Genomic DNA, 144,179 nt, shown 5'->3' on the forward strand with positions numbered 1-144,179 from the left:
GAATTAACATTACCAAAATGTAATAAAGGCTGTAAAAGTACTGTGCATTGTTAGATCATGTTAACTAATGTTAATGAATACAACCTTATCGTCGAGGGCTGACCATTCCAATGTGTATTTCATAATAACCCTACAAGTTAAATTGGAGAGTTTGTTGTGGTTTCTTATGGGGAACCCAGCTCACGTGGTGTGGTGACCCCCTCCTTTACTGCAGGATCTACTGCTTTGGCTTGAGCGAGCTGGATCCCACTTCCTGGCAGAACTCAGGCCACAAGCTCGTGTCTACAGCAGCCAAGTCAGTGTGCTTTATTGCAGTGAGGCCCCTTTAAAGCTTATGTAGCCAGCATTTGTAAGAGTTTCCATGAGTAAAAGGGTTTGTAACCCCTCCTCAAGGAACTAAAGTAAAAAAAGAGAAGGCCCCTATCAGAGGAAATAATAAGCAGTAAATGAAGACTATATTATTGGTAAAGCGGTTGGTTGCGGATAACTTTTAGAAGCTAGCAGGCTTATTCAAATATCATGATTTTATTGTAGGACAATCATTAATAATGATTAATAATGAACAGTGTTGGCGAGTAACTGACTAAAAGTAACAGAGCTACTAACTTAACTACATTTTGCACTACTAATGCACTACTTTGCATTACTACTAATTCATTTGAGTCTTTAAGGAAATGTCTGTGCAAGGCATCTTATTTTTTTACATCAAAGTATTCAAATAACACTCATCACTATGATTTTATCTCAGTTATATAAATTAGGATGTTTTCTAGCTTTTTTATTTGCATTTAGTGTAAATGTATATGTTCAAGTTTAATGCTAAACGATATTGCTCTTCCTCTGTCTGCAATCCTCATTGCTTGAGACACTGCTATGAATGTAAAAATACATAATATCATCTGAAAGTTTAATATTTATAAAGATATTGTATATAAGATATGTGTAGTTTAACCAAGTTTAAATTATGAGTAGCTTGTAGTTTGCAAAGCTAGATGATACTAGATGACAGGTAAACAGTTTTGCCCATGAAAACCCTGTAGCCTGTAAAAAAAAGTGCCTGTACTTAAAATCGAATTAATGAGAGTAGTTGACAAGCTCCCCAAACTCCACACCAGAAAGCATCCATTAAAGCTGAAATCTAAAGAAATTAATTCCAAACTTCTAATGGTATAGGGGGCTGTGTTAGCGCTCAGCAAATATTTTACCAGGGGAGAAATGACAAGAATTTTGACAAGAAAACCAATAAAAAATCCTGCATTCACTCCATGAATAACTCCTTGACCATGTTTTCGCTAAATTTGTGGTAGTGGCGTAGTGGGCTAAAGCACTGAACTGCTAAGCAGAAGGTTGTTGTTTCGATCCCCACAGTCACCACAATTGTGTCCTTGAGCAAGGCACTTAACTCCAGGTTGTTCCGGGGGGATTGTCCCTGTAGTAAGGGCACTTACTTAAGTCGCTTTGGAAAAAAGCATCTGTCAAATGGATACATGTAAATGTAACCAAGGGAAAGTACTATGGCTCCTGCCCATGCTTGACGCCCCATGTGATGTTTCAGCAAATTCCAGTGTATAAAGGGTTTTCATTACCACTAGTCTTTGGGTCAATCATGTCTGCTTGCATGCTAGAGAGCCATTATTTATTAGTTTTTACTATTAAACAGCTCATACTTAATTCTGATTGGTCAATTGTGGCATTCAGCAGTAAAATATTTCTGAATAATATCTGGCCACATGAACATATCTGAGCACAAACTAATATTTTACCGGTCATCCAGGCATTGCAGGTAGTCTATCCTACTTATGTTTAGGGCTACAAAAAATTATATCTTGATATTTTGAAATATATTGATGATTTTCAATATTGATATTCGGTATTTGCTCAGAAATGACATTTGGATTCCATCCAAAAATTGTGCAGTGTTAGTGTGCAGTGTTAGTTTGTATTTGACAGATTACAATGTTCCTTATTACAGAATTTGTGAAACGCTGTCACCGGTTTCAAATGTTTGGAGTTGCGGAAATGTGTGAAATTCTGCAATCTCTACAAGCCAAAAAATCCATCAATATTTCCATTTATTTATTTGTCAAGCTGTCGTGTAATTAGTAGAATAATGAATAGTCAGACATCATCACTGCAAAATGAACACCAACAAGTAGATCAAAACTCTGATGCAAAGCGGAGGTTGAACAATTTCAATGCAAATAAATTTCATGTCCATATATTTATTTATTTGATAAGACGTTGTGTGATACGTGGGATAAAATACAGTCAACATTATCACAAATAAACCCTTTTAGGGTGATACAAGACCTGTCCTGATCCCTGTGATAGGGTTTATTTTGCGGTTGATTGTATTTCGCGGCTGACTGTACATTATCCCTTAGTTATTTTACAGACAGATCTAATATAAAAATTCCATCCATCTGTTGAACATTTCTTCCACAGATACTTAAAATGTAATGCAAAGTTGAAGGGAAACTAATGAAGTCATTCATTAACTTGCCAGATTATTTATGTCTTTCTTGATATATTAAACAACATGGAACAGTTGTAGCAGTCAAAGTACGGTTAGCGCTGCGCTAGATCTTAAAAGTCCTAATTTTGTGAGGGAGCACTCAGGCAAAAACATCAAACAATTAGAACCATCTGTTCGGCATTACATCACCAGACTACGATGCACATGGTCCCTAAATTGAGCTGGAATATTGCGCTGTCACTTACCATCATCTAGGTACATTTGATCCAGTTCCTGCGGTTCCTGCTTGATGCTGACAGCCAGTATGGTGGGGGCTGCTCCCTCTTCTTGCAGGAGGGGGGACGATCCTCCCCTTAATGGTGCTTTGGTTATCTGAGCAGCCAATGCCGAGGCCTCGCTGGTGGCCTGTGATTGGGTCAAACTGTGGCTGGGAGCAAAGGGGAGTTCTGGTGCTGAGTTTGGGGTGGAAGGATGGGACCCTGGAGAGGACACAGTGCTTCCTGTTGGGTAAAGGATAGACAGTGGGTAGCGTCCGGGTGTGGGCTGAATGGTGGAGACATGTGGGACCGTAGGAGACTGGGGCCCCAAGTTTGATCCTGCTGATAGGCACTTAGTGGAAAGATGAGGTGAGGAGAGATCTTGGAGTTTAGGGCTGGTGCTTGGGGAGGAGGAGCAGGATAAGGAGGTGGGCTTTGCCGGCAGTCTTTGAGGGCTGGTCCCAAATGAGCCCGTGACACAGGGCCTTAGTTCTGAAGGCATCATGGGGGTCAATGTTGGTGGGCTATAGTAGGGCTTTGGATGCAAAGCCAACTCGGCGGGATGGAGTGGTGTACATACCTGGGGAAGGTCGTAGTCATCGTGTGGCTCTGATTTTATGGTTGGAACTATGGAGGCGAAGGAGAAAAGAGTGCGTATGAGAGAAAGAATGAAATAGAAAATGAAAGAAAGACATAAAGAAAGAAGGGGAAAGAAAGAAAGAAAGATCAGATAAGAATAAAATGGGAAAAGGAGCAAAACGAATAAACACATGTTCTGGGTTCATGTGACTTGATGTGAGCCTGTGCGAGTGAGTGGGTTTGTGGCTAGGATACCCACAGCGAAACAAACATTCTCATCAATGAGACTATGTGTCTGAGGCTACGCGCTCCCGCCCAACTGAAAATATTTAAAGAAAGAGGGAAAAAAAGGGGCGAAGCATCGCCACAAGAGCCTTCCAGCTGCTTTCAAAAATAAAAGGGCTATTATTTTTGGAACTCCCCCCAGCACTAATAACATATAAATGTGCATTATGAAATAGTTTACTGCTACAGTAGCCTCACATCCATAGCTTAAAAAAAATCCCCATCAAGTAAAATATCAGCATTTGTCTCTCAGTAGAAGATTCAGTGTGTCATTTTAAAATGAGGTCTGAGATTTAAGAGAGCTAAATTGCAGCTGGGATAAGAATTGGACTAAGACTGGATTGAAGAGAAACAGATCAGCAGATTGTATGTATATTGTGCATGGAGTTCAAACTAATCAATTTCTTTAAGCTGAAGTGTATAATTTTTTTTATATTAATATACTTTTTTTTGTATCCCAGCTAAATATGCAGAAACAAAACTGTAAGTAAGGCATTTATAGGTTGATATCCCCCAAAAAATATAACAACTGTGGCATATTCAAAACATTATTTAGTTTTTTTGAGCACCCCAACCAGCCCAACTCAGCATAATTGTCTCAACCAATGGTGTGAGTTTGCGGTGGGACTATCTGTTATTTGACTAATAGAAGACGGGGGAGTTTTCAGGTAATTCATAAGTATTTTTGCGATTCCATTCGGTGACGCCAGTGGCGCAGAAATTACACACTGAAGCTTTAACATAAACATTGTAGCAGAGGGATTTTGAGAGGTGTGTATATCAATTGTACTAAATCAGCTGTACCTTTAAAATCGTTCTAGTATACAAGTCCACTATTATGTATGTCTAAAAAGAGCACTGCTAAACTTGATAATTCAAGTGCTCAAGTGTTGCCTTCCAGCTTTAAAAAGAAACAATTGTGAAATGGGCACCCTGACCAGGCTGAGAGAGCAGCTAAGACAGCATTGGCTGGTTTAAGATGTTTTTTCAGCAGGGTACACTGAATAAATAGAACAATTCTTTGATGTTCACAGATGTTGAGCTACTGCAGAGAATTCACCTATTGTTGAAAAACTTGTCTTCAAGATGTTATTTTTATCACCTTTTAGCTTCTGGCTGCATTTCTCAACAGACAGCAATAGTTTATCTTTGTTCAGGATTTAAACATCACTCACACTAACATGCCTAAGCCCTACATTTTAATTTTGCATTCTGTCAACAATACAGAGAAAAGGAGAACTCTTTGAGCTGGTCAGAACAACCGCAGGTTTAAAATAGAGGCCAGACACCTATTTTAGGCCCAGCGGGGGGAAATGAGGCACATGACAGACTGATGCAGTGCCATACGGACAAGCAGATGTCTGTCACTCTGCCTCATGTTTAACCTCAAAAGCATCTCAGCTGGTTCAGATTCATAAGAGGCCATTCACAAAAAACACATTCTTGTGTTAAAAAAGCTAGATGATGAACAATGAATGGAAAAGATTGCAGATGTCTCAAGGCACGTATTTAAATATTTAAATTCTTTTTGCTTGACATACGTATTAAAAACACTGAGGTCATGTGCAAGACACAGAAAAAGCAACAAGCTGCATCGCATAGTTTTACATAGAAAAACTATTATAAAGCAGCATAGAGGCATGCAAAAACACGTCATGTGTGAATGGCCCCTAACACCTCATTACTAAAGCTTAAAGATCCATTGCAGACTCATTCGATGTTAGGTAAAGACACATTAGTCTGTGTTACTTTGAAATGAAATATGCAGTCTTAGAGTTCAATATAAATTTTTTGAAAATATATTAAACACATGGATGTTTCTTTTTTACAGTCACACACAGAAAATGTTGGCACTACAGATAACAGTGAAATAGGTGTCCTGGAAAATCACTCTATGCAACATCAAAAAAGTGTCAGGGGCCTGGCCTGCACTTTAACAAATCAGTAAACTAGCCAATCAGAAACAAGAATTTGAGTGTGGTTTTAGTAAAAAAAAAAAAAAAGAAAATCTGAAATCGCTCACAGCACCTTTAAAATGGCATCAGTCAAATCAGGATAACTGAAGTGAATCCTGACATAAAAAAAATAAATTAAAAAAAACTGAAATTATTTTGGTATTATCCTGGTCTTTTCACTGTTAATAATCTGCATTGGATAGACCTATATCTTTGCATGTCTCTATTCATGTTGTCTAAAAAAAGCTGTAGTGTGAGCACGACAGCCTGCAGTTGCAGTGCCCACACTTCAGGAGACAGGTCTGGGACAAGCTAGGACTGACTCAAGCCTTTGAACCACCCACTGGTTACGCACACCGGGCCTTGGGGAATTAGCAATGGTTTGGACCTTTCAGATGTCAAGCAATTTTTTTTTTATTTCACCTGGCAACCAATCTGGATTTGAATAAGAGCATTCGCATACTGGACCCCACCCTGCCACTGCCCTTCTACTGCTCTTAAAGCAGGTATGGAAAAGAACACATTTTATGGAAAAGTCTTTTAACAAAAAGGAAAAAAAAGTAAGAAAAACCTTTTCACACTGTTCCACCCACTAAAAAGTCTTCAAAATTTCATTATAATTAATTCAGTCACAGACTGGAAAGAGGAACGTGCATAAATGAAAGGGAAAGAAAGCAATATTTTACCATTTGTGGGTAGGTATGTGAAGCGTTGGTACTGGCTTCTCTTTCGTTTGCCGTTGCACACGTAGAAATTCACATGAACCAGGCTGGATATTCTTTGGTTCCGGTATGGTGGAACTTCCACAAGCAAAGACACCTAAAATTCAAATTTCAAAATAATTTTAACATTCAAAATTAAACTTAAATTGACATGAAAGTCAAGGATTTCTAGCCAGCTCAATCGCTGCTACCACTTTTGCAAGCGAAGTATGCAATTTCTACGCCACTAGCATTACCAAACAAAATCACACAATGATGACAATAATGATTTCCAATCACTCCCCCATCTACCATTGGTTAGACAAACACAGCGTTCTGCCCAAAACTCAAACTATTGTCTGAGCCAATGTTACTGTGTCGGGTTGCTCGGGATGCTCAAACAAACAAGAGCAATGTTTTGATTTTGCCACAGAGACACAGTATTTATGCTTTTCCAGAAATCAACCTACAAATGGCTTGCTTATAGTTGTCTCTGCATATTTAGCTAGGACAGGATAATTTTAACATAAAAAATTACACAATTCCCCTTTAATCCGTTTGATACTTGATATGGCAATTTGGGGTGTCCAAAAGTCGTGTACGCATCCAATGATTGTGGCTTTGTGCACGCAGGGTAGTTGAGGTTCAGACAGACCAAACTGCACATAGCAGACTGTGTTATTTTAGTGCTTCTCACCCTGAATGAGAGAGTGTCCGGGGACTCATCCAGAAAGTTTATTTCCCCAGCGTTTCTCCCCTCTGTCTTCAGATGCCAATGAACGTTTGACAGCTGAGCTGTCTGAGAGTATAACTACAGTATTAGAGAGGTGCTGCGACTGTCTAACTGACTATCTACCCCCCTTTCTCTCTCTCTCTCTCATTCTCTGTCTCTCTCATTCTCATTCTCACTCTCGCTTTCTCTTTCCTTCCACCCTGAGATGAACCTTGTGTGGCGGATAGGAGATTGATAGAGGAGCTGAACAGTAGCCAAAAAAGGAAGTTGTCAGGCTTCTTGTAGGTTTTAGAGCCATGTGCAGGTGAGCTTGCTGACTATTTATATAAGCACACCGCCTAAGCCACAAAGCAATGCCAGATGAAGCACAATGTGCGAAAAGTTCTTTGGTAAAAATTACACGATACGTGGATGTTTTGTTCTACACATAAATTACACACAGTTATAACTCAAATGTGAATTTTGAAGTTGTACTGAAGTGCATACATTAAAAACAATTTAAATAAAAAAAACACAGCCGTTTCTAAATTCACGTTTGAGATATGACTGTGTAATTTATGTGGAAGAACAAAATGTCCATGTATCATCAAGTAATGTTTATCACAGATCATATTTTACTCTTAAGTTGGAAAACACATTATAAAACCTCATAAGAAAATACTGAGGGAACCCATAGAAAATTTGCCTTATGGGTTTGCCTACAAATTGACATCACAACTGAACAGCTCTATAGGGCACAACAGTCTGGTTCAGAAAGTAAAAATACTATTTATTTATCCCATAGACAAATTTATTTTCAACAATATCTTATAAACCTTTAAAGACAGACCTAGCCTGAGCTACGAGGTTGTTCACCAACCTCGTATATGCTTCCATTTAATCCATTAGTCTGCGTTATTTCAACTTCATTATTTAAAAATCATGTTTGATAGCAGAATTCATGGCAAACAACTACATTACCCATGGTACAGCAGAGAAAGATCCACCAATCAGAGAACTGCAGCTAATTAAACCCGCGAAAAGTGCCTCAGAGTGAACACCCACTCCCATGACGCAATGTGAATGATGTAATCGAGTCATTCCCTTCACCCTTAAACTACTTTGGGGTGGTGGTGGTGTAGTGGTTTAAACTACATAACTGGTAATCAGAAGGTCGCTGGTTCAATCCCCACAGCCACCACCATTGTGTCCTTGAGCAAGGCACTTAAATCTAGGTTGCTCCGGGGGAATTGTCCCTATAATAAGGGCTCTGTAAGTCGCTTTGGATAAAAGCGTCTGCCAAATGCATAAATGTAAATGTACTTATATATTTGTACATATTGGAATATTTAGATATTTAATTTTTTAAACATATTGTCTCTATATTTATAATCAACAACCTAAAATCAATAGTTTTATATATTCCCATGGGTTTTTATTCAGTGACATCATTCGCAATACTACATGGGATTGTAGTCCATGACATCATGAAAGACGGTAAGTACACAGTCTTGTACCTTTGTCATTATGTCCAATTTTCAAATATTTTCAGCCTCAAAACAAATTTTGTGATGTTCATAAATGTTTCATAAATGTTTATGAATTGTTTTATTAAAAAGGTGAAAGTAAAAATTAATGGGGAAAATACTTCTGAAACTCAGACGGCTGAAAAAGTGAGTGGGCACTGTTGAGCTCTATTGCGCTGGGTAGCATTGCCCACAGTGAAAACTCATTGGTCATCATAACAGTATATTAAAACTTAAATATATTCCGGTTGGCTGTGATTTTGTCATGTTATGCAGCAGCTTCACATTCAGTGTGGACAGGCAAAATGCTCGTCGCTGCAAACTTGTCATGTTGTGCCTGGTTAGAACATGCTTAAAAGGTGATGTGCGTAATTTTTTCAATGTTAAATTGTTTCTACTATACCAGTTTAATATGCAGTGACAACTATAAGTAAGCCATTAATAGGTAAATACCCCGACAAGTTTAAACATTGTTAGTCAGTGCCACTTTAAAACATTGCTCTATTTGTTTGAGCATCACAATCAGCCAGATATACAGTAGCAACATTGGTTCAACCAATGGCGGATTTTTGGGGTAGGACTATCTGTTTGACCAACTAATGGTTAGATGGGTGGATTGTCTGAAAAAAAATATTGAAATCATTTTTGCAATACAATTTAGTAATGCAAGTGTCATATAAAAATCCACTTTACCTTTAAAGCAGTCCTCATACTGACATTGACTTCTACATTCTGATTTCACATAAAATTCGGCAAATGTGTGCCGATTTTTCTTTAGCCGAAATCGGTATACATTGACCGAATTTGAAAATACTGCATCCAGAGGCTAAAGCAGTAAGTGTTTCAGAGCATATAAACAAGTGTGGCATCCATTTATATCCAGGAGAGTTCGCCAGAAGCCAGTTGTAAAAATAATTGTTTTCAGCTGAACAGGGTGTAAAACAGTAAAGAGAAATGCTTATTTTATTTAATCTACTCCCTAACCAAAACCCAAATGTAACCTTAACCATTACTAGAGACAAAATGCAATGTTAGGGATAAAAATGCAACCTTATCACACTTGTGATTGTTTATAAAAACATGATTACTTCCTAGTTGGAATGGTTATCCCATGCAACTGACGCAACGTGCTACCAGTCGTGCCACGAGGGAAAGTAATTGTTGTTGAGCCGTTCCAAATATGTCAGATGGGAGATAGGGCATGTCAGTGAGTCGGCATACTGTTGCTTATCCTAGGGTACCGATACTTTCGGAAACAGCATGCAGACTTCCCATGTGATCATGTTGCTTCTACAGCTGTATTTCTATATAATCGCCTCTAATGTCATTTTATTATTTAAATTATTTAGATCAGGCCTTATTTTTTGGGTCTGCCGTGAGTGTGTCAGTTTGTGAGAAACCAAATAAAGCAATCCAAAAATTACATTAGACTGAGTAGGACAAAGTATAAGCCAGTTAGCCAAATCAAGAGAGCCATGTGGTTTAGCGTGTGTAAGAAAATGTTTCACATTAAATAAATATACATATACACACACAGCAGGGCAGGGAGGGGCCAAAATCAAAGGCACCCTTGTGAAAAAAACTGTCTAGCACATTAATACTCCATTCAAACAGATGGTCCCCATTCACTCCCTGAGCATTGAAACCAGGCGTGGAGGCTCTCATAAAGTTATGAACCAAGAGACATCAGACAAAGACAAGCTTTCAGGGAGCTTTTGGCTCAGGCAGGGAAGAAACAAACAGTAATTCATAAAAAAAAATATATATATATATATATATATATATATCAACTATAGAGTCCTCTCTTCATTGTATCATTAACATATGAGCTCAGACAGAAGCTAATAAAAGTTTAGCAAACTCATTTTTTCTGATAGCAGTGCCCAAACTTTCACAATTTACAAAGCAATTAAATAGTCACAATGTAATTATATATTCTTTTTATGATAATTATATTTTACTTAAGTTCAAAAGAGAGGCGGTGTCCAAAGTTGGTAAACAGCTTTTGCTTTGATCGATCTCCTTGATTAAAACATCCTAAGATGTATATGTTTAGCCATTCAGCCAGAAATCCATTCTATCACATTCCAGACTGAGTAAGTAATTAGAAGACATTTAAGCTAAGTCCATATTTCTTAGCTAGACAATGATGTAAGCTGGTCTGAGAATGAAAAAGGCTGAGGTCTATGGTCAGACATACTGTAGGTTACCTAACAAGTGTGTGTGTGGTATGAGGAGCAGGTGCAGTGTTTTGCACACAAACACTGTCTAATCCCAGAGAATAACCTGTGGTCCCTGAGCTCTCATAGAATGAATCTTCCATAGAGAAAACAGGGAATGGGTTTGCGTATGCAAGTGTAAGTGTGTGTGGGTTTTCCCCAGAGAGCAAAAGGTAGGAAAACACACATACATAACATCTGCTTTAGATACAAAAAAATAAAAAAGCTTTTAACACATCCAGCTTACAAAAAACACTAAAATCTTTCTTTCAACCTCCTTTATTATATGGGCAGTTGACAAATAACATGTACTGTAAACGGACATTTTTTAATCAACATTTCATTTAAAAAAGGTCCTGCAGTGTGACAAATTATTGTGTAAAGTACAAATTAGCAAAATGCTAAATCATTTTTGATGGAGAAAAGCATGTCATACCACAGGACAAAGTTTAATCAAATATTACATTTAAACTGCCCATATAACAATATATATTTTTTATATAATACAATCATCTTGTGGATTTTCTGCCTTTTCCAAGTATATACAATGGTTAAAAATAAGCAGGACTTACAGATTTAGAAGACTCTCTGTTGACTTTGGCCTCCATTTCCCATATGTGATGACCATCTAAAGAGAATGAAAAGACAAAGCACATAATGTGTGTTACATTATTGATATTCACCTTACATATACCATGGAGCAAGCTTTATTCCAGCATTCAACATGTAAATGAATGTAAAATTACAATCGCAGTACATAAAAAAAAGCACAGTTTTAAGACCGGGAAAGATTTGCAAATGCTTTACAGTTTCAATAAACAATACATTTTTACAACCATGTTTAGAAAGAAAATAGCTGAATTTACTCCCAGACATTATCTTATTGCTCTAGACAATCCATTGTCTAATATTAAAGACTCAGAGATCCCAAAAGTCTTTGGAGAGTTATCACTAAACTACAGCCAGGCCTGCGATTACATCATGTCCTGTCTGCCTCTGACCCGCTTAGGCAGATGGGGGACTGATGCAATCCTAATGATCTTACCAGAGCCAAGAAGTTTGTGCGTGTGACGTGTCTTTGCTATGATGGGACTAGTCGCTTACATCAGCCCCTTGTGGAATCTCGCAACTCATGACAAACAGTGTCTGAAGGGTCCAATAAAAGCCCTGGTAAACTAGGTTTCAGGTAATGAGCAGCGGCTGTTCGGGAAAAGAGCGTGTGGTGTGCTCACACGTCACAGACTAGGAACTGTGTCCTTTCTCTCTGTCTCAAATCTCTGAATTTTCTCCTCATTATAAAGGGTTTTATTTAGCTATTTTCAGCTTTCTGAATTCGACGCAAACAGGCTTTCCCACACCAACGTTTAGGAACAAAAGACATATTAAGGTTTTGCTATTTTTAGTCAAGACATCACTGAAAAGATGCTTTAACTTAGGCCGTAAAACAGGAAAAAACCGCAGAGTAGATTGGTCGCTGCAGCAACCCGCTTCGGTAAACCACAGAATTAAATCATAAACACACATAAAATCATAAAGCAGCATTGTGTCTGAGAAAGAAAGAAAATGGTGGGAAATCTAATGAAATTCCTTAAATTTATTTAGAACAATAGACAACACATCTTTTTAAACTTTCCATTGGCTCGTCTAAGGTAATATTTTTACTTAAATGCACATCGCTATCATACATTTCACATTGATGTTGCTCTTGGGTTTAAACAGAATGTGGTTGAAAAAAGCACCGTATTGGTTTTCCATGATAATTTTCTATAATAAATATGCTCTAGTAGACCCTGAAGCCTAGACTCCCTATATTCCTAGACATTGAGTGGTTTATTTATACCACTGAGAAAGATCAAATGTATTGTTCTCACCTCTTTTAAATATTTATACTAGGTCCCAAGCTTCAAGTCAGACAAATTGCAAGTCAAATTTCCAGACAAATGGCTTGTCAATTTGTCATGACGTTTCTCAACAACACACACGACAAACGGATAATATAGCATCAGTTTAAGAGGTATGCTAACAATACTGGAAATAACGTATGATTACGTGAGTGAATTTGGCATCAGGGATCATTTTCCATTGGCGGTTCTCAAACCTCTAGACATATTATTCAGATTTTAAAGATGGAATGTTGAGACTATTTTGATTGCATTTTAAGAGAAAGGTTAGACAGTGGGGTCTAGTTTTCATGGGCAGACAGTGAGGGCATCCCTGGCTAGTCACGCTGCGGTCTGTGATGTGGTGAAATGGTCTGTCATTACAGCTGGAAGGTAATGCAATGCTGGGAACCTCCATTTCCACTGTCTCCTCTTATTCTTTTGTTTCAGCTTCTCTCTCTCTCTCTCTCTCAGAGTCATCATACCTTTAGTGGCATGATTGTCAGCATTCAAAATATTACCAAAGTATATACTTGCAGTATACACAATGCTGCAATATTTATAGTCCTGAAACAGACAATACAGTCAAAATATGGGATGAAGTAAATTATATATATAAAATGAGAAAATAAAACAAAGGGACAAAGTAAAGGTAAAAAAGGGGGTGAATTTACATTCAAAATATGGTATATCCAAATTCTTTAAAGACTTAAATAGTAACCTTTGGGAACGCTTTCATGATGTTGACATTTCCTACACTGTAACATGTTATCCTCCATCTAAAACTATTTTTAACATCGTTTTGCTCATACTTCTATAAGTATTATGTATGCAGTTTTCATATCCTCATATACATTTGGAAACAACATGGAATGTATTTGTTACACCACAGGTCTATTTAAATGTGTTAGGGAAGGCAAAAAGGTGATTAAAAATAGGAGAACTTGTGTTGGTGACCAGTCACAGGTTCTAAAATATACACATTCCCTTATACATTCATATACATTTTAACCAATTTTCTTTATGGAAAACCTCACACAGAGTGTCGGCTACCCACATATACTTATACACTCTCTGCGCAGTTTATTAAGAATACTATGGTCCTACTAATCGTGGTATTCTGCTGTTGTAGCCTCTCCGCCTCCAGGTTCAATGTGTTGTGCATTCTGAGATGCTATTCTGCTCACTACAATTGTACAGAGTGGTTATCTGAGTTCCCGTAACATTTTTGTCAACTCGATCCAGTGTGTCCAATCTCCACTGACCTCTCCCATCAACAAGGCATTTTCGTCTGCAGAACTGCTGCTCACTGGACATGTTTTGTTTTTGGCACCATTCTGAGTAAACTCTAGAGACTCTTTTGTATGAAAATGTAGGAGTGGTGTAGAAGTGGTGGTGGTGTAGTGGGCTAAAGCACATAACTGTTAATCAGAAGGTTGCTGGTTCGATCCCCACAGCCACCACCATTGTGTCCTTGAGCAAGGCACTTAACTCCAGGTTGCTGCGGGGGGATTGTCCCTATAATAAGTGCACTGTAAGTCGCTTTGTATAAAAGCATCTGCCAAATGAATAAATGTAAATGTAAGATCCCAGGAGTTCAGCAGTTATAGAAATACTCAAACCAGCCCATCTGGCACAAACAAACGTGCCATGGTTGAAATCACTGAGATCCCAATTTTTCCCCCATTCTGATGGTTGATGCAAACATTGACTGAAGCTCCTGACCCGTATCTGAATGATTTTATGCATTGCACTGCTGCCACACAATTGGCTGATTATAATTGCATGAACATGAACTAGGTGTACAGGTGTTCCTAATAAAGTGCTCAGTGAGTGTCCACTTTTATAATCCCTCTCCCACTCTCTTCCTCTCTAGGACCAGTGCCATGAGTGCCAATGTCAGACTGCCATTTTTCTACTTTTTTTATTTTTTTTTTCCAGATCTTTGCTCTAGAATTTCTTCTCAACCTCAGTTCTTTTGAAACAGAACACTCTCTGTCTCTATCTCACCTCGTCTGTGGAACAGCAGAGGTACAAATTTTGTTATAGGCTTCCATCCAGTGGGACATCCTCAAGTGCTAGTACAGGACTATGGAGCCTGTGGTCATAAGAGCCCTCATCTCTGCTGTGCCTGAGCCATGTGAATGGAATACCTGCCCGGTCTCACTGTACTAAAGAACTGATGAGCACACTGTGTACTTCAACAACATGCAATTAACATGCTCAGAAAATCTTGATACCCAAGACTCAGTCATTGAGCATGTCACAAGGCTCTACTCGCTTAGAGGCATACGAACGCATTAAATCAAGCTACAGAAGGTCATTCTGACATCAACCTCAAACTTAATTTTTTTGTACATTTTATGATAAAAATGTGTGGTGTTTACCAGAGCAAAATCTGCCGTCATTATACTAGGATGGACAGACAGACAGACAGACTCTGTTTATTGTTTTCTAATGTCATTGCTTTCCAAAGTATGTGTAATGGATAGCGTTATCTAAATGCTTTGTTTTCGGTGGAGCCAGATGCTATTAGAGTGTGGATGAGAGACGTAAACATAGCAAAATCAATGTGTTTTTTAAACAAAAACGGATCAATGTGGACGTGGCTTCAGCCCATTTGAACATTCTGTCAATGTAAGTCTATGGGATTATTTTATTGGTGGCTCTACGAAATCTGTGATTCCGGTCAGTTAGAAAAGATTTCCACAATATTCTCAGTGAGTCTACTGTATTTCGCTAGATGGGTTGAATTTCTGTTTGGCTAGCGAAAGTGCGATTGGTTGGCATTTTGTGTGCAGCCAGTCTCTGCTTGCTTGCGTGTCATGTGGTAAGATTCTTGCCTTTTAAATGTTGTAAAAAAAAATCTGTTTAGTTTTTTCTCCCCTTTTTGGGATGCTCAATTACCAATGCGCTCTAAGTTCTCATGGTGGCATAGTGACTCAATCCAGGTGGCAGAGGACGAATCTCAGTTGCCTCCGCATCTGAGACGTCAATCCATGCATCGTCACGTGGCTTGTTGAGTGCATTAACACGGAGACATAGTGCGTGAGGATGCTTCACGCTGTTCCCCGTGGCATCCACACACAACTCTCCAGAGTGCGAGAACCACATTATGGTGACCTGGTTATGAGGAGGTTACCTCATGTGACTCTAACCTCCCTAGCATCCAGGCCAATTTGGTTGCTTGGGAGACCTGGCTGGAGTCACTCAGCACACCCTGGTTTCGAACTTGTGACTCCAGGGGAGGTAGTCAGCATCTTTACTCGCTGAGCTACCCAGGCCCCCAAATGTTATAAAATGTTTTACAATTTCCCAGACAATGTGTGGGAAATGGTTATCCTAATAATCAAACGAAACTTAAGTTTTATCTAAAACAGCAATGTTATGATCAGAAACCACTCACAAAGCAAAGCGCTCCAGTCCCAGATGCTGCTTCTTCCATTGGCTGCCTAAAGAAAGATTGACTTAGGAACATCTGTTTGGAAAAGCTTGGAATAATTTGTTTGTGTGCTCTTTTCACTTTATTGGTAAGAAGTCAACAGCGAGGATTACTTATATTATCAACCGCTACGGTCCGGCTTCAATAGATGTCCAGAAATGGAGCGCAATGAATTACATAAACAATAGCATTATTGTGCTAACAGGAGTGTATGTGCTGAAAGATCATTAGAAATGTTTATAGTTTGTTCATTTCTATTCAGTGTTGCCCTTTGTGAATTCTTCACGTGTTTTGAAATTACATTATGACTTAGTATAAAAAGGAACTGTGTTTTTCCTGAACTGTCTGTGAGTAGTGACAAAGTTTTCAACTGTTTTCATGCTGTGATGCTAATGGATAAATTCTATGTACAGTAGTGAGATGTTTTATCACTTTTCAAATGAATTGTATTATTATTTTCCTCTTTCCTGCATTTTTTTCTGCCTGCAATTCACTTTCTTTTGAGTGTCTTTGCCGAATGTGCATGTCTTCCCTTAAGGGGAAAAAGGTGATTTGGAAAACAGTGTGGACATTAATTCAGTATCAATTAAATTTATTTGTACTGTACAGTGCTTTTAATAATATATACTGTTTTATAGTTGCGAGGAAGAACAATATTGCTGCACTATAATTCTGTGATCATTTGTTCTCAAGTTTCTGTAATTTTGAATGCTGCGTTAGTACATAACATAAAGATTGTTTACATTTAACCAGAAATTCTGCCCACATAGCCCACAAAGTGTCATGGGACTCAGGAATATCTTGGATAGCGCATAGGTATATTTGTGACGAGTATGTTGGATGTAGCTTAAAAGCTCTCTGAGGAGTAACAGTTGATAATTTTGGTCTTGGTTTTGGGAAAAACCCTAAACCATGTCTGAAGACCAACAGAATGGTGGCTTTGCCAAGCTAGCATAATCATGTCTTGTTACTCAGATCTTATCATACAGAGCTCATGACTACAGTTAATGCTTTCAAGTCCTCAGCTTAAAAAGTAACTAAATTCAAAAGTGAAGTATTGTGGAGAGCAAACCCACCCCCTCCTCCGGGCAAAAAGGATCGGCGTATGGCACGAGAGAGAAAGGCGAGCTCAGGCTGGGATGACCCTAATTGTTGATGCTCAGGCGAGCCAGTTTTCCAAAATATGCTAATGAACAGCAGCTGTGAAATCTTCAAACGAGGAGTGCTGCTATTTTATGCCACGTTAAAATTCTGCAAAATGCTCTAAAATATCCATTTTCATTGCGTTTAAGGGAAGAACAAATAAAGACTGCAAGTTTTGCCAGACCATTGTTGTGGATGGGCTGTTTATGAACGTCTAATATAATTTTTTTGTTGTTCCTTAATGAGGAGACAATACAGGGATTCCCTAAGGCTTGCGGTTGTAACTGGTTTGTTTGTCAGAGTGAGCCATTGTTGTCGAGGGTTGAGGAAGAGCCAAACCTCAAGGCTTCTTCACACAGAAGATATTGTTCTGAAGTGTTAAAGGAAAATGGAGTGACTTCTGCATGAGATTTTTATTCACGAAGCTTCTCCGAACAAACTCATCTCACACATAATACTCAAATAAATAACTTTCTATATTCAGTATTAACGTATTAGTGGTGCTTAGTAAGTCAAGCATCACACATACTTAGGGTTAGGGGTGTGAACGTACACAAATCATTTTAATTTGTACTACAGTCATGAATGATAGCTCAAACCACGTGGCTTGTTGAGGATTACGTGATCATATTTACAATTTCGTTTGGTGGATGACATAACACGCAAAATAAATCCCAAAGGCTTGCATTGAGGAAGGGACCCAAGCCATATGTAGGGACCTAGATATCGATATCTAGAATTGCTTGGGGAAGACTTGGTAAGCAATCACCTACAACACCCTGGTGACCTCCCACAACACCCCTAGCATTGCAGCGACTTTTGCAAAGGCAAGCAAAACCTCAGAAAATGTCAAAATGTAATAATCTTCCTGCTGGGAATGATTCATCAGTGCAAATATTTTGTCTTTTTAATCTTACATTAAAATGTAATAAGTTGCTTCACCTCTGAAGCAACTGTCTTTTTGGCAACACCAAGCCCTATTATTTTTTAACCCCGCCCCTTGAACTACTAAATGTAAACAGTAATAGCCACTTTGTACAATCCAATCTATTCCCAATGGATAAAATCAAATCCGCCTAAATTTTTTTCTCATTCAATACCTTGTTTACTTATAAATACATCACGTTATTTAAGTAAAGCGGGTTGCAAAAGCCGTTTCCATGTTGACTTTAAAACTACCATCTGGATGTTCACCTTCTGATTAAGTGTGAAGAAGTCAGTTTAAAAGGTTTTTATGGTCTGAAGCCGAGGCCAATATTCACCTGCACAGTGTGGAACCACCCATGACTACAGAAAGATCTGTAAATCCACTAACTGTACTAATAAAGACTGACTCATACACACAGGTCTGTACCTGGACAACTTAATCTAATTAGTAAGAATAAGATGCCCCAGGTCACAGCATGGTTCCACATCTGATAGCATTATTTTTTGCACACACACACACACACACACACACACACACACACACACACACACACACACACACACACACACACACGGACAAAGAAATAGGGGAAAAGGAATTTTCAGTGGTTTTGCAGCTGAGCAGGCAGTGAGTCCACTGGGTCCAGATGTGAAAACGCTCATCTCTCATGAGGGAGTTTCTTTGTGTCTGCCTCGCTTTCTTTTTCTTTCGCTCTTTTTTGCTCTCTATTTTTCCTTCTGTTAGGAATCCCCACTGTTCTTTAACACACCCACACACACATATTAACTGTAACACATCTGGGCCAAGCACACATCAGCCTTTTCCAGTCAATGGAAACATTTTAGATTCCAAGATCAACCACCATAGATCACAGCTCTGGCCGAAGAAAAATAAAGAGAATAAAAATATCATTAAGTTCTGTTGTTACAAATTTGCATACAAAGTCAACACGTTACTTGACCACTGACACCGCGAGCTCTCCAACAACATCAACCTGATAGTTGCCTAAGGATTCCAACTTAAACAAACTTATATTTAAGCAATTCTCTCGTTCTTTCTGTCTATGAAGAAAAAAAGAGACGTCTTATCTTTAGTGATCAGTGTATGCCAAAATGAAGAAAAACTTCTATGAAGTGCTTGATTACACTGTGATGTCTTAGAGATCGAGTCTAGACAGTGAAGTCAACTTAGTAACACACATATTAATCACAGATGACTCTGATGTGCATGATGCCTGGTCATTTCAGCAGAAACATTTATCCAAAGCATCAGCTTATTTCAGGGACAGTTCGTTTGGGCATAACCTGGGATTAAGTGCTTCACTCAAAGATACAACATTTCAATGATCATCTCTTGTATGGTTTGAACCTACAACCTTTTGTTACTAGCCCAGATCTTTAACAAGCTAGCCCCTAAGCATTAATGTAACACATTAATTTAGATCCACTGAATTCTTTATTACGTTCAAGATTGTTCAAGAGGGATCAGCAACTGATCAGCTATTCCATTTATTCTATTCCATTCTATTCTTTTGCTACATAGTATGCTGTCCTACTGTTTAATTCTGTACTATTCTGCTATGCCATTCTATTTTGTGCTATGCTGTTCGATTCAAAGAAATGCTACTGTTCTTTTCTATTCTAATCTACTGTTCCATTGTATGCTGTCCTACTATTTTACTCCTTCTATTTTGATATACTATTCTATTCTACTCCTCCTTCCACTATTCTACATACTTCAATGTATGCTGTCCTACTGTTTTATTTTATGCAATTTTACTGTGTCATTCTATTCTGTTCAATACTGTTCTATTCTATTAAATTCTAGTTTATATTCTATTCTACTGTTCCATTGTATGCTGTCATACTGTTCTATTCTATTTAATAATTTTTTATTCTATGCTACAATACATATTATTTTCTATTCTACTGTTCCATAGTATGCTACCCTACTGTTTTATTCCATTCTATTCTACTTTTCCATTATATTTTATGCAATTAATTTATATTCTATTGTATTCTATGCAATTCTACTGTTCATATTCTATTCTACTGTTCCATTTTATAATATTCTGCTATTCTATTCAATTCAATTGTGATATTCTATTCTATTCTACAGCTCCACTGTATGCTGTCCTACTGTTTTATTCTATGCTATTCTACTGTGCAACTCTATTCTGTGCAATACTGTTCTATTCTACGAAATTCTAATGTTCATATTCTATTCTATTGTTCTATTGTATGCTGTCCAGCTGTTCTATTCTATTCAATTCTATTATATGCTACAATTCATATTCTTTTCTATTCTACTGTTCCATTGTATGTTGTCCTAATGTTTTATTCCATTCTAGTCTACTGTTCCATTTTATTTTATGTTATACATTTATATTATATTATATTATATTATATTATATTCAGTTCTACTGTTCATATTCTATTCTACTGCTCTTTTGTATGTTATCCTGCTACTCTATTCTATTCTGTTCTATTCTACTGTACCATATTATGTTGTCCTACTGTTTTGTTCTATACTATGCTTTTCTATTGTTCCATTATATACTTTGCCATACTATTCTATTTTATTGTTCCATTGTATGCTGTCCTAGAGTTTCATTCTATGCTGTTTTACTGTTCTATTCTATTCTGTTCTATTATATTATAATATATTCTACGCTATTGTTCTATTCTATCATATGGAATTCAGCTATTCTATTCTATTCAGGTTCTATTTGGTAGCCAGCAATAAATAATTATTCAGAGTATTCAGCTCAGTGTTTTGCTTCTTTGCTTAACTTCTTTCTCTCTCTCTCTCAGTGTTTCTCTCATGCTTTGCCTATTAGATACTTTTTTCTATGATTTTCCATTTAAGACATGCTGAACGGACAGATGGGAAAAGTCTGCATGAAGTCACGTTGCACTTTAGAAGGAGGGATAGAGAGAGAGAGAGAGAGACAGAGGGATTCCCTGTGTGTGAGTCACGGTGTGGGAGACCCCTCTTTACCCATACAAAACAACTCTGCACTACAAAAACAAAAACAACTCTGCACTACACATCTCAGCTTTTTCCAACACTAATAAAAATTATGAAGATGATTGACTTGCAAGGACTAATATAAATCTAATACACTTTCCGACAAAACTCTTAATAAGACATACAGAAATCTTAACAAACATTCCATATAGAGGCCGAATTGGCATATTTCCCAAGTTTTAAAAAAGAAAATGTTTATAGATGATGGTAAATGCAAATACAGAGGAATAAGTAATAAGGCACGACCATGTGATCAAGCTCATGAAAAATAATAGTGGAAAAGATTTGTCTTTAGTAAGCTGGACTGAGTGAGAGAGACAGAACCAGAGAGAGAAACAGAGAGAGAGACAGAGAGAGAGAGAGAGAGAGAGAGAAAGAGAGAGAGAGCTGTTGATGCCAATGGTAGGCTGGCTCAGGGGTGTTTCCATGTGAGGAGCCCAAGAATCCACAATGGATGCCAGACTTGGGGAAACCCTTTTCAAAAACAAGAGCACACACCCGGGTTGACAAGCCCACACATGCCCACTCTCTCGCTCACACTCTCTCTCTCTCTTTATTCATTAGTTAATCCATAACAAGTTCTCTACACATCTAAACTTATAATGTTGCTATAACTCTTACTAAACAGGATGAATTGACTAAAATGTCACAAAGAATGGCATTTGAACACAAGAACAGTACATGCATTGACATGTATGATGTTCTTTACAGAGAGAAATGAGAAAAATCAATTTCTATATTTTAAATTGCATACAAAAATACTGGGCCTTGTGTTTTTATATGCAGTGTATTTTATTTAATCTGTATTGTATTCTTTATATGCAAAAGCTATAAATAATAGAAAAAATAAATACTGCACTCATTGCTTGCAGAAAAATAGTTTCTATATCACTTTAGAACTTTTCAACAGCTCCATTTCCCAGAGTTCCCCTCTTTACAGGTACAACAATGAGGCCATTTCCTTTTGCTTTGTGTCATGGACTGCCAAAGTGTTTAAACGTGTTTACACTAATTGGCCTTGGCCCTGTCCATACCTCCTGTAATTTATTTTTTTTGTCTTTTTTTATTTTCAACAAACTCATTAAGGAATTACTGTTTGTAAATCTCAGGTATCAACGGTCGAGAGCTACTGCTTCTTTTTTCCATGTGGAAAAAAAGGAGAAAGAGATCTGAATAAAGACAGACAAAAAAATCAAAACAAACGCCCAGACACAAGGGACAGCCCAGACAGCTCTTTCTCTATTTGGGCTCCCGTCCTAGGCAGCAAAGGCAATGGAAAGTTCTGGAAATGTAAATCTGTTGGGTTAAAAATACAGCACATTAATGTGCTCCACATGTGGCACTCTGGCATATGGACAGATATTTTGATGGCAAAGATGGGAAGGAGGAGGGATCGAGAGTGGTGGGAGGGTTTTTCTGAAGGAGAGACTGAGTGTACAGACACTTTATTGAAGACTGCAGGGTTTAACCTCTTAACGACGAGTGGGTCAAAAATGACCCTCTTGCGTATTTATTTACATTTAATTTACGTTTAATGCATGTTTAAACTGAAATTGTAAACTAATAATGACATCCAATATATCATTTGAAAGATCTGGGTCCCAAGATTTAATATTTTAAAGAGATGTTGATGATCACTAAGTTACATTTACATTTATCAGACACTTTTATCCAAAGCGACTTACAGTGCAATTATTACAGGGACAATCCCCCCGGAGCAACCTGCCTTGCTCATGGACACAATGGTGGTGGCCGTGGGGTTAGAACCAGTGATCTTCTGATTAACAGCCCTGTGCTTTAGCCACTACGCCACCACCACTCCTAAGTTAAGTTCTGACCTTTATTGTCTTCCAGCCAAATACAGATCAACACAATCCTCCAAACTTAAGTATGCTTTTCATTGCAAGAGTCCAATAAATAAAATCCAGTAGAGATTTTAGTCCAAAAATGTACAGGTTTGTTCAGGTTTTATCATTTATCAAGTTATCATTCATGTCCATTCTCTGCAAAATCTTGCACTCTGTTTAGTGTTTTAGAAGCAAAACACGCAAACATGATATTTGGGAAGGTCTTACAAACAAAATGAGCCCTCACGCAAAATGTTCTGTGCAGCTGTGATTGGGTAGTCATTCAAAATAACCAAACAGAACAGTCAACACGAGTGACATAAAGATTTGCGTCATCCATGTTTGTCTCTGGATAAAGCCGGCCAATGAAAAGCTAGATCCCTTTTGACTGATGGGTTGAGTAGCTAATGAAAAGATGAAAACAACAATGTGAGAAGCGAAGGTTCGGAGTGAAAAACCGTGGACTGTGTTTGTTTGTGTTTGCTCTTTTACGCCTGGTGTGCAGTTATAGCGTGTTACTGCCGTACTGTCGACAAAGAACTCTGCTCTTGAACTGCCGATCTGATCAACCCTCCTCTGCTTCAGTCAACATCACTGAGAGTTTGGAGAACACACACTCCTGACTACATTTTTTCATCAAACCCCTTATTCAAGAGAGACATGTCATTCAAGCCGAGATGAGCCACCTTCCCCGGCTTCGCTCACCATAAGTTAGACCCCAGAGCACACGCGCTAACAATGCATTGATTTAGTAATTTTGTTCCACTGTTTTCCTTCAATTTGCATTGGGAGCAAGTGTGCTCTAGGCTTCACTGTTGGTGTTCAAAGCTGGGGAGAGCGAGGCTCCCCGGCATGAGGCAGTGGCTAAAGACCCTGGGTGAACACCAGAGTAAAGTCAGTTTGCATTTGTATGGGGGAAAATTTAACAGAAGCATCTTTATTGTATGCAAAAGTTTAATTCCATTGCAACATTTCAAAATTGAAATGTTCTTTTCACATTGTTTATAAAATGCATAAAAAATATGGAATGCATTATAATATATTCCCAAATAAAAAATAAAAAAATGATATCTTCATGCATATTTTGGTTTGTGTGGTATTTTGTACATTGAACTATAAACAATTGTTTGTTTTGAAACACTTTGATAATTGGTTTACTACAAGTGGTCTATTGGCCCATCCAAGTGGCCATTTTTTGGAAGAAAACTTACATAAATCATTATGGAACAAAGAGTTTTAGTCATATCGACTTCAAAATTGTGTCAGACCTTCATCAGACACGTGGCTTTGTATCAGATGTGTTTTTGGGGCACTGCGCATTGTCTTGCATATTTAAAAAAAAAAAAAAAAAACTTATAAATATAATTTATATTTATAATTTACGAATTCACAGTGAAATCAGTCTGGTCTGACATAGCAATATTGGCTCAACCAATGGCAGAGGTTTGCCATTGGTTGAGCCCCCATCTACGACTGTTCTGTTTACCAGAACAATGGTAGATGGGGGGAGTATTTAAGAAACCTATTTGGAAACAACTATTTTTTAATTACATTTTTTTTGCTATTCAATGCATAAATTACACTGCTATTGGTTGAGCTACTTGGTAGAAGTATGTGGCTTGAGATTCAGCCATTGTCCCTACAGCTTTCTTTTCAGAAACCTCCCAACAGACACAATTTCAAAACAATTCCTATTGCTTCTTCACACACATACACAAACACAGATCTAAGCGTCCCCTACCTTGTGCTCTCTCCACAAACACCACCTTGGAGTCGTGCTGGAAGTTGTGCCCGCTGAGGAGCACCTGTTCCCCCCCTGAGGCAGCACAGCTTTCCATGCTCTGTTTATCCACGAGTGGCAGCTCCTGTGCTGAGCGTTGGGCTACAGGGAGGAAAATGTAGAGACAGAGAGAAATAGTGTTTCATTTCTTTATATTCACAGCTTTATTCGCTACTTCTCATCCATTGGTAAATATTAAGCATATTTTCACTAGTGCTATATCTTAGTAACTAAACACATATGCTTGTTTTCTCAATTTGTAGTTTTATTTTTTATGCTGGTTTCAAAAAACCTAACCTAACCTTTTTTTTTCTCTCCTACAAAGTATAATTCAATATCATCATGTTTTATAATTGCATATAAAGTTAAACACACTGGAATACATTCAGGCAAGGGACACCTCTATAATGAAGTTAGATAAATTAATAATTACAATTTCTTTCTTTCTTTCTTTCTTTCTTTCTTTCTTTCTTTCTTTCTTTCTTTCTTTCTTTCTATCTATCTATCTATCTATCTATCTATCTATCTATCTATCTATCTATCTATCTATCTATCTATCTATCTATCTATCTATCTATCTATCTATCTATCTATCTATCTACCTACCTACCTACCTACCCACCCATCCTTCTGTCATTCTTACTTCTTACATTGAAGTATTTCAGTTTCTAGTTTCTGAAACCCCCAGAAATAACACCTCACACTATGGACTGATACAGTATATGCTACATGCCTCCTGTCATCAGCCTTTATGTGGCTAAAATCCAAAAATCACTCATGTTTTATGAGCTGTGCTCATTCTAATGATATTTCTCATTTACTTTATTGGTCCTGGCAGTTATTAAAGTGAAGAAAGCGTATTTATTTAACGAGAAGAATCTGTCTTTGTATTATTAATTCAATCCATAAGGACAATCTAGGCCCAATTTCAAAAATAAAAACATTGGGACACGTGGCTATGAGGTTTTGCAGTGTGTAAGTTAAGATTGCAGTTCAGTTTGACTTACAGCACTCAATGGGGTTGGATGCCACCTGTAAGGACACCATCCTGCCATTTGGTTGGTTGATGTGGACACGGAACACCATCCTCACACGTGTGTTCTTCCTTCCAATGTCAGTCTCGCCCTTCCGCAGTTCGATGTCTGAGTTACGCAGCTTGAGAATTCCAGCACAGTCGATTCTGTGGTATAGAAGGAACTTAAATGTCAGTGAGACAGACTCAACAAATTCTCCCAGAACAGAAGTACAAATATGTGTGGCAAAGTTGTTTAATAAATTTTTTTTTCAGATAAACAATTCATTTATTGCCTGTTTTAGATTTTTTTTTGGTATCGTTTCTGCTCAAATTTAGCTTGACCCTAATTCTTCCCTGCATAAATAAATGCCCTTTCTCTCTCACCCACCCAATTTCTACTCCTGACATGGCACAGATGCTGTTAAAAATCCATAAAAAAATTCACTTTTTCCACTAAACTTAAAAAAATCTTCTGACTAGTCCAGAAAGCCAACACAAGTAAATACTTATTTAAAACTTGTCAAAGTTTTGCATCGCATTATGACCACAGCATTTATTTAAGCTGTGTGCAATCCACCTGAGTCCAATGATCCATGTAGCATACATTTTGGCAATAACAGGAAGGCTGAAAAACTGGAGAAACAATTACCGCGTATGAGTCGTCTGTCAACAGGGTACAGATCCGGGATAGCTAGATAGTAACATTCCCATGTGTATGTGGTGAGGAATAGCACATTGCGTTCCAGGTATTTAAGTCTAGATCATCCTGATGTGAGTAGTTAACATGAAATACTTTGGGAAGTTGACACATCCTGCAGTGTGACACACTATAATCAATCTAAAATAATTGTAAACAACATTTTGTTAATTATTTCATAATTCATATGTATGCCATTTTTATGACCTAATTTATTGAAAAAGTTACATCGAAAAGTTTATGGTTCATAAAGTTGAGGACTGCAGTCCAAACCAAGTTCTATATAAATAGCAGAATATATTTTATCTCATATCAAAAGTTAATGTGAAACAGATACTATAGAGAAAATTGGTTATATTGCTTTGACTTGAGGGCTTAACCATTTTTTGGCTCAACAACAGAAACGTGACAATGTGGGCATGCTCCCCAGAAAGTTCTGAAACACGATCCAGAGGGGTTTTGGAGATTTTTTGTATATATTAAGTATTACATCCATTACAGTGCGGAGAGAAAGTGCTGAGCTGGTAAGACCGCTACCGCCTGGCTCGCAAACCAGACCCCAGAGCCCCATTACGGGCTCCACGCGATCAGAGGCCTCCTGTAACACGAGTCCTGGAGCTCAGACAAGGGAAACCCGGCACACTGGAACACTCGTAGAAAGCGTGCACACACAGATACACATGTCTGCTTAGCAACTACCTTCACAACAGAGGATAGTGGTAAAACAGAGGGTTGTCTATAGAATGATTCAGATTTACAGATTGAGACTATCCTGCATGAAAATCCAAGCTGGTAGCTGTGTTTTGAACCATGGTAGCTGGTTTCTAGCTTATTCAAGCTGATAGACCATCTTGGACCAGCAACAAACCAGCCACTAGCTGATAATACCAGCTTTAAGGTGCTCAAGCTTGTTTTAGGAACATGCTGGCTCGTCAACAAGCTAATGAGCAGCTGGGGCCAGCTATAAACCAGTTACCATGTTCCAAAAACCAGCCTGACCAGCTGGAAGCTGTTTTGTTAGCAGTCCAAGATGGTTTATCAGCTTGGACCAGCTTATGACCAGCTTGGACCAGCTAGACACATGCTACCAAGTTCCAAAAAACAGTCTGACCACCTTAAACTTGTATAATCAGCTGGTAGCCGGTTTGATACAGGTACAATATGGTCTACCAGCTTGGACAAGCAAGAAACCAGCAACAAAGTTCCAAAAACAAGCTTTGACCATCTTAAGCTGGCATGGTAAGCAGATAGTTGGTTTGTTGCTGGTCAAATATGGTCTACCAGCTTGGACTGGCTACTGACCAGCGATAAACGGTTACAATATCCTGAAAAAAAGCCTGACCAGTCTGTTTTATTGCCAGTCCAAGATGGTCTTCCAGCTTGGATCATTTTATGACCCGCTTGGACCAGCTAGAACAAGGGTCGGGAACCTGTGGCTCTTTGTTCAAAATCAAGTGGTACGCAGGGTTTCTCACCATTCACCAACACATGATCGTTTAAAACTTTCTAGAGATAATTTTCCTGCAGAAATTGTGGGTGTGATTGCAAAGCTTGAAGTCAATGACACTGTTTTGATTTCCTTTCTCCTTGTCATACAGCCTACTCCTGCTGAACAAGGTTTGAAATTAACACCTGCTAAATGGATTTTTATGTGGAGTATTTTGCTGATGTACCAGCCAGGAGGGTGACCTTTAAGACTTCTCGGAGTGATATATTATAAGACATTAGACACAAAGAGGTGCGTTTGATGAAACGTGATTATATTTTGAAGAACAGACGAAAGAAAATCTGTCGATGCACGTCTGATTTGATATGTGTGCACAGTGAGCTCCACTGTTGTTCACAAGTGCAATGAAAGCACTTCTCCAAGACATGCAAATGCATAGAGTTCTGGGCCTTGTTTCTCAATAACTATGCATCTTAGCTGTTAAGAGCATTTTCTACAAGCAATTTTATAAATTCTTGTAATTTTTAATGTGCGCCAAGGGTGTGAATTAGCACCTGCCACACTCCAAATGCGATGAGGCTCAATCCTGATTGCAAGCTCCTCATTCAAATGTATTTCATGCACAAGTAAGTTTGCTCATTTACCCTCAACAGGTGGGTGACCTGTAAGACATCTCAGAGTGACACATGACAATAAATGCTGTTAATAAAAAAGTCATGCGCTTGAAGAAACATACATTATTATATTTATAAGAACGGACAAAAGAAAAGCCGTCTGCTCATGTCTGATTCGCTGTTTGTTCAGAAGTGTGCAATAGGACACTGTCTTGTGGAACAAGCGCATGTAAAGATTTATCACTCCTTTCCTTCCCTGGTCCAATGTGGTCTACCAGCTTTGACAAGCTAGAAACCATCCACTATGTTAACCACCATAAGCTGGTATGAGCAGCTGGTTTGTTGCTGGTCTAAGATGGTCTACCAATTCAGACCAGCTAATAATAATAACACAGTTACCATCTTAAACTAGATTTTCCAGCAGGGTTGTTTTGCAGTTACATTTTTTATTGTTTATTGGAGGAAATAAGGACAGGATGCACGTGGATATACACATTTACAGTATGAGGTACACACATTTTCCCCAAAGGGCTTGTATCTCTCTGTTTTTCCTCAGTGTCTTTCCGAGGCAGATGTGTACAATGCATACTCACATAGCCCTCATGTTGCTCTCCGGCAGTAGAGGAATCTCAAGAACTTTGGTATTGGACTGTATGACCTCGTGGCTCGGTGTGGACACGGTCTTTCCAGTTATACGGTGAACCTGGTAAAAGGCGTGAGGCCGTAGAAGGCGGTCATCTGCTGTCCCAATAAATAGCTGTAGGGTCAGAGGTTCGCTCTCCATGTAGCCATGAAGCTGAAAGACACAGATACTCAGTTAGACTAAGGGCCGAATTCACCGATTGCACTATTTGCATCACGTTTAGATGCAGTATTTCAGAGGAAAAACCTGCGTCCTGTTTCCTAACCATCCACAATCCAGTTTAACCAGGCACTAAATGCGCTGAAATTGCATTGAGAGAACTGAAATGAAATTTTATTATTTTCAGCACAAACACGGCTCTTATCTGTGTAAATTAGGCTAATTATAGATCACATCTTGTTCACAAAATGTAATAAAGTCACAAAGTGTTGTGTGCTTTTTTATTGATGGCAGCAGTAATTCATAAAATGATAATGATGATGATAACATGGTTATAAGTTCTAACATATAAATGGGCATATATCCAGACACAAACTGTAGATGAGCTCACGTTCGCCATTTTAAAGTACGTAATATACATCCAAAACACAAAGACCCTCAAGGAGGGTGGTCAGCATCTGTGGTGAAAAGGCTGGACAAGCATGTATATTTATTTAAGTGGATATGTTTGAGCCTGGCATTTGTGTTTATTCAGGCAGTAGGGAGTGCACAGGCCAGAAAGAGCAAAGCAGCGCAGAGCAGAGCAGTTTGAGCACCCTCCCTCCTCTTCGTTACATTATCACCCACTACAGGAATGCCAAGACTCTTTCCGCCCATGGCACGGAGTTCAGAGCCATGCGTCCACACCTTCTAGTGCTGTGGGTCAGTTCTCACCCACTCAAGCTCTCAACCTCCATGGCACATCTGTGACAGATGAGGGAAACAGCTTGAGGAAAAAAGTAGATCTACAACATGGATTCCTTTGAAGAGTTACAGGCCAGATCCAGTAAGCAAATTCTTGCTGGTAGATGTCATAGGATATTGAGCAAGAATAACTCTCTAAAAGAAAACATGATAATAGCAGTAAAAAAAAAAAAAATACCAATAATAATAATAATAATAAATTTGTTTAGGACATACAATGAAAAAAACATAATATTCTTTGACATACCTTGGATTACCATGGTATAAATCAAAGTACTATGGAATTACCATCTGACACAACTGCACCATGGTATTGCCACAGTACTTTATTGTAAGGGGTTCTTGTCCATGTTCAAATAAAATACAATAAAAAAAGACACTTGAGGTACAATGGTAATACCATGATTTCTTTGGACATGTCCCAAAGTAATACCATTGTAGTACCTTGGAGTACCATGTAAATACCATGGCAATCATATGTGTAAAAAAGTACTGTGGTTTTACAATCTGATACCAGCACGGAACCATGGTATTGCCACAGTCTTGCAGTACCATAGTAATACCATGTTTTCTTAGGACATTTACCATCGTCTTCTTTTAATAATCATGGAATACTATGTAAATACCATTGTATATGAATATTTTAATCATTCCGTACCATGGTATGTAACAAGTTACCATGGTATTACCATATCTGGTACAAGCACTGCACCATGGCATTGCCACAGTACTTTTTAAGGGCTTCAGGTCCTTGTTAAATAAAAAGTCATAAAAAGGCATTTAAAAACTACATTAGCAGTGTTAAATTAAAAAAGTAATAAAGATCATGTCATAGTAGGCCTACGAGATATAACTATGAATATCGTAAATGTGAAAGCACTACTTTTCAAACCAACCTATATTTAGGGATTTCGTCACTTCTTCCAGTTAAAGCAGTGATTTTTGTTGACAGAGCTGTTCTTTGAGCGGTTTACTTCCCGAGAGACTTAAGCTCAGACGTGGAAGCACATAGCTGTGGTGCGGCAGGCTTACTTCAGAGGCTACACACTCACGTCTACCGTCAATCCAGTGGCGCATGTGGTCAAATTGCATCCAGAACAGAAAAAAACTTTACAGAAACCACCAGGAACCCAAGTAAGGGGGGAAAGAGAAAGAGAGACGAGGCTCCTGCAGCCTGGGTACAAAAATTCTGACCACCAAAAACTGCCAAACCCAGATGGGGAGATGAGGGTCTAAGACTAACTCTAAATGGCTCAAGGTTACGCAACACAAAGGTGCTTTTAAACAGTGGTTCTATACTGGTTTTTCTATAGGACCCAGAACATTAAGTGGTGACCCAACCCAGTCCCAGAAATGTTTGTCATAGAAAAGTACACAAAAATGTCCTTAAAAACAAACAATTTAATAGTATTTATTTTACCTTGCATAGTTTTGTTAGTTTTCGAGGTTTCTGAGATGTTGGCATCAGCCTAATTTGGCAAATTGATGAATTCACAGCAAAATATCACAGTGGATTGGGCATCCGAACTTTGACATTAAATAAAATATATATATGGAATGCATTTTCGATACACTTAAAAGTTGTGTAAACTTTTTATTTTGCCATTCTAACCATGCATTATTATATACAGTAGTTACTTTTAATTTTAATATTTGCATTAAGCATTGATTTATCCCTGCTGTCCGCCCTTTCAGAAGAGACCTACGACCAATTTTTGGGTTGCGGCCCACAAGTTGAAATATATTGCTTTAAAATATAGAAAGTGTGGCTTACTCATTGAGATCCTCTACGGAGGATAGCTGTGGTGGTGACAGTACATGGAGGGAGGTGCAGTACACTAAAAGAAGAAAATGTACAGCTGAGAACTCTCTAATCAAGCATGTTTAAGGCTCGTTCGAACACTCCCCTTCATTTGCCTGCCAGAAATGTGTGTTGCAGAGACTGGACGCCTCCACACGATGCATATTGCACATGATGTCAGTGCAGAACTAGGGCTAAACAAAAGGCAGTCTGTGCACTAGGCCAGCAACAAATAAAAAAATTCTAAAAATGGCAGTGTAAGAGGACCATGTTTTTTTCTGACGGGAGTTGCACGGAGCCACGTGCTCAGAATCATTTGCACCTTGTTAGATTGAATAAAAGTCCCCAGAACCTGTATGATGGTGTATGATGAAATGTAGAGTTTGTTGCCTGACTAGAACAGTGGTTCTCAATTAGTTTTGCTGCAGGACCCAGATTTTACATTGGAGTGGTAAGTGATCAAACAGAGTACCAAAATTGTATTTCCGTACAAAAGTATTCAAAAACGTCCTTAAAATCAAACATTGATAATGTTGGCATCTGCCTAATTTGGATGGCTTCTACAAAAAAATGGAAATTTTGCCTTGATGTCAACAAAAAATTAGCATTGTTTTTCTATTTTGTCTGCAACCCAATCCGAATAGACCTACTACACAACTTTGGACTGCAACCCACCAGTTGAGAACACTGGTCTAGAACACACACAATAAAACATGTCCTGCTTTAATGCTTTGAGTCCTGTACAGATATTTTGTAAATAAGGTGGTTACAGAATCTGCTGATGTCCAACCACTAACTTTTTCAGATACAACCACAATCCTGTCTTTTAGGAATGTAGTAATCCATTAAAGGTAGCCTGCAACCAACTTGTTCAGCGATTACATATGATTTAGCTATGAAAGTTGATGAGATAAGTGAGTCACCAATGTCTGCTGAGGGGATCTGACTAAAATCAAGACATTGTGGTCTTGCGAAATATCAGAAATACTTCTCTTATGGTTCCTGATTTTGGACATGCAAGCCAAGCGAAACATTATGAAGGATTAAATCACAGTATCTCACCATGATTTGAGAGAAAACAAATAAGGAAGTTCCTTTTGGCCTTGAAGAAAAACACCCACAATGAAAGAGTGAAAATAAATCACCTTAACACAAGGAGAGAATGTTGCAGGATGTTGAGGATGTTAGCTGGGTTGTTAAAAATAAATCCATAATTTGAGGATCTCCCTTTTGGATGCCAGTAATATAGCGTAAATGTATATCTGTAGTATATCACACCAGTCTTATTTACTTGGCTTCTCGCCATCTTCATGCAAAGATCCATTTAGAAGTCTTTTATTATGATCTTACTAGGTTACTGATTCTGGAATCACCCCTGCTGATTGACCCTATAGCCTTTTGGATCCTTAAAGAGATAATTCACCCAAAAATGAAAATAAAATAATTTACTCACCTTTATACTCAAAGGAGATCTTGTTTTGTGTTCCATTGAAGGCAGAAATTGTTGTATAGGTTTGGAACAACATTTAGGTGACTAATATACAAATTTTTCATTTTGGGGTGAAGTAACCCTTTAATGATGCAATGCTTTCAAGTTGAAGGTCCCCTCTAAAACATTATCAACATATACCTGGACCACTGGATGCCCTCCTGCAAGTGCCTTCACAGCCCCTCTGCTGCCTTCAGTCTCATAGTGAGCACGGTGGTGGGATTTGGGTTGGACATCAATTTGTAGGCTGTAGGGCCCTGAACTGGAAGGCAACTGCCAGTCAAGAGCAGGCAAAGATGGACTTCAAAAATAAGGGTGATTGAGTCGAATAGTGAGACAAAGAGAAAGAGAGAAACTTTGGTTAGCATGGATAAATGAACAAATGAGCAAACACTATGACAAAAGAATATGAAAGAAATTTCTAACACAACCTCTTGTCTAGAACACAGACATGTGCTCCCTACCTGATGTAAGGTTTTGGCTTGGACCAATATGGGTGTTGGGGTACGTCCAAGAAGCCACTGCAGTAGGTCTCTTTTTTGAAGGGCAAGCGTGCTGACATGAAGTCCTCCTGGCAAAGCTCCAGGGATCCTGTCTCCCCTCCACCTGGTTCTATTTTCAAATTCATTGAGGCACTGTGCTCCAGACTGGTCTTGCGGGCCTTCAAAGGGATCCCCTCCCCAAGATCTGCTAATCCATCTGTGGTGAGGGCATTAATGGCGGCAACAATGGCAGAGTTGGTGTACTGATTGGTGTTGGGCAGCCAGGTGTCCTCGGTCACACTGAGACGGGGCGATGTTTGTGGCGATGGTCCCGGTGATTGATTTGGTGAGTACGGATGGTACTTGTGCGATGAACTGCCATTGAAGCTGTACTTCCGTTTACTGCCACAAGGGGAGTTTGGTCGCGAGCATCGAGGGCCCATCCAGTTATCGTCAGAGATGCTTGTACGAGGAGAACAAGATGGTGAATGTCGTGGAGAAGCACCAAGGGTGCAAGACTGCAGTGATGAGGAACCTTTAGGTGAGACGCAGGGAGACTGCCAGGGTGAGTTCTGGGGTGAGTTGTCATAGTTATACGAGAAGCCCGACTCGTAGGACGATGCATCTGAGTGGCAACTGCGTGATGACACGCTGCTCGCAGGGCTAAGGCAGCTGGGGTCGCGATAACCATCGGCGCTTGGCAATGTTAACGTCACTATGGAATTGACTCGCTTGGCCACTGGCACGCTGTTGTCCTCCACTTCATCTTCGGCGAACTGGCCATAAGCTGTAATCTCAATGCGTGGACTCTCCAATGTTGGAGCTCCATTGGACCGGGGACCGGATGTCTGGAAATAGCCCACTGGGCTCAAGTCGTCTTGGGGGGAGAATGAGGACGGCTGACTGATGGATATTGACAAGGAAGGGTTGGTCTGGAGATTGTGGTATTGGGAGGATGGGCAGGGGTTGCTCAGAGGAAGGCCGATGCTGGTGTTTGGGCTGTAACTGTATGCATCTGTAAGTTGCAATGAGACAAAAATAATCATATTTTCAAGAGATGACATTTTGGGAGTAACTAAAAAAGAAGCTATATAGATAAAAGGAGTACATATAAATGAATTGTAAGACATCTGTAGGACTTCTGCTACTTAAATTAGATTTCTTATTTCAAATTGCCATTTGATAGGTATAAATGATAAGCGATTATAAAAGACAGTAGTTTTTAAAGTAATAACTGAGTAAAGAACGTTAGTGGTTAAAAGCCACAACCTCTGCAGAGGAAGCAAGGTGAGTTATACACACACACACAACAGGCCAAAAATAACAAAGTGTTAAAAATATCTTCCTGACAACAAAACCAGACAGAAACCAATACACATACGCTATCTTTATCTAAACATGAAGGCAAACATTTGCTCCTATGCAAGGTATACATAAAGATTACAGTAAAGCGCAACTCACACTCCATGTTTTAGCAGCATGCAGTGTGACTAACAAAAAATGTCTTCTATTAACTTTCCAAAAATAGATGATTAAAGCTTTGCTGTACTGGAGTGTACAGGTTGAATCATTGACCAGTTTTATAGTTTTAAGAACACTTGTAGCACATAAAAAACCACTTATAAAAAGCAGTATTCATACAAGGCCTATGTTTATATCTGTACATCTACTATCCCATTAAGACATATTTTATTGATAACAGAAATGCAGTAAGAAATGCATTATTTTAATGAGAACTAGAAGTAACTATAGTCAGCCAGTCCAACCTGGTGGAAATATTTTTAATGTAAACTAGCCCAAACTGACCGAGAGTCATGTCGGGCTAGAATTGCAATAAAATGTGCAAAATAGCTATACTTCAGTAGAATTTCTCTCATGAGAAACTCTGCTCAAAGAAAACTTTGTGTGCAACAATGCAGTATGGATACAGTATACTAAAGAATCTCTAATGTATTTTAAATCTATGCCTTGCTTTTAAAATCAAGGTAACTATTAAATTTGAGATTTTTTTAAATATATTTTTTAAAGCCTAACAGAATATATACAGGTATTATTAGCAACATAACAACTTGTTTTGTTTCAGCTGGATCATTCTGAATGATGACAAAGCTGGGTTATCTTGTGAAATGCAGTTGTTGCTAAGAGAAGGGCGCAGAAAGCCCAAAATCTAAATAACCTCCTACTTTGTTTTTGTCACGCCCACAACTCCCTTCTGCAATCTCAAACAGAAGGAAAACTCATTCAGCCCTTTAAATAAACATTCATTAACATTAATTCCATTAGATCGATGATAATAAAATTAATAAACTTAAAAATATAGTGACACAATTGGTCAGGACACTAAAAGATGGGAAATGCATTATAATTGTTCAGAAGGACACTAAAAGATGGTAAATGCATTATAAAAGATGTTGACGACAGGTAAACTCACATGCAAACAAGTGCGTAAATGAATAAGATAGTTATACTATTAATAACGATTACAATTAAGACAGAGAACGCTCGTTAAATATGTTACAGTGTGCGTAAATTTAGCCAATTCTTCATAATAAGGAGAAAATGCGTTACCTTCCTCTGCGGATTTCATGCTTGCGGAGTGTAGGGTGAACTCTGCAACCAAGTTCAATGCACTTTCCCAATAGGCACTTTATTTTCCAAGACAACGAAGACTCTGGAATAAAAAATGTGTTCACTTCTACCGCAATAAAGGTGTGTATTCCAGTCACGGGGAAACTCTAAATTATTTCAAATCTCAAATGAAACAACATTCACCACTTAATAGGCGCATACAATAACGCGAAAAATATGTATGAATATTATTCTGAATACAGATACAGTTGTATTATTTTCAATTCATAACTCGCATGTTGGTTTCCAGGGGTTCTGGTGACGCACTGCTTCGCGATGGAAAGGTCTCTGTATCTATATAAAGCTGGGAAACACCTCCGTGGAGCCCCGCCCCTACATGGAGTGACGCAAGCACCACGTCTCAAGCTCTGCAGCCGATAGGGAGAGGGATTCTCTCTTTTCAACATTTCCAGATGTGGAGCCCGCCGACGAAACGGATGTGCGCGTGCGCGGCGGCGGGAAATCAAATAAGGCGGTTATGAAAACGTGATAGATTAAAGAAGCCATTATCATGTTAATAATTTCCATTGTTCCGTTGATAGACACAAACAGCGCCTCTGTGTTTCCTCTCGTAGCAACTGCAGTGCTTTGACATTGATTAAAAAACCAGACAAACCAATTGCCTCACGGCTGCACATTTATATTATTTGAAATGTTTTATTTCACATGATTAACAAATTTTTACCCATACAATTAAGTGTTAAATAAATTTTCTCATTTGTGGTAAATGTAGAATTATTGTCCACCCTATGTCATGATACTTTGACCTTTAATTGAAGATCTTTGTTATGAAACGAAGTCACATACTGAAGGTGACATCAACCATTCAGCAAAATAATGTTGCTGTTAGGAAAATTAAAAATGTAAAATTCTCATTAAGAATACGATTTTTGAATTACATCTTTGCTCTAATATCAAAGGTCTTACTAGAGAAAAAAAAAACAGTTATGCTCCATCATGCATTTTCGTCATAGTTATATTGGTTGTAGCTTTCTATATGATATTAATGGTTACGTTGGTTAGCATTTCTTGTAAAAATACCCTAACCTCATAAAAAACAATCAATGTCAATTTATTTATGTTAACGGGAAAAAAAATCACCATTGTAAATGTACAAATGGGTTTCATTCTAATATTTTACCCATAAAATGTCCACCCTGTCACTGTCTGCCCTGACCCGACCTCCTAACAGTAACCGTACTTAGCTTGACCTGTACGACTTGTAAAATCTTTGATACTTTCCTTTAATGATGAAACATAAATATATTTATCAGAGTAGCCTACTTCTACAACTTTTAAAGGATTCAAAGCCAGAAAAGCACCGAATTGTAGGAATGACCCAATTGTGTTTATAGGACATCATTCATAGTGCAAGGAAAAGGTATCTTAAATCACAGGACAGCTCGGCCAACTTTGATTTCGATCTTGACAAAAATCCAGAAGGGTGCGATTCGCAGTAGTCCTCAGAAATATGAAGGACTTTTGTTTAGCCAAGAAATGTTGGCAAATGTTTGCACTGGTGTAAGGCTGATCATATTGCACTTGACACAAAGCAAGAAGAATGACCAAGATTAACATTTACGAGTTCTCTGATATTCATCATTGTTTCTCATCAAATGGCTTCCTTGCACAATTAAATGTAAATAATTTATAACAATAAAGACCACTTGTGAGGTAAAAAGATACACTCTGGCCCTCTAGCAATGTTAAATGTAATATAAAATAGTGAATGGTAATACTTCATACAACAGTGTCTATGTTCAAAATATTACAGGCAATAATACTAAAAAAGTACATAAAAGCAGCTCCACAATTACATATTATGTTCATGTGTATTACACAGTACCTACATATGTCATTATAATGTAGCATGAACACTAATGTAAACTGAGACCAAAACGGTTGCTATTTTGATTCTCTTCAAAGAGATTTCCGCATGCATTTGTCATAGTTTTTGAGTGTACAATGCTCTGCACGTTGCATACATTTGCTGCTCTCATTAGGCCAATAAACTTTTTTTGAAGTTGCAATGATTTTTGCACGCTCTCGCTAATGATATGGACATGTTTAGAATTAGCTGCACTGCGTTTGCATCCACTAAGAATTCATCCACGTCGGGGAACAAAAACGAGCCAAATAACCGTTGCTGCACAAGCACAAGATGATATATAATTTAATCAGGAATGAGGGGAATCATGAAAAGCTAGCTGTAATTGTGCCTTTACCCTCTCATACACTCCTATCTCTCCTGCTGTTCTATGGGTCAGATGTATTTGTTTGACCTCATGGAAAGCTCTCACTGGTTAGGGCTCCTTAGTGGCCCTGTCCCTGTTCACCCCATCTATGTGAATGCGAGCCACGCGCCACTGTAAACACCTCTTCCAGGATGAAGATAATAAATAGCGCTAACTGAGCTGATTGGTGTACACCTAAACTTACGTCAGTTGGCCTGTATAGTTTTTCCACTCTGCCTGCCCGGTGTTGAGGGCAGGAGTTGTTAAGTGCCGGCTGGACAGTTCCGGAAATGTTTGCCTCAGCTTTGCACTACATAATGCCAAAAGCTGGTGGATTTCAGAGCCTACAAAGACTTTTTGTTGTTTTTTCCCCCTAGATTTTAAATTGCTACAATGTACGCTACAGGCTATTCTAAAAGGATCCTTTTCAGCCTGCTCAGAGTCTATTTTAAAAGAGAGTTAAGCCAAATAATGAATTTTCTATTGTCCTTTATCCTGACAGCACACGTGCATCACCCTTACGTATATTTGATGTGTGTTTACTTCTGGAAAACTATAAGTCTATAAGTACAGTATGTCTGAAAATAAGACATTCAGCAGATGTCTTTGAGATGTTTATGATATAGAATGTTTGTAAATATGATCTTGTTAAAATGTTTAGCAGATGTTAATAAGATTTCCAGATAAAAATATCTAAAACAGACATCTCGAATACGTACGTGTGCTATTGGAGTACTCACCGTTATGTCGTTCCAAACCCATATGACTTACTTTTTTATGTGGAGCCCAAATAAGAAATTCTGAAGAATGTTTGTGCTGCTTTTATCCATACAATGAAAGTGCATGATGACTGAGGCTGTCAGTCCCTAACATTTATTAATTATTTGAAACTCAGTGAGCTTTCCTTGCCCATACTCCCCCCCCCCCCCCCTAAATTAAAGTCAGTTAGTTTACTCACACTGCAATATACTAGGACATGAATTTAACTGATGGCTTTCTCAATTTCATTTTAATGATACTTTATCATCTGAAATGACCAGCAATGGCATGCGTTTCACAATTACAAGACCTTCTAGCACTAATTATATAATAAATTCATGATATCAATTGCTAATTTTAAAGACAACCATTACCACTACCATTTTCAGAGATGCATGGTTTTGATCAACAGACATGAAGGCACTTAGCATGCCTCTTGCTAAAGAATGGAATCAGATGGATGATGCAGAAATTTTTTCTATTTTTAAGAATAAATAAATGACAAGTTATATTTCCAAATAGGATACATGGGCAGCAATGTGCAGCAAAATGGGCAGCATAGACATTTGGCTCTATGTAACTTGAGAAAGAAGTCTGTAGCTAATGCCACAGATGTTGAATCGTCCATCTTGGAGGCTGTTTAAAAAAACACTCATAACAATGGCATGAATTATAACATGCATGTGCATCACTAATGATGTGTCAGCATTTAAAAGTTGTTAAAATAAACCAAAACCACATTTACCCCCAAATCTGCACCCGACTGTTCCTCTTTCTGTGCCGTGATTGGTCTAGAGAGGGGGAGTCTCTGATGTCATAGGTCCACTCACCTCTCCATACAAGTCACTTCTCTGTCTGGCTGGCAGGTCTCTTCATATTTGCGGGTGAGTATACTGGGAATGACGCAGTTATGATGGTTGTCTTCTGGAAGAGACCTCAAGTTTCCAGCTCTTTTTTCTCTTTCCTTAATAGATAAAACAGATAAAACCAAAAGTTGGATTTCAAAAGACTAAGCTAAGGAGTGCTCCAGGACCAACCCAAAATAAGCATCATGCGTTGAAGCCACAATGCCAGGAAAGCTATTGACCAATATTCTTTTACCGATATTCATACTCTTCTACTTAATCTGTCAACAATTATTTAATATCAACCATTTGGTGGGTCTGTTAAGAGTAACACCGAGATATAATAGCCTTTACAAAACTGTACATTCAACAGGAAACATTCACAGCAACTTTCTTATTTATTATATTATTTGCATACATTTTTCTCTTATGCAACAGCTATTAATTCTCAAGTTAAAAAACAAATTTAGATTTAGATCAATTTAGATATAGCGAAAGTAGCATACATGTTTTTATGAAACCATTAATAAGGCAATTAGGTTTTTACTGTTGTACTCTAGATTTTTCATTTATTATTGTGTCAAAAAGAAGAAATAAAACAATAATAATAACTAGACAAATAAAGTTTGTAGACAAACATTGAGGTTGGCTTGAAAGGGCCTGGTCTGTAAGTTTAAAAAAAATATTAATTAGTTTGTTAGGCAAGTCATTTTAATTTGTATAGTGCTTTCACAACACGCATTGTTTCAAAGCAGCTTTACAGAAAATCGTGCTTTAACAGACAATTAAATTGTAATATCTATTAAGTCTTAGCCAACATTGTGTAATTTGATTAAATATGATTGTAAATTGTATGTAAACATAAATAATTAAATAATAACTGTATCTGGATTCGCATGGTGACATGCGAGGGTCAGATGTGTGAACGGCGGGCTCTGCACACTTTGCTAGTTTTTAATTATTTTTGTGTCATAAACCAGTGAGATTCGATACACTGTTTCATAACTGTTCTATGAAGACAATATGTCAAAGAATTCAAAATCCTCATGCTCTGGAGACATTAAAAGACACTTGCATGCTCAAGCTGATACCCCTGACAGGGCCGCAGACCGGGGACTCAGTTTGGACAGTGAGGTAGGAGAAATTCAGTGTCAACTAACAAGCATGTCGGTGATACTGACGAAGGTCGTAGCGGACTTGGAGGATCTTACTGTAATATGCTGATTGATCAATTTCATGGAGACAAAAGTCTCTGAGTTGGTTACAAGAATGGGGGACGTCGAGAAATGGATAGATTATCTGGAGTCATCAGAGAGGGAATTAGCTGCTAACCCGCTAGCGACAAAGGCAGATTTGCAGTGCATCTGGGAAAAGACCTTGAGATTTCTAATCGGCGAAGGCCGAGATATGGTGAAATTCCTAGACGAGCTCTTCCTGAATCTGCTCGACATAACATGCCAAAAGCTAACAAGGTCCTGGCTTGGAGATCCATGGAAGGAGATAGGCCCAATCAACTCTGGCCAAATTTCTGAGATCATCTGATAAAGATCTTGTGTTAAGCGAGGCGAGGAGTAAAGGCTTTCTTGGAAGAACCACAACATTTTCATGTTCCCAGACTTTCAACAAGAGAGAAATGTGATCGATTCAAGGAATGCATGTAACTTTTACAAGTAACCGATGATTGCTTTTGCACTGATATTTCCAGCCACACTGCAGATAAATACTAAGGATGGCCTCAAAATATTTACATGGCCACAGCAAGCATTGTACTTCATAAAGTCATTGGAATGAGTAAGCCATGGTGGGAGTCTCACGTTGCTCCCAAGTGAGCTTGACTCACTAAACATTCACTTGACTGTCCAAGGAAGCTGGGCGCCTTTTTGTTTCTTTTTGTGTTGGTTCTGCCTAGCAGATGGAGTTGTTTTGTGGAATAACACTCCTCCAAGGAACATTTGTATTGACGGAGGGTTGCTTTTACACTGAAGTTCCAGGCAAGCATTGTCCTTTATAAAGTCAAGGGAATGAGTAAGTCATTGTGTGGAACTCGCTTTGTAGCCAAGTGGACCTGAATCACTGAAAATTAACTTGACTGTCTGAGGAAACTGGGCACCTTCTTTGTTTCTTTTTGTGCTGGTTCCACCTAGCGGCTGGAGTTTGTTTTGTGGAATAACACTCCTTTGGGACAGTTGTGGCTAAATCTGCAGATTCTTTATGTTTATGCCTCCTATTGGATGGAGTTTCTTGCAGGACGTTGGAAGGATTAGGTCATCTGCTCCACTTATAAAACAGCCGGCTCACTGAACATTCGTTTGACTGCCAGAGGAAACTGAATGGTTTTACATTTTAGTAATTTATTAATTAATTTATTGTGTGTGTTGGTTCCGCTAGAGGCTGAAGCTTGTTTTGGGGATGAACACACTTTGAGGACAGTTTTTGACAACAATCTATTGTTTTCTTGTTTTTGACACAAAATCTATTTTTTCTAATAAGTCAAAATGTCAGATGTTAATGATTGGATTGTCTCTAGATTGTGGATTGTGAATAGGCTGGGGACCCCATAACAAGAAGGAAGGTTATTTCTATTATTAAATGTAAAAAATAGGATATTGTGTTTCTTCAAGAAATGCATCCTTCACCAGAGGAAGCTGAAAAATTTGGGAAGATATGGGGTGGATATGTTTTCTTTAATGCTGGCTCAAGTAAGAGCAGGGGAGTCATTACATTGATCAGTAAGCATCTACAATTCAAATGTCTCAAACAGATTAAAGACAAATAAGGTAGAGTCATTATTGTTTTAGAAGAAATTCAGGGTCAAAGGTTGATTTTGGATAATATTTATGCTCCGAACGTTGATGATCAGGGATTTTTTATCGATCTAGGGAGGTTGCAAGCCGCTGGCACCCCTCATGATATAATACTGGTAGGACACTTTAATCTGATGATGGACTCAGTCCTTGATCATAGTGAAGCAAAAGTGTGCAAGCACCCTAGAGCAACATTGACACTTCACAGGATATATAAAAATATTGGCCTTACAGATATTTGGAGACTTTTGAACCCATCTGGTAGGGACTATATATTTTTTCATCAGTCCATAAAATGTATTCAAGAATATATATTTTTTTATTTCTAAGTCCCTGATTTCAACTGTTGTGGATTGCTCAATTGGAAACATCTAAGTCTCGGATCACACCCTGGTGAGTTTAGAGGTGTTGCCACATATGGAACAAGAAATCATATAGTTGGCGCTTTAATGTATCCCTTTTGCAAAATTCTGAATTCCAACAATTGCTAAAGACTGAAATCAATGTGTATATGGAGACCAACTGGTCCTCAGTATCCTCTGTGGGCGAGGCTTGGGAACCACTTAAGGTGGTTCTAAGGGGTCAGATCACACAGTATGCCTCATTCATTAAAAATCCCAAAGCACGAGAACTTGTGGAGTTGGAAGGGAATATTAAAAGTCCAGAGGCAGAGCTGACGCACCGAATGTTGTCTGATGGCCTCAGAGAATTGGCCTGATTGAAATACAGATGTAATCGCAAAAGGTGGATTTTTGGCTATTCAGGGCAAGACAATCATATTTTGAGTCGGGGGACAATACAGGGAAGCTTTTGGCTAGATATATAAAGCAGAGAGTCTTTTTCTACCATTCACTCAGTGAAATCTGCTGGTGGTGAAATTTTTACCTCGGCCATTGATATTAATAATACTTTTAAAGAATTCTATTTTGATCTCTATAGTCTTTGTCTTCTGATGAACATATTAGAAACTTTGTGGAACCATTAGAACTCCCTAAACTAACGACTGAGCAAAACAATAATCTTGATTCTGAGATAACCTTGGATGAGCTTAGTAAGAAAATCAAGGCCTTGCCTACAGAACAAGAACTGGCTCCAATTTTGATAGAAGTTTATAAGGAATCATTATAGAATGTAAAGCTTCCGCTAACCATTACACAAGCCCAGATCAGTCTGATTCTTTAAAAAGGTCAAAGATCCTTTGAGAGTGTAAGAGTTACCGTCCAATTTCCCTGATCCAGCTAGATGTAAAAATGTTGTCAAAAATCTTGGCTAACAGATTAAGTAAAGTTATGACATCTCTTATACATATAAGTCAGGTGGGGTTTATTCAGGGCCATAGCTCTTCTGATAACATTAAGTGTTTCATCAATATCATGTGGTCAGTGGCAAATGATCAGACTCCGGTCGCTGCCATCTCACTTGAAGCCGAAAAGACGTTTGATATGGTACACAATGGGATTATCTTTTTAAGGTTTTGGAAATATACTTGTTCGGGAATACTTTTATTGGATGGATTAAGATACTGTATAGACACCCTGTAGTGGCGGTTCAAACAAATGGATTAATTTTGGATTACTTTACTCTGGAAAGGGGCACCCGACAGGGCGTAACTACAAGATCTGATAGAACATTTGCAAATTCAAGGAAATCTGAGTATGGCCCGGATGATCTCTATATCTATATACTCACGTTTACGCTGCATGCTTACCTTTTTCCCCAGGGCTGTTTGCATATAACGACTTCTAAGGATCAATATTTGCTAAAACTGGTTTACCAATTTGTTTTGCTGCTTCCGAATCCATAATCTATTGTCGTTAGTTTCTCTTTAACTGTATTGGATGCTGTTTTGTGAAACTGGAGATTCCTTGTTGTGATCTTTGTTGACATTCCCTGGCCCTGACAACCGTTGTCACTGCCATCATTGACTGAGGGAATAAGATGACAATGAGCGGAAAGAGAGAGAATCACCAAGTCATGCTGAGGCAGTATCAGTTAAATTTAATTAACAAAATATGCCAAATGTTCTGTAAAATAAAGAATCGACCAGTAATTAAGGGAAAAAATTGCGTTCCATATGAAATCCATACATGATGCCGTTTGTCTCGTATTTTAGCGTTACACACCCAAACTTTCACAAATGAGAGAACTGGACCTGAAACACACACACCTTTTGCGTGAGTTGTGTGAGATATTGGCTGCAGTTTACAGAGATGCTAAACTTGACAGAAACTGTTGGTGTAAATATCAATGACAATCAGCGCACGTCTACAGTCATGTTTTCTGTCAGAAGCAAGATCATTTACACAAAATCATATTGCATCCGAATGCATGTTAATTGTTTCCCACCATTGGGATTTTAAAACACCAGTAAACACACCTATCATGACATGCTGTTACATTTTACTGCTTATGTCAGAGCTCATTCTGGAAGAGATAGAGAGGAGAGGTAAGATAAAATTGCATTACTGCAGTAATTCAAAATAAAAGTACAGTAGTAATGGTTAAGTTAAAATATTTAACATGATTTTCTTACATTTCCTTATGACAAACACTATTTACTGCCAAAACAACAACACTAATCCAAGGAGAAATACACTATTTTCATGTTAAGCCTTTTCTCTCCCTTTTTCCTCTTCTTCTTGGTCATTGTATTAAAAGCGTTTTTCATTTTTACTTTATTAGGGGACGTTATCACTGAATGAGTTATTGCGTCCATCTATGCTGTTTTTCCAAGTAAAAAAGCATCTTGCGCAGGAGCGCCTATAAATATAGGTCATTCCTAAAATTCTGTGGTATTTATATTGTTTAATTTCACCCGATTACAATTTTGATAGGCTTGTTAAAAAGAATAAAGACTTTTTATAATGTTACACACTTCTGTAGGCTTAAAAGTTAAATGGTAAATAAATGAAATCCTTTTCTATAGCACTGTTATCAACTCATGTCCCAAAAACTGCACATCAAACATCTTTGACAAAAATAAACGGCGAATCATTGGATTTACATTTTTCCCCCACATACAGTTAAGTCAAGTGTTCTCTCAATAACATGTATTCATTTGTGGTAAATGTGTAATTGTAACACTGATATTGGAGGTTTTCTGTGTACCCCTTGATTTATTGCCAACCCTGTTATGTCATGATACCATGACCTTTCATTGAAGATATATGTTAGGAAATTACATCACACACACTGGAGGTGGACATCAGCCATTCTGCAAAATTACTTTGAAGTTTATGATGCTATTGTTTTATGTTTTCCTTTATTTTGTTATGTTAGTCATACATAACATGTCTACTAGTGGTTGACCGATATATCGTCGAGGCCGATAAATTGGCAGATATTCCGATTTTTTAATTATCAGCATCAGCCGATACATTTTCCCATTTGGACGATTTGTTTCTTGAGGGCCCCAAAAATTGCCTACTTGCACATGAAGTGACTGAGACATGTAAAAGACCAGTCACGGTTAATTTTGTTATTATGTGCCATTGTGTTACTACAATAATAGACTGGTGTGCAACATGGCCTCTTTTAAACGGTCCGCATATCAGATGTGTTAAAGTGCTCGCCTGTTTCATTCTCCCTGGCTTTCCTCAACAGTTCCCTGTAACATTTAACTGTCTTGTCTTATGATAAAAAGGAAAATATCAATAAAACTAATATACCATTTGCAAATATGCGCATATGTAATTTAAACAGATGTAATAAACAAACCTCACAAAACTTGAGCAGATCCACCATCCTGTGGAGCGCTCATTTATTTACCTCTATAGCACGCATTCTATCAGCCTCTCCTCAGAAGTTTCCTGTCAGTTTTAACTTTCTTTTCTAATGATAAAAGGAAAATATCAATACAACTTCTATTATATACAGGTTGCAGATATGAAAACATCTTGTTTAAACAGATGTAATTCACAAACCTCATGAAAATGCAGCATTTTCTTCCTGTCGAGCGCTCATTTAATCTGAATGTTTTAGTAATTTAGCTTGACCAGTATGACATAAGCTTTAATGACAGGTGTCAGACATCCGGATCGGCCAAATCATTTTCCACATTCACACGCAGTAATTTTCACTCACATTTGCATGCACGCTAGAGACATGTTTTTACAATTTAGCAAATGAGCGCAACCTTACTAACAGTGTCAAATGTGACAGAAAAAAGCACCTTGAGCTCGCAATGCTCGAAGTCGGCAGGCAATGCCATACCTGCAATGATGCACAATTCCAGGCACAGAGTTCTCAAGTTGCATTTATATCATTTCTAGCATACCCATCTAAATCTTTAAGCCATTTATTCAATATGTATATGATTAACATAAAATGTACAAAACATAGACAAATATAAAATGTTTAATATAAGGGAGATGTTTTACAAAGATAATTGATTAAATATACATATTTTCAAAACACCTTGTATTATGTTATCTATGTGTTAGCGAGGGGATACGTGAATGGATGTTGAAAATTTGGAGGGGTACGCCACTGTAAAACGTATGGGAACCACTGCTCTAAGAAGAGTTAGAGTCAGAATTGTAAATCTAATAATAATAATAATACTTTTAAATAATAGATCAGTAGGTTGGCTCTTTCAAGCCAACCTAATGACTCAAAAATCCTTAAAAATGCAGTTCTGCATATTAGTTATTGGATACTTAAAATAATATTTAAGTAGTAAAAAAAACAAAGAACAATATCACTCAATCTCTATGTTAAATAACATGAAGAAGAACTGGAAGATAATGCAGAACAAGAAAAGCTTTTTTTTTTTTTTTTTTTTTGCATCACAGTGGGATTGTAATGAAATGTGTTTATTTTAGCCATTTTATGATGTGCCTTATGAGTCTACGTCATAAAATCCAGACCACATTTAAAAGCAAACTGATGAACATATAAAGTGCTTAAAGTAGAAACAGCAACCGCAATTTGACGAGGTATTTACATGACGATGGCCTTGGTTATAGCCCTGCCCCCCTGCTGTACCTTGGGGGCTTCCTGTATCCACTGAATGCTCTCTTTGACTCGGCACAGTGACGGAATCCCCAAGTCTGTTTCCTGTTGTGTTAGGCGGTTGCCGAGCAACTGTGGCTGGGTTCCAGAGGGGAGGGATTTTGTGTGCTCCCACAGGATGAGTGAGCAAACACAGACCCACTGCTCAGAGCTCCACTGTGGGGCCCAGACACAACAGTGACTAACATATCAACATCACAGTTGAGCAACAATCAGCATGAAAGTTATTGTAATCAGTTTTAGAGCAAATGTTATTGAGCAAATTATTCCCCTGAGAATAAATTCCTGTAGAAATATTTGATATTCCAGTAAACGAATGAAACTGGGCAAAAAATATCAACCAACCACCTTGTTTCTTAAAATGTATTACTTTAAAATCTTGCATAGCAAATATACACACACTGAACCCTTTATTAGGAACAATATGTTCATGGTCTTCTGCTATTGTAGCCCGTCCGCCTCAAGATTCAACATGTTGTGCATTCTGAAATGCTATTCTGTGCACTACAATTGTACAGAGTTGTTATCTGAGTTACCGTAGACTTTCTGCCTGCTTGAATCAATCTGGCCATTTTACATTGACCCCTCTCATCAACAAGGCATTTCTGTTCGGAGAACTGCCACACTGAATGTTTTTTGTTTTTGGCACCATTCTGAGTTAACTCTAGAGATTTTTGTGCATGAAAATCCCAGGAGATCAGCAGTTACAGAAATACTTAAGCTAGATGTTTGAGACTGTACTTACCAGACCGTCTGGCATCAACAGTCATACCTCGGTTGAAATCACAGAGTTCACATTTTTTCCCCACTCTGATGGTTGATCTATCTGACCCGTATCTGCATGATTTTATGCATTACACTGCTGCCACACGATTGGCTGATTGCATAATCACATGAATAATTAAGAGGTTTACAGGTGTACATAATAAAGTGCTCAGTGAGTGCATAGTACAATATATGTAAGAAAAAAGAAATAAAAATTATTGTCTTTTTTTTGTTGCCCAATTTCATTCAGTTATATCAAACAATTGATTTTAAGGGGCATCATTTGCTCAAAACAATTCCATAAGGTTGTTGTTGCTCAACTCAAAATGCTCCAAATTAGCACAAAAAGTAAATATGTTCTATGATAGACAGACAGATAAATGATAGAACAATAGATAGATGATATATATATATAAACAGTAGATAGATAGAATGATAAAACAATAAAACCATAGACAGAGCGATAGATAGAAAGAGCAATAGAACGATAGACAGACAATAAAATGACAGAATGAACGTTAGAATGAACGAATGATACAGTAGAGAGCAATAGATAGAATGATAGAACAGAACGATAGACAGAGAGATACAAAAATAGATGGATAGAACAATAGATTGAACGGTAGACAGACAGATAATCAATTAAAATGGGATTTACTGTATATAGGATAAAATAATCCTAGTCAAGAATTCTGAAATGTTGAATTAAACTCATCTTTATTCATGTTATTCATTTACTCACCATCATGCTATCCCAGGAGTGTATGACTTACTTTCTTCTACTGAACACATATGAAGATTTTTAGAAAACGATTTCAACTTTTTGGTCTATACAACGCAAGTGAATGGTGGCCAGAAGGTTGAAGGTTAATAAAGCACATACATGCAGCACATATGTAATCCATACAACTCCAGTGGTTTAATCCATGTCTTCATAAGTGATATGATAGGTGTAGGTGAGAAACAGATCAATATTTATATTAATAGCCCCTTTTCTTTTTTAAATTAATTTATCCTCCCTGCCTAGTAGGTGGCCATATGAATGAAGAACAATTGGAGAAGAATGTGGAAGTGAAAGAGGAGATTGATAGTAAAAAAAAGACTTAAATATTGATCTGTTTTACACCTGCACCTATCACATAAATTCTGAAGCATTGGTTAAACCACTGGAGTCGTATGGATTACTTTTATGCTGCCTTTGTGCTTTTTTTGAGCATCAAGGTTCTGGCCACCATTCACTTGATTTGTAAGGACATACAGAGCTGAGATATTCTTCTAAAAATCTTCGTTTGTGTTCAGCAGAAGAAAGAAAGTCATACACATCTGGGATAGCATGAGAGTGAAGAAATTATGAGAGAATTAACATTTTTGGAGAACTATCCCAGTAAATGTGGAATTAACACTAAATGCCTTGTCTTTTGACTCTGAGGGCATTTTGCATTGTACAAATAATTGCTGACAGCAGAACCAAAGAGTTTCTATCTACATTAAGAAAATGCTCAACTAAAGGCAAATCCCAATCTGTGTCCAACTACAGGAAACACAATGCTTTGGAAAAACAGTTACAGGACTCTTGAGGCAGTAGCAAAACAGTGTGATGCGTGTTGTGCACAACATGTGACAGATACAAATTATAAAAACAAGACTGTCCCACACTCACAGTGAAATGTCCAGTGCACAAACATCAAGGGGTGAATACTCTATACAGGCATGGGCTGCACTTTTCAATAATTTTAAGCGAAAGCTGGCACAGCTGGATTTAGTTTTTCTCAGTTTATATGGACAGGGAGTTTTTTTGACCCACAAGGGAGCAAAGGTAGATAGAAAAATAGAGACAAGGGAAGGGGAGGAAGAGAGAACGAGAGATAAGATGAAAGAGAAAGCTTCCTGGCATGATAATGTCAGTGGACCATCACATCTAGTACAGGGTCCCAGTAAACCACATGTTTCCCGTTCAGTACAGAGTGTGTGTGGGTGAGTACGGGTGGAGGAAGAGAGGAGTATTGATAACAAGCCATCTGTGTTTTTCATGTGTGATATTCACGTTAAGTACACTACATAGAACGAAGTTCAAATGTCTGAGTACACTGAAAATCTGGGATTCAAAACCGAATGTAAACCTAGAAATAAATAGAAATGTTGAAATATTTGAAACAAAGAATAACAAAGGTAAAGCGAATAATGTTGATCATCTCATAAAAAGGCCACATGTCAAGGTCTGGGTAGATTAGATGGTGAGTGAACAATCAGTTTTCGTTGTCAATGTGTTGAATGCAGGGGAAATGATCAGGAGTAAAGACCTGTGCGACTTTGACAAGGACATGGCCAGATGACTGGGTCAGAGCATCTCTGAAACGGAAAGGCTTGTGGGGTGCTCCCATTCAGCAGTGGAGAGTACCTATCAACAGTGGTCTGAGGAGGGACAAACCACAAAGCAGTGACAGGATGTTGGGCACCTAAGGTTCATCTATGCACGAGAGCAACTAAGGCTGTACCATCTGTTCAGAAACCGAAAGAAGGTATACTGTGGCACAAGTCACAGAAATTGTTTAAGATGGTGACAGGTGGAATGGGTCACAATGCACAGTGCATCACTTCCTGCTTTGTAGCTGCAAACCGGTCAGAGTGCCCATGATGACCCGTCCACTGTCCAAAACACCTAAAATGGGCACAGGAGCATCAAAACTGGACATTGGAGCAGTGGAAGTAGGTTGCCTGATCTGATGCCTGATCTGTTTTCTATTACATCAAGTGGACGGCCATGTACATGTGTGCCGTTTACCTGGAGAAGTGATGGCACCAGGAGGCACTCTAGGAAGACGACAAGCCGGTGGAGGGAGTGTGATGCTCTGGGCAATGTTCTGCTGGGAAACCCTGTGTCCGGCCATTCATATGGACGTCAATTTGACATGTGCCAGCTACCTAAACATTGTTGCAGACCAGGTACACCCCTATGTGGCAATGGTATTCCATGATGGCAGTGGCCTCTTTCAGCAGGATTATGCGCCCTGCCATACTGCTTGAGAATGGTTGGAGGAACATAATGAAGAGCTCAAGGTGTTGCCCTGGCATCCAAATTCCCCAGATCTCAATCTGATTGAACATCTGTGAGATGTGCTGGACCAACAAGTCCGATTCAAGGCGGCTCCACCTCGCAACTTACAGGAATTTAAGGATCTGCTGCTAATGTCTTAGTGCCAGATACCACAGGACACCGTCATCTTGTAGTCCATGCCTCAGCGTGTCAGCACTGTTTTGGTGGCACGCAGAGGACCAACAGCATATCAGTCATAATGTTTTGGCTCATCAGTGTATGTGACATTAACCATGTTAACTCCTTTGTACAAAATGTCAGATTTCCTTGCTTCCATTGAAGTACTCATTGCATAATGTTTGCATCATTCTTAAGCCATGCTGGTTAACATGGATTATCAGATTTCGCACAAACTTTGAGTCCATGCCAGCTTGAGTGCATGCTGTTATTAAAGCAAAAGGGTGACAAAACAAATTTTAAGAGGTTTGAAATGTATATGTTTCAATTTAACATGTCACTCATTGCTATGCTGATAATATAATTAGCAATTATGAAAAATGCAAAATAGCAGCATTTTCACATGTGTTCTCAAACTGTTGTACCCCTCTGTATATCTAATTGAAAAACCACACATTGTAATTTACTGGATATTACAAAGATGCAGCCATCTAATACCATTTCATTTTATATCAGTACATCAATAAAAAAAATAAAAATAGATTGTCAGTTGTATTTGGGACTGAAGGGCAAGAAAAAAAAATAGTGACATCATTAGTGGAATAAAGGTAATTTATCTAATGTATTGTATTATTTTAAAAAATAAACTAGGGTACAAAATCTGAAAAGCAAAGCAGACGAGAGCACATTTCAAGCTAAATGTGAGATATAGACTGGATTTTAAAAATGACCAGAAACCAGAGATCACAAAAATTAAATAAGAAGAACTAGGATCTATATCTATATAATCAATAGGGGTAATTTCCTGTTTCTTGAGCAGCACTCATATCAGATGCTGATGCAGTTTGCATTTGGGCCCAGAGTTTTGGCTTTAGTAACAATAAATAACGTGTAAATGCCGCCATCTAGTGGTCAGAAGCAATACATACATTAAGATTTCAGATACAAAGACTTGCAAACGTTCAAGTTCTCCTGTCCCATTTATGTTTGGAACATAACTGCTCACATTATTTTTCACATTAAATGGCACTTTCCAGGAATAAGGCACAAAATAGAGCTTGAAAATAGTGGGGTCTGTGAAAGGTGTTTAGCTTGGAGAACATTTTCTTCAAACACCTAAGGACGTAATGGTAAATATGACCCGTTTTGTTCAATATGAGATTTGCAATGTTTGCAACCCTGTTACCAAACTTTGGGACATCTGAATTTAATTTAGTTTAAAGCCATAATTTGTGCAATGTGTGTTCTTTTTAAGCAATAAACACAACTCAAGTGAATAAAATGTAAAAATTTGAAACAAGAACAAAATGCCAAAATGGGTAATAGGCTTGGACAGACAATAAAATGTATATAGTCACATTTTCACTATGAGACCAGGTTGGAATTAACAGTATGTAATGTAAAAGATCTCTCTTTAAAGAAAATTGATTTTGTGCCTTTTTCTCTTAAAAGTAAATAAAATAATAGAACACCAATTTGTACCCTATTATGCATTATCAAATAAAACATATTAAATGACACACCCACCAGACCATTTGAAAACATACTGCTCTTTAATTAGACACTAATATCAATTGTAAATACAAATGTATAAATATACTGATTAAACTGCTGCAGCCACTATTGCAGTAACAATACTATAGAAATACCACATCATTTTTCAATAATGTATCACTCAGTAAAAACAAAAAAGAAATGCCAGAGCAACACAAAGTACACAAACATAAATAAGCTATTGTTGTTAGGCTCTCACAAGTTTAATTTAAGGTTTTTATACAGCAGGTGAAGAATTCAGTTAGTGATATTCCTGAGTGAAGTAACATATAACCCAATTTATTCCAAGCGAAACAGAATTCCACCATTATGCACAGCAAGAAAAGAACAGCATACGGCACATATATGTGCTTGGCATTGTTTCATTCAGTATTGTAAACACGCATGCACACAGTATAGAAAATAAAGTGAATGATAAAACTCATTCCACATAGCGGCCGACTATTTAATTTAGGCAAGATCTTACAAAGTTTTGAGCCAACTATACATCATCAGCACAGATGAAGGGGGGTTCTTCTGTGAATGTCCTCACAAAAAAAAAAAAAAAAAAAGTGCCATTGTGTATAAAAAGGAAACTCCCACCTTTATTAAACTATGAAAAAGCAGGTAAGCGAGTGCCATACATCCATTTTAGAACTACAAAACTGATGGTGTATCTCTAAGCAGCTTAGTAAATCCCATCTAATACATTTTTCAGTTTTTACAATCTTATAAAACTCATTAGTTCATAACACCAATTCCAAGAAAATACTACAATCAAGTCCTGTTTCTATGTCAAGAGGTGGGATTCAACAATCAATAACAAAGGCATGTAGTCACTCCAAAAGTCAGTCAAGTTACCACTCTAAAAACAAAGAATTTATCATTTTAAAGGATTACAGACTTGTAAAATATAATTTTAAAGGGATAGTGCACCCAGAAATGAAAAGACTCACCCACATCATTCCAAACTTGAACACAAAAGGAAATGTTAGACAGAATGTTAGTCTCTTTCATTGTGATGGAGGCTTCCAGTCCCAAACATTCTGCCTCCTTTACCATTCCTCTGAAGAAAGTCATACGGGTTTGGAACAACATGAGGGTAAGTAAAGTATGACAGCATTGCATTTTTGGGTAATTTAGGTCAAAGCTTTTCCCAGAACAAATAGTTTCTACTGTAAAACACTTGCTTTGCTCCAGCTTACATTTACACAGATTTGCAGCAGGATCATATAGCAGCGGCAGCCACAACGCAACAGTAGCACTGGACATCAGAGCTGTCCATATTCAAATTCAGTATGCAACACTCATGCAAGCAAAACGTTCAAATCAAAACTACCCCTACGAGTCCCCACTCCCTCCCTAGACCATATTAATTACAAAGTACAAGGGTTAGTCTTTAATTTACTTGCAATCATGGCATCTACATCTTTTGTGGAAAGTCATACAGCTTTTTTTTTTTTAGGGTGAGTTCATGCTAACAAATTTTCATTTTGGGGTGAATTATCCCTTTGATAATGTAGTACAGTATGTGCCAAAAATTAAGGAAAAGTGCTGATGAGTATGGAAATTATACTACTGAGGCATACATTATATCTCAAATGGTCTCACTAACATCATTATACCTCATCAATAAAAATCATTTAAAAAATCTATAGGCTTCAATAAAAATATGTAATGCTGATTTAACATTTATATACATTTAATCAAAAATGACAGGTTTGGAACTGTCATTGCAGTGCGTGTCCCCCTAAACAACCTTTTGGTTTCCTCATATTCCTTTTGTTCTATATCTCGGTCTCTTTTTGTGCTTTAGTCTCTTCAAGTACTCAATAATACTCACCATCTTCCGCTACAACTGTTCCATGTCCCCCTCTAAACGACCATCTTAGTCCATATAAACATACATAGGTGTCACATTATGTCATCCAATAAGCATACATATAAAGAGCATCATAAAGCACTTATGGAACTTTGTATCTGTTAAGAAGTATTTGATGTGTGCTTATAAATGTGTTTGCATGCCTTCTGACATTGTGTGAAGTATGGAACGCTCAGGAGGAGAGTTTGGAGTAACTGGGTGGGGAGAACTTCCGCTTCAGATATTTTAGGATGTAGAGCGGCAGACAGCTGACCAGCGTGATGGCGCACACCTTCCACAAAAACACCCATGTTGTGATAAACGAAAGATCTGAAAACAAAAGACACAGATTAAGAAATTAAAACACCAAAACAAAAATCACTTCACACTCGTTCATACATCAAGGTAGCAGTTTATGCTCTGAAAAACAGGATCATCAGGCTGAGAATGAAGTGGATGGGTTGCACTGCACTGATGGAATGTGGGTAAAAAAATGAGTGATCACAGAGTTATGGCACATCTGAATGGCTCCTCATCTAGGGGCCCACAAACAAGAGTGAAGCCGAGAGAGGAGAATGGACTAGAAGTAGGAATTATTTGAGTAGGAATACAGTTGAAGTCAGAAGTTTACATACACCTTAGCCAAATACATTTAATCTCTGTTTTTCACAATTCCTGTAATTTAATCTTAGGGAAGCATTCCCTGTATTAGGTCAGGTTAGGATCACTATTTCAAGAATGTGAAATGCCACAATTATAGTAGAGAGAATTATTTATGTCCGCTTTTATTTCTTTCATCACATTACAAATGGGTCAGAAGTTTACATACACTTTGTTAATATTTGTTAGCATTGCTTTTTAATCGTTTAATTTGGGTCAAACATTTTGGGTAGCCTTCCACAAGCTTCTCACAATAAGTTGCTGGAATTCTGGCCCATTCCTCCAGATAGAACTGGTGTAACTGAGACAGGTTTGTAGGACTCCATGCTCATACATGCTTTTTCAGATCTGCCTACCAATTTTCTATTGGATTGAGGTCAGGGCTTTGTGATGGCCACTCCAAAACCTTGACTTTGTTGTCCTTAAGCCACTTTGCCACAACTTTGGAGGTATGCTTAACGTCATTGTCCATTTGCGACCGAACTTTAACTTCCTTGCTGAAGTCTTAAGATGTTGATTTGTCCTTCCTCATGATGCCATCTATTTTGGGAAGTGCACCAGTCCCTCCTGCAGCAAAACACCCTCACAACATGATGCTGCTACCCCCATGCTTCACGGCTGGGATGGTGTTCTTCAGCTTGCAAGCATCACCTTTTTTCCTCCAAACATAACAATGGTCATCACGGCCAAACAGTTCAAGTTTTGTTTCATCAGACCAGATGATATTTCTTCAAAAAGTAAGATCTTTGTCTTCATGTACACTTGCAAGCTGTAGTCTGGCTTTTTTTAATGGCGGTTTTGGAGCGGTGTCTTATTCATTGCTGAGCAGCCTTTCAGGTTATGTCGCTAAAGGACTTGTTTTACTGTGGATATAAATTCTTGTCTACCCGTTTTCTCCAGCATCTTCACAAGGTCCTTTGCTTTTGTTCTGGGATTAATTTGCACTTTTTGCACCAAACTATGTTCATCCCTAGGAGACAGAATGCATCTCCTTCCTGTGCGGTATGATGGCTTCATGATCTCATGGTGTTTATACTTGCGTACTATTGTTTACACAACGAATGTGGTACCTTCAAGCATTTGGAAATTGCTCCCAAGGATGAACCAGACTTGTGGAGGTCCACAATTTTTTTTCTGAGGTCTTGGCTGATTACATTTGGTTTCCTCATAATGTCAAGCAGAGGCACTGAGTTTGAAGGTAGGTCTTAAAAAACATCCACAGGTACACCTCCAATTGACTTCAATTAGCCTATCAGAAGGTAGACAACCCTACCTGCCCTGCTCAAAGGGAGTAACTGTAAGTGACCTCAACACTGGCTTTGTGTTGTTCCAAATAAAGATTGTCCTAGAACACTTTTACTAACATCCTCAAATTATAGAGTGCAACAATTTGGTTTAAGTAGTATTACATTTGCATACATTTTTCTACTATGAGCTCCAAGTTTCTTAATCGATGGTTTTAATTCTGTTTAAGACATCAGTCTGTATTATTTTAACTTCATTTTTCAAAGATCATGTTTAATGTGAATGAAGCGATCGAGTCGGTCTTCCTACACTTCCAAACTAATATATTTATAAATATTTTGCAATATTCATAAAATGTATCGTTTCTATACTTATAGTCAGCAAATTTAAATAATTACTTTTACATATTTATATCACTTTGAATTTGATGATGTAATTTTAAAGGCTTTATGGGATTATGGTTCATTCCCTAATCAAAGACAGTAAGTACACAGTCTTGTACTTTTGTCTTTTTGTCCAATTTTCAAATACTTTTTAGCTTCAAATCAAAGTATGTAATGTTGTGATTCACCTCGGAGCTGGTAGGTTTGGTTCATGGTTTAGAACTCTTATAAAGGATTTTATAAAATCCCTATGGAAAAAATGAATGGGACAAATACATACAGAACCACAACAGTCGAAAAAGTGGGAAGACACTGTTGCACATTATACAGAGATGCCTCATTCTTCTCATAATTGGCTACTTGCCTAAAGGCTTGACATAATTTTCTGGAATTTTCCAAGCTGCTTAAACAGAGTTGCTAAACATTTTTTTTACATCAAATTTAAGACTTTTTAAGACCTTTTTCAAGACCTGAACAAATCAAATGAATACACCCTATCCCCATCTTAAAACAATTAAAAAAATAAATCATGTAATCACAGACTCTTTCTTAAACAGGCAAGGGCACACATTCAACATGGCCTTAACATTGCTTTTCAGTAAAACACGGTAGGCTATATGCAAGTTTAAAATACTCAAGACGTGTTTTCCACAAATATATCGTTAAAATCGGTTTATGTACCATTGCATAAATGGATACAAATTAGAGGTCGACCGATATTGGATTGTGCTGATTCAGTAAAGTGTTAAAAGAAAGCCAGTTAATCTGCCAATAGTTTTTAAAATTGGTAGCTTATATTAAATGTTCTTAGTCTTTCTTTCCTGTGATGGGGAGGGCAAGACCAAGGCTCCAAGAGTCCAAATTGAATTAAATTCCAGATGCAGTTTATGGTGCAACCAAAATACCAATAACCAGGGGAAAAATATTTTATTCATAGCACAGAACTTTTAACTTCAAAAGGCTGAAATACACTCTTATTTTGAAATGTATGTGCTCCACTCCTTCCAGCTGCTCATTCAAACAGATAACGGGAATACAATGTGCTCTCCTACAATAATCTACAACATATTACAATGTAAACAATTAAAAGTAAACATTGCCATCATCGACAGTTGAACATTTGTAATCTCTTGTCATAAATTACTAATATAGCTTAGAAAATACAACAGTGTCATGCTTACACTTTGATGGACTCAGTGCATGCATTTATTTAAATCATATTCTTTTGAAGTTTGATAATCACATTAGGTCATATCATGATTCCTGTCTTTATGCCCCCAAATTTAAGACCTGTTTATATAATTAAGACTTTTGTTGTCTAATTTAATCATTTTTATGACCTTAAATTAGGGAAAACTAAATTTCAGACATAAGGATCCACAGGAACCCTGTTAAAGGCACAGTTAACTTAGTGAATGTAAACTTCTGACAAACTGGAATTGTGATATAGTCAATAAAAAGTGAAACAATCTGTATGTAAACAATTGTTGGAAAAATGACTCATGTCATGCACAAAGTAGATGTCCCAAACGTCTTGCCAAAACTATAGTTTGCTATAATATGAAATATGTGGAGTGGTTAATTTTTTTTTAGTTTTAATGACTTCAGCCCAGATGTATGTAAATGTCTGACTTCAACTATTTGGGAAGCATCTCACAATTCGTTTTTTGATTTAGGTAGTCAAGCATGGCTTCATGTCGCAAGAACATTGGTTGTTTTCTTAAGCCATTTTGTTCTTGACTATTATACCTATCTAAAGAATACATTGCATTTGTGCTGAGTGACTCCAGCCAGGTCTCTTAAGCAACCAAAATTGTCCCGGTTGCTAGGGAGGGTAGAGTCACATGAGGTAACCTCCTCATGGTCACGATTAGTGGTTCTCGCTCTCAATGGGGTGTGTATTATGTTGTGCGTGGATTGCGGAGAATAGCATGAGCCTCCTCATGCCGAGTCTCCGTGGTGTCATGCACAACGAGCAACGTGATAAGATGCACGGATTGACGGTCTCAGAAGTGAAGGCAACTGAGACTTGTCCTCCACCACCCAGATTGAGGTGAGTAACCATGCCACCACGAGGACCTACTAAGTAGTGGGAATTGGGCATTCCAAATTGAAAAAAAAAAAAATTCAATACAGAGAATGTTTATTTGATTTGTGTTTGTTTGAAATGCATCTTTTTGTAGAATATAAGACGCAGCAGATTTTGCAGTATGAGACAACACATGGCTTTATGTCTCTGTAAAGTTTTGTCATAAGTATATTTTTCAAAAACAAATTTCTTTAAATTAAAATATATTTCAGATTATTATTTAAAGAATTGTGATGCATCAGTTAATCATGGTTTTCCCCAACCCATAGTTGCATACAGAAAATGGTAACTGGTGGGATGACAGTCAAAACACAGGGAAAGACAAACCTACCCAGAAAAGCTCCTAAGGTCACACGACCTATGCCTGAGGCACAGCCAAAGAGCAGAGACAGCGAGAGAAAAGAAGAATAGAGAGACATCTTAAAAGTTGTGGTTACAACCAGGCTGTACTGGTACGAGTGTTTGGATTGGATATTGTAACCATAGCCTGTGGGCCATCTGTCACAGAGGATATTTGCATTTTGTGATGACCCAGAATTTGCACTGCTGTCTGTCATTACAATTGGTTTAGATTAATTTGCCACCCCCCGCAGTACATTACATCTTCGTCCTCACATTCTGCTTTACACTACTGATTGTACTGATAAATACACATGCAATCTTTTTTTATTTAAAAGATCTAATGTTTTGTTTAAGTACTTTGTTACTTTTGGAACTTGTGTGTCCCACCTTTATTGCTTGCAATTTATTTTTAGTATCCCCAAATTATTCAAAGTGATCAGGGTATTAACCTTACCTCTCACCTGTTCCAGTAAGTTCTGAAACAGCTGCACATTAAACAAAACCTGTCTAGCGCATAACATGGACAAAGACAGGGTGTGCTGGGGAGATTCCAACAGACGTTGAAGTCTGTCCTCTGTGCTAATTGTGAGCAGTTGGACAAGGACTGGGAGGAGGGTTACCTTGGCTGTTGTTGGCTGCATGAGAGGTGCTACAAGACAGTACAGGGTTTAGTCCCAACGATCTAGTCTTTGGTAACAAAGTTTGTGGGCTTTTGGCTGTGCTTCACAACTTCGCTAAAATCTCTGAGTCTCCAAAAAATGTGTTGTCTTATGTTTCTGGGTTTAAACAGAGACTCATTCAGGCCAGAAAGTTAGTTTGTTTTGAGTTAAACTCGAAAAACTACAAGTCATGAAACGTCTGTGTGATCGTACTATGTGATCGTACTGAATGTCGTATTTTTGAACCGGGAGATCAACTTCTTACTTTTTGCATCCTTTAGTTTGCTCTCCTTTTGAGGCTACGTTTGATGGCCCATATGTCGTGGAGCATAAAGTGAGTGATGAAAATTATGTGATCTCCAGCCCGTTACAGAACAAATCAACCCAGTCATGTTCATTTAACGAAGCCCTCCTATGAAAGCAAGTCCGATTCAAATGATTCAAACCTTGTTCATCCCGCTCTCTTTGCCACTTAAATTTTTTTATGTAGTTCGATGTAGCGGGTGGGGAGGATGAGGATATTGATCCCGAAGATTGCGTTTTGTGCAGCCGATTGAATAATTCAGAGTCATTGAAAAGGCTAGACTTCATTCTTAGTCAATAGTCTCCTTTGCAACGTGCAGAGTTGAGTGCGTTATTGCAGAGTTTTCCAGACTTGTTTGGATATATGCCATCCGAAACAGATTGGGGAGAGTATGATATTGATGTGGGGGATGCTTAACCCATTCAACATAATTTTTATTGTGTCTTGCCAGATAAATGTAAGATAATGAATGCAGAAATGTAATACATGCAGGAGAATGACATAGCTGCACCATCTTTTTTTAAATTGGGCATCTCCATGTCTTTTTGTTGGAAAACCTGATGGGTCGGTGAGATTTGGCACTGATTTTCATAAAGTTAACAGTGTAACTAAACCACATCATCAGGTAGGTTCAACTAAATTTGTGAGAAAGTTTGATTTCTAAAAGGCTACTGGGCAAGTGCCTTTGAGCCAGCGAGCTCAGAATATTTGTTCCTTTATCACTCCGTCAGGCCTCTATTCTTACTAAGTCATGAGTTTTGGTTTAAGGAATGCCCCGGCAACGTTCCAACGCCTCATGAACTGAGTAATTTCATGTCTCGAAGGATGTGCAGTGTATCTGAACGATCTTATTGTGTTCAGCGATAGTTGGGACATGCATATAAAACGCATTTGTTCAGTTTTGAAACACTTATCAGTGGCATGGCTCATGATAAATTTGTGAATTTGCTAGGGCTACCCTATGTAACTTGGAAAAGTGGTGGAAAAAAGTGAGATCCATCTGGTGCAGGCTGAAATTCAGGCCATTCAGAATTTCTCTTCTCCTATGACCAAAAAGGACTTTATGATGTTTTTTAGTTTAGTGGGCTATTATCGTTCTTTTTGTCTTAATTTTTCCACCGTCCAGCGGCCAAAAGTTTAGAATAATGTACAGATTTTGCTGTTTCAGAAGGAAATTGGTACTTGAATTCACGAAAGTGGCATTCAACTGATCACAAAGTATAGTCAGGACACTACAGATGTAAAAAAAAAAAAAAGATTTTTGATCAAGTCTAGACAGGACTATTCCAGCCTTATCCTTGAGTAGTCATGCTAAATTACTAATTTTGTACTAGAAAATAATTTGCCATTATATCAAACACAGTTGAAAAATATTTTGTTTGTTAAATGAAGCATAATATTGTCTTTGTGTTTGTTTTTGAGTTGCCACAGTATACAATAGACTGGCATACCTTAAGGTCAATATTAGGTAAAAATTGGCAAAAAATAAACATCTTTTTCTAGAAACTCAGTCAATCACTGTTTTGAGGAATAAAGGCTATACAATGCTACTAATATACAATGAAGATTTCATACCAAGGTGTACAGACTTAAAAGACAAAGGACAACTGACTCTAACAAGGACAGAAAGAGATGTGGAAGGCCAGATGTACAACTAAACAAGAGGATAAGTACATCAGAGTCTTTAGTTTGAAAAATAGATGCCTCACTGAATTCTACCAACTCAACACCAGTTTCATGTATGACAGTAAAGAGAAGACTCAGGGCTACAGGCCTTATGGGAAGAATTGAAAAGAAAAAGCCAAGATGGACTACACTCTTGAAATGGAATACATATACTTATCAATTATTTGCCAACAAAAATTTTCATTAGCAATTAACAAGGACAATTGCATCATGTGAACTTCTGCAGTTAATCCAGGATGGACTTCAAAAGACATTAGTCATTAATCTTACAGTTCATACAAAATCTGTGTTTAAACACTGAGCCTTAACACTTACTTCGTTCAATAATTTTAAACGATGACTTGCACTATACATTAGTAATATTGGCATTCATTTCATGATGTTAGCCAGAGGGGAACTGGCCCCCCACAGTGAGTCTGGTTTCTCCCAAGGTTATTTTTCTCCATTAACCAACATTTTATGGAGTTTTGTTTTCCTTGCCACAGTCGCCTTCGGCTTGCTCACTGGGGCTCTAAATAAAATTATTATTTAATTACTTATTTTTAAACACAATTCACAATTGTATTTTATCAAACTACACAATGATGACTTTAAGACTTTATAGATATTACAGGTTAATCTTCTGTTAATGCGCTCCCTGTGTTGTGAAAGCTGCTATACAAATAAAAACTTGAATAAAAAAAAATTATAAAAAAAAAAAAAAAAAAAAGGTTAGAGTGGGCAAAGAAACACAGACATTGTACAACAGATAATTGGAAAAGAGTGTTATGGAATTTTATGGATTTTAACCCATTCAACTTTAGTGGGATCAGCTAGACTGTAAGGTGCATGAGAAGTGCCTGACAAGACTGTCACCTGAGTATCAAACTGACAGCTGACAAACTGACAGCTATAATGTCAAGGATCTGCAAAGCTGTCATTGCTGCACATGGAGGATTTTTGATGAGAATTCTATGAAGTAGTTTACGAAGTTCTGAAAGTTTTTTCCCAAATTATAATAGTAATTTTTCAAGTTATTAATGTCCTGACTATACATTGTGATCAGTTGAATGCCACTTCAACAAAAGTTGTTTCCATAAGAGCAAAATCTGTACATTATTCCAAACTTTTGGCCACCAGTGTATATATTGTTTATTTGTGTGCATTGATACAGTTTCTGTTCACAGGGATTCTTGAGAGCCACTGTCTTATGGAGAGGGGTGTAACGACCCTGAGTTTGCATTGCTGTTTGCGCTCTGTGTCATTGCGATTGGTTTTGTACAATTTGCTTCATTGCGCGCACACACTTTATTTTGTGCCCATCACCCCACCCCTCTTGTGATAATACAACTTCAAAATAGGCAAAGAAATAAATGACAAATAGCGCGACGGATAAAACGACACATAGAACGACAAATAGACAGAATACAATATAGACAGACAGAAATAGATAAATAGACAGAACGATAGATGGATAGTTGGATGGATAGATAAATAGACTGACAGATAAATAGTTAGACAGACAGAAAGGTAGATTAATAAATAGCTTGACAGACACAGAAAGACAGACAGTTATATACATAGTTAGACAGCCAGATGATTGATTGATTGATTGATAAATTGTTAGACAGACAGACAGAAAGGATATTATGATGGATGATAAGATATACAGAACAATAGATAGACAGACACCGAAAGAGAAAAAGTTGGATAGACAGACAGACAAATAGTTAGACAGACAGATAGATAAATAGTTAGACAGACAGACAGACAGACAGACAAAGTGTTGTAGGCAAAAGAAAGTTCTTACCAAAATACTCGTTGAGAAAGGCGAGGGAGGCAAGGTAGCAGCCCAGGCTGATGAGCTCGGCTACCACCATGAGCCAGTGCCAAGTGCGGATGGTCAACGCCACCATCAGCAGCTCTGTCAGGATAAGAGCAGTGAAGGAAATTGCCACCACATGCACAAACTCCTGATCGAACAGAACCAGGGCCCCGTACATCAGAATACCCCCTGATGGACAGAAGGTTGTGTGAGAACTAACAAGGGCTGATATAAAACCATGTAATGTTTTAAAGAGCATCAAAACACAAGCACAAAGCATTTTCAGATAAACAGGGAAAAAACTAATACATTTTTTTTAATGAATCAAGAAGGTCCTGGACAGATAAATAAAACATAAAATTCTATATGCAGTATGTGAACATTAATTTATAAACAAGGTAAATGAGTGATCTATTTAGCAGTAGAGAAGGAAATAATGTTGGTTAAAGTTTAAATAATGTATTAAAAATGACTATGTTATAAAGTGCCCCCAAAAAAAAAAATATATATATATATATATATATATATATATATATATATATATATATATATATATATATATATATATATATATATATATATATATTTTCTATATTTCTGGGTGGTCTCTGGGTTGGCTGAGAGTCTGGACTGGGGGGGTCTGTAAAGGTTGAAAGCCTCTACTCTGAGGTCATTTTAACTTTTATTAGTGTCTCAAAAGTGTTGATTTTACACCGTTTCCATTTATTCAATGAATTACTCTGATTAACCCTTTCAAACGTACCGTCACATATTTAATAATTGGGCCACACAGGGTAGCGTCACGCAAGCACCAATCAGCCACAACAATAAAACCACCTGCCTACAATTGTGTTGGTCCCCCTCCTGCCACCAAAACAGCGCCAACTCCCATTTCAGAATAGTATACTGAGATGCTATTCTTCTCACCACAATTGTACAGAGCGGTTATCTCAGTTACCGTATACTTTGACAGTTTGAACCAGTCTGGCTATTCTCTGTTGTCCCCTCTCATCAACAAGGCATTTCCATCCACAGAACTACCACTCACTGGATGTTTTATGTTTTTGGCACCATTCAGAGTAAATTCTAGAGACTGTTGTGTGAGAAAATCCCAGGAGATCAGCAGTTACAGAAATACTCAAACGAACCCATCTGGCACCAACAATCATCCATGCAATTATCTAATCAGCCAATCATGTGGCAGCAGCGCATAAAAATCACACAGATATGGGTCAGGAGCATCAGTTAATTTTCGCATAAAAAAATCAGATTGGGGAAAAATGTGATCTCAGTGATTTAGACCATGGCATGATTGTTGGTGCTAGATGGGCTGGTTTGAGTATTTTTGTAACTGCTGATCTCCTGGGATTTTCACGTAAAACAGTCTCTAGAATTTACTCATAATGGTGTCAAAACAAAAGCATCCAGTAGAGCAGCAGTTCTGCAGATGGAAATATCTTGTTGATGAGAGAGGCTGCCGTTCCTCACACATAAGAACCACGTAAATCTCCCTATTTTTCCTCAATCCGATGTTGGCAGGTATGCAGACAAAGTGCGATTATCCGATGCATGCAGCCAAGTCTGTTTACATTAGTGCTTGTCACACACACAAAATATTATTTGTTCATTTGTTTTTTTTACAGCTATAGAAAAAAAAAAAACAGTAATTGTTAACATGTTTACTATATTATATACATTATTTTTTAAGACAAGAAAAAAAATAAATACTCATCTACACTCTGCCCCCCCTCTACCGGCTGTGCAGTATCACACGCAAAATTAACTCACTCCACGGGGCACTGCAGGGGAATTTAGACCCAACTAATGAAAAGGTTAACTTGTGTCCATCTAGAACTTCAGCCTAAACGAGTTTCTTCCGGGATCTCTCGACCCTTGCTCGCGGATTGCTCTTAATTCACACACAGGCGTGTTGAGTCTGTCGGAACAGAGTGGCGAACCCTGACCCTGCTTGTGACGCTCCATGCTCACTCGGTTCCTCAGCCTACTGTAACCATCTCTGCTTTCATTTTAATCATAAACGCCAGCGCAATCCAGCCTAATGGCCTCTAACTGATCACATAATTGCCTCTCTTCATACGGCAAACATTCCTCAGGGTTACTCTCTGGACTAAATTAAATCTTTGCTCATATTTCCCTGTTGTTCTTGTCTCTCTGTATTAAGGTTTAATTAAAAAGCAGGAGCTGTCAGACGGGGACACTGATCTCGATTGCTTACTGCATGGATCGATTTACAGTGTGGATAAAGGAGCCGTGTGCGTGTGAGAGCTGGCGATGGTCCAAAAGATACGTTCATGAATAGAACTCCTCCGAATTTGCAGGACAATGCTCAAGGATTCATTACTAGACAGCATTTCCACAGCTCACAACTATTTTATTAGAATGTAAAGAGGTTGTTCGGAACTCTGTACTATATATATATATATAAAAATGTTGTGTTATGTTTTATTTCCCTTAAATGCATTTATTACAGAGACAGTCCCCCTATAGCAAACAGACACAGTGGTGAAAAACAGCTCAAAATCCGTTTTCTATAACAGTATATGAATAAAAATAATAATCTTAAATTTGGTTATGATTCGGTTGAGTGGAATTTGATAAAATGTTATTTAGTTGGTACAATTCATAATTATATTCATAAATATGCTAAAGAAACAAATATAAATGCGACAATCGAACATGTCAGTGCCACAAGCTGATTGGGGCTTTGAATAAGTTTACAACTAAAAACAGGCCAAGAAATTCATTTTGAACGTGAAATTAATGTATAATAAATGGGGAATTATTATAGCATTTATTTAATTGCATAATTGATGCACTGAATTTTCAATAACCCTTTCTATGTCTTTGAGAATTCATAAGTTAAAGGCACAGACAGGTAGCACAATTTTCCACACTCAGTCCAGCTAAAATAATCATCATGCCTAAATTCACAACAGTACAGGGAATTGGTGAGCTGCTATTTGTGGTCAAACAAAAAATATCATACTAATCAACATTGTTCATCCATTACCTTGATATATACTTATTAAAACCCAAATCAGGAAGGTCTTAAAGGACAGGGAGCGACCCTAGTGGAGGGAAAACCAAAGTCAATATCACTTTCATGCAGCTAACACAAACAAACTCATGCTTTCAGTCTTTCATTCCTGTAAGTAACTTATATCACATATATCATGCAGTTGTCCAAGTTTAAGGTAAGTTATCAGTATTACCATAACTACCGTTATACGGTGTGTGTATGTTGTTACCTTGGTGAGGTCTTTATAGAGCTCAGGATAGAGCAAAGCCATCTCTGGCTTCACATCCTGGTCTAGCACCAAAGAAAAGACAGGGAACATGGTGTACATGGTGGCATAACTGGGAACAAAATGGCAAAATGTTAGAAAATGTGACACATAAGCTCAAAAACTAGTGAGCTGCATACCCAAGCAACATTTTGGGCATCTTGGGAATTTTAAGCTTTAAAATCAAATGTTTGCACAAACATTGTCAAGGTAGGCAGCTAAATAGATCGAGACATATCATAAGGGGCTGGATATTGATACAGATTTCCAGATTCGATTAGATTCCGATTTACAATCTGGTCACATTTTAGTGTTTGAAAAATGAAAAACTCCCTCAATTAATGTCTTGATATTGCATATATTATGCTGCATATATACATTTTTGCTACATGTTTACTGTTAGCTTGCATATTTTGTACAATTCTCAAGTATTTCCATTACGTGGAACATTTGCTAAAATATGCAGAACATTTGCAAAATCGGTACCATCTCTTTAAGACTACCGGCATCAGTCACTTTGCACACATAACGAGAGAAGATGTGTGAGGTTTCTTTAAGGCATCCATGTGTGATTACAAATAAATGTTTTTATGTTGTTGTTTTTAATCAACAACTGACTAAAAAACAGAAAGGGCATTTAAGTCATTAATCAATGACATATGGATCCGTGGATCTCATCTTTGAGCACAGAATGCAGTGAAAGGACCAGTGTTCTAATAACATCTCCACTATACTACTCCATTACTGGTGAGTAAAACCAGAACATTTACCAGCCAGTGGCTAATCATAGACATTTTTAGTCACATAGCTCAAAATGTGGTCACACATGCAAGTGGTTTACTTGCATTATAGAGGGTTGCCACATAAAGTGAAAAAACAATCTTTTTATTTAAGAATTGATTTCAAGATTTTTTCATCTGAAAATTTATATTTTTACTCGGCCCCAATATCACAAAGTAGTGAATACAATAGAAAATATCAGTAGAACACTCAGATCAACAAAAACACTTCTGTTAACAACAAGCATTGGACCTGGACACCACTTACCCCACCATGAGGAAGCCTTGATACAGAGGAACAGATGCAAAGTAGAAAATTGAGGAAAACACAGCCTGAGAGAAGAGATAGACTAAATCAATATTCAAATCAAGACACTTACAATTCAAATCAAGAGGCTGCACCACAGATACAACAAGTGCTGCTCTTGTTTTAAGAGGAAACCAATTTACCATAATGACTCCAGACACTCCAGAGATCTCAATGTCACTACAGGAGTGGTGTGTGTATTTGCGTTTGTGTGTTACCTGCATGGTGGAGATTATCATGCCGCGGTGCATGACAAACTGTCCGAGAGCTGCAGAGCGTTTGTAGCTGTTACGTCCATGTACCATCAGCAGTCTGCCGATGTGCTTAAACTGGGTTATGGAGAAATCTGCGGCCAGAGATGCCTGCTTTCCCTCCTGAAACACCAGTTAAAGTCACAATAAGAGTTTTGTGGCTTTTAGAATATTCTTGTTACCTTTGAGACAACCTATATGCTAAAAAATAAACCTTTAGGAGATATATCCACATCAACATAAATGTAGTCATTCTCCTCAGGGAAAATGGACCAAAAAATGTTGATGACACATCTTGTACTAACAGGCATAATATAATTTTTTTACATAAACTAAAGCCTATTCAGGGACGAGCCATTCAATATACCTGCCAAAACTCTTTGCAATAGGATATATATACACATCAACACAAAGAAAAAACTGTGCTTGCCAAACTATTTAATGGGGTCTTCAATACCTACTCACAAGTCACTTCTCACATTTCCATGCATCTCTACAAACTCTCCTGAATCTTAAAAATCATAATGTGATTTTTTTTATTGTATGTATTTTTTTATTTAGTTGGATGAACTTTTGCAATCAAAAAGAAGAATAGAAAAACAAAACGATCTATGTTAATGAGAAATATCTTACCTTCCCTTCAATACCAATACCACAGTCTGCAGCTTGGATCATACTGACATCATTTCCTCCATCACCTGAGAGAGATAAGAAAGATGATAGTGGGCAAACATGAGAAGACACTCTCTCAAAAATGTATGTGCTCAGAGCTTGGTTCAAGTGGGTTTGGCCTCACCTACTGGATGATGAGACTTAAAGCTTAAACCTTTTACTTGACTGTAAAACACAAGTTCGATCTGTTTTGGAGATGAGAAGAGCAACTGACCTATGGCACATGTTCTGTTGGCCGTGTGCTGTTGTAGTAATCGAACAATCTCAGCTTTCTGCGTGGGAGAGCAGCGACAGCAAACCACAGCGGGGCACTGACATGCCAGCTCCACAAACTCATGCTCGTAGTACCGCAAACAAACCTTAAAGTTCACACATGCACACACACAAACACACCATTTAGTGAGAGAACATCAACCTGGATGTTGTATATATGGAACATTTTTGACATTTTACCTCCAGAGAGTCTCCTGAGATGACCAGCGCACAGTCGTGTTTCCTCCTAAAGGCGTTCAGCTCAAGATGAGCCTCCCCGCGATTGGTTACCTGCCAAAACAACACAAAACACTTCACATTACTGAAGCACCAAAGAGCGTTCACACTCGATCCACTTCACTTTAAATTCAGATAATCAGAGGCTCTGAACCTACCGGTCTGAAGATGTGGATGTCTTGGCTTCTGTTAACTAAATGAGAGCTTTTGGCGATACATGTAGCAGTTTCCAGCTTGTCTCCTGTCAACATCCAAATCTGGAAAAAAGGGTCAAAAGGTCAGACCTGGATAAAAACATTTTTTTTTTTAAATCACTGTTGGTTTCAGTCTGTAAATGTTTTTCTTTCTTTCATTCTAGCTTTTCTTTCTTTTATCTATCCTTCTTTTTCTATTGTTTAAAATGGATAAGGCATTAAACAAAACAAAAAAAATCTACTATTAGACATGTGCCATCAGAAGGGTTTTGGGTAAGCTTAAGCTTACCATCTTAAGACAAATGTTTTTGTGAAACACCTTATGTGCCTAAGACTTTTGCACAGTACTGTATTTATTATAAATGTCACTCTAGGACAGCAGTTGTGTTTGTGTACCTTGATCCCAGCATTACGGAGGAGTTCCAGTGTGGGTCTGACATCGGCCTGCAGCTGATCTTCCACTCCAGTGAGACACAGGAGCTCCATCTCCCTCTCCAAACTCTCCACCACTGCTGCCACCTTCAGAGCACGATCATGAATACTCAGCTTTGCCTGGTTATAACGACTCTGGATGGGCAAAAAAATAAATAACACCGGGGCGAAGTTATGAGAATTTAAGGCCTGTTCATACCAAGTCTAATGAAACTAAATTACACAAAAGTATCAAATGTTAACAGATTTTCTCACTAAAACTAATCACACCAACTCCAATGGTGAATTTGTCTTCATGGAAAAAAAGTAAAGATACCTAAAATAATTGGTCACTATCTGGACAATTTATAGATGTGTGTAGACACACGATTAGAAGTGTGTAATTCTGGTGCATCACCAAATTGAATTGTAAAAATAATGACAGTGAAATATTTTCCAAAGAACCCCCCTATTTTCAATGGTTGGCCAAATACGGATAGTTCCATCCCAAACTCATGCCATTGAGTTCGCACATCACTTTTATTCCCTCTGAATGAAAAAATGGTCACCTCGGTATGATATTTCAAACTTGTTGGGCATTGTTTCATTTTAAAAAAGCACTGTGCGTGTTTTTTTGTCCTGAAAATTTGGTCTTGTTATAAACACATTCTTTCCACTGGGCTACACCGTTTACACTTCAAGAGAAACAATGTCCACACATACAAGGAAACTATAAGTTAAATCAGTGGAGAGACATTAAGAGAAATTGTGCTTACAGAGGTCAACAAATCAAGGTATATTTGTACCTCAAAGTCTTGGTACTGTTCTTCAGTCAATGATTTCTTCGCCACCACCAATGTCCGAAGGCCCTCTCTGGCCATATTCCCACACTAGAACACAATGCAACACACATTTACAGTTACACCAGCAACAGATATGACGAGAAAGTGTGTGTGGTTGTGTATTAGACAAAGAATTCAATTAGCATACAGAAAGCTTGATTTACAAAGATGTAAACAATGCTTTTAACACAATTGTTTTTACTGGAAGCATAAAAAACACTGCCACACAAATAGATAAACACATCAACACCGTAACAATCAATCATGAAAAATACAACACTGCCTGTGGGAATCTAAGCACACTGTAAAAAGATATTGGACAGCGGTTTATTTTTGATATGAAAATCAAACAAGCGAAAGTGTAGCTCTGATTACTTATTGACCAGTCCACATAGCAGCGTCTCACACGCATACAGAGCGCATCATGAATAGCCCAATGAGGATTATGACATGATGCTGCTCCCAGTCATTTGTCTTTATTTGGGTCATTCATTAATTAATAAGCCTCATCTCCGCCCCTCATTGACTGCATATTGCCAATACAATTATAATCACCAAAGGCAGAAATGCACAGGAGATGAAGGACTGTATGGACTGTCCTTGATCACAGAGAGGTTAGGACAAGTTAACATCAGAACAAGGAAGAAGTGCTGTGTGTATACTGGTTTATTTAACACTAGCTTACAAAATGTCTTGATTCTTAGTTTACAACTAATCTGTTCATAAAGCCACACAAAAAAGGGATTTAACACAAAAACATGGGCAATAATTCAATGCATCCATTTGAATTTGATCATTAAAGGAATATTCTGTGTTGAATACAAGTTAAGCTCAATTGGCAGCATTTGTGGGATAATGTTGATTGCCACAAAAACGAATTCAGACTATTTAATAAAAAAAAATATTTTAAATCTGGGTTACAGTGAGGCACTTACAGTAGAAGTGAATTGGGCCAATCCATAAACGTCAAAATAATCCCTATTTCAAAATTATAGCCACGTGACAATATGCTTGATGAGATGAAGTAGATATTCAATTGCCATGAAAGCATAACGAATGATGAGTTGAAATTAAATTTCGTAATAATCATCATTATGCCACAAATGCTGTTGATTGAGCCCAACTTTTATTGTACCAAGAATAAGTTTCCTAAAGACTGTGTCATTACACAAGTTTCACAATCTTATTGTTTTTTATTATACTGCTATTACACTGACAAATAGTGTGGAAAGAATGCTATACACATTTTAAACAAGATTTTATTATTTGGCTACAAAGGCGGTGTGGTCTAATTGAAATTTATATACATAGTTATCAATATCTTTTTAACCTTTCATTTATATTGTTGAAAGGTTGAAAAAAAGAATTTTACACTCACACTCACACACACGAATAATGTACAAATTTTGCTCTTATGGAAAGAAATTGGTACTTTTATTCACCAAACTGGCATTCAACTGATCACAATACATAGTCAGGACATTAATAACATGAAAATTACTATTAAAATGTGAAAAAAAAAAAATTATTTCAAAGAGTTCTCATTAAAAACTTCTCAACATACAGCAATAACAGCTTAGCAGATCCTTGGCATTCTAGCTGTCAGTTTGTCCAGATACTCAGGTGACATTTCACCCCACGCTTCCTGTAGTAATTTCCATAGATGTGACACTTGTCGGGCACTTCTCATGCACCTTCAAGTCTAGCTGATCCCACAAAAGCTCAATGGGGGTTAAGATCCATAACACTCTTCCAATTATCTGTTGTCCAATGTCTGTTTCTTTGCCTACTCTAACCTTTTCTTTTTGTTTTTCTGTTTCAAAAGTGTCTTTTTCTCTTCAATTCTTCAATTCTTCCCATAAGTCCTGCACCCCTGAGTCTTCTCTTTACTGTTGTACATGAAACTGGTGTTGAGCGGGTAGAATTCAATGAAGCTGTCAGCTGAGGACATGTGAGGCATCTATTTCTCAAACTAGAGACTCTGATGTACTTATCCTCTTGTTTAGTTGTACATCTGGGTACATTTAGTCCACATCTCTTTCTGTCCTTGTTAGAGTCAGTTGTCCTTTGTCTTTGAAGACTGTAGTATACACCTTTGTAAGAAATCCTTTTTTTTTTTTTGGCAATTTCAAGCATTGTATAGCCTTCATTCCTCAAAACAATGATTGACTGATGAGTTTCTAGAGAAAGCGGTTTCTTTTTTATCATTTGTGACCTAATATTGACCTTAAGGTATGCCAGTCTATTGCATACCGTGGCAACTCAAAAGCAAACACAAAGACAAGGTTAAGCTTCATTTAACGAAGTAAATAGCTTTCAGCTGTGTTTGATATAAATGGCATGTAATTTTCTAGTACCGAATTAGCAATTTAGCATGATTACTCATGGATAAGGTGTTGGAGTGTTGGCTGCTGGAAATGGGTCCTGTCTAGATTTGATCAACAATGACTTTTTTCAAATAGAGATTGGTGCTTTTTTTTTTTAAATATACATCAGTAATGTCCTGACAATATTTTGTGATCAGTTGAATGCCACTTTGGTGAATTAAAGTACCAATTTCTTTCCAAAATAGCAAAATCTGTACATTATTTCAAACTTTTGGCCACCAGTGTACACACACACACACACACACACACACACACACACACACACACACCTATAACGCCAAGCCTTATTTAAAATAAATGTATTAATTAAATATTTTTTCAGGTCAATCCTGATTTGGTGAATGGTTAGTTGTCTTTTTTTTGTGACTGAATCAGGTTCAAGGTATGAGGTTTCTGCTAATGTAGACATGAGCTGCGTGTTGTTTGATGGCCCTCCTTTGACTGTGTTTACTGTAATTTCAACATTAGTGTTTGCAATAACTGGACTAGGTAAAAGTTGCCAAAACACTGAAACTATGAAAAAACTTCAGAATAAAAATCAAATAAAAAAAAAATATTCAAACTAAAAAGACAAAGGATGATAAGGGTGAAAGAAACAGACAATTGGGATTGGAGAGTTTAAACAGCATTTATAAGCTCAGCAGCCCAAACAAACAGCAGGATGACAATTTTCCAGCCACAATAATCCATTCTTACCTCCTCCTCCAGCCAATCATTGTACTGTACAATACTCGCCATGGCAACATCAGCCCCTTTCATGTAAAACGTGATGTCGCCGGTAGCCTCCTCCTGAAAAACAATCAATTCAATTGAGAAAGCTTAAAAAACCCAGCTCAATGTATAAAATATTAGTGCTTCATTCTGATTGATGAGAGAGGTCAACGGAGAATAGCCAGACTGGTTTGAGCTGACAGAAAGGCTACAGTAACTCAGATAACCCCTCTGTACAATTGTAGTAAGCAGAATAGCATCTCCGAATGCACAACACATTGAATCTTGAGCTGTATGGGCTACAACAGCAGAAAACCACATCAGGTTCTTTATTAGGACCATAGAGTTCCTAATAAAGTGTAAAAATGAGGCCCACACAAGTAAAAAAAATTATATTTTCTAACTTTCCTATATATGCATTCTTAGCAGTTGTTTAACTACAAAAGCAAATTGCTTACACTATAATGAACATTCTGTGCACATAAAAACACACTTGCACACAGTGTTGAGACGCACCCGGACAATGATACCCATTCGCTTGCTTTCTGAAGTGAAGGGGAAGATCTGCAGGATGTAGTAGGTCAGGATGTGTCCTGCTGGGGTCTTCAGTTGCAGCGATGTAAAGTCTCTGTTGACCAGAGTCAAACCCACACTCTCGGTCCAGCGCACTAGGGCCACCTATAAAACACATGTAAGAGTTCATGATTTTGTATGTGCGCATGTGTCTTTTTGCTGTCAATGTGTTCGAAGCATCTCTAAACAGACAGGAAAGTGGGAGGGGAAAGAGGGGGAATAGAATCAGGACATGAAGCAAGCTGGATTCAAACCTCCATCCCCCTGAGCATAACGGCTCTTACACATGCACTACAAACATAAGCATTATACCATGGCTCTGATTCCTAGTTAATTTATTTTCCTTTATTTCTCCTTTTACAAAGACACACACACACACACACACACACACACACACACACACACACACACACACACACACACACACACACACACACAATTAGAACTCATGTTTCTATGACAGTGATTCCACACATTTCCTTATATGACTAATTAGACCACCCCTCTATCTGCCTGATCATTGCCAGCTGATACCCTCAAGGGCACACACACACAGGCACAAAACTGTAATTCAGGTGGTGGGAAAATGCCTTTAGGAGTTGAGTAGGGAACTGTTTTACAAAACAGGGGAGAGCCTTTACTACGCTCCATCAATCATTTCAAAATTAGAGAAAGAAAAGCTGTAATCATAAACCAAGCTCACTGTGCCCTCAACAAGCGGACAGGATCAGAACTGCACCATTTGACCTACGACCAGATGAAGACATGGCTGTTATTTCATAAAGATACCAGATGTGATAGGAAATGAGCTCTATCTTTTGCTTAATGATTATAATTCTCAGTAGTCTACTGTAGAACAGTGGTTCTCAACATGGGGGCCTGGGCTCAATAGGGGGCCTCAGCAAACTTTCAAGGGGGCCTAAATATAACTTAAAATTATTTAAAACAAGTTACTAAGCAATAACATAATAATCTAACATAGTATAATAAATCTAAAAATAAAAAAAAATAAAGAAAATAAAAAGAACATGTAAACTGACACATTTCTTATTTTAATTCAACTCCCTTCAACAACTGTATTTACTGAAGAACATACAACAGTTCTTGAAACTTCTGGATAGAGGGGGGCCTTCAAATATTGTCTTGGACAATGAGGTAAATGAATAAAAAAGTTTGAGAACCACTGCGAACAATAGATTTTAAAAGTCAAATTCCAAATTCTAAACTCAAATTCCCATTCAAATTAATAGTTAATCATTCTATAACACAAAACGTATCGGTTACCTAACGTAACCTCGGTTCTCTCTAGATGAGGGAACGAGTATTGCGTAAGCTAGCTTACGCTACGGGAAAGATTCATCTTTTCTGAGATATTGAAGCCAAAAATTATCCTTAATTTTGTATCCATTGTCAACGCAGTCGCGGCAGCTGCAGACCTTGGCGGGCTAGCTAGCGAGCTCATTGGTTGCTCTGCGGCAACTGCTGCAGCCTATAGACGAGCTTGGGCGAACTCGCATCCAATGAGAAGCGTCCGCGCTCACTGCATCAAAGCCCGCCAAAAGGGCGTGACTAGAGTGCATATAAGCGTAGTTAAGTAGGCTGGAACCCTGGTTTTCATTGACTGAAGCGAAAAGTTAAGCTGGTGGCGCGAGCACGGCTGGCTCACGCAATACTCGTTCCCTCATCTAGAGAGAACCGAGGTTACGTTAGGTAACCGATACGTTCTCTTCACGAGAGGTTCTCTCGTATTGCGTAAGCTAACTGCGCTCACGGGAACCCATTGTCAGCGCCGTCTGCGCTCAAGCATCCACTGTATGAGCCCCAGGGAATTAAGGGGAACCGGGGAGCCCTTATGAGTGGGGAAATAAGATTTGGCCGGCAAGAATGCGGGTCAGTGTTTGTGTAATATATAAGCACATAGTGGGAAGGGAGCGACAGAGCGGCGGTGCGGTCTGTGTGGAATGTGTCCCATCAGTGCAGCTCACCAGGGGAGCTGTAGCGTGATAAACCGCTAGTAGTTTTGCCTGCAGAGCGGGCACTTCCATATTGTAAAATCTGACAAATGTGGAGGGAAGTCCATCCGCTGCCACACATATGTCGTGAATGGGAATCCGCTGGACCATGCCCACGAGGATGCCATGCCTCTAGTGGAGTGAGCCCTAATGCCCAGCGGGCATGGCAGATCTTTGGCGCGTATGCAGCAGCAATAGCGTCCACTATCCATCTAGATAGTGTCTGTTTCAGTGGCGAGACCTTTGGTGCGCCCTCGAGCGAAACAAAAGCTGCTCAGAGCGTCTGAAAGCGGTGCTATACAATCTCAGTGCTCTGACTGGGCAAAAGAGATTGGCGTCGCGTTCGCTATCGGATGCTGGTAGCGCCGATAGGGAAATGACCTGTGCTCTGAAAGGAGTACCGATCACCTTGGGAACATAGCCGTGTCTAGGTTTTAAAATGACCTTGGAGTCACTTGGTCCAAACTCAAGACACATGGCGCTGACAGACAGCGTGAAGGTCTCCCACACGTTTGACTGATGACAGGGCAGTCAGAAAAACAGTTTTGAGTGAAAGGTATTTCAAATCCACGGATTGAAGTGGTTCGAAAGGGGGCTTTCATAGTTTCGAGAACTATAGAAAGATCCCAGATAGGAACCGATGGGAGCGCGGGGGTTCATCCTTCTAGCTCCCCTAAGGAAGCGGATGACCAGCTCGTTTTTTCCCCATGACTGGCCGTGCAGGGGTTCAGCGAGCGCCATAGCGGCTGCCACATACACTTTGGCGTGGATGGGGATCTGCCCTTATCCAGCAGCTCTTGTAGAAATCTGAGCAGCGGCGACACCCCACATGTCCAGCGGGTCCAGGTCTCTGTCGGTGCACCATTTTGAGAACACAGACCATTTTGGCGCATAGAGTCTTCTTGTGGAAGGGGCTCTAAGCGTGTATAATGGTATTTATTACTCCTTCTGGCAGAAGCGGCGGGTAGTCGTTGATCACCCATGCATGCAGCCCAGTGCTCTGGGTGGGGATGCCAGATTGTGCCATGAGCTTGAGAGAGGAGATCTGCTCTCACTGGGATGGGCCCGCGGCTGTCAGTGACAGCTGCGTAAGCTCCGGGAACCATGTCTGATTCTCCCCAGCGGGGCTATGAGGAGCACCGGTGATGCGTTTCCCTGATCCTCTGCATTACCTGTGGCAATAGCGAGACGGGGGAAAGCGTAAGCGAGCCTGGGCCAGTCCTGGGCCAGCGGCGTCCTCGCTTCGAGAAAAATATCGGGCAGTGAGAGTTCTCTTCTGGCCGCAAAGAGGTCTATCTCTGCTCTGCCGAATAGGTGCCATAGCGTCTGGACTGTTTGGCGTGCAGGGACCATTCCCTGGGGAATATTGTCTCTGGACAGTCTGTCGGGCCGTCGTTCAGGTGGCCTGGCGCGTCGCGTCGCCCTCAGCGGCGCAGGTGGCACTGGGACCAACTCAGTATGCGTTCCGTCAGATGGAAAAGGTTCCTGGATCTGACACCGCCCTGGCGGTTTAGGTAGGATACCACAGATCTGTTGTCGAGCGGACCAGGGCGTGGTGACCCTGAATGATCGGGAGAAAGCGCCGCGGCGTACTCGACCGCTATCATTTCCAGACAATTTATGTGAAGGAGCTTTTCCTGAACTGACCATAGGCGAAAACCGGAGAGCCCTCGCGGACCGCGCCCCAACCCGTGTTGGGCGCGTCTGTCGAGATGACTTTCAGCGAGATACAGCTCCCATTGTCACTCCTGCGCTGATACCACTCGGCCACTGTCCAAGGCTGCAGAGCTGAAATACAGGTCTGAGTCACCTTGATGGGCTGGCGGCCTGTGGCCCAAGCCCGGCGAGGCAGCTGGTGCTTAGCCAATGCTGAAGCGAGCATGTGCAGTAAACCCAGCTGAAGTACTGCTGCGGCTGAGGCCATGTAACCTAGCACTCTCTGGAATTTCTTCAGAGGCGTGAGGCTGTTCATCTGAAAAGATGCGGCTAGTCAAGCTGAACACGTCGTGCGCTGTGTAGATAAGCGAGCCGTCATTGCCCGCGAGTCTAGTTCTATCCCAAGGAAGGAAATTGTCTGACTGGGCTGTAGTGAGCTCTTGGTCCAATTGACTGCAAGACCCAAACTGTTCAGATGGCTGAGGAGAACTGCTCTGTGAGACAGAAGCTCCATATGTGACTGAGCCATAATCAGCCAGTCGTCCAAATAGTTCAGAATTAGCAAACCCTGACTCCGCGGGGGTGCAAGTGCCGCATCCATGCGCTCGTGAAAGTACGAGGTGCTAAGGACAGGCCAAGCGGAGGACGGTGTATTGATAAACCTGGCCGTCGGCTGAATCTCAAGAATGGCCTGTGGCGGGGATTTATCTGAATCTGAAAGTATGCATCTTTCAGATCGAGAGAAATAAACCAGTCCCCTGGCACACATCGCGAGGAGTTTCCTGATTGTAAGCATTTTGAGCGGTCTTTTGCAAGCACCTTGTTCAAAACCCTGAGATCTAATATGGGTCTGAGGCCGCCGTCTTTCTTGGGAACAAGAAAATAGCGGCTGTAAAGCCCGACTTCAGCTCAGAGAGGGTGGCACTTTCTCTATGGCCCTTTTGCACAGAAGGCTTGCTATTTCTGAGCGAAGCATGCACGCTGCTTCCGTGTTCACAGTGGTTTCGAGCAGCTCTGAGGCGAGGAGGCGGCGATCGAACTGTAGCAAATAGCCCTGTTGTATTGTGCTTAACACCCACTTGGATATCCCTGGAATAGCTTCCCGGCTTTGAAGCGTAGCAGCTAGAGGGTGAATGGCCAATTCAGCTCTGATTGCCGCACACAGAGCTGAACAAAATGTGTGGCTGCGTTTAGTGTGTTTATGCATGATTGCTCGCAGACAGCATGAACAGGCTGTTTTGTGAGTGACTTCCGATTGGAATGAATGGGGAAAGAGTCACATCTGTTACGTGATCGCTAAGCATAGTCATGGGCACGGGACTTACACACAGAGGAATGTTTGCTGGCCGTGTAACAGAGCGGGCAGAGAATGGAGCAGCGCGCGTATTCGATGAGCGCATTTATTGACTCTAGTGCTCGGCGGTTCAGTAACCGCTTTATGTGGCGTGCTCTGGTGGGGACACGAGACATGCAGTGCTTGTTTGCAGAAGTGAACACTGGATTGTGGGCACGTTTTCTACACATAGGGCTGGTCGGTGTGACAGAGCGGCCAGAGAATGGTAGCGCCTGCGCATTTGTGAGCGCCTTCATTGACTCTGGCCTTCGGCGGTTACGTAACGCTTTATGAGGCGTGCTCTGATAGGGAGCGCGGGATGTGTTATGCTTGTGTGTAGGGGCGAACACAGGGTTGTGGGCACATTTTCTACACATAAGACATGTTTGCTCTTTACAAGATTTATTTGGGTCGCCGTGAAAACAGCGTTTGAGTGCAGAGCAAGCGGGCAGTGTCACCGGCTTGTTGGCTGCTAAATTCACCACTGCAGTAGCCTGAGAGAAGGGGACTGACAGGGGCGAAGCTTTGACGGTGGTCCGGCGGCGGACTGAGCTGTCGTTTGTTCAACAAAGCTAGGAGGACTTGGGTTGTTCAGATTTCAAGCGCAATCTTAGGCCGAGGCCAGCGAGGCGGTGGTCTCGGCGGCTGTCTGGCCGCGATCTGGGGCGGCCGCCCTGGCGGCTGGGAAGTCTGGCTTTGAGGAGCTGGGGCTGTGAAGATGCTTCGTGCAGGAGGCTGGTTACGTGGGCGGCCTGCAGAGGAGCTAGCTGGCGAGGCAGGAAGAGATTCATGGCTTGGGTGGCTTTCTGGACTTCAAAGCGGTCAACAATGCCACTTACAGCGGAACCGAAGAGACCGGACGGAGAAGCGGGCGTTGAGGAGCGTGGAGCGCTCAGTTTCTCCCATGTCGGCTAGCGTTAGCCACAGGTGTCTCGGTTACAGTCAGCGAGGCCATGCACTTCCCTATAGCTTGGGCTGCAGCTTTGGTGGCGCGAAGGGCGAGGTCCGTCGGCTCCTTAGATCTGTAACAGCCTCTGGGTGCCTGCCTCTCTCATCCCACTCCGAAGAAGGTCCGCTTGGAGGATCTGCAAGGCGGCCATGGAATGCAGAGCAGATGCGGCTTGGCGGCGGCGGAATAGGCGCGGCCAACACAGGCGGAAGTAGTTCTGCAGGCCTTAGGCGGGAGCACTGGTTTAGACCACCATCTCGCGGAGGGCGGGCAAAGGTGTGCTGCTACCAAATCCTCGACCGGGGGATGGAAGAGTAGCCCTTCTCGGCGGCGCCGTCCACTGAAGCGAGGCGGTGGAGGCGTGGGATCGAGTCCTGGCCGAGAGCGCGTTCCACGATTTAGAGAGCTCGGCGTGGAGTTCGGCAGGAAGGGGCGGCCGGACGCTGGCGCCCAGCGGTGGCGGCTTTGAAGAAAACAGCCGTCGAGTCTGTTGGGAGCCTGCTCAGGGGCGGTGACCACTCGAGCCCGAGGCGGTCGGCGGCCTGTGTGAGGAGGCGTATCAGTTCCCCTTCGACTCGGCGCGGGTCCTGCTGGATTCCTGGGCCGTTGAGGAGGCTTGTGACCACTCCTGGCTGTCGAAGCCATGATGGAACAGCAGCCTTTGTCCTCCGCCTCGCTCTCGAGGTGGCAGCAGTCGTGACGCTCGGCGGCAACTGCGCGTCCCGAGGCGGGGAGGGTGAACGCGATGCTTTCGATGGAGGGCTCGGCGAGACAGTCGCTTCTAAAACCGGTCCGGCAGCCTTTGGGGCGGCGCTTCTTCGGCGCGCGAAACAGAAAGCGGCGGCAGCTCGGTTTTGCATACTTCGAGTCGAGCCCGCAGGGTCGACGCCGAAGCTCCTCGCAGAGGTCGCATCCGCCGTCAGCAGGCGAGCTCTGCATGCCCCAGTCCAGGCACAGAGCGCCAGATGATGTGTCGGTCTCCGCGCTGAGAGGAGCGCGGCATGAGCCGCAGGAAGTCGCGAGGCATCTTTAAAAAGGCGCTCGATACTCTTTTGTGAAGTTCAGCTGAGGAACTTAGCTTGCTCTAAAAAGGATACGTCGCCGGATGGCGTAGCTCGCAGGATGGCTGAAGGTGGCGAAGACGGCCGGCTTCTTCGGCGCTGTCCACGCTTGCTAGATGCCCCTCGAGCGGCGAGCGGCTTCCAGTTCAGAGATGCGAAGAGCTTAGCTGAAGAGATGAAAATCAGGGTTCCAGCCTATGAACTACGCTTATATGCACTCTAGTCACGCCCTTTTGGCGGGCTTTGATGCAGTGAGCCTGGGCGCCTCTCATTGGATCGCGAGTTCAGCCCAAGCTCGTCTATAGGCTGCAGCAGTTGCCGCAGAGCAACCAATGAGCTCGCTAGCTAGCCCGCTCAAGGTCTGCAGCTGCCGCACTGCGTTGACAATGGATACAAAATTAAGGATAATTTTTTGGCTTCAATATCTCAGAAAAGATGAATCTTTCCCGTAGCGTAAGCTAGCTTACGCAATACGAGAGAACCTCTCGTAAGAGAACCAGAGGACATCATCTTAAAGTCAAACCCCACTCTAAAAAACAAAACATGACATAACTCTTTGTACGATTCCCCCCTCTTTTCAGTGACAACTTCTATTTAATAGGCTTAAGGTTAGAGGTCAGCATTATATTTTACCTTGAGGAACCAAAGGTTAACACCCACTGAACGCAGCCATCTTATCTGAATACACCAAAACCACTAATAAAACCATCATTGAACTTCTATTACCCCCATAAGCAAACTTCATTATCGGACATAACAAACGGTCTTGCTTGCGAGAATGTCCCATCATTAAAGGTCATGATAAACCTCTGACCCCTGACACTGGGGAGTCAAAGGTCACAAATTACTTAGTGTCCGGAAAGGCATGGGTTATTCAATCCTTGAACTTAGCTCGCTTTACGAATATTAGAGATTTGTGTGCGTCATTTTAAAAAGAGAAAAGGCTGGAGGTCTTTGAGCGAGCAGACAAAGACACAGGCGCTGATGAGAGTGACACGCAGAGAAGGACTAGTGTTAACCGCTAGTCTCTCAGAGAAAATTAAATATTGATCAATCCCGGAGTGAAGACGTTGGAGAGATAAGACCTGGGCATTAAAGAAAATAAATAAGTAGACACATCAAGGTAGAAGAGAGGACAGGCAATTCCACTAAAAAGGGAGATGGACAGATTTCTTTTTCCTTTTATCACTCTCAAAGATATCTACGCCTACAGACGGTCATGAAGAAAAAGATTGTAAAAAAAATCGTTCTGGAAAATGATACATTTATATAATAAGAGAATGGACAAAAACAAAAGACAATGCTTTAAAAATGATTGCCCTTCATTAGTAATGCAATTTCTGTTAATGCGAGTGAACATTGATTGATTGTCCAAAATTATCTGAATCCGTACTGAGTTCACCAAAAAAATACAAAATATAATAAAATTCCTCGCCCTCAGGTTATACCAAACCTGTATGAGTTTGAGCTTCCACAGAGCAAAAAAGGAGATGTTTGCCAAGATGTTTAAGCTGATCTTTTCTATACAATGAAAACAAATAGTGACCAGGGGCTGTCAAGCTCCAAATATTTCAAAAGAGCACCACAAATGTGCAATAACTGTAGTCCATATGACTTGCAGAATATACATTTTCTGAAGTCATACCATAGATTTGAGGGACATATCAAGATTTACACTGAAAATCTCCCCCTCTGCCATAGCACTCAAATCTAATTTTAGCAATATAAATATGTGCATTCAAATTTGGCACGTCATTATTGGTTCCTTAACATACAAGAACCAACGTTGTTTGTTATCACTGAAGTCAAGCCTGACAAATCTTGAACCTCAACAAGCGGACACGATCAGAACTGCACCATTTGACCTACGACCAGATGAAGACAAGCTGTTATGTCATAAAGATACCAGATGTGACAGGAAATATGATACAACATCATAAAGTCAAAAAGAGGATAGCTTTATCTGACAAAGCAGCTTTATCTAATAATGCTGAGCTCTGTCTTTTGCTTAATGAGTATAATTCTCAGTAGTCTACTGCAGAACAGTGGTTCTCAACATGGGGGCCTGGGCTCAATAGGGGGCTTCAGCAAACTTTCAAGGGGGCCTAAACATACAACCAACGTTGTTTGCTATCACTGAAGTCAAGCCTGACAAATCTTGATGTACCTTATTTAAATACACTTAATGACATTTAAAAGCTACTGCAGAAGGGAAGATTTTCAGTAAATAACGACTCAAGTTTACTTAGTCTATTCCTTACACAAAGCTATGCATATGGGTTCAGAAGACATGGAATATAGTGGAAGAGTCAAAAGGACTTTCTATTTTTTTTATATATATTTTTGAGCTTGGAAACCTTTGGTCACCATTCACTTTCATTGTTTAGAAAAGAGCAGCATCAACATTTTGCTAAACTTCTTTTGTGTTTCTTAAAAGAAAGAAAATTACACAGGTTTGGAACAACCTGAGGAAGAGTAAAAAATGACAACATTTTCAGTTTTGGGTGAACTATTTATGTCAAGCCTCTTCCATAAATTTTTTATTTTATTATAGCTTCATTTAATTATAGCGAGTCTGAACTTTCCCTATTTGTAGACCACTGTCATTTGTGATAAACTCAGTCTCAGTGATGTTTCTGCCTTTTATTTAGTGCTTTTCTTACCAACAACTCATTCAAAATATTGTTTCTCTACAACAGATCTATAAATATCTACGATCTCTCAACACAAATGATGAGCGAGTCCTTCCTGGTGTATGACCTACCCCTGCCCCCTCTGCCGCTGATATTTATTGAGCCCTCTCAGATTTCTCTACTAACACGGAGTCTATATTACCATCCAATAAGGCAGTAAATTCAAGGCTAAAGTGGGGGAGTCATAAATACTAAAGAAGCGATATATAGGATTACATCTTTAGAGGTATGAGAATCTCAGTCAATGCAATCTGTCTGATTTCGTAATAAAAATAAATAGAAATAATAGATTGCCTTGCTTTTTGCTTGGAAGCTGGTGAAATGAAGCATTCAAGCAGAAAATCACATGTAAATGGCAAAAATAAAATCTACAACAACAACAAAAATCAGATGAAAGGTGATAAAGAGAGGTGAAGTTCCTTATTATAACATTTATCAGAGCTGTGGCACAATGTTTAGAGCCCAGGGTGCTCATTCAGAACACACAGGTTTGATTCCAGCGTGCTACTCTCAATAAAAAGTGGCCAAAAAAAATAAATAAAAGAAATCAGTATGAATTCCATTAAATCACAAGTTCTTTTGGGGCATTCCATCTTTGCTCTTACCTCATCAGGGCTTGAGGCCTGGTACGTGCGGTTGTCGTCGCTGAAGTCCTGGTCAGCCTCTGTGCTCTCTGGTTCTGTGCTGGTGCCATTAGCATGGGACTCGTACACCGGAGTGACGTTATGACAGAGGGCAATGGCTTTCACGGCCTCATGGATTCTGCTGCTTACGCTTTTCCGAACCTTTGGCGCAGGCGGCTGCGGTTTCCGTGATGGTGTAGAACTTGCACTGCTGCCATTGGATTGTGCTGAGTTCACCTGGAGAAATGGCACATGCAGCAAAAGCGTGAGAGAGTGTTCCAGATTCACTGAAGTCCCAGAGCTTGTGTAAAGAGCTTGTATTTGTGCACTCCCTTAGGTTTTAAATCATCATAATCTCACCTAATATAATGCCTAAGAAACAATATTCCCACTGAAAATTTGACTACTACCATCATTTACCGAAGTGTGCTGGGTTCAGCTGGCCAATGTGTGATATACAGCACATAGCAAGTTGTTCTCAGATTACCAATAATACACAAATGGCTCTGAACTAACCACCCCTACCCTTCCCTAATAAAAAAAAGCAAATGTTTCTAAAACATTTCAGTCCAACACATCCATAAATCAGTTAAATGATGTAAAATTCTGACGAAGTAGTGTATTGTATAAGAACTTTGCCATGGGGTCAGTATGTATGCAGATAAGTAAATTTAGTCTAACTCTCACTGTCCCCACTCTCTCACTGTTTGACAAAGTGGGGGGGAAATGTGATGTTTTCAGCCTCTCTCCACACAACACAGAAATTCAGATTTCAAATGCATTCAAATTTACAGGGAGAGTTCAACCAAAAAAGAAAATTCTCTCATCATTTACTCACCCTCATTCCATCTCAGATGTGTATGGCTTTCTTTTTTATGCAGAATACAACCAAAGATTTGTAGAAGAATATTTCAGCTCAGTAGGTCCATACAGTGCAAGTAAATGGTGGTCAGACCTTTGAAGCTCCGAAGAAAATCACATAAAGGCAGCATAAAAGTCATCTGAATGCCTCCAATGGTTAAATCTATGTCTTTAGAAGCGATATAAGAGGTGTGGGTGATAAACTCCAATATATAGTTGAAAGTGACAGTGGAGATTTACAGTAAAAAAGGATATAATATTGATCTGCTTCTCACCCAAATCAATTGCATTGCTTCAGAAGACATATATTAAACCACTAGTCTCGTATGGATTACTTTTATGCTGCCTTTATTAGACTTATGGAACTTTAAAAAGGTATGGCCACCATTCACTTGCACTGAAAGGCCTACATATTCTTCTAGATATTCTTCTAAAAATCTTTGTGTTCTTCAGCAGAAAGAATGACATACACATCTGGGAAGGTATGAGGGTGAGTAAATAATGATAGATTTTTCATTTTTGGGTGAACTTTTTCATAACATTTCAAAACAACATAGATTGCTTAATCATTCTATTCAATAAAGCTAGAATGACAGAACACATCAACTTGAAGGTTAACCATGTCCTTAAAAAACTTGAATGTGCTCCTGTCCCACAACTGGTACTCTAAGGTTACAGGTTAGTTTCCTGGGGAATGCACGTACTTTAAAATGTATAACTTGAAGTAGCTTTGGATAAACGCATACATTTAAATGTAGCCTAAACACGCCATAACTCTGTTGTATGAGTATCCTGTCTTTTCTGAGCCATAGTGCGTAGTATAAGAACAGAGGCATAGGGTCAGGGAGTGTAATTCTGTGAGCATTCAAATTAAGACAAAGTGTAGGAAAAAAATTTGAAGATTTCATCCGTGTCCCTCCACACTACTGCCTTTGAATCCTATACTGTCTCTGAAACTTAACAATTTACATAAGCAGAGCTTTGAGTGTGTGTGTGTGTGTGTGTGTGTGTGTGTGTGTGTGTGTGTGTTGACAGGGGTTGCTGTGCTCCACTGGAGCACGAGATTTCTCTTGATGAACTCCTCTTTCCTCAGAGCTCTGCTGAGGGGAAGAGATGACAACCTGCACAGTCTTTTCTCACAGACACACAGGTACAGAGAAAGACTGGCTCACGGTGCAGGGTTCCTGTCTTTGGCAAACTGAATGGTAAATATGAAACCGAATTGTGACTGCTTGCCCAATGTCTCTTTCAAAATTAATTTACTTAACTAGTGGTACTCATCCTTGACCACTTCAAAAGCCAGGTTTTAATAAATCAATTTTGTTGCAAGAGCCATATTTGAAGAAGGTCCAAAAATCGATCCTTCAAATTGTGAGATTACACTACCAAAAAGCAAACACATACACTTTCACACACCATCCTACATGAATAAATAAAATAGCTCACACTTCTATGAATAGCTAACAAGTTCTCCAAGCTACTGACAACAGTTTGACCCTTTAGAGGCGCAAGACCCAAGATTAATTCTGATTGGCTAGTCAGAACCTAGAGTTAGGGATTTCCATTACTTTTCAAGATGTTTGCAATTACTGGATAAGGATCTTTTAAATGTCAGAAATCTGACATTTTGGGTCATGCAACCATGAACTGAACCATACCCTTTAGATTGAAATATCTAATTTTAACAATACAAAAACCATTTAAGTTGAAAATCCTTGTAGAACAGTCTCTACACTCACGTAGGCTTAAATGAGACTATGAGATTCTAACTTTGCTAAACAACAGCAGTTTTTAATACCAACATCTTTATAAACATTACACTCCAAAGAGAATCAGAGCTATAACTGCCCTGTGCAGAAGCTGTAAATTACATTATGTTTATTGATTCCTGCCAAATTTGATTTCACACAAGTTGTTGGACACGGATTCCGACACGTCCTGAGGGGGGATATAATAAGGCTATGATCGCTCATATTCTGGTTACATTTCAACCTGCCTGCCACTTTGTCATCACAGTAATGAAGGACCATGAAGCATGGAAATCAATTGTTTCTGTGGCTTTACCACATTTGTCACCCAGTTGTTGGCACAAAACACACACATACTTCCACAATTTGATTACAGCTAGAAATACATGTAATCACTTAAAAAGATTAGGGCAACTACTAGACAGGCACAACAATGAATAGAAAATAAGTTAAGAGGAGTTGGATGTTTACAATTGCTATAAACATAAAAGGCAGTGGATTTCACAACAGCGATGTTTACAATGAAAGATGTAAAATCACACCTGAGCGTAGGACTGGATGATGTGACTCTGGATCTCATCCATGGTGTCAGTCCCATACGAGACTGTACCAAGATGGAGACGCTTGAATACCATCTCATTCTGGGTCAGAGTGCCTGGAGAAACAGCACATAAAGATAAATGCAAGAGAGAAATCAATAGTTAACATAAAGCTTTCGGTGGAGGGGGAAATCTTGATTTGTTTCTCGCGTAAATCTATGGTATGACTAAAGAAGATTTATATTGTGCACAAGTCATATGGACTACTGTTATTGCACTATGGAAGCTCAAACTCATAAGGGATTGGAATAACATGATGAGTGAGAAATTATTTCTGGAACACTCAACGAAAACAAACAATTGCATAACTAATGAATGGCAATCATTTTCAAAATATATACACAGAAAAAGAGAAGAAAAAAGGGAGAGAGAAATATTTAGATAAAGCCTCATTTAGACATCTGTAAATATGTTTGGCATGTTAAGTGATTCATCTTGACTAAGTGATCTTCGCACTCTGTCTTAAATGTTGTAGATCAGTGCAAATAAATGGATAGAAGACTAAAAGTACCTGTTTTGTCTGTGAGCAGGTATACCAGACGTCCCAGCTCTTCTGGTATAGTGCTTGTCCGAACTACAGTACCTGGAATATTTTCATCCTTCATTATCATCCAACCGTATGCTGACTTCCCCATGTCCAGGTTTACTCTCAGACTGGACCCATAGATACCAATGCATTAATGAAATGCTTGACCCTAATCTTGATATCACCAAATTTTGATTTAGCTCTTTTTCTGTAATATTGCTCATTAATGTACCTGATGGGGATGATGTATGAAAACAGAACCACAAAACGAAAGAGGTTACGAAACCACGGCCCAAGAAAGCCCTGCAGAGCGACCATAACAATAGATAGAACGACCTGGGCCAGGAACAGAGCTTTCGTAAGGCGGTTTAACTCCAGGTCCAACATCCCCACCTGTAGGATGAAGACAGAAAAAAAATAAGTGGAGAGTCTGGGATACAGTAAATGAATCACTGAGATCATCTTCACTCCTTTGGTTGCAAATCAAGGCACCCAGTATATCCTTTGTGTGTATACTGTATATAGATTTTTGTGTATCGTTTGATGCTTTTGCACTGAAGCCGATTTTATTTCTTAGTTCACCCAAAAAATTAAATTCTCATCATTTTCTCATCCTTATGCCTTCCCAGATTTATATGACTTTCTTCTGCTGAATACAAATGAAGATTAATGGGAACTATCCCTTTAATATCCAGAGACAGCTATAAGTAAGCCATCAATAGGGTAATTTCCCCAAAAAGTGTTAACACCGATGATCTGAGACAATTTCAACATCTGTTTATTTGAGCTGCTGTAAACGGCGATATTGACTCAACCAATGCCATACATTTGGGGCAAGATTATCTGTTTTTTGAACAATGAAAGAGAAAGCGCGATCTAAAAAAAAATATATTTTTTTAAGCTTCAATAATTGACTAAACTCTGACTAGCTGTTACATTTTAATAAACAAATGTACAAGAACATTGAGCAAATTTTCTTAAGTATTTTTAAAAATGTTTTTGGAAAATATTTGGTATTTTTACCGGTTGTCAAGATCACACGCACACAGAAAAAAAGTTACGAAAATCGAATGACTTTTGGTTCAAATGCTCTCACGGCATGCAATACTCTTGTGAGAACAAGAACCTTGAGTTGAGGACTCCTCTAATCTGAAGGATCTGAAATGTTACTCTTATGTAAAATAAAACAACCTGTCCATAAGCTAGCCCTGATCAATGCCATCCAGGCCCATTCCAGACCACAGGCCTTTTTCATGCTAATATTGTAGGCAGACAAGGGAAACGATGAGAGCCATTTAACCAAGAAGCCCACTGCTGTTGTCGTCCCCGGTGAAAAGCACAGGAGGCAAAACCGGAAAAATAAAAGCAGAACGCCTCTTCATAGAAACGGCCCCATGACAAAAGAGCTTGAGATTTTCCCTTTTCTCTCTCAAGTATGTCCCTCAGCCAATGGAATATGTGGGAAAATTATGTCAAAAAAGAAGTTTTTCTTGTTTCCCTCTGGCGAGGGCCGTCAGCAAAACACTAAGGCCTTTCATCTCACCAGCGCACTAATAAAAACAGCAACACATAACACTGTCCCCTGAGAAAAAAAATCTGCATGAAAAGGACAGAGGGAAGGGGAGGGGGGAATGGACAAATTGAACAGAAAAGACACACACACACACACACACACACAAAAAGAAAACAAAAATGCAAGCAAAATTAATCCCCCAAATGGCTATGCCCCCCATCCCCCAGTCCCAGGAGGACTGGAGTAAACTGGGAGACACTGGGAGTGAAGGCTGCTGTCTGATTTATCAGTTATAGTTTGGCAAACCCCTACGATAGCAAACCCCCTTCATGCTTCAGCTAGTGAGGAAAAAGGGGGGAATGGAAGGATTAAAATGAAGAAAAATTAAGACAGAGGACACAGTTCCCAGCTGAAAGGGAGGAATCCCCCTTTATGGGGGCAAAACAATGCAGAGGCTGAATTTTGCAAAGCTGGCCAGGGATCGGGTGAAGTCGTTTTTCATTCAAGCCGGGAGGAAAAAGCGACTCAATTACCTCAAGCTGAAGATGCTATCAATGAATCGAGAGCGCATATTTTACTCTATTCATCCGGGCCTCGTTTAAAGTGAAAGGAATGATTCAACCTGCCCTCACTGCCTGTATGTTTTGTGTGTGAAATTTGATGACGACTTTGTGCCAGCATAATGAATATTCATTGGTTTAAATCCATCAAGTATACAGAGACCGTTACAACAATATGGCATTATACTAGTGCTTTAGAAACTGGACATGCAATACAGCTTAATGGAACATGCCCTGTATGGTGAGGTGAGAATTAGATGAAGCCTAGAGATGGCTTAATCATGTTTTCTAAATAAATTGATAAAGGTTTAAACATTTACTGATATAGGACATTAATTCACCCATGTTTGTAATCTATAATCAATTGTATTCACAACTAAAATACTTTAAAACTTTATTCTGATTGGTCAATCGAGGCATTCTGTGGTCAAATATTTAATATAATGACTGCTAAACTGTATATTTGACCACAGGAATGAGATGCTCTTTTCAAATCTGCCAGAGTAGTGAGATGTTCGGTCAGCAAAGAGAGCTATCTAAACCTGTGTCACATCCCTCAAACCACCAAGGTTTCGATCCTCAAAGAGAATATCGCTCCACATTACGGCACTGACAGACCGACTCTCACGTACACTGTGTAAAGTGATAGTTTATGTGCTGTCAGCAGCTTCTAGTGAGAGCTTAGAGCTTTGTGCAAGGAATGTCACAACAGATTATAAAAGGCGAAAACGTTCTCTGTGACTTTCGCCGAGTCGTATTGACTTTCCCACCCCGTCTCGCTCTCTGTATTGGCACTTCTGACATCATCTCCTTGAGGTATTGAATTCCACTCTCACACACGGAACACGGCAGATCTATGAACTCCGCCAGAGCAGCTGTGATCGCACGCACCTTGCAGCACCCATGACAGGATCTGAAACACTTCATGACAGGAAGAATAGTGGTCAAGCAATATGGGTTTCTCAACAGGTTTTTGTGTTTCTGGTATCTAGAAAGTACTGAATACTGGAAAATTGCTGATAAAATTACATATACAAATTGTTGAAATAAAGATGCCCTCAGTAAATTTTGCTGATTGCTCAATTCTTTAACAGAAAAATAGTTAGAGAAAAAGCGTTTTATTCTAAGCATGGTGCTGGCTTGAGAAGCATGACAAGCTGAATATTCCTCGCTTTATATCAATAATACCCTGAAACTGGATTCATTCACTGGAGCAATAAATTAATAATGTCTTACTCTGAATAGCGTTTTACAATGAAATCAGTAACTGAGAAATTCTGTATGTATATAAACAATATTACGGAGTACACCTTTAAATTAACATTTATTTTATAAAAGAGTACATTTCATACTGCTCAGTTACGTTTGGACATATTGTTCTATCATCATGTTTGTTCCAGCTGGACATGTGATTCAGTGAAGTCTGCCTTAACCTTGAGGGAAAGATAGCTCTCAGTTTTGGTTTGTCTATTGATGCCATTGCAGTGATTGTTTGGTGTCTTAAGAGTGACTTCTGGTGCCCTATTTTAAGAGTGCTATGTCTTAAATGCAGCACTATGCGATATGTCATATGCGTCAGTGGGCATGGCCATGAAATGTTTATATTTTCGTCCAAGCATGCGCTAAGTCTAGGAGCAATTTAATAGGCTGGGTCAAGTGCAATTTAATTCTAAAGTTATTTTCCGGTTATAGCACGGTCTGGGTCCTATTATATATTCCATTTAATTTCAAGAAACTTCGATATACATGAAGACAGCCCATTTATAAGAATTTGGTAGTGTATATGGGCTGTAATTTGTGCCAAGATTAGATGTGCTTCTCAAACTTCTTAGTGCAATTACCTATTTCTCAGGTAAATAGCAAATTGCACAACTTCATTAACCCTTTCATACGTACAGTCACACATATGTGATAGTTAATTACAGTGTTAGGATCACTACTTTATTTTAAGAATGTGAAATGCCAGAATAATAGCAGAGAGAATTATTTATTTCAGCTTTTATTTTATCAGTCAGAAGTTTACATACAATTTGTTAGTATTTGGTAGCATAGCCTTTAAATTGTTTAACTAGTGTCAAAAGTTTTGGGGTAGCATTCCACAAGCTTCTCACAATAAGTTGCTGAAATTTTGGCCCATTCCTCCAGAAAGAACTTGTGTAACTAAGTCAGGTTTGTAGGCCTCGTTGCTCGCACACGCTTCTTCAGTCCAGCCCACAAATATTTTTTCTAGCAGATTGAGGTCAGGGCTTTGTGATGGCCACTCCAATACCTTGACTTTGTTGTCCTTGAGCCATTTTGCCACAACTTTGGAGGTATGCTTCGCGTCATTGTCCATCTGGAAGACCCATTTGCTACTGAGATTTTAATTCATGGCTGATGTCTTGAGATTTGGCTTCAATATACCCGCATAATTTTCCTTCATCATGATACCATCTATTTTGTGAAGTGCACCAGTCCCTCTTGCAGCAAAACACCCTCACAACATGATGCTGCCACCCCCATGCTTCACGGTTGGGATGGTGTTCTTCAGCTTACAAGCCTCGCCATTTTTCCTCCAAACATAACGATGGACAATATGGCCAAAAAAGTTAAATATTTGTTTCATCAGACCAGAGGACATTTCTCCAAAAAGTAAGATCTTTGTCCACATGTGCACTTGCAAACTGCAGTTTTTTTTTTTTTTTTTTAAATAGAGGTTCTGGAGCATTGGCTTATTCCTTGCGGAGCAGCCTTTCAGGTTATGTTGATATAGGGCTTGTTTTACAGTGGAAATAGATACTTCTCTACCTGTTTCCTCATCTTCACATTGTCCTTTGCTGATGTTCTGGGATTGATTTGCATGTTTGATTTGCACATCACCTGAGCAGTGTGATGGCTGTGTTGACCCATGTTTGTAAAGATGAACGTGGTACATTCAGGTGTTTGGAAATTGCTCCCAAGGATGAACCAGACTTGGAGTTCCAAATTTTTTTCTGAGGTCTAGGCTGATTTCTTTAGATTTTTCCATGATGTCAAGCAAAGAGGCACTGAGTTTGAAGGTAGGCCTTAAAATACATCCACAGGTACACTTTCAATTGACTCCAATTAGCCTATCAGAAGCTAATTGGCTAATAGCCATTTTCTGGAATTTCCCATGCTGCTTAACCTGTTGATATGCACCCCCTTTTTGAGCACAAACCATGAAAATGACATACCTGAACTTAAATGGTTGTATTTACTGGACCCTTTGGAGTATAGACACAGTTGTAGTATCTTTTGAAAGAAGAGACTTTATTTCCCAAGTTTCAGAAATAATATATGTTGTTCTTTTTTAAAGTTAGAGAAGCTGAAGTTTATAGTAATGGAAATATTTTGTGATGAACATGTTTTTATCATCTAAAAAACAATAATAAAAGTGCCAAAACAACCCAGATATACAATGTTCTCAAAGCCACAAGTCTAAAGAAGTTACGTTTCAAATTTGAAGATGATCTAACAAAAAATTAAAAATACTGCAAGCTTTTTTCTCTGTAAAATCGCTGGAAGCCCACAGAGTAAAATTAAGGCTCCGCCTTTCAAAATCTGACTACACTACTCTTATGAATAAAACTACGCCACATTTAAAAAAACAGACTTTGGAGACATGCTCATTTTGTTTTGAGACTATATAATATATAATATATAAGATAATATACAGTTTTATAACATGAATGCTGCTCAGATTGCATAGTTTGTTGAAGAACAACGACGAAGGGTAATTCTTTCAGGCGAAGATCTCATGTAAACAATGGAGAATACATCAATATTTCTCAGATTTATCACTTTTTTGGACAAAAAGTGCTATTGGATGTTTTTCAATGAACGCTTGACATGGACAATTGACCCAAGTGTGGCAAACTGGATCATCTGGTGATCGCATTTTCATAACAAATGTATGAAGTCCCATTTTGATATTGCATATTTTAATTTGTACTACTGCCACGAATAACTAAATAGCTGTTTCTGGAGCATTGTTATCGTGAAACAGAGATCGGATATCAATGTTGAACCCTTAGACCTTTGAAAAGTTGTATAATTTGTTAACATTTATTACATTTATAGATGGTAAATTATATATTAAACGTAAGCAGAGTGACATCACCACCGCATGTGGGGAAATGCGTATCAACAGGATAAAGGCACAGTTAACTTAGTGAATGTAAACTTCTGACCCACTGGAATTGTGATATAGTCAATAAAAAGCAAAACAATCTGTCTGTAAACAATTGTTGGAAAAATGACTCATGTCATGCATAATTTCTATGTTCTAAACGACTTGCCAAAACTGTAGTTTGATAATATGAAATCTGTGGAGTGGTTAAAAAAATGTGTTTTAATAACTTCAACCTAAGTGTATGTAAAGTTCTGACTTCAACTGTACGTTACAAGCTGCCAGATTCAAATCGGCTTTCATGCGGACACAGGCTACGTTGGTCAAGTGTCTGTAATTTATATTTGCTCAAACAGATGACAGATGTCCACATGTTGAAAACTTCCCACAAATTTGGCTCTGTTGCACAGCCAAGTTATCTCCCTGGTTAGTGATGTTGTATGTAAACACCTGGACACTCCACTTTGCTCCTGTCCACCATATCACTTTGATGTTACTTTCAATTAATTCTCAAAATATTGCAACTTCAATCACATAATGCGCATTGTTCTCGCTATTTTTACTTTATTCTCACAATATTATGATAAATGACAATTGCAAATTTAAATTGCTAAATTACTTTAATTATATTGTTAGCGTTCATTTCTGCACAATGAACTATGAGCCAACAAGTTGTAATTCTCTCTTTGATACTCCGTTAAATCCTTCTTTTAAATGAAAATGTGTTTGATCCGTTTATTGAGTGGCTGACGCGTGCTTAAAGTTCTGAACCAGTGTCAGTGTTGCACTTAATATAATTATTGTTTGACAGGTAGGGTGGACATTTTTTCAGTCATGGAAGAAAGGATTCTTCTTATTTTTACATTAAATGATGAAGGTGATGAGTACATACCAGTACACCAAAGTCAGCACTCTCAAACATGTGACTAAGTAAAAAATAAAATAAACCTTGAACACAACAGGGGTCAGTTAGAGGAGGGGTAATGAGTGTAATGGGATTTGATGTTTTTCGTTTACTTTTACATCATTGACATCCACTGTATCTAATCATTAAGGGGAATTCCATAGGATTAAGGTTCTGCCACAAATGTCACGCAAGTCCTTGGTTGGTTAATTTCCCCCTAGATTAATCTCTCTGGTGTTGACCTTTCACACTGACAGGTCCAAATTCATCACCAAGATCAGGGTTGAAAACCACCTCAACTGTTTTGCTGTTTTTATTAAGTCCTTTTAAGTCTTTATTGAAAGGTTACAATTAGGAAAACTGTCCCAGTGCAATGTATAGCACATACTGACAACACAAATGTCAATATCACAGTATAAAACAGCTCACACTGTACTTCAGAAAAATGTTGCCGTTAAATGAGCGGAGTTCACCCAAAAATGAAAATTCTGCTATCATTCACACTCAAACCCATTTGACATTTTTCTTCCATGGAACACAAAATTAGATGTTAGGCAAAGGTTTGGGGACTTACTGTCTCAGTTACCATTTGTATTGTATGGAAAAAAGATGAAATGAAAGTAAATGGTGACTGAGGATAACACTTTGCCTAACATCTCTTTTTGTTTTCTGCAGAAGAAACTCATTCAAGTTTGGAAAACCATGAGGGTGAGTAAATGATGACAGACCTCACTTTTAGGTTATCTTTTAAACTGTGGTTTTTCAAACAGTCAACTTTTGGGAGGAAAGCTGCCCACCTTGTTTTTGGACTGTGAAGTATTCAGCACACTTCTGGTCTCTTTCCCGGTATATATCACCACACCAATAATAGTACCTGGAGAAAAGAAAAAAAAAAAGATGGGGTGAGCAAAATGAGATGAGCAATTGCAAGCAATGAGAACAATAAATAAACAGGCCACATGTTTCTGGCTGGTCTAATGAACAAGTAGCTCAAAAAGTGTGTTTCCAGTTAACGGATGCAGCCGAAACTCAGACAAATGATTCAATATGTGGGACATCCAGAAATAAACCTTTACAATTAGGCCTATTATAGTCAGATCAATGGTGCTGCTTGGTAATGGGCTGATTCGTTAAGTAAACTAATTACTGATGGAGTATGTACCCTGGCTGCTAAATAAGGATGATTCAAAGTCCAAAGTTCAACTTTTGTAAAAACAAAGTAACACAACATAAAATGTGATGCAACCAAGCTTAAAGAAGAGTGTGTAACTTTTTTCAATGTTAAATCCTTTTTCTTATCCCAACTGATGCAGAGGCAACTTTAAGTAAGCCATTTGAAGGTTGATTTCCCCATAAAGTGTAAACACCGTGGAGCTTTCAAAACATTATTCTATATATTTGAGAATCCCTCCTAGCCCAATACAATGACATTGGCTCAACAAAATGAAAAACTTGTTTGAAAACAGACATTTCAACTATTCTGTTTGATGATGCTAGTTGCCCTGAAATCGCACACTTTATCTTTACACATTTTTCACTTCCTTTAAGCTTGACACATTGTGTCATGTTTGGAAAGAACGAAACCTAGACTGCTCTCGGGGGGGCGTTTAATGGGCTTGGACTTCAGGGCATATCGGTTACTCGCCCCATGGTGTTTTGTGTTGGGTCTGCTTGGTTGGATGGGATGACGTCATTGTGTTTTGTGGGGAGATATGGAAGGACTTTCTTCTGCTGAAGGTCACACCAAGCTGAGGAATGAGAAGAACCTCTAAAACCCCCTGGAGAATGAAGAAAGGGGCAACCACAGATCAATGAAGGGCCGATTGCTGGCACAAGTGACCGGCACTTGAAGAAAAGGCCTTGCTATTATTGTTGGATTGGAATCAGGTTCTAAACAACAGACCCCTAGGAGTTGTCGGTGAAAGCATAGCAGCAAAACTGATCTTGGGCCTGTTCTTTGGGGAAAAGTTTCATCTGAACCACAGGGAGAGGACTGCAAAGAGCCAGACACTTTGGCTTCCCATTAACTGCTCCTCATATTTCTGCTTGTGAGATTGTTTGAATAGTAGCAGATGAGTCTGCCGATCTCAAGTGACAAACAAATGGGAGAGGGAAGAGAGTTTTGAGTGATTCTGGCAGATCACCTTCGTATCAATGGCACACTCTTCAACAAAACACAATAAACTCAAAAGAGATTTGACCCGTGATGAATATGTCAGACCTTAGAGTTTACATTTTTCTTATATTTCCATAAAAGTGCAAAATTTAGGGGAGCCAAAAAGTTTGGTTGCACAGAGGGCTGGGTTGTGTGTGTGTGTGTGTGTGTGTGTGTGTGTGTGTGTGTGTCTTAGCTTACCAGATGCCACCACAGTGCTCGCCCACAAGGTGTTCTCAATACTCAAGCTCTCGTGGACGGGAGGGTCACAATCCTCCTAAGGGAAGTTAAGCTCATATCAACAAGCAGGACAATGTATATTTGTGTTGTTTCATACATCTTGGTTCCCACAATTTCTGACCAATGAACTTCTTTGACTTTTCCATGACCGTTCCAGTCATTCAGATTAACTGAATAAGGATTTTTTTAAATAATTTTGATAAATTATTAAAACAGTTAGCTAATGAAAAATTCAGACTAATTTAAGAATCTACCATACCCAAAAGAACTCACAAATTAAACATCACTGTTTTTTTCTCATCACAAACTATAGACAAGAGCTATATCTAACAAAAAATAAATAAATACTTTAGAGCAAATCTAGTAACAAAAATGTATTTGCATGATTTTTAAGATTGTATTAATTTCCATGACTCTTCCAGGCCTGGAAAACCCAATTTAAAAATTCCCAGATATTCACAGGTTTTCCATGACTGTGGGAACCCTGATGGTTTTTCAGCACAGGATCAAGTGGTTATCAATTATGGCCTTTAAAAAAGAAGGTCAATAAAAATGAAAAAAGACTCCACTCACAAATAAATGAATCGATGAACTTTCACCACAACAAACGGTAAGTAGGGAATTAGCCGAAAGATTGAATTACACTAATGCCTGCTTAAGCGACACAGTCCATTTAGAGGGGCCAGTGCAATCGGTTTGACTTGATTTGCCTTGTTTATGAAAACAGCGTTTTGTCAAACATCATAATAAGGACTCATTTAGAGCAAAACAAAATTTGGGATACCACGGCATAAATCAGTGAGAAGCGCAGAAATTAAATCTTTAAATGCTTTTCTCCACATAACATATTGCGGCTGGGTGAATTCAGATGATATCTAATTATCCGCTGTCAGTGGGGCATAATATACAGTGAGAGGGGGCCACACACATCGCAGCTGCAGAGACATGCGCATTCATGCACACAGCAAGAGAGATGTGTCCTCCATTCAAGACGGCATTTTCCCTTTTGTCATGTGTCTCTATCTGGCCAGCAGATGTAGCAATGGAAGTCTGTTAGAATTATCTAACAGGGATTATGTAAAATTCAAGTGTGTTTTTAAAAAGAGCAATGACTTTGATCAATGATAAATTAAGTTAGTACACCCCCCACAAAAAAAAAATAATATAATAATAAATTCCGAGAGGGGAGCTTTTAAAGCCACAAGCAATAAAGCCTAATAATCATGAACATTTGTGCATTTAGTAAAAACATTTAGGCATCATTTTATTTTTTAAAAGTCATTGAGAAGAGCTGGGATAACAATCCCGATCGATATGCACAAAACTGAAAAGAATATGAGAGTTTAATGAGAAACTTCTGGCTGGAACATGCATTTAAGTTGCAAAAAACTGTCATAACTAAATTTATAGCATGTGAACTTTTTGGTTTTATGTCTGAATCTTTATCTAGTGAACTTATTCTCCCTTTCTTCCTACACACATAAACATGGGGATATCATAATGGGGACATACTATACACTATACCATAGTTATTACTAGACACCTGAACACTAAAAGATAAAGTTTGCATTTTTGTAATTTTAAAAAACAGTATTTGCTTTATGAATAATTTTTTTCAATTGAGAACATCCCAGAATATACTCAAAGGGAGGTTTTGTCAGATTTTGTTAACTTTGGGGGACAATTTTATGCCCAAACTAATCCTCAGTAAGCACGCATGCACGCACTGTTTAGAAAAAGGTTCTATTTATTCACATTATTTAATGCATATAATATATATATATTATTTTTTTTACAACATGTATTAATCTTGGTAAAAGGAACATTCCAGGATCAATACAAGTTAAGCTCAATCGACAGTGTTTGTGGGATAATGTTGCTTACCACAAAACATATATTTACTTTTCTTAAAAAAAAAAGAATCAGCAAAAATGGAAGTTACAGTGAGGAACTAACAATATAAATATTCCATAAATATTAAAATACTCACCGTTTCAAAAGTTTAACCACAAGACGTAGACAATATGCGTTTGAAAATTAATTAAGTGTGAGAAAATTACTTAACCTTTCTGTGTAAAGTTATATCCAATTTTACAAAATTGCCATGACAATCTAACCCAGTAAAACCTAAAATGACAGAAACATATATTATTTTAAGAACTTTACAGTTCAAAGAATAAACAAGTTAACAGAAAAATTTTATATATGTGTTTTTATAAAATTATAATATTCATAATTCATATTTTTGCCTTGAAATCCTCAAAACTGGCCCCATTCACTTCCACTGCAAGTTCCTCATTGTAAGCTCGATTTTTGCCGTTTAAAAAAAAACAAAAAATGTCATCGTTGTGGTAATCGACATTCTGCCACAAATACTGTTGATTAAGCTTAACCTGTATTGAACCCAGAATATTCCTTTTATGTTCATTTATTAAAATACTATTTTTCATTGTTAGTTCATAAAACTTTTGTTTAGATATAATTTTTAATGTAAAAAATGTATCCTTATATGTAGATTTTAACATTAACCAAGGTCAACAAATTATTTAAAAGCATTGTTCTTTGATAAATCATTGTAAATTATTGCGTTAACAAAAACGTTAAAGTGTTAGCAAATACTAAAAAACATTACGTTATATAATGCTTATCCAATGTTAGGGCATTATAATTAAAAAAATGAATAATTAAAGTTTGTTAATGGCAATGAAGATGATCTTAATGAAAGTATTTTAAAAAGCTCTGCTGAGGCAATCAGGTGTAACAAGTGTGTTGGACTATAAAGAACTGTGGGAAACAGTATGTGGAAGTAGCTGCAGATTTGTGAAAGCAGGCTCAGGAGAGTGACTCAGGAAGTGATCTTCTGCCCCTGCGTGCTGTGTGGCCAAGAGCGAAGACTTCAAACAAAGACATGCTTCATGTGGGGGGTCCCTGTTTTCCCTCTCTCTTTCTCCGGTTCTGCACTAATCTGATGTTAATAAGAAACTCTGCTCAGCCAATAGGTTGAGAGGGAGCCTAACAATCCGTGATGTCATCAGCGTTGCGAGGAATGCAGTTTTACATTCCAGAGACACTGCAGCCCATAGTCATGTGAACAGGCACACTTGGACAATCCATGTTATTTTAATATACAATTAAAAACAGCCATTAGGTTTAGTTTACTGGTCAACAACACTAAATATCTCTACAACAATCTAAAAGAGGGTTTCAATTGGGGACCTGACGTCACGACAAATGCTAAAGGATGTCTCGTAAAAATTCTGTGATTAACAGTCATTTCTCTTACTCTTGTGAAGTTCCCCTCGAAACTGTGAATGTCCAGTTGAGGCTTCTGGGCGTAAACATACGCACTGATGGAGAAGAGATCCTGCGGATAACAAATGAAAAGATCAAGAAATAAAATATTAAAGGGATAATTCACGAAAAAATAAAATGTTGTTTTAAACTCATATGACTTTCTTCTTCTTAAATGGAACACAAAAAGAGATGTTAGGCTGAATGTTAGCCTTAGTCACCATTCACTTGCATTGTTTGGGAAAAAGATGCAATTACAATTAATGCTGACTGAGGCTTACATTCTGCCTTATATCTCCTTATGCGTTCCACGTTAGAAAGAAAGTCTGTTTTGAAAGGAAAAAAAACATGATCAGGTGAACAATATGTGAATAAAGTCAGATGAACAAAGATCTGGGCTTGACCCCAAACCCAACCTCTTGTTCGTGCAAAGCATTATTGCAAGATTCAAATGGACTCACATTCAGAGTGATTGTCATGAAAATAAGCCCTTTCTGACATCCTGCCACAAGTCTGTATTTCAAACTAAAAAGATAATGTAGACAACACAAAACAATTGAAACTAAATTAAACTTTGACGGATTGCTAACAAATTAGATTGACTTTTGCATTTAATGGCAAATCTAAAAGTATGAAAAATGGGACACTTTAGAAACCGGCTGTCAAGCCCACCTGACACCTGATACGCCGCTCCTGCAGCTTTACTGCAGCAATCATTCGGCGACTTGCTGAAATTTTAATACTGTGATCACATTAAGTGGTTTCGGAAAGACAAATACAAACGTGAACCCTTGCTCAGGGTGAGTGTCATCTCCACGCCGATGGCACCAGGAGACAGGCCGTTTGGCGGATCCCAGTTGTCTCTCAGGGTAAAGTTACGGGCCCATGTGAAACAAACCCTCCATCCAGTAAATCAGATACACAGTGATATCAAACATGAGCCTCCTTACCATCAGCCTGAGAGAGTATGAGTGTGGAACACATCACTCACTGCTTACTGGGGTAAAGTTACAGACCCATCCGAGAACAGAACAGAAGGAGCTGAAATGCATTTTGGGATGCAGCAGTTTTCTGGCAGATCGGTAATAATGCTTTTTGGTACTGGGTAAAGGCCTGTTCACATTCACATTTTTGCCACAAAAAAGATACACGACAAGATTTTAAACATAAAGAGTTAAACTCTATGGACTCCATTGGTTTATTCAGAGTCCAAAATATTTCTGTGACGTTCTGTCATTTGTTGTTTTATTTAACTTAGCAGCCAGATTATTTTTTTTTATCATTATTAAATGGCAAACAATTCATTGTTATCGAAACCTTCGGATAATTATGAAAATTCTGTGTAACATTTTTTGATGCAAATTTTTTTTTATTTTTAAAATATTTTATATTTTGTGTCAGTTAGCCACATTGAACCTGTAATTGAAAATGCAATAAAGGCTTTTTACTGAAGTGTGTAATTATTTTTCTATGTGAGAATATCCTTTTCCCAGCTTAAAGAGATAGTTCAACCAAAAATGAAAATTCCCTTATCATTTACTCACCCTCATGCCCTCCCAGATGTGTATGAATTGTGTTCTTCTGCAGAACACATACAACGATGTTTAAAAGAATATCTAAGTTCTGTTGGTCCTTTCAGTGCAAGTGAATTGTGACCAGACCTTTCAAGCTCCAAAAATCACATAAAGGCAGCATAAAAGTAATCCCTATGACTCCAGTGGTTAAATCTATATCATCAGAAGTGATATGATGTGTGGGTGATGTATTTAAGTCCTTTATTACTATAAACCTCCACTTTCTCTTTCACATTCCAAAGGTGAATGTGGAGACTTATAGTAAAAAAGGATTTAAATATTGATCCGTTTCTCACCTAAAGTAATTGCATCATTTCAGAAGCCATATATTAAAAAACAGGAGTCATATAGATTAATTTTATGCTGCCTTAATATACTTTTTGGCTCTAAAAAGTTCTGGCCACCACCATTCACTTGTATTCAAAGGACCTACAGTGCCAAAGCATGACTGGAGCAACAAAAGGCATGAGTTTAGAGAGGGACCATATGCTTGACCAACCAATGGAAGTTTGAAAAAAAATTATTAAATTGGCCATTCTGTTAGGGGATGCTAGTAGTGTGGAAATTACACATTTCAGCTTTAAAAATCGCACTGACATAAGCATTTGTAATGTTTCTGTCTAAAAGGTTCGTACCCCTAATGCAGGAAGTCTCTGAGTGCAAGGAACAGCGATTCTCAGTTTCCAGTCCGTCTCTCCATCCAGCTGATCTGTTCTAATAAAACATGAACCTGGAAAACAAAACAAATTGTATCTTAAATCTGACTGAATATAAAGAGTCGACAGTGATCTGCTAAAATATTTTGTTCATTTCATGATATCTATTTACTGACAGAAAAAAAAAATCTAAATCTAAAGTACGTGTGGAGGACATCGTCTATACATTGAGCATTTGTTGTGGGAAAAGCCTTGGGCTCATGCACTAAAGAACTCTGTATGCTTAACATATTGCTCATATTGATCTCAGACAAGACTGATATAGTAGTAGGCATTGGACAGAAAAGGTCACGATATTTTCGCTCTCAGGGCAAATGCATCAGTATTCAATGATCAGGATCTGTATACTAAGTTTGCCTACCTGGGTTGTGCACCATTCAGAACTGCATTGAGAACACATTTTAAATTATACTTCAACTGCTGAATTTGAATTAAATTTGAATTGAGGTTGCACATAGGATGTAATATAGGAACTTGTATTTCAAAACAAGGGAGTGGAATTCAAAAAGATTCAAATTCAAAGGAATTCTAAATGTGTATATTGACTAATTAATGTATTAATTGTAATATATAAAGCATTTCCAAAAACCTCAGAAAATCAATTTTTTAAAATGTCCCTTATAATTTAAAATATAATGAATGTATATTTTTATTGCAAATTAAATTTTATTTTATGAACTACAGTGGAAGAACATGTACCAAAATGCTCCAAATACTCAAATTATTATATAATATATAATTAATACATTAAAATGATTATGTCAATATTGACTTTTATAGGTTTTGACTATGGATTTGAACTTAGTATAGATAAACATATGTAATTAGGAAAATAATTAGTCAAAATTCATGTAAATATGTTTCACAAACTTGTGTTAGAATAATTAAATTGTTGTGTGACTGAATGTTTTTGAATTGCAAAGCAGTAAATTCGTCTTCCTATTATTCCAATTCAAAATTCAATTCAATTTGATTATTAAAGCACACTTAATGCTTGCAATACAATGTGCTTAATATGTGCTTTTCAAAATCATATCCATATTTACCAAATCTGGATGTTTTTTTAGGACACAGTAAAATAAAACATTGCAGAGCAGAAATAGTTTCAAAATTTTGAGCAAAATTTTTTATATAGAATGTACGGTATGTAAGACAAGGGGTAAGAAAAGAACATAAAAAGACTGAAGGGAAACTTCAAAGCACAGCTTTCATGACTCAACTGATTACCTTATAGTTAAATAATTCACAAGATTACACTAATCACACATATAACATATTAATTTACTAATCTGAATCCAACAGTATTCACCACTGAATGAAACAGCATTTTAAGGATACTGAAGTCAAAGTATAGTGTCCTTAAATCTAGTCAAAGTAATGGTATTTCACAGTAGAATTGGTCAGGTAACCTAAAAACTTTAATTGTAGGTGAAGAGCAGAAACTAACCAGTCTTCTCAGATGTTCTCAGAAAAATCATATCAGCGGGTATTCTTTGGTTCTACAAAACAAATCATGTCACATCAGTAAGCATCCACACAGGCTTTCCATGTTATTCACAAAGAATTTAAAACTATGTACAAAACCTAGTGAACATCTAAGCAACATTTTTAGGCAATATAGTCGCACTGCTGAAATGAAGACTATTCAAAACAGAAGATGGACAGAGTTGATTATAAATATGAGCATATTTTTACTGAGCATTGCAAAGTATCACTATAAAAATTGTTCCATTTAATTAAAAATCCACTTTTTCACTATTTCGTTACTGTCTATGAAAAGGGTTTTTTAATCCGCTACTGAGATTACATTTCAGTTAGAATGTTGATTTGTAAATTCGCCCACACAAAACTCAGTGGAAAGCACTGCAGATTTCCACAAAATCTGAACACCTGTCGTTCACATTCATATTCTTTACATCTTTCCAGCATAAAACTATTGCTTATAAGCCTTTGATATTTTAAAGCAATAGTTCACCCAAAAATTTAAAACCATTAATTACCAAGTCATTCCCTTACTTACCTATCCACCCATATGTTGTTCCAAACCCCAATAACTTTTTCAGTTTTGGGTGAACTGTTTCTTTAAATTTATTAACTGTGCTGAACTTATAAACAATATGTGGGTATACTGTATGAATGTTAGTGAATCCAGCCCTGTAACGTTAGTCCTATTTTAACGTTCTGTTGAATAATTGAACAAGGTCATTTCACTAGAAGCAATTAAAGCAAACCACAGACAGCAAGGGGAGAGACAGACACAATGTCCCACTGAAAGAATGACAGAATTTCATGTGACGGATCACATAGCAGCACGTTTATGCTGATACATTGAACAACAAAAGAGGGAGGAAGGGATTAAAAAAAAAGGACAACAAACCTTTTCCACAATTATTAAATCTCCAACCTGTATATCGGAGCTCTTAACTTGCACTTTTCCTGTGAATGCAGAGAAAAAAAAATCTATGAAACTAGGCTAAATATGTTATATTTATTATTTAGAAATTGATTAAACAATAAATGAGACCTGTGATATTTCAAAGTTACAGGTAATAAAGATACTTAAATAAAAAAACCTGAGATGATTTGTCAGATGTTAAATTATTATTATTATTCAAATTAAAATTGTAGTTTTGTAAAGCTATTTCTAAGCAGGTAAAATTGATATTTGTGTAAAACACAAATTCCAAGCCTTTAAAGGGATAGTTCACCCAAAAGTGAAAATGTTCTCATCATTTACTCACCCTCATGCCATCCCAGATGTGTATTTAAATACATTTTTATAGAAAATATTTATTTAAATATTTATCTGTTTGTCACCCACACTTATATCACTTTTGAGGACATGGATTTAACCACTTCGGTTGATTAGATTACTTTTATCGGGCCTTTATGTGATTTTTGGAGCTTCGAAGGTCTGGTCACCATTCACTTGCATTGTAAGGACCAACAGAGCTGAAAAATTCTTCTAAAAATCTTTGTGTTCTGCAGAAGAAAGTCATACACATCTGGGATGGCATGAGGCTGAGTAAATTATGAGAGATTTTTAATTTTTGGGTAAACTATCCCTTGAAGCATAAGCCTTTAGATCAAAAGAAACATAAATGCAGTCTAATAGGTCAAAACTGTTGACTGGTAGTGAGAAACAGAGCACATGTGATCAGAACATGTCATATCGTGGTCACCTCTCACAGTAAGTTTACTGTACAGCTGTGAGTTCATCTCTTTATCTCTCCGGCAGCGGCGAACTTCATCAACTGCTTCTCTCGCCATGGTGACAGCCAAAACAAAGCCCTGAACGACAACAAGGAAAAAAGGAAAAACAAGTGACGAACAACTGAAAACATTGCATTCAATTCAGAGAGCAGACAAACAGGTTTAAATATGCTGTGGAATGAATGGTTAAGGATTACAGTCGATCTCCACCATCGTATGGTTGAGCATACTCACCAGTGGGGCCCAATAGGTGTACAAATATCCAATCTTTAGTGACGGAACGAACTGAGAGCAAGCCACCACCAGAAAATAAAGGTTGAGGAAAAACTTAAACTGCTGGTAGAGAACCTAAACCGAAACAAATAAGAGAAAGCAATAAATAGTTATTTTAATAAGTATTAAGAAAAAGACAACCTGAAATATATGATGCAAAGCTAAATAAATGTTTTTCCCATTACATCATACATCGAAAAAAATCTACATACTTGGTCTTCTAGTGAGTGGTGATAGTAAGATATTAAAAGCTAAGAGATAGTTCACCCAAATATGAAAAGTTTATCAACACTGTCATGTTAATCCAAACAAGTATGACTTTCGTTTGTGGAACACAAAAGGAGATGTTAGCTTCAGTCACCATTCACTTCCATTGAAACTTTATTCCAACATTGAAAGTGAATGTCTGTTCCTAAAATTTTGCCAAAATGCGTCATTTTGTGTTCCACTCAATTAAAAATGTCCAATGGGCCTGAAACGACATGAGGGTGAATAAATGAGGACAGCATTTCCATTTTTGGGGGAACTATCCTTCTAAGATCTGTTAATCACAATCCGCAAAAATGTGTGGCATCGTAGCAGCGCTTTGGAAGTGCACCTGATTGGCTTATACATAATTCATTGAACAAGCTGCAAATAGTTTGCCAAGGGCACATACACAAGGCGCGTTGCTCTGAATAAGACATTGCTAGCAGTCATAATACAGTAGATCGCTTACACACTCAGTGGAAATAGATCCGTTAGATTGCTGTTACACCCCCCTTACGTCACAGCTAGTTACACATTAACCTGATTACTGAGCAAATCTGCTGCAAATACTCGGGATAGAGATTTCATTTTAAACAGCCTAGTGAGATCTCCCAAAGTCCGACCCAAACGCCGGCAAACTAGCTTGTCGGACATTTGGTGTTTGATGTAAAATTGACATCTAAAGGTTAGTTCACACAAACATTTAAATTCTGCCATCATTTACTCAACCTCATGTAGTTGCATACACGTTTATGACTTCATTTATGACTTGATGATTTATTTATTTTTTTACACCAAAGGAGATGTTAGGTAGAATGTAAGCTTTGGTTAATTTAACTATCAATTAATCTTTTTTCATGCAATGAAAGTAAATGGTGACTGAGGCTAACATGCTTCCAAGCATCTCCTTTGGTGTTCTACAGAATAAAAATCAGTCATAAAAGTTTGGAACAACATGAAGGTGAGTAAATGAGAATTTAAATTTTTAGGTGAAATATCTGAAATAAAGGGATAAATACACATGAAAATAAATAAAGCAAAAAGGAAATAGAAAAAGTGTAACACATTATTAAATAATTTACATATTTAAAACAAAAAAAAAAAAACATAAAACACTTCCTGCTTGTTATCTTGGTAAAAAAAGTCTACTTTAGCACTCTTATTCTCAGAAACAAAATGACATGCATCACATGATATGGCCTTACCCCTGGCACAAAAGTGACAATGTTATATTTCTGGTTCTTGATAGCATTTTTAGGGTACTTCTCTTCACATTTCTCGGGATGTCCCAGCCACACTGTCCGAGTCTTCAGCTCCTTCTTCCTGCGACATGTGTGAACCAGACATTCACAGCAGCTGCGTGACAGAGACCAAAGGAGGAAAACGATCATCCAGTGATTAGACAAATTTACCAAAGAGAAGGGCACATTGCTACAGGCACAGTTTAGGCCTGGATTCCCCTAAATGACCATCATTTAAATATATCCCTCACCAAATAATTAGGCTAACAAATACAGCTGATCATTGATGCTAATTAAGGGGTTGCAAACTGAAAACTGGTGATTTTGTATAATTAATCCCTCAGAGATCTTAAACATTGAGGCCTTATGCATTTTTCGCCACCAGCCGCATGTATCGAGTTGATTCCACTTGAAATACAGCTGATGTTAATGCAACATTAATGTAAGCAGCGTTACAGAGAAGCTGTTTGAAAACTGCTCAGCCTAGTTTCACTTGAATTTTAAACAGACAACACAGTGCACTTAAACTAAGAATTAAAAGTGAAATGGAAGAACATAACAGTAAATGGAGAGAAAGGATGCTCACTGAACCCCATAAGAAAAATACAAGATTAGTCACCATTTGCAGAATAAACACATGCATTCAGTGTGATCTAGTTTAGTGGTTAACATTCAAGGCTGACAGCCAAAAGGTTGCAGGTTAGAATCCCACAAGTGGCAAGTGTTTGAGTTTTCATCACACTAATATGCTCAAGAGGCACTACGCCTATAAAAAGACTTCATTCTACTATGACATCATGGGAAAGTCACAGAAACAAATTCAAATGGTCCACTGCAAATATTTACATTTCTCCTGAATTCTACCCGTCCAATATTTATTGATACCTTTTTATTTACATTTTCTGCACTGCTATGATGGAAATCTGCAAAACAGATATACATTTACAGTCAAAATTAACATGGAATGGTGTTCGCAACCCATTTTACTTCTATTTTCTGACATATTTCTTAGTGAAACAGGATATTCAAAGAGAACAAAATTCAGGATGTCCATGGGGACAGATTAGTGACTTCAGCCATGAGGGAAAGTCATTTCAGAGGTGGATCAAATTAATACAATTTGATAGAACAAAATGTTTTCCTATTTATCTGGAAATAATGAACATGAATAAAATATGTGGCAGTGGTGGCTCAGTGGTTGAGGCTCAGGGTTACTGACCAGAAGGTCGGGGGTTCAAGCCCCAGCACCACCAAGATGCCACTGTTGGGCCCTTGAGCATGGCACTTAACTCCAGGTTGCTCTGGGGGGATTGTCCCTGTAATAAGTGCACTGTAAGTCGCTTTGGATAAAAGCCAAATGCATAATGTAAATTTAAATGTAGCTTACCACCCCTGGAGTCATGAGTTTGAATCCAGGGCATGCTGAGTGACTCCAGCCAGGTCCCCTAATCATACTAAGCAACCAAATTGGCCGGGTTGCTAGGGAGGGTAGAGTCACATGAGGTAACCACCTCAATGTCACTATAATGTGGTTCTCGCTCTCGGTGGGGCACATGACTTAGAGTGCATTGTGAATTTTGCATTCCAAATTGGGAAAAAAAAAAAAGTACAGTAGCTAAAAGGCATTTATTCACATTTACTCTAAAAATATAATTAGCGAGGGAAAAAAAACGAATGGACGGGATGTGCAGTATTTAGTGAATGATGGGCATTCAAATTCTGTAAAAATATGCTAATCTTCTTGCAGATCTGGGGATTCTGTGCGGGCCAAGTGATATCTAAGGCCATGTCCATACGAACACGTTTTCTCTTGAAAACACATTAATTTTGCTAAGTTTACAGCTCTCGTCCACGCTAGAAAAGTGTTTTCATCCACTTAAGACAAAGCATTTGAAAAACAATCTCCATTAAAACATACTTTGGAAAACAAAAACTTTGGGAAGCTGAAAACTAAGATTTCAAATGAAAACGGATTAGTGTGAATGTGGCCTAAATTTAACAACAAACCTGTAGATGCCAAATAAACCCTTCCCTAATAAAAGGCAATATCTGGTTCGCTGTGAAGGTCAGAGACAGCGGCAAACACTTTGTTGACCTTCATATTCATTTTATAATCTAGCGGTCGCCATTCCTGCTGTACTCCGAGAAGCCATTGAGGTGTGGAGCCGGTACTCTGCGCAGTGTACACAGTCATGCCGATTGGTTTGGCTGGCACTGAACTAAATTACATAAACGTTAGAAAAATATATATAATAATATTTGCGTTGGCCCCTTCTGTCTCCTGTCTGTAAGTGCCAGTGCACTGATTCATAAGAGAGATTATTTGAGTTTAAATAATAAGGCCGTTTGAATAGGAGTTATTCTGCTTGAATTATTTGTTCATTTCATAATCCTTTGCCTAAGCACACAGAAAATTACAGGAAAGCAGCAAACTGGTCAGCTGTGCGAAATCCCATTTGTTCATTAAGAGAAAAGAAAATCAATACGCAGCTTACAATTGAGATGCGCCGCTGATAATGTAGTACAAGTGAAAGAGTCAAGTGCACACTGTCATAACCATAAAGGACTAATATCTCTTTTAATCACACTTGTGTCATATGCAATTGACATAACACAAAAGGCAGTGCAATATTCTTTAAAAGTCATCTCAAAATAGCCATTGAGTAGCATCATTGTTGGCTGGATAAGCATATTTTCAGTCAGCGTGTTTGACCTCCAGACTGATGATGCGTAGAGAACACCTCAACCAAAAACACAACCTGTGCTTGTGTGTGTATTTCATGCACAGTTACCGGTGCGTTAGAAAGAAGCCAAGCCAACCTGGCAGAAGCACACTAAAAACACACAGTAGGCTGCATGACAATGGTGACATTTGATTAACTAAAAGTGAAGGCCAAGATCCTCTGTCAAACTGGAAACAGCTGAATGTTTTAAGCAGTTTAGATGATCTTGTGTTTACAATTATGCATTTGGCAGACATTTTTATTCAAGGCAATTTACAGTGCATTCAACTATACAATTTGTCAGGGTGTGCTTTTCCTTGGGACTCAACTCTGTGACTAGCAACATCCTCTACCAGCTGAGCTGTCAGGAACATACCAGTTACAGCTACATTTATTTGTTTATTAAAAAAAAAACAACTTGCAAATTGTTAACTCAGTTTAAAATTCAAGTCAAAGTCAAGTGGACACATTTTTTAGCAACATGTTGAGTTTACATATAAAAACAAGTTAGCTGAATGTTAACTACTATTTCGTTGAATGAATATAAACAAGTAAGTTGAGAAAACGTAATATTTTGTTTGCTTCATTCAAGCAATTAACTTCATGGCATTGCGCATGCACAATATGCCGTCTCCGTAATATGCACAGGGTTTACCGCTTCAACCACATTGTCAAAGGGAGTGGATGTCGCCTTGTCAAGGTAATTTTTCTTTTCTAAAGAGCGTGCTTTATATTAAAAAGTGTTACTAAGCAAAATAATCATCGAAAAATAACTGTCTGAAATTAGAATAAACAGTTGAGAGAAATTCAAATGCGTTTTATGATATTGGATCTGTGCATTATTAAAGTGACAGGCGCCTCAAACCTGCTGATGTCTATAGTATGCCATTAATTTTACAAAATGCAAAGAAAACACACACTGTTCTTGACTGAATAACTTTAGTAGCTTTAATAAGAATCAATTTATTTTGTATAGTGAAGATCATACAGTATTTTATTTTAACATGATTTAATTTCTGTATTATTTCTTACTTCAATGCTACTGTTAAATAGAGCTACTGCATCAGAAAAACTTGAAGAAACTCAGATACATCTCAGATGGCCTGAGGGTGAGTAAATTATCAGCAAATTTTCATTTTGGGATGAACTATTCTTTTAAAACTCAAATTAGATCTGACCTTTGACTGATTGATTTTATTCTGCCTTTTACTGTAGGACACAGAGCCAGAGGACATCCATGCCAAGGGGAAGATGGAGATCTTGACAATCGTTGAAGATGATGTTGCCACCATCCACTGAAATCCAAATATAAGGTGCCTAGCTGTAGTACTAGAGGAGCATTGATTGTGTTGGATGATGAACATGACCTTCCCACTGCTGTTGCTCTCCTCTTTGCCTTAATTTATGCCCTCAATATGGACTACTCTAAAGAACTCAAATAAACTTTTGAAACCATTCAAAAAGTGTTTGTGTAACTGATGGATCAAGTTGAGAGGATATACGGTTTGTTGTGACTTTGGTTTAGGACTTTGGAGTATTATTCATTGCTGCAGCATTTTTAGATTACTATTGTTACATCCCTATGAAATTTTAAGAACAATTTTGTGTACTCCAGCTCTTTAAGGAAATGTTCTTAGATGTAACATATACTAAATGCAGAAGATGAGAGGATTGTTTTCTTCATACTGATAAGTGGAGTGGACCTGCATCACATTTTGTACCTCTTAAATGTGCCATTTTTCAGAATGCCAATAAATACATTCTGTAATGATGACAAAATCTTGTTTTTTTGGTATTTACAGAATGGTTTGTACACTTAAATTATGTGAGGAGCATACACGAATCTGGGTGAGAATCTGGATGTAAGATTTAAAACTATAAATTAGAAGGGGAAAAGGTAGTTGAATCAACTTAAAAAAAGTAAAGCTACTGGCTGCAAAGCTTTTTTGAGTTTACTGAACTTTAGGACTATGTAGATGTGCCAACTCATTTTGTAAAGTTAGACTGGTAGTTCACTCAAACCCTTATTCCTCTTTCAACAAACTCATAGTGTATATTTAGATGTACTTATTGAGGAAGGTAGACTTAACTTAAACCGGTAGTTTTAGTGAACTTTCATGTATGATTTGGCACAACTTCAACCACTGAAGTTGAAAACTCAAAAATGCTTCGCAGCCAGTTGCTTTATTTTTTTAAGTTAACTCAACATTTAATTTTTTACAGTGTAGTACCCATACAGATATATTGAAGGAAGTCTCTTAATTCTCAGTGAAGGAATCTAAAAATGTAGTTTCAAAAGTATAGCCACAAGAATTAAACATTATGCGTAAACATGATTTTAATGTGATAAAATCACTTACTAATGTTATCTGTGCAAAGTTATATCCAATACTGATACTACAAGATTTTGCTGCCATGACAACAAATCTGTAATATACAATATAACTTAAATAAATAAGGTTAGTAAGCAATTTTATCATGCTTAATATACATCTTGTGTCTATTCTTTTGAAGCAGTGTGTCTTTTAATGTTTATGGACAGGACCCATTCATTTCTAATGTAGGTGCCTTACTATAACCACAATTTGTATTTTTTTTTTAAATAAAAGGAGGGTTAATTCGCTTTTTTGTGAAAATCAACATTATGCTACAAATGGTGTTAAATGTACTTAACTTGTATTGAACACGGAACATTCCTTTAACCTCATGCGACCCTAAGCAAACTTGTGTGGATGTTATATGTTGGCTTTACTATATGCAATGCATAATTTAAATGAATTTAAACAGACTAATCACAGTTCAGGAGACTCTGTGCTGTTAGTAAATGGTTAAACATTCAATGCACCACCAGAATCATGTGACAAAACAACATGGCGCCGACCACAGCTGAGTTTGTCTTTGGTAAAAAGCAAACAAAATTACATCTAGTGAGAATTCAGAAATCAAAAGATTCAAAGTCTCTAGTTTCATCCAATATGCCATTTTTTAAAATGTTAATGATTTATCACAAAACACCACGCTGCTAAACACAATGTACACTAATGTGTACTTTAGCCGATCTTTCCTTAAAAATCCTATATTAACTGTGCATTATAACACTGAGAATCAATGGGTTCATCCAGAAGTTGGATTTTGAAGATTGGTTTATATGGAGTTAGGATGAAAATGTGGTGCATTGCGAACTTTTCTGAGACCAGTGCAGACAGACAGCACATTGGAAGTTAAATCATTCACTAAATAGGGAGCAAGGGAGAATCATATAGCTTTCTATGCAGCTAAGTGCATTCAATTCCTTTAAAAAAAAAAAAAAATCTGTTTCAGGATGCAGATGATGTTTGGAACACTGGAAATGGTAAACAGTACATAGTTTCAGAATTTATGAAGTATAATTTTATTTGAAAACGGTTGCAGGGATGGGATGATGCCGGACATTACTTTGAATCGGAATTAATTATGCTAATTTTTGCACGTCTATTATGTCTGTAAAATCTCAAAAACATGAATAACCAACACTCCTAAAAGAATAAATAATTTGATTTAAAAAAAAATCTACTTTCTATAGCATGGTATTATTTAAAATGTCACACAAATTATTCCCGCTGCCACATATGTTTCCAGAATTTTTTTAGGTAAAAAAAAAAAAGAAACAATTGTTACAATTGATTATTAGGTGCTACTAGTTACAATTCAAAAAGGGAAATGAAAAACGCACACAGCAGTCATGTTCGGGAATCTGGAGATTAACGTTTATTTAGATTATGATCATTTCAAATTCTTGAATGGGCATTTACCTGCTGCACAGGACCTTCCATCCGCCACAGAGGAACCAGCCCAGTCCCCTACTTGTCTGACTGACTCTGGCTCTGGGTAGCGTCTGATAGTCACTCTCATCGTTTTCAAAAGCCTCCTCTGACATCATCAAGGGCATTTCATCGAGGTTCAAGGATTCGTCTTCAATCTGATACCTGAAACAAAATTATTTAAAAAAGTTAAAAGAATGATATTATACCTCCAAAAACTTCAGCATTATGATATTATGCCAAAATTATAGATTACCACATTTGTGTGGGCTAATGTAGAGCTTCACAATAATCTAGAAACAATTCTAAAAAGCCAATTAACTTGCAAAGCTATGTAAATGGCACAAGCAAACAAGGTGCGCTGGCTATTTTTGAAAAACGCCATGCCACAAATGTAATCAATGGGCACCCTACCCTGGCAGTTTTTGTTCCACCCAAAACATTCCAGTATTCATTATCAACTCCAGAATAAAAAAACAGTGTTAAAAAAAAAAAGAGTCAGTTTGAAATAAACATGAATAAGCAGACCACAAAAAGCAGAAGGTAAAGGAACTGATCCGGTCTCACATTCTGTTTCTCTGCATTGAGAACAGTCTCACATACATCTCAAATTGAGAGCAGCAGAGCACTATTGTGACACTCTGAAGCAGCCAGTGTCCCGTGAGGATATCAGCTTCCACCTACACAAAAGTCCGGACGTTTCTGCACAAGCTCCACTTTGGCTTTGGCGTCAAAACATGCACGTTTCCATTTCTCTCCAGAGTTATATGTGGATAGATTTAATTAATGTAATTAGGCCTCTGTGATCACTGCAAACATAGACTGCCTTTTGGAGTTGAACAATGAAAGAAGCATACAAATATTTACCAGATCTCTGACTAGGCCTCGGGTTGTGATATTGTACAAGCTACATTTTTACACTGGCAAACACCAACAACCTCAAGTCCTTATGATCTTCAAAGGACCAGTCCCATTCCTCTAACAGAATGAATCAGGAAGAAAAAGATTTGAGAGATCAGAGTGTATGAATCATATTTGTGTGGTTAAGATTATTGCACTTACTGAAGTAAGTCAGCTGCTTTCAAATACAGTAAACCAAACTGTTAGCTAAAGGTGAAGTGAGCAGTTGCTACAGCACTAACTAACAAACAAACAAAAAGACGTTAACTTTTTTTTTTACTGTGGCCAAATTGCTCTTAGCCATTGCTCTTGGGGCAGCAGTGGCTCAGGTGGTAGAGCGTGTTGTCCACTAATCTTGTGGTTTGATTCCCGGCCCACATGTCTCCACATGCCAAAGTGTCCTTGGGCAAGACACTGAACCCCAAGTTGCTCCCAATGGCAGGCTAGCGCTCTGCCGTCATTGATGTGTGTGAATGGGTGAATGAGACGTAGTGTAAAGCGCTTTGAATACAGCTAAGTTTAAAAAAGAGCTATATAAGCGCAGACCATTTACCCAGACAGAAAATTCTCTGTTTTCCTTTCTGAGAATTGTGACCATTACATTTTAGGGAAAAAAGAATTGTCCTAAAATAGGTATCATTTTGAGATTCCTTGCTTCTTTCTTTTGTTTGAGGTGAAAGAAGTCCCTTCTCAGGTTTCGTGAGATTTACCCTTTTAAGAGTTATGCAACAATTGGGAAATAACAATTATTAGTGCTACAAAGAATAATTGGTTCCTGCCACAACAGGCAAGTTATTATGCCAGTATGTCAACAAAAACACATCACTTTGACTTTTGTCTATGTGGATTTTAGCCTTTGATGCTTATAGATGTTTTTTATACAACTTTTTTGTTAAACCGTTTCAATAGTTGTTGAGTAAAAATGGCCATAACAACAACCATTGTTTTTTTGTTTTTGTTTTTTGTCTGCTGTAATCATAAATGATATAGTCTAGCATGAAAGACATGAGAAAGACCTTCCACTGATATTTGTATTCAATTGTGTGATAAAAAAAAAAATCTGATTACCATCAAATCTGCTTAATCAGCCATATCAAACAAGCAACATTTGATCCAAGCATAGCTGGTGGTCCAATTGATCTTTCCTAACTGTGGTCAGTTCTTCTGCACTTCTTCCTATCTCATGAAAACACAAAATGACTAACTAAGTGATTATGTGCAATAGCATTACCCCAAACAATGAAATCAAATTAAGCAATCACTTTGGTTTAGATCCATACTCCCTTGAAGCAATGCCACAAGTAGTCCTTAGAATGCCAGTATTTGACAAACAGCTGGATGCCATAAATACAGACCCTGTGTGCTGTCAGGGAAACCAGATGGACTGTTTCTAAATTAATATCTTTAACATCTTTGTCTCGCATAAACCGTGGGAAAACAGTTTGCAGATATAAAGTGTACTCTGACCCACTCATCATCAGCAGATCACATGTTAACCTATTGAATGTACCTAAAGCTTATGAGATATGCCATTAGATGCTCTACAGATGTCTTGAAGGCTCATGAGATCTTGTTTTGAAGGCTCATGAGATGTTCTATGAATGTGCCAAATGCTCATAAATTGTACTATAACATGTTTTATGATTATTTCTAGGGCTCATGGTGAGATATTATGTGAAATGTTCTATTAGTAAATTCTATGAATGCACCTATGCCTCATAAAATATTCTATGGCTAGGAACACAATGTTGATCAACTGTAATATGACACGCGCTGCTCAATTCTCACTGCCGCGCTAGCCTGTTAGCTCGTGAGCACTAAACCCCGGAACAACCCCAACAGCAACAGATAAGACATTTTACTAACTCATACTACAGTCGTATACTTAAAAGAAAGCGACGTTTTACCCAAACGTCTACGTACCTGGCAGGTCTACCAGCATTATAATACGCAATTTTTCTCGAATTCTTCCGTACGGGATTCAGAGGGATGCCGTCTGCCATCTTTACCCAACTACGTAGGGAACGTCGCAACTTCCGGAAGTAAGTAAGTCAATGTACTTTTTATTCACTTATGTATTTTAATATCTTTGATTTACCATTTAATATTATAAAATTAACCGTTATATAATTATGTTATAATAGTATTAATACAGCCTAACCCGCGCTCAGAAAGACGTTTACCTAATGTCAAGTTTATTCTTATTCTTTTCAACTTTTTTCTTATATTATGTACGTTGTCTTGCACGGTCTTGTGTGTGTGTGTGTGTGTGTGTGTGCGTGCGTGCGTGCGTGCGTGTGTGTGTGAGCGTGTATTTATCACTTTGTGGGGACCAAATGTCCCCATAAGGATAGTAAAACCCGAAATTTTTGACCTTGTGGGGACATTTTGTCGGTCCCCATGAGGAAAACAGCTTATAAATCATACTAAATTATGTTTTTTGAAAATGTAAAAATGCAGAAAGTTTTCTGTGAGGGTTAGGTTTAGGGGTAGAGTTAGGTTTAGAAGATAGAATATAGAGTTTGTTCAGTATAAAAACCATTATGTCTATGGAAAGTCCCCATAAAACATGGAAACACAACATACAGTGTGTGTGTACACGTATTTATGTTATTTATTTTCTGGATTATCCAGGATTTTATTGCTGGATCATATTGGATTATATTTACACTGATTTGCATCAGTATCATTAGGACTTAAATTGCTTTTAAACAAACATGGAATTTTGGAACAAACTCTGGAAATCTCACAGCTTTTTAAGGACTCCAGAAACAATGCATCAGCCAACAGAGTGTGCAGTGAGTATCTTTAAAAGACTGAAATATTGGAAACTTCAAAGAAACAAACAATTAAGTTTGATGCATAAATTAAACCAAACAAAGTGAGAGTTAACCTAGGTTAACTAGGTTCCTGCCTACCTGCTCAACAACAACCCAAGATTTCTTTCTGGAGGTGCAAACTGGAAGGTGTGAAAACATCTAAGCCAAACAAATTGCTGAATGGCACGAGGCCAGTAGTCTGAGAACGGCTTATCCAAACACAAATTCTGACATCTGGATAGCCTAACATATCTAAATTTCAAAAGCCTAAAGCAATCAAGGTGACAATAGATGGATGTGCCTTATCAGAGAGGTGGGACCTTAGCACTCTGGCCATCACATACCCTGACGATGTAACCAGTGAGACTGCATGAAAGAAATTTAAAATGAAATTAATTAGAGAATTCCCAGAAACTCTCAGAGCAAATTTCACGGAAATAAATGACAGAAGAGTAAAAACAGACCTGCTCTTTTATACAGAGTACCCAAATTCCTGTCACTCAGCACTCCGATCCAATTGTAAAAACTTAAAAATGGGTGGAAATAGAGCCATGAGACAGCTTTATCTGGACACTACACCAAAGTTCAACATCAACCTGTATCACAATGGCACTGTAATGATCCATGGCTCAGTGGACAGACTTGGGCAATTTGAGAGAGACTTTGCTGAACTAAAAGTCCTAGCTGAGGAGGAAAAGTCTTATCTCCTCCCAACAACAGCAGCAGAGGAGGTCACAGCTTCATGGACACAAACTGCCCTCTCTCCCAAAACACACCCAGATCAACAGTTTCTCTTCAGTGCATTCAAGAGTGCCTTTCCCAACTGGAAATTGAAATCACTGAATTCAAATAAAGCAAACACCAAGAAACTGACACTTCTCAAAATCTAAGAGAGGTGTTAAAGGCTTTTAAAGAAGAATACAGTATCACAATAGGACTGCTGGAGATTAAATAAAAAATCTCCTAAAAGACAACAATAATTTGAATGAAGATGTGTCTAAACTGAGAAAAGACCTGATGGAAAAATACTAGAAAACCTAAGCAGAACCACTGATAAAGTTAATTTCAGTTGCTCATCCACAGACTCACAGACCGACAACAAGTAACCTGCTACAGAGTACAGTCAGGAGACTGTCACACAGCCAGCTCAGAGCAATCCTCCTCAAACACAAAACCGTCAAGCCCTCACCACACCCCACGACACTCTCGGAAACCTCAAGTCCGGAAACTACAACCACCAAAAACAACAATTCTTAAAGACTCAAATAGCAAGTCCTTGCACCACGAAAGCTCTTCCCTAAACACACGATTGAAAAATGATGGTGCCCCACAACCAACAGTGCACTCCAAATCCACAGAGCATCATCATCCAGACAGGAACCAACAACCTCTTTACCCAGAAGGAAAGCGTCGCAGGCTGTGTCATAAAAGTGGCAAAGAAGGCTTGCATGGAATTGCTAACATCACCATCTCCACCCTGCTACAGAGGAAGGACTATCCTGCTGATCTGATCAATAGCATCAACCAGAGTATAACCAGTGCATGTATCAGCCTTACAGCCATCAACATTGCCCACTACCCAAGTCTAACGACTGAGGATTTACAGTATATGACCATATGCACCTAAACCAGGAGAGCGTAAGAGTCTTCGCCAAAAACCTAAAAGATTCATCACTCGTCAGAAATTCCCAATCTGCACCCTCACAATATCGGCATACAAGTTCCATCTGTCATCTCAGTAATCAGCATTCAACTACACAAAGGGGCCCACAAACCAGACAAACTCCAGTAAGAAGGGAGCAACCAACCATACCACAATACACCGAATCCCAAACAAACACCTCTCTGCCCAGCTCCAGTCAACCTACAAACATTAACCCTCACACACAACAGCAGAAGGCACCTGACAGAACAGCACAGTCGTTCCCGCATTCACATCAGCTCACTTATGCTGACGTAGTGAAGGGCAAATTACACACTGACTCCTAAGACATTTCAGAGGTGAGACATCTTCTTCACCTCATCTGTAGAAAACTGGGATAAGCCATTTGGACCACCAAAACACCTCACTTTATTTCACAATGACTTCTTTCACTATAAGCTCTTGGAATATTCAAGGCCTCTACTCTACCATCTTAGGGGCCAAGACTTTAAAAACAGAGTTTCTGGAAAAAAAATTATAACCAGGACATAATTATTCTGCAAGAAACATGGTGCAGATCAGACATGGACAGTCACTGCCCTTTAGAATACAGGGATTTTTTCCATCAATTTGTATTGCCATCACTGAAAAACTGCAACGTGAAGCACGTTAGAGACTCTGGTGGGGTCATCATTTGGTACAAAGAGACTTTAAACAACAACCTATCAATCATGATAGAAGACTCAACACATGTTTGGCTTAAATGAAAAAAGTGATATTATATAGCACTTTTCTGACACTACACACAAAGCACTTCACACAGTGAACAGGGGACTCTCCTCAGCCACCACCAGTATGCAGCATCCACCTGGATGATGCACATCAGCCATAGTGCACTAACCACACACCAGGTATTGGTGGAGAAGAGAGTAGAGTGATAGAGCCAATTAATGGATGTGGATTATTAGGACACCATGATTGATAGGGGCCAATGGGATGAATTTGGCCGGGACACCAGGGTTACACCCCTACTCTTTTCAAAAAGTGTCCTGGGATTTCTAATGACCACAGAGAGTCAGGACCTCAGTTTAACATCTCATCTGAAGGACAGTGCTTTTTGTATAGTATAGTGTCCCCCATCACTATACTGGGAAATTAGGACCTACACAGACTGTAGGGTGAGCAGCCCCTACTGGACTCCATAATATCTCTTCCAGCAGCAACAGTAGTTTTCCCAGGAGGTCTCCCAACCAGTCTTGAGCTACAAGGCCTGGGTCTGTAATGCTTAATGGTACAATTCAAGGGGACTATTTAGGTCAATTCATATACTGCTCAGCTCTTGGGGCTAGTGTAGTCAACTCTGCCATATGCTATGCCAACAAATAAATTAAATGTATCAATTGTCCTCAATCAAAGCAAACCTACGCCATACAAACAAGAAAACTAAACTAAAAACTGGGTATAAAATTGTATTTGATAAAGAATGTAAAATTTAAATAAAACTACTCAGACAGCTCTCCAACCAAAAATACAGAAAGCCATTCAAGGCTGAAACAAAACATAATTATTGTGAAGCACTCTTAATGAAATTGAAGACTCAATTAATGATAACTAGTTCTGGGAAAAATGGAACAGTCTAAATAAAACAACACAGCCAGGACATATAGCCATACAAAACTGAGAATTATGGAAAGGCTATTTTATAAATGTATTCAAAGTAAATCTCACACCTAACCAGAAAAACATGCTAAATAAGATGAGCCAATTGGAATCTACAATAAAAATGAACCAAAACACTTTCAGATTAGCAGAGAAGAATTAACAGATGCACTTAATAAACTAAAACCCAGAAAGGTGTGTGGTTTAGACAACATTAGAACAGAAATGCTGAAGCACAGCCCTAATGCAGGAGGCCTTGTTAAAACTGTTCAATCTGGTTCTGCAAACTGGCTACTTTCCTGATAACTGGAGTATGGGTTTAGTACACCCATTATATAAGAGTGGAGACAAGTTCGACCCCAATAACTACCAATGCATTTTTGTGAACAGTAATATTAACAATAGACTTGCTGTTGAATCCTGAACACCTGGATACAGGTCTTCCCTACCAAGCACAATATCTTGTAAGAGTCAGATTGGATTCCTACCAAACCACCACACCACCAAACACATTCACATGCTACACTCGATAGTCAACCATAATGTTCATAAAAAAGCAGAGGCAAAATGTATGCATGTTTTGTTGATTTAAAAAAAAAAGCATTTGATTCCATTTGGCATGATGGTCTATATTATACAATTCTACAAGCAGCATTTGGGTAAAATGTTTGACACAATCGGACAACAGGTGCGCAGTTAAAATTGGCAATAAAAGAACAGCATTCTTCACTAAAGGATGTGGAGTAAGACATGGCTCCAGTTCGACTCCAACTCTATTCAACTTTTACATAAATAAGATAGCAGTGCTACTGGAACAATCTCCAGCACCTGGTCTTACTCTAAATAATTCTGATGTTAACTTATTCAGATGATTCAGTGTGATGCTGTCAGCTACTGCTCATGGGCTACAGCAGCACCTGGATATGCTGGAGAACTACTGTCAGAAAAGGCTATGACAGTCAATAAAAAAAAGAAAAAAAAGACAACTACAATTATGATCTTCCAGAAAAAAGCCAGATTAGGAAATCAGACACACATTCAGTCTGGGAAAAACGGCAATAGAACACACCCTACACTATGACTACCTGTCTAAAAATCAGTGCTTCAGGGGGGTTTGGTCTGGCAGTGAATGCACTAAAAGAGAAACCTGAAGAGCATTCTATTCTATTAAGGGCAAATTACCCAAATAGACACTCCTGTAACAAATTGGTGTAAAATCTTTGATGGTATTATTATGCATATTAGTCCATGGGCCAAGCCAGAATTTGGTACCACCTAAGGTGGCAAAATCTCTTTGGTACCAGTTTGTTTGTAGAGTCCATATAGGTACTTTGAAACATGATAACCTTTTCAAATGAGTAGCTTTACTAATATTTTGGGACAATCATTATTATTGCCATTATCGTTCTACAGTATCTGCCCCGCAGGTTTGTATGAAATCTATTATAAGAGGTAGCCATACATGCTATATGTTTATTTTTTCAGGACAGTCAGGGCTATCCAGATCTGCAATAATTTGACATGATATATGCGGTATACGTTTTATATTAGCCTTCATATTAAAGAAAACAATTTTTGCATCTACTAAATTGTTATATTTGTAAATCTATCTCAAAACATATTGATGTTATGGGGGGTATCTTTTCAGATATGGATAGACAAGACTGTCTGTAATCTGGTGATATCAGAACCATGATGGTGGGACAATCCATGACCTAGCAATTTGAAAAAATATGTATGTACTGTATATGAAATAATATTATGCAACAACAACGACTGGTGCTAGTTTCAAAAGTTTCAGATTACTCCTCCATACCTCGTTGTACAGATAAGCCACTATTTTCATCTGAAAAGGTGAGTCCTGCTGTTTATTTTGATATGTGTTACCCTTGGAGGCTACAGGCACTTCTTTGTGTGAAAATGAGTGAAGAAATGACCGATGATTGCAACTTTGTTTTATTTTAATTAGATTTTTCAAATCAAGATTACTCAGACCATCTTTGTTCTACAATACAATCTACTAGCATCACTGTGAAGCAGAAGGTCCACTTTTTCATTTGATACCTAATTTATACAATAACAACTTTGTGAGTAATTAAAAAAAGATTGATGAGTGTGTGGAGATGCAGAGATGGGAAGTAGTTTAAGACGGCTGAAATTTCATGTGAGTTCAAAACCAGATTACTTCACAAGGGTGGTTTTTCTGTCCAGCTGGGCAGGAACAATCCCTTTGGAAAGATTCCGGTAGACCAGACAATTGAGGAGACTGTAAACAAGGACACCCAGACTGCCGGTGGAACCAAGGGTTTTAGCCTGAAAACTGGAGCAGTCACCAGATACTATCTCACTTCAGAAAACAGAAGTCAGTATCTGAGGCAACTCAGGAACATGACAGGGAATGAGTCGACAGAGTGTTTCAGTCATCAAGATTTACAGAAGCCCAGGATAGAGAAGGATATGGCAGATGTAAATGCCTTTGTAGAACTTATGGAGAGAAGCTGGGTAAACCCTCTAGGTCCAGATCAGTCTGATATCATTAGTCTTTCCACAGGAATGGCTGTGTCACCCGACATAGCCAGTGATCTGTTGCAAGCTCACCAGACTGGAGAGCAGGCATATCAGACGTTCAGAAGTGAACGTTTAGAGAAAGAGTCACCTGCAACCAGGTTCCATGACAAATTGAGAAAACAGAATCTGAAGACATTCTCAAGCATCAAGACAAGTGCTAGAGTAAAACAAGCACAGAAGAAAGAGGTGGTCTTGAAAGCTGACAGAAATCTCTTTGGGCATATGATCATTGCTTCGCAAAGTAGAGAACTTCAAATTAAAGATGTCCTGGCTCATCCACTTGGTCCATTGCCTTGGGCACTTTCAAATCCAGATGGCTCATTGCGGAAAACTAATAAGGCTGCTCTTGCAAGAGAGTTAGAGAAATCAGCATCATCGGTTGAAGATATTGGAGAACACTCTGCATAAATCATTGATGGAATGAGCCTTGTTCAGAAACTAAAAGGTGATGGCAAGACTTTTGGAGAGATTGTCGGTTCTGTATTGAACCTAATGTTGCACGAAGGAAGAAACAGTAAGCAGATAGATGTGGTGTTTGATGTGTACTGGAAAACATCAATCAAGAATGCTGAGAGATACAATCGTGGTTCAGCAAGTAGCACTCAATGGAAGAACATTGCCCCGGGACACAATGTAGTGCAGTGGAGAAAGCTGTTAAGTAATACAGACAGTAAAACAGCCTTGATAACATTCATTGTGGACCAGTGGAAGCTAGCAGAGAACCGGGTAAAGCTTCAGGACAAGCAGCTATTTGCAACCTGTGGAGAGAGATGCTATTGTCTGACCAAAAAAGACTGGAATTGTAATGAAGCCTCAGGCAAGTTGGGATCCATCTGCGGTATTTTATTGAAAACAGCACACAAGTCGTACAGGCAGGGTCAATGGCAGGCAAACAGAGAATGTAGAAGGCAGGCAGAAGAATAACAAGAGCAGGCAGAGATCAGGGCAGGCAGCAAACAATCGTTGAACTGGGCAGGCAAGAGGTAAACAAGGCAGGCAGCAAACTAACAGGGTCTAAACAACAGGAAGGAATGGTACACAGAAAGACTAGAATATAAACTTGATACAAACTTGCTTGGTAGAGTCGCCGGAGCAAACAAGACTCCGCAATGAATGAATGAACTGAGTGGCTTTAAATAGAGCGTGGGAAACAGGGAACAGCTGTAGAGTAATCAGACCTAGGTATGCGGGTGTTTGGGAAATGTAGTCCTAGCGATCAATACTCCGGTGAATCAGATCTCCGATGACTGGAGAGGGAGGCGCTCTCTGTGTTCGTGACAGAGCCCCCCCCTGTGAGCGGCTCCAGAAGCGAGGATGCGACCTGCGTCAAGGTCTTCCCCGAGGTCGAGGGGCCGGTCTCTCCAGATAGATCTGGTGGAACTCGGTGATGAGGTTGGGGTCCAGGATGTCATTGGCGCTGACCCAGGATCTTTCCTCCGGGCCATACCCCTCCCAATCCACCAGGTATTGGATCTGACCTCGGTGACGCCTGGAGTCGAGCAAGGTGCGTACCAGGAAGGCCTCCTCACCGCCCACATCCATGGGGATGGGCCCGGGAGGTGCCCCCTCCTCAGTCCTCGGAGCATCAGCCGGTTTGAGCAGGGAAACATGGAAAGTAGGAGAGATACAGTAATTAGCAGGGAGTTGTAACCGGAAAGAAACTGGATTGATTTGTCTAAGAATTTTGAAAGGACCCACATACCTAGGACTGAGTTTTTTGCATGTTAGATGCAAACGAATGTCTCGGGTTGAGAGCCAAACCCATTGGCCAGGGATGTAACTGGGACCGGTCCGGCGGTGACGGTTGGCTTGCTCTCTGGAGTGGTTCACTGCCCGTTGCAGGTGGACGTGGGCCTGGTCCCACACTGCCTCACTGCGCTGCAACCAGTCATTGACGGCGGGGACTTCGGAGGGTTCACTGGACCACGGGAAGAGAGGGGGTTGGTAACCCAGAATACACTGGAATGGTGTCAGGTTGGTCGAGGGTTTGAGGAGGGAGTTCTGGGCGTACTCGGCCCATGGAAGGTAGCGACTCCAATCCGCCTGATTGTGATGGCAGTAAGTGCGGAGGAATCTTGTGATCTCCTGATTCAGGCGTTCCATCTGACCGTTGGACTGCGGAAGTGAGGCTGATGTTAACGTTCAGGCGGTGGAAGAAAGCTTTCCATACCCGGGACGTGAATTGTGGGCCCCGGTCGGAGACGATGTCCTCGGGGAGTCCGTAGTACCGAAAGACATACTGGAATAGGTGCTTGGCGGTCTCCAGGGCAGTGGGCAGTTTGGGCAACGGGATAAGATGGCAGGCCTTGGAGAATCAGTCAACAACGGTTAGAATGGTGGTATGGCGTTGAGAACTGGGGAGATCCGTGATAAAGTCCACAGCGATGTGCGACCAGGGACGTCGAGGGATGGGTAGAGGTTGAAGCAGGCCGGCTGGTGGTTGTTTGGGGGTTTTGGCGACGTTGCAGGCTTGGCATTTGTTAACAAAGTCGGCCACGTCGTCCGACAGCGTCGGCCACCAGAAGCGGTTCCGCAGCAGGCGGATGGTGGCTGTGATACCCGGGTGGCCGGAGTACGGGGTATCATGTACCCAGCGCAGGGTCCTCTCCCGCAGACTGGGAGGTACAAAGGTCTGATCAGGCGGGCATTCGGGCGGTGGAGGAGCGGAGGCATGGGCCTGAGAGATGTCCGCCATGAGGTCCCACTGGATAGGGGCTAAAACCAACTCGGGAGGAACTATGGGTTTGGCGCTGCAAACTTGAGGTATGGCTTCGTGTTGTCGGGAAAGAGAATCGGCCTTGACATTCTTGGACCCGGGGAGGTAAGAGATAGTGAAGTCAAAGCGAGTAAAGAAAAGAGCCCATCTGGCTTGCCTGGGGTTGAGTCTCTTGGCAGAGCGAAGATATTCGAGATTTCGATGGTCTGTGAACACTTGGAACAGATGTCGGGCCCCCTCCAACCAATGTCGCCACTCCTCCAGCGCGGAGTATAGCCAGGAGTTTCCAGGAGCCTTTCATAGCCAGGAGTTCACGGTTGCCGACGTCATAATTTTTCTCGGCTGAAGAGAGTTTGCGGGAGTAGAAGGCGCAGGGAAACAGCTTTGGAGGGTTACCTTGGCGTTGGGAGAGGATCGCTCCAATGCCCTTGTTCGAGGCGTCCACCTCCACGACGAAAGGTATGTCGGGGTCTGGGTGGTGCAAAATGGGTGCAGAGGTGAAGCGCTCCTTTAGCTGAGCGAAGGCCCGGAGGGAGTCGGGGGGGTCCAGTGGAGCTTGTGTTGATTCCCCTTTACCAGGTTGGAAAGAGGTGAGGCAACGGTGCTGAAGTTTCGGATGAACCTTCGGTAAAAGTTGGAGAATCCCAGAAAGCGTTGGAGTTCTTTCACTGTGGAGGGTTGAGGCCAGTTTAGTACGGCTTGGACCTTATTATCGTCCATAGCCACCCCTTCGAGGCTGATGATGTACCCCAGGAAGGTAACAGACCTCAAGTGGAACTCACACTTCTCGACCTTGGCATACAATTGGTGCTGGATAAGACGGCTGGAGAGGTGGAGTGTCTGATGAACCCCTTGGCCAGTTCCTCCTCTATGTAGGACTTCATGGTGAGGGATTCAGGTTCTGACAGGGGATAGATTCTGCCACGGGGCGGTGAGGCTCCGGGGAGGAGCTCGATGGCGCAGTCGCTGGAACGATGTGGTGGGAGTTGTGACGCCTTGGCCTTGCTGAAGGCCTCACTGAGGTCGGCGTATGCCGGAGGAATCGTGGGGACAGTGTTGGAGTTCCTTATAAACGTGGGCAGCCCCCACGGGGGTAGGTCGGCTGGAGCATAGGCACCTCATAGAACAGGTGGGCCCCCACTGAGTGAGCTGATTCTCCCGCCAGGAAATTCGTGGGTTGTGTAGTCGGAGCCAGGGAAAGCCAAGAATCACAGGGTTGCGAGGAGCTTGGATGACGTAGAAGCGAATAGTTTCCGTATGAAGTGCCCCCACCTGCAGGAGGAGGTCTCGGGTGGTGTAGCACACTCTGCCGGATCCCAGGGGTGACCATCTAGCGCCACCACTGTCAAAGGAGGGTTACACGCCATCAGGGGAATTTGATACTGTACACAGAACGACTCATCAATAAAATTCCCCGCTGCCCCCGAGTCAATCAAAGCTTGGGTGTTAGTACTGGTTGACCGGAAGGTTATTTTAATGGGCACCTCGAGACAGGTGCCTGGTAAAGTAGAGGAAACGAGCAGACTCACCCCAGGACGTGTCGGGCAGTTGACGCACTGATGTCCAGCTTGACCGCAATAGAGGCAGAGGCGGTTGGCGTAACGGTGTTCCCTTTCCTCGGGGGAGATGTGTGACCGGTCGACCTGCATGGGTTCAGAAGTGTTGGTTGTCTGGGGCACCGGCGAGAGAGGTGTCGTCCACCGGGCTGGGCGTCTGGAACGGATAAGGTTGTCTATGCGGATGGCCAAGGTTATGAACTGTTCTAGGGAGATACCTTCGTCACGACAAGCCAGCTCGGATTGGAGTTCTGCATCAAGGCCCTGCCAAAAAAGGAGTTGTGCGTGGATTCGAGCCAGCCAGTTTGAGCTGCGAGGGTTCGAAAGGAGAGTGCGTAATCCGCCGCTGTCCGCGTGCCTTGGCGGAGAGCCAGAAGTTGCTTGCCAGCGTTCTTGCCGCCCTCGGGGTGATCAAAAACATCAATCAGACTTTGTCGGAAGGATTCGAAGGTAAATTGGGCAAATCCGTGGTTGGTCCACAATGCGGTCGCCCAGTCGAGCGCCCTGCCAGTGAGAACGGAGTTCATGAGCAGAATCTTGCTTTCATCTGTGGGGTAAAGTGCCGGCTGCTGACAGAGGAACAAGGAGCATTGCATGACGAACCCCTTGCATTTCGACGGCGAGCCGTCAAACTTCTCGCGGAGGTTACTAAGAGAGGCATGGCGGTCGCCGCCGAGCTGGCTTGAGTTATAGCGGGTGCCGGTGCGGGTGCCGGCTGATGTAGTACCTGCATGGAGCGCATCATCTCCTCAACAGCTGCCGTAAGCCGAACGAGCTGTTGTTGTTGCGCTGACAGCTGATTAGCTTGGGCTGTGAGTTCCTCCGTCATGCGTGAAATCACCGCTGGATCATGGTGTGGCGAAGTCTTCTGTAATGAAGCCTCAGGCAAGTTGGGATCCATCTGCTGTATTTTATTGAAAACAGCACACAAGTCGTACAGGCAGGGTCAATGGCAGGCAAACAGAGAATGTAGAAGGCAGGCAGAAGAATAACAAGAGCAGGCAGAGATCAGGGCAGGCAGCAAACAATCGTTGAACTGGGCAGGCAAGAGGTAAACAAGGCAGGCAGCAAACTAACAGGGTCTAAACAACAGGCAGGAACGGTACACAGAAAGACTAGAATATAAACTGGATACAAACTTGCTTGGTAGAGTCGCCGGAGCAAACAAGACTTCGCAATGAATGAATGAACTGAGTGGCTTTAAATAGAGCGTGGGAAACAGGGAACAGCTGTAGAGTAATCAGACCTAGGTATGCGGGTGTTTGGGAAATGTAGTTCTAGCGATCAATACTCCGGTGAATCAGATCTCTGATGACTGGAGAGGGAGGCGCTCTCTGTGTTCGTGACAGGAATGTTGTTGAAGAGCTGAAATCTTCCCATGAGGAGGCTGATACCCGTATGCTCCTACATGCAAATCATGCTAGCCAGAATGGCTATCAAACCACAGTTATTGTGAGTGAGGATACGGATGTCATGATCCTTTGTCTTGGATGCTGTAAGAAGATAAACTGACCCCTTTATCTGAAATCTGGCACTCAGAATCGAACAAGGTACATCAACATCAGCAACCTTGCTCAGCTCCTTGGAGATGATCTATGTGATGCTCTTATAGGGGTACATGCCTTTACGGGTTGTGATAGCGTAAGTGCTTTTGCAGGACGAGGAAAACTTACCGCTCTCAAACTTGTGAAAGGAAACAGGACATTCCAAGAGTCCTTCAAATCCCTGGGAACCTCCTGGGATGTATCAGAGGAATTATACAGCAACATGGAATCATTTGTCTGCAGGATGTATGCACCATCGTCTAGTGTATGTGATGTTAACGATCTATGTTACCTGCTATTCTGTACCAAAAGAGGTGAAGTGGAGTCCAGCCTACTTCCCCCTTGCAGGGACTGCTTAAAGCTGCATATACAGCGTGCCAATTACCAGACAGCTGTCTGGAGGCACTGTCTGGAAGGACAGCCAGACATACCCGAACCAAAAGGACATGGATGGACAACTGATGACAAAGGTATGCTTATAATAAATACAATAATTACATTTTCTAATAACTAATAATACAATAGTATAAATATCTATAGGTAATTTCTTGACATTTGGACACCTCACCAAAATGGATGAGAAATATCTCCCACTTATTTGTACAGGTATGCTGATGTTAGACTGGATGCGGGGACCCCAAGCACCAATGGCTGTTCTGGAGCTTATGGCCTGCAAGTGTTCACGGACCTGCAAGCTTCCCGACTGTTCCTGTCTTGCCAATAAATTAAAGTGCACAGAAATGTGCAAGCTACAAACCTGCAGCAATCAGAGGGAAGAGGAGGAGGAGAATACTGATGTCATGAAACTGGTTGAATATGATGATGATGACGATGATGATAATGATGATGGTGAATAAACAGAAACATTTTGCAATGGCGAAATAAGTTCATGAATAAGGTATAATTATTTTGTTTTTCTTTATATGACATGTTCTGTTCAAATAAAGTTACAAGATTTTTTCATTCTTCGGCTCAACGGTTAGTGTCATTGCTCATTGAAGGCTAATTTCTGTGACAAAGCTACCACTTACAAAAGGTTATCATGTTGAAATATCATCTAGAGATATGGATTAAAAAAAAAATCAAACTAGAATTTGCCACCTTGGGTGGTACCAATTAGTGAAAATTGTGGCCTGGGCCCATGGACTATATTGCTCTGTATGGCTGTGAGGTTGGGGTCCACTCTGTCTGGCAGATTACTCTAGATGGGACAAACACCTCATAGAATCCCTGCATGCAGAATTCTGTAGAAACATTCTAAGTGTTCGGAGAAGAAAACCTATTAATGCATGCCGGGCCGAATTAGGCAGATACCCCCTAATTATACATATTGAAAAAGTCTGGACACACCTAAATTCAGGTTCTCCTAACACACTGCAAGATGAAGCCCTTAAAACCCAAGAGTTGAATCCTAAAACCAGTCCCCTTTGTCAGCTGGCTCTGAATCTCACAAACCCACTAACAACTAACAAACACTAGTTTCAGACCAGCACTTCTGAACAAGATCAAATCAGAGCATTGGGGAAATGAAAGTAAAAACCAGTGCGTTTTCAGGCACTAAACAGAAAGTATAATCTGGCAGAATATCTCTACACTATAAGAGATAAAAATACAGGCTCAGTGATCACATTCTGGCCATAGAAAAAGGCCGACACAGACAAACATGGCTTCCAAAGGAAGAATGAGTCTGTGCTCACTGTGACACTGATGAGGGTCTCTGCCACGACCTCACCCTTTCTCCTTCACTGTGAGACATTTACAGAGGTGAGAGAGAAATATTTTGACAAACTCTCAAACCTCATGCCACAGTTTTCCAGTTTGGCAGAAACCGATCAGATGCTGGTGTTACTGGGGAGGACAATCATGTATCAGTTGCAGCTAAATCCATTTTTGAGCTGCACCTCATCAGAAACCAATCACTGCTTTAATGTACTTTGGTCACATTATTTTCATATGTTCATAATATCTTATTAAATGCTTATATTATTTTATATTTTATACTGTATATTGTTATTATAGTATTTTATTTTATTAATTACCTGGCACCTTATTTTAATTCAAATTTTTAGTTTTTTGTTACTGTTTTATTATTATTATTTGTCTTGTCATTATCTGTTTTGTGTATTAATGCTTTGGCAATATTGTATGTAAACACAATCATGCTAATAAAATACTTTTAAATTGAGAGAGAGAGAGAGAGCACACTATTCCTAACTTAAGATCAGGGTTCCCACACCTTTTGGCCAATTCATTTTCAAGACTTTTTCATTCATTTTTAAGTTGTTTGTGATCACTGAATAAGAATAATAAAAAATGCATATATATTGCATTCACAAATAACAATTTTAAGTTGAAAATAACTAGTAACTTTTTATATTCATTATTGAGATTTATATGTCATTTTATTAATTTTCCAGGCCTGTAAATCACAAATGACCATGAGAACGCTGTTAAGATACAAAATTGAGGTTGCAAAATTAATACAAACAAAATAGTTTAACATTTCTTTATTGAGGGAGGTGGCAATATTGCATCTTAGAAATAAATCCAGTTCTGTCAGTGTGTTTAAGGAGCCCACCTCAGATGTTCCATGTAAAAATACTGATGTGCAGACAGAAAAGTAAATCTGATGTACAGTTTAATTCCTGTTATAATCTATCTGAGTATAAAAATAGTGTCTCTTTGTCATGCAGAGGACACACCAAATACCCCGTCCCTTGTTTTATCATTTCCCATCTTATGAAAAATTGCTCTTTTGTTTCCAACACTAATGAAATCTAAACAACGCATTATGTAAGAAAAAATAGCACAAAAAAAACAAACAAATCAACAAAAAAAAAAAAAACACTAAAACATGACAGATCTGAAACATTACACTCTTAGTAAATAAATCATAGGCTATCATTACAGACAATTTTATTATTTTCACTTTTTTCATTTCCCTTGCCATATAAAATTATTTTGTTCTTTATATGAAATCACACTTTAAAAAAAAAAATCTAAATTGAAAAATCGAATTGTCCCGCAACAAAAGGGGCTTTCATAGATAGCTACACAACCAAAGCTTAGAGGTGTTTTTTTTTTTTTTTTTTAATTTGAGATCTTTGTTAACACTTTTGATATACTTAATAGTTTCATTTTGGCCCACTAATTAATTTTGTACCGTATGTAAAGGTAAACAAGACTCAACAAACAAACTCATAATCAGCATTAATAATATATTAACATAGGCTGGTATAAGATGGAACCTTTCATTGTTGATGGCAGCTATACTAGCTTTCATAATGGTGTTCTTCATTTGCATGACAATAAATGGTTGCATCCCATGCATAGCAGCAAAGCAGTGGGATGTCAAAGAATAATACAGATCTTTTCAAAGACAATGAAATGTCTCTTTCTTTTTCTTGGGGATTTAAGTTACATACTTTCAGCTGTAGCTACATTAAGACCACAGTTGGGAATGAAAAGCTTCTTTTATATACGCAAACATGTTCCTTTTACAATAAATGGAGCAATGTTTTACTACAAAAACAAGTGAAATAAAATACATATTTACAACATAATATAATAATCTTATCTCAGAGCAATGCCCTTGAATCAAGTGTAAGGTTTAAGTCAGTGAGCATCATTTTATTACCAACCATGGCCTCAGAATAATAAAGACCATGTGCCTTTAAAGCAACGTAAACTTTTCCACATGAATGAAGCACATTTTAAATAGTTTAATCTGATAAAAAAAAGAAAAGAATCAAGACACATTTATTCTCAACATTCCTTAAGTAAGGAAAAAGAATAAGTCAACTTTACTTCAGTTGATTCCAATGTCTTTTTTGTCATTCATCATCATGGAAAAGTGTTGTCCAGAACCCCTTTCTATGCCTGTTTTTTCCAGGGCTGTGATTGGTGGGCTGTTTCCAGTGCTAGCTTTGTCCGTAGCCACAGTAAAGGCAGGAAGCTGAGGGACTCCTCCACTCTGAATAACGGATATTTCATTGTTCCTCATGGCTAAGCCATTAGTTATAACCGCTGCATACCGGCTCCAGAAGTTTTGGTCCACATTCATGGCCCGCGCTGCTAAATCCTTCTGAAATGCTTCGCTGAATTTCAGGGCGTCTCCCCCAAGCAGGGCAATGGGGTTTTCCATAGACAGACGTCTTCCTCTACGGGCTGGAGTGTTATTCCACATATGGGTGCCCATGTGCACCTGTAGACAAACGGAATGAAATTAAAAAAATATGATATTTGCACCCGTGGTGTGTATCGGCAGCACAATAACCTTTAAAGAGCAATAGTGTTCATGAAGACAACCATGTGTATATGCATTGGCAAGCATAGATTCTTCATCATTAGAATAAAAAGGTGAATTCCGTTAGAATGAGTGAACAGTATAATGTACATCAACATACAGTATGAAGAATCAAATAGTAAAGTTTTAATTTTCCAAATATACTTAAGAACAGCCTCGGCAATTTAGCTTTTTGACAAAAAATTGAATTGGAATGATCACATACCTTAAGATTACCCTTTGTTGTGAAAGCTCGACCACAGACTGAGCAGCCGAAGGGTTTTTCGCCTGTGTGTGTGCGCTCATGGATCTGCAAGGCACTGGCAGAAGAGAAGTTCTTTCCACATGCTCTGCAGTTGTGTTGTTTAGGGGTCCGTCGGGGAGGGGGTAGTCCAGTAAGAGAGGTGACGCCTGGTATCATCACCTCAGATCGGACGGCAGGAGCCTGCAGGCCAAATCCAGGGAAAGGCCCCTCTTTTAGCATATACGGTCTACTGCAAGCGCTCATCTCCATTTTAACTACAGTCGGTGCTTTCTTTTCCTGTTCAGCTGAGCTTTGAGCATTATCTGAGAATAAAAACAATAAATCAGTTGGAGATATAATCAAACAGATCAAGAGCAAAATTAAATAAAGAAGTTTTTAAGTAGTTACATTTTCAGACTAATGTCTATGTTTTACTGGTATCGTATTGCAGTTTTATCTTACCATGTTCTTTAGTGAAACAGTGCACGTTGAAAGGGTTTTCTTTCTTGAATGTAGACTTAATGGACTGGATTCCTGTTTGATTAAAATTCACCCCATTGAATAAATTTGTTGAAGGACAATCTGATGTTTCAAATTTCACTAACGATGTTGTCTCTGGGATTTTAGAGGAGAGGTTCGGAGAGACTGGGTGCTCATGTTGGCCCTCAGTTGGATTATTTTTTGGATAGGGAGGAATGTGAAAAGAACTGGATGATTGTGGCATTAAACTTGTTCCCATGCTTTGGTTCTCCATCTCTCCTGTGGCGGTGGAACCAAGAGCATTTTGATCGTTATCCAAAGGTCCAAACCTGGCAATCTTTTTTCCATTTGATTGACTGAGACTGACTGATGAGTCACCCCCTGCATTTGTAGGTTCAGACACACTGGCTGGGAGAGATAAAACAGGAGGTGGACTGTCCGAAAAGGAGCTCAGGGTGTTTTCACTGTTTTCTACAAAATCCCGTTCATCCTCAAAAGAAATGTCATCAAGACAGTCATCATCAAAAGTGCTCATGCTGTCAAAACTCTCCATATCATTATCTTTCTCATAGATGGTTTCTGTAAGCAGAGTGTTGGGAATCTGCCCTCCCATGTGCATGCGTATATGCTGTTGTAACACAACAGCATTAGTAAACTTCTTCTGACAGATCGGACAGGAATGCTGAATCCGAAGAGGAGGCTTTGTACGGTGGACACCAAAGTGAGTCTTCAAGTTTCCTTTTGTAGTGAAAGCTCGGCCACAAACCTTACATTTAAACGGCCTCTCCCCTGTATGAATGCGGTAATGCATCTTCAGTGCACTCTGGCAACTTAATACACGGTGGCAGATCACACACTGATTGGGCTCCATCATCTTCTTGTCAATGTTTTCTACAAGCTGTTGGAGTTTCGATGTCTCAGATGTTTGCATAGAGTCTTGAAGACCACCAAATGGGAACTTGGACTTAAACTGTTCAGAGATCAGTGGGGGAGAGGAGGATATATTAACAGCTTGAGAAGCATCATCAGACTCAGGTTCATTGCCCTTAACAGGTATTCCTGTTGACTGTGGTAGCAAGCTATGGTTTGCAAAGTCCTTTCCATTTCTGATCATACTGTTTGATGGCAGGTGCACCTCCTCTACATTAAAAGTCGGTGTGAGTTCTCCTTCTCTATTTGACTTAGGGGAGGATGTCATGGTAGACATATCTGTCTCGGTGCCAGTAGGATTAGGTGGTGAAGGTGTAAGTTCACCTCTAGCTGGTGAGGGCCTGTGTGGAGATCTTTCAGAGGGCATACTTGTAAACGAGTCACTTAAGCTTTCAATAACTGGTACTGTGGGTGGCAACTGCAGACCCACTGAGGACGGCACTGTTGGTAGAACAGGTTTACTGTCCAACCAAGTAGGTCCTGTCTTCTCGGGAGTAAAGGACATTCCATAGGGTATCCCAGAACTGGTAGGGATATTGTCCAGATATTCTGGGACTGGGTATGGGTTCATCTGAACATGAGGGTACTTTTCCTTGTGCCTTTGAAAGTGGACCTTGAGGTTTCCCTTTGTTGAGAAACGATTGCCACAGATGTTACATTTGAAGGGCCTCTCACCTGTGTGTGAGCGCAGGTGGATCTGTAATGCACTATCGCTACCGAACACTTTGGCGCAGAACCTGCACTTGTGCTTGAAGAATGGGTCCTCAGAACTGGGCTTGCTGTCAAAAATGGAGACACCGGGCAGTTTGGCCTTACGGTGCTTCATCATTGCAGCAAGTGGATCTAATGCACTGGCAGTGGCTGCTATACTGGCCAGTGGATTGGGAAAGATGACTCCGTTGGGAGGGCTTTGAGGTAGTAATGGTAGGTTGGCAGCAGGGCTAAGTAGGCTACTCTGGCAAGCTGATAGCAGGCTGGGAGTGCTGAGGGGTTGGGTGTTACTAACATTAGAGAGTGAACCGCTACAGGTCGGCAAGAGTGGGGAAGCAACGCTGTTGCTGAAGAGATGAGGGCTTGAACTTGTTAAGGAAGCAGTGGCACTGTCCATTGCTAGAGAGTTGGTTTGTCCACTCTTTGTCTGTGAAGACAGCTGTGGTGGCCTCACAAGCATAGAAGTAGAAGCCTGGGACACAGAAGCCTGCCCATTCACTGCAGAGGGCATGACCCCAGATAATGGAAGTACAGGGGTTGGAGCGATGCCCTGGAAATTGTAAGTGTTAGAGTCAGAGGGCAGACTTTTTGATGCAGGATTAAGGGCAGCTTGCGTGGGCTGCCTATTCATTACAGCAACCTGGCTGCGGATCTGCTCGATGAGCTGTAATTGGTGAACCTGCTGCTGTTGCAGAGACATCAACTGTTCTAGAATCATGGGGATTGCGGCTGAGCTCAGCTTGCCTGCAGGCCCTGCACAATGAATGCTCTGGGAGAACTGAGCAACAGCCACTCTGGTGCTATGAAGGATCTCCAGGGTCACATTGGTGCTGGGCATGTCATAGTGGTTGGTGATAGATGGTGCAAGGGAAGCGGGCGGGTTTTCATTCTCGAGTGGCAGATGGCTGAGGTTTGATGTCTTATGCCCAGGAAAACTAATATCCATTTGTTCACCCACGTCAATGATGTGGGTTTCCTCAGGCATGCCGAGGCTCTCGTCAAATTTCTCTGCCAGCTCAAAGTTCTCGTCGTTAGCCTCCATCATTTCTGCTGAGTCACTGTGGGTGCTTAAGAAGGACTCTGTGGGTGATCCTCGGGAGACAGGCTTTTCTTCATTCTCCTTTACTATCAGGACAGGGGGGTCTTCTGTGCACTTCTGCTGGTGCTCCAGTAATTCAGACCACTTGAAGAATTCAGCACAGCACCTCTCACACACATGTGTCTCCTCGCCCCCACTGCGGCTCTCTGTGCCGCTGTCCTCCTCATCGCCTCCCCTCAAGAGAAGTGCTGGGAGATAAAGACACAGAGAGAAAGCATGTGAATAGAAATTCTTGAGATGATAGATTTTTCAAAGCTATTTTAAACGGAGTGAACAATATAGATAAACTAAATCAAATGTACCACTTTACCAATTACTGAAAGCCAGCCTTTTTGTGATCATGCTCCAAAGACTCGGACGATAATTTTCTTTGCACAATCCATCAAATTATGCGACCTATCTATTGAATATACGGGAGCTTAATGAAATTCTAAAGGAGCTATTGATTTCCAATGTTTTATACAATTCACAGCTTCACTGTCAGTCAAGGGCAAATTGAGTCTTTGATTGACTAATCTGAACTCTCCATTGCTATCAAACACTCTTATTTCCTGAAGAATTTGAAGAACTAATTCCTCTCCACTTGACTTTGTTGAGTAAAATAGGCATTGCTCACTGCTGATGGTGCACAACATTGACAAGACAGTTTCAATTTTTAATGTGTAAAATGCACAAATAACTTTAAACTATATATATATATATATATATATAAACAGACAAAAAGAAATATGTGATCTGTGTCTTTTCACTGGAAGTTAAAAACAGCATAAACTTTTAATAAGTAAATCTGTTCAGAGTGTAATGAGCCAAAACATTTCATACATTTCATAAAACAAATCGGCATCTTTTGGATCAGTTTTTCATTATGATACTTGCTTCTGATACTTTTACAAAGAATAAAAGGCCTTGGTTGCATCAAGTACGTGTTAAAAGTTATTACAGGTAGTTGGCTTTTCAAGTCACTAAAAAGGAGTAATGCACTTGGTCTTGTAATTCATGTGCTAAAGTTGTAATTCACACACAAATAGTTTAACACATACATACTAAGATTTCAAACAGAAAAATGTAAGCTAACAATTCCTATAAGTTTGTTTTTGTTTCTGTGTATTTGTTTTCTATTTTTTTTCTTATCTTTTTGTCTTTCTTTTTTCATAATTATTTATTTAATTTATTTTATATTCTTAAAAAAAAAAAAACGCATGGCAGATTCTGGGGGCAGATTGTCTTAATTACACCTCTTTTTGCCCCGATGTTGCTGTAACAAATGTTTATGAATACAGTAAATGGAAAACAAATGTGTAAGAGACACTGGGAAATGGGTGACAGAATTGATTATAATTAATCATAAATAATTTTTTGGTCAAGTGTTGTTATGTTTCTTCTCTATGTTTCTTGTTTGTGAGCCTCCCTCAGTGTAGTTACTGTGTGGGTCATTTGCTTGTTTAATTCCAGTAACTGGGTGGGTGGTCCCGGAATTATTCTAAGACCGAAAGGTGAGCCCAAACTGAAACTGATCTAGTGAGGCGGAACAAGTATCTTTGGGGCTGTGTTACAAATCATTTAAACATTTTTAATACAAGTTTTTGGTCAACATTAGCAACTTTAGAACATTAGCATTCATTCAACAGTGCAAATAGAGTAACAAACACGCAAAAATATATATCCTATGGAGTCACCCCAGTGAAAAGAGAGCCACAGCTGTGTTCATGAGATAAATATATCAAATTCTTAAATCAGAAAAAAGACATGAGCCACAACAAAGATTGAAAAACTTGGGAGATTCCTAGGGTGCTCAGCTGGTAACTGTGGTTTTGTTAGCTTTGAGGATGTCTTGTTACTTTCCAAGGATAATTTCGACATGAGACAAAGGTTACGACATGAGATTCTCACGATACATTTCTGAAGACATCTATAAGATGCCAGAAGAAATGTGCTAAAGTGGTTTTCCTAAGACAATTATTACTGTAGAGGCCTGATGATCATCCAAAATAGATGCAAGAACAAACACGAAAGTCTGAATAATTGTGCAGAGAGAACAATCATCTTAGATTTAGGTATATCCCGAGTAATCGTTGCATACATATAGCTCTGAAATTAAGTCAACTCATCATATCATTTGAAAAATGTTTTATAATGATCTAAAATATACAAAATAATATTCCATATAACAGAAATAATACATCTATGCATGTCAATGAGTCTTTTTACAGACAAAAAACTAAATAGTGATGGTATAATTTTTAAACATAAATGAACTCTACACTAAATATACATTAATTATACATTTATGATTTATAAAAATTTCAAAATACTAAAAGATTTCTTTCACTCCAAAAAATGAACATTTAAAATCAGCAATATGAAATAAAATAGTGCATGCTCTGTTTATTTGCTTGGCCTATTGGCAAAATTCGCCATATTGTTTGATTAACTGATTCTAAATAGTGAATAAAAAATTTATTATTTTTAACATAAAAAAACTGCATCCATTTTGCTTTACAAAGCAAAATGTTTCACATTTTCAGTCGAATCCTTTAGGCTAATTACACTTCTGTAAGCTCAGGCCTGATTTCCAATGGATTCATCTGATTAAAACGTATTTAAAGAACAATTATTCTACTTTACTATTTATGTTCAACCAAAACTGTGGTTCAATTCTTTTAGGTCGATCTTTGTGTTGCATTAAATACTTTTAACGCGATTTAAATAAACACAAAACTTCGACTCAAACCAGTCCAAGTGTGAGGATTGTTCATGTGGCCACGTAAATAACTACATTACCATGACAAAAGGAATTATTCTGGCGAAAACAGACGAATCTTAAAGGTTTTGTTTCCTGCATAAGGCCACTTTTGTAGGTTTTATAACAACAATATAACAATCCAATAACTTTTTTTGTGTGTATACTTTATCATATAGCCTACTTTTAGCACACATTAAATACAGACTATTTAATTATAGATGTATGGCTCTAGTCTACCGTCACTGGTTAAAATTAATAATTCATGATAAATCAAAACATATACAATTTGAAAACATACTAGCCTACATAAAACACAAAACTTAATAAATCGGCCTATATACCTGTACTGTGCCTAAGCTAATTATGTGCGCGGAGAACATCATGTGTACTTTTTCATAAATGTATAATTATTTCTATTTTTACTTTACAACTCAAAGTGTACAACACAAAATACACTAGAAATTACAACTGCATAAATAAGTGGAAAGAATTTTCATTGTTTTTGTCAAGTGTCAAGTAATGGACGTAGGACACGTAATATACATATTCAGCTTTACAGAAGCACGCATTGTAGGTTACATAGTAAGGTTTCTTTATAGTATACACAAAGAAACAAACTAAATCATCCTCTGTTTGAAATGCTGTTTTATCAAACTCCCGTTAAAACTTTATCTGGAGGTTCTTATTGTCGTCATACGAACTGAACATTGCATTTACATTTACATTTACACTTAAACACATATTACTAAATCAACTTTAAATAACAAAACAAAAACTATTTACGTATTTACAACTATCTGTTCAAAGCTAGGAACCGAATGTGTCATGCATGTAGTGGTTTTAACACAACTTCAAAAAAATAAGCTATTGCCATATTGTTGCCATGTTCTGACAGAAAACAATTGTAGTTTGAGTTCTAAAGAAAGAAAAGACTCACGTAAATGGTCATATTTCCCACACACATACCGTTATCCGGACTTTTTTCCTCTTCGTCCGATTTAAGATGCTGCGGTTTCGATTGCTTTCTTCGGGACATGTCTCTGCGCTTCGAGTCTCCGGCACTCCGATCTGCAGATACATCGGACGCAGGCAATCCCGTACAGTCCCGGGGTCAGTGAATAAGAGATATTAGATGTTGTTACCGTTGCGCAGATTGCGCATGTCGGCGTTATAATGATAGAGGGTCATGTATTACGTTGCGCTGCACGAGGGATTGGCCAAGCGCCAGAGACACTCTCCCTGGATATGGAAATGAGGGATGGACTGTGTAATTAGCCCGTTTCACTTCCTAACTTATTCTCCCTTTTTTTCCTCGTTCACATCCGACAGAACAACTGGACGCAAACAAGTGCGTCTGTGGTAACACTTCGCGTAAAGTCCTTCCGTAGGCTAGTTTGTTCAACATCATCTCCTATAAGTTATGGTCATTTTCCTGTATCCACGCAAGTAAAGTTTGTTCTAATAAGCGGATATATCAACTTTATCATAGCAATAGCGTCAGTTCATGGTTGGCAATTTGTTGTCCATTTATGAGCAATGTTTGACGACAACAAACACGGTTCATTGTGTTGTTGTCGGTCGGTCCGCTTCTCACACGCGCGCGCGCGCGCGCGCATCCTCCATCCAATCCAAGACTACCGTAAGCACATTTTATGGCTTTACTTGCGAAAAACTTGAAAAGTCCCATAAGGTGATTTTTCCAAGAAGAACTGAAAAGAAACGGGTGCTCGCTAGTTAATGGCTCCAAATCTATACGCGTAAATACCAGAGTTGCTGGGGGGCTGTTCTTAGCTTATTGCATAAGGCGACCACTAGGATGACACATAAAGCCTGATAGACCCTTCTGTAACCTGCTCCCATTCCTCTTTACTTTGTGCATAACTTCACATAACTATCAGATATGAACATGCTTTTCATAGGAACCCAAAAATATTACACTTTTGATCTGTATTAGACAATTTGTTGTACCTCCAACAAAGAATACTTCACTTATGTGTCTATCATCATACTGAACTATTCTCATGGGATCAGACAACACTCACAT

The 144,179-nt window shown here is 39.0% G+C and overlaps 3 protein-coding genes across 4 annotated transcripts; all 3 read right to left on the bottom strand.

Moving 5' to 3' along the window:
* Positions 1–2,713: 2,713 nt before the first annotated feature.
* On the bottom strand, positions 2,714–36,731 carry LOC127619474 (nuclear factor of activated T-cells, cytoplasmic 1-like). Its single transcript, XM_052092321.1, has 9 exons — positions 36,420–36,731; positions 33,834–34,866; positions 33,511–33,670; positions 29,127–29,329; positions 25,768–25,940; positions 24,722–24,862; positions 11,283–11,338; positions 6,239–6,371; positions 2,714–3,360 (listed from the first exon to the last, which is right to left on the bottom strand). The coding sequence occupies exons 1-9, from the start codon at positions 36,436–36,438 to the stop codon at positions 2,714–2,716; spliced, it is 2,565 nt and encodes an 854-aa protein (XP_051948281.1). The 5' UTR covers positions 36,439–36,731.
* A 16,930-nt stretch (positions 36,732–53,661) lies between these two features.
* Positions 53,662–119,144, bottom strand: atp9b (ATPase phospholipid transporting 9B). 2 transcript variants are annotated; one of them, XM_052092834.1, is made up of 30 exons: positions 119,063–119,144; positions 116,231–116,404; positions 109,681–109,831; positions 108,188–108,301; positions 107,923–108,031; positions 107,118–107,176; positions 106,188–106,239; positions 104,660–104,754; positions 102,443–102,523; positions 99,121–99,196; positions 97,562–97,638; positions 89,891–90,051; positions 89,644–89,786; positions 89,076–89,188; positions 85,907–86,161; positions 75,541–75,702; positions 75,010–75,102; positions 71,891–71,974; positions 71,070–71,240; positions 70,638–70,736; positions 70,444–70,533; positions 70,205–70,349; positions 69,952–70,016; positions 69,286–69,441; positions 69,029–69,093; positions 67,946–68,054; positions 67,708–67,765; positions 64,662–64,865; positions 60,213–60,245; positions 53,662–55,834 (listed from the first exon to the last, which is right to left on the bottom strand). In XM_052092834.1, exons 1-30 carry the CDS (start codon positions 119,140–119,142, stop codon positions 55,698–55,700), a joined length of 3,411 nt encoding a protein of 1,136 aa, XP_051948794.1. In that variant the 5' UTR covers positions 119,143–119,144; the 3' UTR covers positions 53,662–55,697. The 2 variants fall into 2 exon arrangements, with proteins under 2 accessions (XP_051948794.1, XP_051948795.1); XM_052092835.1 differs by lacking the exon at positions 60,213–60,245.
* Positions 119,145–134,160: 15,016 nt separating this feature from the next.
* On the bottom strand, positions 134,161–143,706 carry sall3b (spalt-like transcription factor 3b). The gene is made up of 4 exons (XM_052092833.1): positions 143,102–143,706; positions 136,635–139,580; positions 136,155–136,495; positions 134,161–135,847 (listed from the first exon to the last, which is right to left on the bottom strand). Exons 1-4 carry the CDS (start codon positions 143,169–143,171, stop codon positions 135,452–135,454), a joined length of 3,753 nt encoding a protein of 1,250 aa, XP_051948793.1. The 5' UTR covers positions 143,172–143,706; the 3' UTR covers positions 134,161–135,451.
* Between the last annotated feature and the right edge of the window lie 473 nt (positions 143,707–144,179).

Source organism: Xyrauchen texanus, chromosome 26 (genome assembly GCF_025860055.1).
Source record: "Xyrauchen texanus isolate HMW12.3.18 chromosome 26, RBS_HiC_50CHRs, whole genome shotgun sequence".
Lineage (NCBI taxonomy): Eukaryota > Metazoa > Chordata > Actinopteri > Cypriniformes > Catostomidae > Xyrauchen > Xyrauchen texanus.

What these genes read in the sequence shown, in the direction of transcription:
- atp9b (XM_052092834.1), bottom strand. Translation starts at nt 119,142, where the DNA reads ATGGCAGACGGCATCCCTCTGAATCCCGTACGGAAGAATTCGAGAAAA. An exon ending in AGAGACTTCCTGCATTAGGG is followed by an intron (nt 102,524 to 104,659) that starts GTACGAACCTTT and finishes TGTTATCCGCAG; the next exon opens with GATCTCTTCTCCATCAGTGC. An exon ending in CCTGCTCACAGACAAAACAG is followed by an intron (nt 89,189 to 89,643) that starts GTACTTTTAGTC and finishes CTGTTTCTCCAG; the next exon opens with GCACTCTGACCCAGAATGAG.
- LOC127619474 (XM_052092321.1), bottom strand. An exon ending in GAGGGCATCCAGTGGTCCAG is followed by an intron (nt 29,330 to 33,510) that starts GTATATGTTGAT and finishes TGTGTCTTTCAG; the next exon opens with CTTCATGGCTACATGGAGAG. An exon ending in ATCCAACCCCATTGAGTGCT is followed by an intron (nt 24,863 to 25,767) that starts GTAAGTCAAACT and finishes TCCTCCCTGTAG; the next exon opens with CCCAACGCTCAGCACAGGAG.
- sall3b (XM_052092833.1), bottom strand. Translation starts at nt 143,171, where the DNA reads ATGTCCCGAAGAAAGCAATCGAAACCGCAGCATCTTAAATCGGACGAA. An exon ending in CTGTTTCACTAAAGAACATG is followed by an intron (nt 136,496 to 136,634) that starts GTAAGATAAAAC and finishes TTTTATTCTCAG; the next exon opens with ATAATGCTCAAAGCTCAGCT. An exon ending in CAACAAAGGGTAATCTTAAG is followed by an intron (nt 135,848 to 136,154) that starts GTATGTGATCAT and finishes GTTTGTCTACAG; the next exon opens with GTGCACATGGGCACCCATAT.